The sequence below is a fragment of the Melozone crissalis genome, unplaced genomic scaffold (assembly GCF_028551555.1).
Source record: "Melozone crissalis strain CALT ecotype California unplaced genomic scaffold, PUWL_Pcris_2 ptg000014l_1, whole genome shotgun sequence".
Taxonomy (NCBI): Eukaryota; Metazoa; Chordata; class Aves; order Passeriformes; family Passerellidae; genus Melozone; species Melozone crissalis.
Genome location: NW_026535792.1, coordinates 13,873,107 through 13,990,717, shown reverse-complemented (window position 1 = coordinate 13,990,717; position 117,611 = coordinate 13,873,107). Strand labels below are relative to the sequence as shown.

Genomic DNA, 117,611 nt, shown 5'->3' with positions numbered 1-117,611 from the left:
TGGTTAATCTGCAATAACAAAAGCCCTCAAATTAACAGACCTGTTGCTGGCCTGATACCAAAATACTGGAGAGAAAATTGTCTGTTTTTGTAAATATTTTAGAGTCCCCAAAAACAAGAGATGAGCAAACCCAAGGGTGTTCCCATTACTCAGCTGATTTAAGTTTTAAAGTGATTTAAGACACACTGGTGTTTCTTTTAATTACAGCTTTGACCTTTTCCTTGGCATGTGCTAATAAGCAGGAACAAAAGCCATCACAGGGTTTCTGACAAAAATACAAGTTATCCCAGCCTTTTTGGAAACACATTCAGAAGAAATCTAAAAATGTGAAACTAAGGAAAAAGTTTCAAAACTGCTTAGCATAAACTTAACTTTTCAAAGTTACAGCTGAAGTTTTAACTCAAAAAGCCCATCCAAATTTTCCTAAAGGAGAAGAGAACATTAACTCCAAGACAGACAAGCATCCCGTTATTTCATCCAGCTCTGTGATGGAGAACCTCAGTTTGTCTCAGCTAAAGGCTTTGGCTCATGGGACACTGTTGGATCAATCCCCTATGTGTTTCACAACACGTGTCACTTATGGTGGATGGGACCTAAACTGAAATTGGGTCAGCACTAAAGGAAGTTCAAGAGAGTAATTAAAAAAAATAGTAAAACTTAGCTGAGTTTGTGTCCCTGTGCACCCCAAGGTGTTTGTACATTTGGCTGAGAGTCTGAGTCTATCAAACATCCCCCATTTCACTCACTGCCTGTTGAGGAGGGCAGCCCAGGCAGTGCCTCAGCTCTGACCAGAGCAGCAGCTGCCTTGGATTCCAGCACTGTTGCACTATTTGTAAGCACTGTGTAGACTGAGCTAGCAAACTTTTCAATTCCTTTGAGTGCTGAAACTTCATCTGAATCATTCCCTAGGATTTCCCAAAAATAACACTATTTTGTTGCATGTTTTTCTATGCTGTTGAGGCAGACATGGGATCTTGACTTTCTAAGGGTAATTAACTGAGTATTTAAAGATTTTAACCTTGAAAAACAAGGAGTTGCCCATTTCAGCACATAAAGCTTCTCCATGAATACAAGTAATCCTACAAACCAGAAAAGGACTGAGGAAGGCAAATTCCAGCAAGTTCTCTAGAGAGCTCTCCAGCAAAGAGAGCTCAGAGTGATAGGAGCTGACATTGACCAAAACTGAACAGTAGGCAACTGACATTTAATAAGAATATTTGGAGCTATCAGAGGATCAGCACAGCTAGTCCTGACTTTACAGCACAGTGAGAGTGAAGAGCAGTGTGTCCAGGGACAGACACTGCCAACCTGCCAGGAAATGAACCTGCTGGGCATTACCTAGGTGAGAAAATGTCCCACTGCACGCTGTGCCACAGCTATTTGTGTCCAAAATAACAGCAAAATTAAGGACAAAGCCTTAAACAATCTCTAGAGGTAGCATAGGGACTTTTTTGTGTTCCAGCCTTTCTTTCCTCCTCAGCATTCCCCTGTGTCATTTCTTCCCCATCAAAGCAGCTCACAGCTGAGCTTGCAGCCACTGCTTTCCTACTGGGCAATCTGAAAAGAGGGAGCTGTACAGAACACTAACCATCAGACAGACTGTCCATGCCATGGTGTGAGAAGGTGTCACTCACCTCCTCCCCTTTTCCCACTCAGCACTAACAGTCTCTGGCTAGTTATGCTTGATAAAAAAGGATGTGCATTTGTCAGGATGAAATGCCATTTTCAGGCCTTGCACGTGCCATTTGCTATCCCTGGCCTGAATTAACATTTTTGAGGGTTGGATTTTTCTTGCTCCCAAGGTGCTCATCATAGCACAGATGGAAAAAATGGGAGCATTTTACTGCAACCAAACTACAGCTTGTTATTTTTGCTTTTCTGTAATATGCTTTCTCTAATGAGGATTCTCCATCAATTAATGTGCATTTCCTGAGTCACCTGTTCAATGCTGCAACCTTTAAAAATCTACTTTTATATAAAATAAGCTCTTAATTCAGTATGTTGTATTGAAGGATGTACTTTGTATAGATTCCCTAATAAGCATCCTAATGCAAAGAGCTGATCCAAGCAATGAGCTGTTACAGAACCAGTGGAGCAGGAATGAAGAATGGTTCAGTTAAAAATACATCAGCTTTACCTTTCACTTTAGTATTTCCTGCTGAATGCACAAGAAAATTCATTTCAAGAACTCAAAACTGCCTTTTATTACATACTGGAAACTTTTTTCCAAGAGCTTGTGTGTACAAATTTGAAGAAACATGACAATAATGTGACATACCAAGTGAGTCAGAGCCTGCCTGGCAATGCCAGCAGAGCCTGTGCTTCCCCTGGAGCTCGTGTGAACTCCTGGGAGCCACAAGAGCAGCTCTGCACAGAAACTCTGAACACTTCATTTCTTATATGAACAACGTGGACAGCTAACAAAATGTAGTTTTTGCATTGTGTTTAAGTGAATTTTCAGGAATGCTGATTTCATTCTCTGGTGTTACAACCCTCTGGGTCTGCTTTGCTGGCTTGCAGATTCCATGAGTGTCACAAGAAAACTGGTGGAGTTGAGCATTTACAAAGTGCCTTATAGAAAACATTTATCTCTACGGCAGTGCTGTTTTTTGCTAATCTTAAGAATACTTGTATGTAGCTTTTTTATGTCACAACTATAATGCAACAACAAAAATTCTATGATTCTGTTTTCTGTGCTAGCATTTATCTAGTGGAAAACAAGTTCTACTCTACTTTTCTGGACACTTTCATATATATTATGTAGGTATTTGGAGCATGTACATGCTAAATTGTATAAATAGATTTAAAGTATAAATCTATACCCTTTTGCCAGAACATGAGCTGCAAAAAAAAAAAAAAAAGGCAAATGAAGTAAACAGAAGTAGATATTGTCTTCCTAGTACTCCAAGATTAAATGGTGCAATATTGTTTTCCAAGCTCACTTCATATAGATAAAAGCAATTCTGTTCAGGTTTTTTGATCCTCAGATACTGTCAGAGGTAGCAACTGTGACAGCTGCTTTTGGAATGGTACTCCCAGTAGGGCATAACTTAAGCTTCCAGGTGAATTTCATTTTGGGTATTAGGAAGCTCAACTGCTTATAACTTTTGCCACTAACAAGTTCAACTCATGCAGCCCTAAATTTCAGGAATTCTTTACCTTTTTTCCAAAGCTTCAAGACCTGTAAAGAAAAAAGGATATTAACAGAGGACTGTTTTTATAGCATACCTTCCATCTCAAATACCCTGAAACCTTTACTCCTCTAGTGAAAGAAACTGAATTATCTGGGAGTTGCAACTTCATTGATTGCATTGATGAGCATTGCATTTAACTCTTCTTCCTCTGTGACCAAATGACCATAATTCCTCTAACTACAGTATATTAAGTTTCAGGCACATCTGTCTGAATTTGGAAATGTTACATGAATTCTTCTAATATGAACAAGTATCTTAGGCAAAGAGATCAACTCCATAGCCACAACAGCTAGATTCCTTCCAAAAGGAGTTGAAGTGGCAATACTGTCACTGAAAATAATAACAAACACTTAGCTTGACATATTTATTTTTCAAGGTCAATAAATAAATGTAAATACACAAAATTTGGAAAAATCTTAGTAACAGAATGTTTTTAAACAACATTCTGGCTTAAAGTCTCTGTTATTGACACTATTGGAATATTTTCTCATCTACTTAAAGTAGCTAAATCATTATGTTGGTGATCCTCCATCACATTAATTTTTGAAGTTAGGCTGCTGCAAAGGAAAAAAAAGACATCAACCTTTGCTTTGACATAGAAAATTATCTGAACTGCACACATTAAGTATTAAAATTACTTCTCTGGGCATGACTTTTCTAGAGAAGATATTTTTAAATTTACAGTTTACATATTAGAGACCTACTGTTCATTACTTCATCATTATAAAAGGGAAATCGTAACAAAAGTGGAAGAAAAACAAAAGAGGAAAAGGCATGGAAGAAAAGTGATACAAATTGGCCCTTTAGTTGGTAAGACATTCTTCCTTTATCTCATTTTCATTCTAGGTTGGTAGCAGATGTGTGTGGTGACTGGTTGCCAGCAGTGCAGCCAGTGCAGTCTGAAATAATTGTGAAGTGGCTTTTTACCAGTGGATTGTGTGAGACACCCACTTTTGCAGACATTCTCCAAACACCTGGAAGCAGGAATGTCATATTCCACCTCTTGCCCAGGTTATTCTGTGTGAACACTAAGGCTTAGAGCACAGATACAGAACTTGTCCAGGAGAAGCAGCCTTTTTCAAAAGTATCTACAAATCGCTAAATAGAAATTTTTATCAAAAGGTTCAGCAAGAACTAATTGTTATTGATTTAATGGAAGTGGAGAAAGATTTGTAGTTCCCTCAAAATTCATCAAGTGTTCTGTTTCTGCATTCTATAAATACTACAAGATGCAACATGTTTATTTGGTTCCCATAAATTAGAAAAATCTGGTTTCCAAAAATTCTAAATTAGTGATTTAAAAAAACAAAATATTACACCTGACCACCTTTCAAACCATCTCAGAGAGGGAGCTTCACTCCTCTCTCACCCCTTCAGAAGTGTGCTTTTTTAAGAATACATGATTTATAAAACAAACAAAGAAGTGTGTTTTTAACTACAGTACACTTGCTTAAATATACAAGTGGACATGTTAACGTCATGCTGAAGTTCAAGGTACTTCTGGATAAAAGGCAGATAGTTAGTTATTTTAACTCTGCATTCTTATATAGAATAACGATTATTATAGACTTTAGTTCCCTCTCATCATTCATCTATCATATGGAGAGGTCAATAAATAAAAGCTTATCTGGTCCAGTTTACCTACAAGAGAAAAAAAGAATAAAAGAAAAAGAAGTTACCTATAAAATTACTTGTTTAACCCTGATAACATCTGAGTTGCCATACCCAGTTTGTAGTTGCAAGAAAAGCAAACAATATTCATCTTGCTTTTTAATAAATGCCCCATTTTCTTCACGAAATTTTTGTATGCTGCCTATCAAGTCACATATTCTTGGGGCAAGAAAGCTGGCCAGGAGATGTAGTGATAGCAGTAACAAGTATAAATCTGGGTTCAAAAAAAGAACATACCAGATCCAGAAGCAAAGAAATCTGGACACACTGAGGAGGCAGTGCCCAGCTGTTATTTGGGCTCTCGTGTCATGGAGACTATACCCAGCCTAAGATATAGTTTCATACTAAGGAAGTAACACAGAACTCCGTTGTGCTCGTGTACAGACTTCAGGAAAAAGCCTTACACAAAATGAATTATCTTTGTTTAGAGTAGAAGATAAAATAGCTTACTAACTGATGTAACGAGTAATGGATGTCACTATGACACAGGACTTGCCATGAGTTGTGTGTTCAGCTACAAGGTGCAATAATTCTTATGACTAACTCAAAGCACAGCCGCATCCAACTGTGGTTTGGAATTCCCTCTTGAGCAGCTCGCGCCGTGACTTTGAAGGAAGTCTGATTGGTACAAAGCCATCCATCCTCTCTTGGAACGTGAACAGAATCCATGGGGTAATCAGGCACAGGCGGCATGTAACAGGTTTGTCTTCCTTTTGACTCCTTGTTTTTGCTTCTGAGGACATGCACTTGGCTCCAGGTGGAATCCATGCTCTGTTACAAGAGAACACAGCTGTTCTTCTCTTTCTCCCTCTCCTTCTCTCGAGGCTCTTTGCGTTTGCGTTCATTACTCCCGGATTGTCTTGTGCTGGCTGGAGAGGCAGCACCTTGTACCTGCTGTGTAGGGAAAATAACATGGGAAATAAACCCAGCCCCACTGCACATACAGCCTGAACTCCTCCTGTGTGCTCAAGTTCAAAACACAAAGTTTTAAGTATTATGCAAACCAGTAGAGTTCAGGTAGGGTTTTTGGTATACCTACTCCAGGACCTCCACAAAAGTTGTGTATTTCTTGAAAATTAAGTCAGCTGAAAATATATTTGAAGTTTCATGTGTCCTTTCTGTTGTGTCCACATATACAGATCAGTAGTTTCAATAAAATATGGTTTCAAGCATTTTCTGGCACTTCTGTATTATTGCACTGGAATTTTTTCTTGGTTTCTCTCATAAGTACATAATCCACATTTCACTATTTGCAGAGCCAAAGTGCTGGAGTGGACAGCAAGATTAGGTAAGGCAGCAGCTTTTTGTGACTACAAACTCTTTAATAACTTGGCAAGGGGGTTGGTATACAAAGGCAACATAAGTTTTGTTAATTCATCATCTATTCCCTCTGTTACCCATTCACAGCTGCAAAGAAGCAGGCTCTTAATCCTGTTCAGCAGGTTCTTCAGTTCCTCCTGCCTTTGGCAGGTATGAAGCTGTGTCTTAACTAGGTACTGCTGGTTCTATTAAAGCAACAAACAGTGCAAATAACTTTTGCCTGTCAAAATTCTTGTTTCATGCTTAACAAACGTATCAGTTAAGGGTTCTGAATTACTCAGGCCAAAGATGCAGGATTTATATAGATTATTTCTCACCTATTTGTAAATAAAGCAGTTCTGAAAGCCCTCAGCGGTTAGAACCTCTCTAAATCCAAAACACCAGCTTAAATAAATATTGTCTCTGGCACAGAAGATTCAGTCAAATTGCATTTTTTGATAGACATGTTCATGAATCACATTTTCAGAAGATTTTGAAATCAACTGCTTATGGTTATGGGATGGAAAGGTGTACTGGGAGAAACTGTGAACTGCTTTATTTGGAACAACAGAATAGATTCACATGAGATCACAGTCTGAATCACCTAAAAATGTACAGCAACAAACTTCTGCAACACAAAATAAAGACAAAGCTTCAACTATTACCAAAAAGTTTAGCTCAATGCTCTTCTGCAAGTAATGTAAAATACTAGCTAATACCATCTTTGTAACCTGACATATTAATTCATACCATCATTCCAAAATAAATATAAATGAAACCCTAATTTAGAAGGCTAAGCCTGCTTTAAAGTATTTAAATGTCTGCACTTGCCATATCTACATGCATACTCTGTAGTGTATGTAGATAACTGTAGTGTATTCCTAAAGATTCCTGTATCCACCTCAGGCTGAAATGTGTACAAGCACAGATGTATCTATGCAATTATTCATACTTTCTAAAATTGATGATCATATTCTGTAGTACGGTTTTCTTACCTGGACCTGAGCAGCTGCTTGTTCTTGTTCCTGATAGTACTGAGAAGCTCTCCTGTCCTCCTCTTCCTGGAGCTTCTTTGCTAGCTCCAGATCACTGATTCCTTCTGGGATCTGTTCCCAGTTAATCTCTTGATTCTGCTGCTCTTGTTGTAGAGACAATGCCATCAGGTAATCCTAAAGAGTAAACTGGTGAATTAATGCTCTTTCACAGAAAACAGAGTCATGTCATACCAAGTGAATTTTTCACCATGTGCAGCTACACTGTACCATCACTTTTCTCCCAGCCTTATCTTCAAATGGAGATCAGGAATTTCTTTCAGAACCTGTCCATAACCTCAACTGCAGGAAGGCTGAGAACAGCTGACACAAAAACTAATTATAAAATGTTGCTTTCAGGTTTAAATTCTATTACCTACACAGCAGCAAATTATCTGTCAGATTTTTATTCTGAGAGAGAGAGAATTATTAATTTTCCCTCAGTATTTAAAAAAATTGATGGTGATTACTATAAACTATAGATTTTCAAGGAACTTAGTCTTGCTCTGCATTTGTGCATTACCTGGTACAAGTCAGCCCCACCTCATGACTTCTGCAAACTCTCTCTCAGCAAGAACAACAAACACCCACCAGACACACAATCTGCTGTGGGGTCTGTCCTACACTCAGCCAGGTGGGCAGCAGAAGGCAAAGTTCAGCTATGACAATCTTAATGAGCTGAAGGGAGTTTGTTGTGTAGGAAGAAATTCCACAGTCTGCTTCTGTTTCCATATACAAAACAGGTGACATTTCACCCGAGTGAGGACTTGCCAGAAGTGGATTCTGAAAGATTAAAATCCCATTTTCCAAACTACTCCGTTGGTCTTACTTTTCTCCCTCAAAACCATATTAATACATTCAAGTGGCACTTTTGGGAACCCCAATCTAATTACCTAAAGGAGTTTCATAGTCCCAGATATGCATGAGTATACACACATACACATCTGTGGAATTACACATAAATATCACTACAAATCAGTACTAACTCACAATGGAAAGGCAGAAATGCACTACCTGATCTATTTGATCCTGCTGCCCTCTGTAGACAGTTTCAGGGTCTGATGGAGGCCTCAGGTGGAATTCAGAGTCACAGAAATTCCCATCACCATCCACATTGTGTAAACTTTCCCACACAACCTTCTCTTCTGTAAGAAAGCCCTGGTCTGTCACCAGCAGGTAAAGCTGACCCTACACAGAAAAACAAGGAAAACTTGTAAAACTAAAAAAAAAAAAAAAAACTTTTTACAATCTTAAGTAGCAGAAACAATACAAATGTTGCATTCCAATAAAACATTTAGAGTTTTTAGCACATTTGGCAATTAAATAAATCAGCATACAGCATTAAACCACCAGATACTAGTATTCACTGCTAAATTAACAACCACACCATTTCTGTATTCCATCTTGCAACTCTGCATTCTTAATGGAAGTTCATATTGACTAGAAATTAATATAAAACATTGAATATATATTCATGAATTAATATATTAATATGTATCAATCTATATACCTTGACAGCTCTTTAGAAACATACCTAAGAAGTAGATTTAAAACCTAGCAAGAAAAACTTTAAATCCTAGAAGTAATCACATTAAATTCCAAAGGCAAGGTATGGAGACAAAGGTGACCTTTCCAAACAATCCAAGAGGCATCACCTCAAAATGGCCACATCTCAGACTTCACCTTTCATAATGAGTTTTGATGGAATTTGAGGTCTGTGTCAATTGAAAGCTCTAAATTTAAGATTGTTGCTATCACTTGTTACCAATAATTATTTTGTTGGCATTTTAGTAATTTTACAGTTCCATAAGGCCAAATTTCTTGATTTCAAAGTCTGAAATTATAAAATGGGCTGGTCTGGAGTGAAGGAGACACTAATGAATGCTAACAAGGGCAGATACCAAGGCACTGGAAGGATGAAATGAAGCTTAGTATGAGGGAGTGGGAGAGGAGCTGAAATCAAAGGGAAATAACTGAAGTAGGCACCAAGTGAAAGGAGATGGTGCTGCATGTCTGAGGGACAGCAAAGCAGCACAAAATACCCATTTAAATCAATCCATTTATTTCATCCTACCTTTTTTATCATGTTTTTAGGATTATACTCCAAATCAAGAATGTTGTTACTGACCATAGAGCATTTTAAGACTGAAGCTCCCATTAGTATGACTGAATGTACCAGATCAAGACACTCAATACAAAACTTGTAGCAGTGGTTTAGCCATAAAAATCAAGTTTATTGTGACATCCACAAACATTTGGTATTTGTATTCCAGCAGCACACAAAGGGTTCTCAAAGATTGCTGTGCTGAAGCTGTACCAAAGCAAGAGGCAGATCCTGTTCTAATGATTTCTAAGGCTAAACAGGTAAGAAATGGAAACTTTGTCCATTTCTTGTCCATTACTCAACACATACAGAACAAGCTCCCTGACTCCTCTGAAGTCACAAAATGACTCTCTAAGGGAGATGTTGAAATTCCACTCATGTCTCGCCAATCCCACTCTGTTTACAGCTGCCCCTGCTGGGGCTGGGAGGTCACTTGATGTAGCAAAAATATTATTTGAAGACTCACGTACAGTAATTACTCCAATATTACCTAATACCATAACATGCACTTATACACAAGGCCAAACAGAGTGGATAAAAAACCCAAACCAAAACCAAACAGGTAACATACTGTATGTTCAAGCTTTGGAATGGGAGTTAACCAGCACAGGGGGGCTTCACAGACATAAATACAGGTGTCAGCAACAAGTCTGATCACATAACATGATCTAAGGAATCAGCTGTCCCTTGGAAACCTGCCTAAAAACTGAAACTCTTGACACTTAAAGTTACCTGAAGAAAATAAAACGTTTCCAGTTTGCACAAAATACCGATTTCACAACATTTTGTACACAAGAGGTCTTCAAAAATATTTTGAAATATCCCAGAATTTTAAAGATAAAATTTATTTGAACTTTTAAGTTTTATTTTGAACAGTACATCGACTCAAACAAAACCTAAAAAAGGGGGTGGTTTGTGTGTCTCTCAGGTTTTCCTCTATTATGCCATACATTTTAATTACAGCCCATAAACTGTGCAGCTTAGTAATACTGAAATTATGAAAATACTAGTTTTCCTATCTCCAAACTATTATAAGCTTAATTTTTCCACACACAAATATTAAGGTATATCATTGCCTTCATGCAACTAGAATCTAGCATCTAAGGATGGATTAACACTTGCTTGAAATGGAGACCTGTTTCAAATCTTAAATACAATTCATATTCTTTGTAAGAATTTCTCAGTAGAACACTGATTGTAAAAATGTCACATTAGCGTAAATAATACAAAATAAATGTAACACAGCTCCCTAATGAAAGGCAATAAACTGTATTACATATCACCACATTAGCTGAACACCAGCACTGCAATTCCAATACCAACTGCATACCTTCAGACATTCTGCTTCACTTGAACAAAGCTTAGCAAAGCAATAAACACAGGCTCCCTAGGACCTGATAAGGCACCTGATAAGGGACAGAGTTCCTGGTCACATTATTGGAATGAAAGGAAAATGGGAAATCACAGATCAGAGATCCAAAGTCATACCTTCCCTTGTTTTTAACCAACTTCTCTGATCTTTACATCATATTAGTATAATTACATTGGATTCCACAAAAAACCCCAACCAGGACCCTCACAATATTGCTAATATTCATGGAACCTTTGGCAATAATTTCATATAAAGTAAGAGGAGGCGGCTCTTTTGCTGCAAGCCGTAACGTAGCCTCTCATCATGGGTTTGTTCTTCCTTTGCAACAAGAAAATAGACACTGGCTCTGCAGGCACAATTTAAATGCCAGGCACGTTCTCTTCCCCACGCTAAAGGCACAGGCCACACTCAGTGGCACAGCCCGGCCCCAGCAAGGACTGCCCGGGACCCGACAGAAGCTCTTACCTTCAGAGCTCCGCGCTGCCCCGAGCCGGGCCCGCACCGAGCCTGCGGCCAGGAAGGAGCCGCCCTTCCTTCCCAGGCACTTCCACAGCCAGGCCGGGGCTGCCTGCGAGGGACACGGACACAGCCTCGAGGGGGGACAGGGACACGGCTCCCGGGGGGCACACGGACACGGCCAGCCCCGGGGGAGGAACAGAGACACGGCCGCGGGGCCTGGGGAACAGGGGACACGGCCCCGAGGGGGGACAGGGACACGGCCCCGGCCTGTGCACAGCTGACCAGGCCGAGCTCGGGACACTCAGGTGACCAATGCGCACAAAAATGGCTTTCAAATACCCCTCACTCTCTGAGAAGAGTTGTCCCGCTTTACAAAATGTTTCTACCCTCAGAAAATCTTAACTGGCCATTTCTAGAGTGCTACCAGATTATCTTTTAGTTGTTTTTTTTTTGTTTTTTTTTTTTAATGTGGGGTTTTTAACAAATACCCAGTCTCCCCATTGGGTTAACGCTGGCCACAAAATACCAGCATGTTATAGACAGCAAAAGTATCTGCTACTAACTATAGTCAATAGGGAGTAAAAAAATGGAAGTCCCAGTAGACAGAGTTTACTTGAACAAAGTTATGACTAATTATTTATCCTAAGAATCGATACTTAGATATTGTAGACCAATGCCCAGATTTTATAGTTTCACATATAAAAACCTTGAAATAAAGCTGAGGATAAAGCAAGATAATTCTCCCGAACAGGGATCTCTCAGTCTTCTGGTTTGCACAAAAAATCCCTCTCTGAAATGCACAAATATAGGCTATAAGGGATGTTACTAGATCTCCTTTCCTTGGATAATTTCATAATCAGATTAAATAATGAATGTTTTTGAACTACTTGTTCTAATGCCAATTACCAAGTTTCCAGCAATTCAGAAAACCAAACACATGTCCAATGTCTTTCTACAGTAAAGACCAACATTTTAAGCCTTATGTTTTGAATAGTATGTAAATATTCTCTTGGACTTCTGGATCAGATCCCTTTGTTTTTGTGAAGGTGCTTTAAGTGGATGAATAAACGTTGTTTTAATTTTCTCTAACAGTTGAAACATTCAGATATACTAACATTAAAAATATTTTTTTAAAGAAAGTATGTACTACTGAATTCAGAGTAACCCTCAGCATAAGAACTGTACACTTACTAAGAAATTGAAAAATAAACATGTTTTTAAGCAGTTATATTCATTGCCTCTACTATGCCAATCTTAAATGCCCAAGGAAAAAGTGCAATTACTGTTTTAAAATACACTTGGTATTGGAATGAAAGTATCTGTTGAGTTCTGAAGCAGAAACACAACATTTATAAAGTAGAAAACACACATACTTAAAAATCCAAACAGGTAAATGTCTCGATACTTTTCAGTAAAGAACACAGGTTCTGTTACACACAAATCTGTGGGAAAAACATTCCAACTGAACTAAGATCTTCTTACCAAACTGATCCCCTCTTTACAGTCCTGTTTTTCCTTGATCTAGGGAATTATCATTTGATGTATTTATTATCTGCATAATGAAAAGCAAAGGCAAAAAAATAAAATCACATTTTTAACTGCTGAAAATTATTACTGTATAATTACATGAGCCAAGACTATTAGTATGCAATGAAAGGGACAGGAAGTAGAAAAAATTATTACTTGGGCAAATGGACAAGGTTTGGAAATCCAAGTCCTTTCACTAAAATATCAGCCTTAGAAAACCCACACTGCACTTAAAAATATCCCCAGTGTACAGGTCCTTGTATCAGCTGTACATTAAAGCTGCCAAATAAAAGTTTAAGCATTAGCTTAATTAGAATAATAATTGCTAATTACTTAAGCTGTGTTTCTAAAAATACACTGATTTTATTACATGGACAACTTAATAAATGTGTAATTCCCTTCTGGTTAACTTTATAGCTGCTTTATTTATACATTTTCATGTATTGGTTTGGAGGGGAAAGAGAGAAAGGAATAAATGTGTAATTCCCTTCTGATTAACTTTATAGCTGCTGTATTTATACATTTTCATGTATTGGTTTGGAGGGGAAAGAGAGAAAGGCAGTGTTAGAGAAAGAGAAAAAATAATGGCATCATTCTTGCCCTACAAGTTCTATACCTCCATTTTCCCTGGCATATGTTGTATCTCCAGTTTTCCCAATGGATGGGCTTTTCTCCATAGTCCAGCTCCTGCTGCCTACTGCTCAAACTGTGAGGAAACTCCATCTGCAGGGTGAGCATTAAACCCAGGAGATGGAAAGAGTGGAGCAGGTGATAGAAATCTCAGCTCTTCAGCAACAATGCATCTGGCACTCACAGGAGTATCCTGGAGGGCCAAAAATTTCTGGAGAGCTGATCTTGGGTAAAAGCCCAAGTTAAGTCTATTTCTGACTTGATACAAAAGACCCCCAAGACTCACAGCTACTGCAAACAGCTGGCTAGGTAGGAGCCAACAGAGTTACTGCTGGCCTTTCAACATCAATTTAAAACTTATTTTATGTCTTTAATAAAAAGTTGCTTGATAGCTCAAATTCTCCCATGTGCCACTCAACACAAATCCAAATCAAAATGAACACTGCTCACAAGCAATAACCTCAGGAACCAAAACATGTAAATAACATGGAAATTAAACACTAACTACAAGGTCATTCCCCATAATGACTGTAAAAACAAGAATAATGGCCTCTATTTAAAAATTTAGCATTTCAGAGTTCTAAGAATTCTCAAAAAGCACAAGATTAAACCCACTGTGACTTGGCAGCAGCAAACCTTAAATATACAAACAACACTCATTTTCAAATACTTCAACTTAATATTTCTTAGGACTTGTATTTAGTTCTTACAGATAAAAGTCAAGACAGATTTTTACTCACTGCCTTAACCTGTTCTGTATTATTAATATTGGCTGAGGATATTTAACTCATTGAAGTGTTGCATTTTATTTCTATAAGGAAAAAGGATCTCAGCTGAGAAGTAAATAAATGTTTACAAGTATGAAGCTGATAAAGTACAGACACATACCAGGTTCTACCCTTTAATGTAATACTGGGCTGCAAAAGACTACAAAGAGCCTATGTTTTACAAAACTAATCTGTATTTATAATCCACAGGTCAAAGTGATACTTACTGACTGTATTTACTACAAATAATATTTTAAAGGATTTAATAATAGCACAAAAATTTAGGATTTATGTATTTTATAAATATATAAAAAGGATTTATGTATTTTATCTGGAATGGCCTTTAAACAAAGTAAAAGAGCACCTGCACCTCTAGATACCATTTGTACCCAGAAAGTGCAGCTGTACTTTTACTATTTTCTTTTTTAAAACCAAACCCCACTCCATGTAACAAGCGTATAACAGAGTACAGGCTTGCTTCACAAGCTGCCACCAGCTAATCCAAAAACTAAATTTGGAAAAGCAGAGAGGGGAAAAACTATACTCAAAATTGGGATTTAAATGAGCTGCATCAGGTAATATTTGACCACACAGAGATTTATTTCATAGCTCTGGGTTATTTAAATGGAAGGGAGGAGAAAGAGCCTTTTCCTTGCCCTACTGCTTTAAGTGAGTGGCATTGTATACACAGATTTAAACCACATCTCAGATGTACTCTAATCAGAAAACCAAATATGTTACCTGCTTGTAGAGTTAATCATTATTTATCAGGACTGTTCAGACCTTAAACTCAGCTTATGAGTAGTTACTCAAAATGCCAAAGATTAGCACAGTCAAGATTAAAAGAGGGAGGAAAAAAGGACTAGACGTAATAAATTAAAGAGTCATTCACATGAGGTATATGACATTATCATATAATGGCAAAACCAGGGGTTTCTTAACTTTTTTGCATGTTACACACATCTTCTTTTTTGCTTTTATTACCATTATTCATAAACACAAGTGTACATGAAATTAAAGTCTTATTTAATAACAGATAACCAAAACATCATTTTAAGCTTCTTTTACAAGGGTAAAAACTCATACACTACTATCCTAGCAAAAGTAAAGTTGTTTTAGCATGAAGATTCTCCATAAATGAATGTAAACATTCCAAAGCAGATTCTCCATTCCATGGAGGAAGGAGTCCCAGAAGCACTAACCAAGCTGACACTTGCTTTTTGTATCCTGGAATACTCTTTTCACAACTGCTGCCATATTGCTTCCCCAGATACAGATAAAAAATAATTAAAAGAAATTCTCTTCCCTAACAAAGGGAACCAATATTGCAGCCCATTTCAACTTCTCAAAACATTTGGGATTTTGTATATGGACCTATTCATCTACTGGCCAAATGTAATGCAAACTTTTAGATCCTCAGAAACAAGAAATTAAAGTAACCTTATCATGCCAACCACAAACTGCAAGAAAATTTCAGCCATGTAAGAAGTGTACATAACTATAACTAACCATAAAGAGTTAACACAGGGAGTAAAATGAACATAAAGGGAAAGGCTACAAGAAGAGTTAAAGTAGTAATGGATCCCAGTGCCTAAACCACTGTAATCAATAATTCCTAAGTAACATTTGCTACAGACCTTACAGTCACTGTAAGCCGTATTTATATATAACAACCTGGAATTTAATTCTATTCCAAGACAGTAAAAAAGCATGACTTGCTTTGAAACACAAAACACAACAATAAAGACAAAAATGCTGGATGTACCTTGTATTTGGTCATGGTGCTAAAATGGTTGTTCCTGAAGAACACACAAAGCTCTCCCTCCTGGACAGCTGAAGTCAGCTCACACAGTCCATGGTATGTCAATTGTGTAGCTGTGTTATTTAGGAACTGCTCAGCTACAAACCCTACAAAAGCAAAACATACTGTTATGTGTGTCTATTACACACTTGCTAACATAACACCTGGAAACAATAGTAGTATTTTTCCTATCTTCCCCCTACGTCCCCATACTGCCACAAGCTTTAGGGAACACATAAAAAGAGGGGACAAGTTTCAAAGTTCTAAAACCACAGCATTGCAAACAAACCTTCCCCTGTTCAGAAATGCTGTATCCACTTCTAATATTACTCATATTTTCCCTTGTTGTAATGGAGTATATAACTGATACTCTGATTTATAGGAGCAAATACATAGATAAGTTGAAATCTGAATGCTGCCACAATAGGGGAAGTTCTTGCCAGCTTTTGAAGAATTGTATTGAATAGATCAAGAGCATGCATTAGAGAAGCAGAGAAGACAAGCACAGTCCTGGGTGCCTGCCCAGGGAAAGCAGCTCAGCACACAGAATGCAGCTCTTCCCACTTGTATCTCTACTCAGCATCACCCATAGGGAAAATATCTTGCTGGAATTTGGCAGGACACATACTTTGATAAAATACAGAAAAACATGGCTTACCTTCACTGACCAGTTCACTGTTTTCTGACTGTTTACAAGAGATTATCTTCTCCACCAGCTGATTGTAACTGCAGTTACCAACTGCTTTTACTATGTCAGCAACCTGCAGCAGGAATGAACAACACGGAGGATTTACCTTTGAGAAGAACAGAACACAGCTGCAAGCCAGTGGCAATTATTAATAAGACAATAAGAATTCAATAAAGAGAGGATGTTATCCCCTTAAAAATGTAGGCCAAAACATTTTAGCTCAGAGTGTTACATATATTGCTATTTCAGATCCTATTTTAAATTCTTCCATTAACCCTTAGCATCAAAAGCTGAGGCATGAACATGACATAAGTTGGATCAGCAGGGCCAGGGGAAGAGAACAGGGGTTCTCTCCACCAACAAGGCATGAAAAGAAAAACTCTTAGGCATTATTATTGCAGCTAAACTCACCAGTTTCCCCCTCAGCAAACAATACCACTTTATTACTTATTAAATAATATAATTAAAAATAAATTACATGTTTGCTAAAGATGCAGTTCTCTCCAACCAGTTCCACCATCCTCATTTCTCAATAGCAGTGACTAAGAAACCAGAATTAAAAAGAGGAGGAAAGTAACTTTGTATTCCTTCCAAGTGTTCTCTAATAAGCTTTCAAAAATGATGACTGGGACACTGTATCTGGGGCAACTTGCTACTTCCCTCAGAAAGACAATTCTCCTTTACAGAGTCATAGAAGGCTTTTAAAGTGGTTTGACTATAGTCCCAGGCTCTGCAGAGCTCCTACACTAAAAAAACCACAGTTTGTATTTACTCCTCAATTTTTCTGACTAGATTAAAAAACTTCATTATCGTATTCATTATTGACTTGTTAAAATTCAGAAATATCTCCCCTCCCACCAATAACATTCACGGTAATATTTTTTTAAAAGAATTGAAATGGAGTAAATTACCTGAGGGTCCACTAACCATCCATGGTACAAGGGGATATCCAGCAGATCAAACACTATGCATTCGGGTGTGTATTCAAATACTCGGACACCTGTGAACTTCACATTGACATCCAGACCCGTCTGCAACTTATGCAGAATTGCCATTGCATCACTCATATTCTGACAACAGAAAGAACAGAACAGATCACCCAAAACAGCTTTGGACACTTGGTGGTTACTCTTGTAACCCGTCATCATTTAGTACTCATCGACTTGACACTTAAAAAAAAAAAATGTAAAGGGTAAATTACCTAAACAAATGTTTCAATGCACATTCACATCACATATTGTGTCAGGAGATACATGAAATAAAAGAATCTCCCTCCAATCACCTCTTTTACACCTATAAACTACTTTTAGGCAGTTCTGATTGCTTTTAGGTCTATTTCCCAAAGCCACAAGCCAGATGTTTGCAAGAAAACTGAATTATAAAGGAATCTTCAAGGGACTTTCCTTGAGGTTTCTTCTCCCCTTTTAAACCTTCCCTTACAAGTCAGGCCGAAGTACTTGTCACTACATAATGAATGAACAGTAAGAGCTACACAGACCCACTTGCCAGCTCTAATTTCAGGGTTCAGTACTGAGAATCAGTCTTGAATTGTTCACCACTTTTTTTCTTTAATAAAAAAACCATTTTCTACCTTATTTTGGGCATACCTTTAAATGGCCTGTAGATTCTACTGTTAAAACAAGTCATGAAAGTAGCACTTATTAATTATAGTAGTGATCCCAATGGAATCCTAAGGAGAATTATCAAGTTATGAAGTTCCAATCACAGAAAGGAAAGATGAGCCAAAGAAAACATGCTTTGTGAGACACCTATCTTGAACCAACAGATAAAAAAAATTCCCAACATGGCAGGAAAAAGAATTTTCCACTAAGTGAGAAAAGTCCACAAGAACACAGTCAGAAAGTCTTGTGCAAAAGATTTGGGGAAACTGAGGCACTTTGTTGTTTGTTTGGGGGTTTTTGGGTTTTGCAACAATCTGTTGTTTAAGAGGAATTCAGGCTTACAACAATGAGAAAATAGCATGACAAAGACCAGAAATGCAGATTGGACAGGAGATGGAGACAGCAAAGATTCACAGACTGAAACTACTGATGGTTAAAGACAGCTGCTTCTGCTGTCTTCTGATGAGAATCTGCACTTGAGCATGGCTGCTACAAATGAGAGTTTTAATACTTGTAGCCCTTTAACCACTCTGCTCAGTCAAGTTTCCATGATCAGGAATGGAACAGCTCCCACTGCCTTACTACAAGTTGCTTCATCTTACTAACATTTTGCTGTCACAAGGTTTAGAATTTAGCAAGATTTGGAAGTAATTCTCAAGACTGGCTTCACCTTTTAAGTTTGTATCACTTTAAAAGCAAACCAAGCCACCTTAACAAGAGCATGTCATTAGGAGGGGCCAGACATCAAATATGAAAACCTGTTTTGAAAGATATTTTGCCATAATCATACTCTGCTGAATGAATAAGAAGTCCACAGTAAGTCAGCACAGTGTCATCCACAAATTCAGACCATACATCTACAGACAATAGCTGCATTTTTGTAAATGTTTACTTTGCAAACAAAGCAGGATTACATCAAACAGACCAGAAAACCACAAAAGTTTCTTGCTACAATTTCAACATTATCACTTCTACTTTAACTATTTCCGTACCTTCAAAGCAACTTGGAAGATTTCTAGAGCAGAAGGCTTCTTTGAAATTACATGGTCAAAACTTCAGGTATGTGACATTTATGTTCTAAAGCCATATATCTGAGCATAAGAAAGCTATACAGGTTGTACTTTCACCAGGCATAATAGTTTTCATCACCCTCCTACAAGCTGATTATAGCTATAACCTTCTACAACACAGAATTGTGTGGAAAAAAATAGCCAATTTCATTATTACAAAAGTAATTCCTATAATTTGATAAAAATCAATCTCCAGTTACTCAATTTGGCTTTCAACACTGAATGAGAACAAGAAAAATGACCTAAGAATAAACAGAGCTACCCTAAAACCTTATACCTATTAAAAAATTCAAATTCACTTTTCCGTGAGTAACCAAAAAACCAACTATGACTACAGACAGAACTCAGAAAATATACACTAAATCAACAAATTTTAAATCTAATAGCATTATCTTCAGTACAGAAAGAATTCTGTGATGACATATAAACAGTGGTCAGCGCAAATAATATTGCCTTTCATAAAATGGGATCAACCTCTTTTTGTCCATCATGATTAAGAACACAGATCTCTGTTACTCAGTTTCCATCCTCAGAGAAACTCTGGCAGGCACCACTGAACAGAGCAACTGAAGGACATGAAGCACAAGACTTCAAAGAGCAACCACCCTGTTACATACTTTTATTAGTACCTCTGTGTTACACTTCCTCAATAAAACCTGTTTTACTTCATTACTGTTATTTCATAACAGGGAAAAAAAGTGTCTTCTGTTAATAAATATTGAGTTTTCTTCACTAATAGCACATATATAAAATTATTACTCTACATCAAGCCCAGACAAAAACAAACTACAAACAATGGTCTGTATGGTTCTGGTTTTTAACAAGGTGACAAACCCTAGGTGAGAAAAGTAGTTTTAGTTCCCTCAGACATGAGCAACTGGGCTTTAGGAGCAGCTCCTTACCTGCTCATAATTAAGTCGCTGAATTTCAGATATCTCTTTAGGTTTTGCGTCAAGAATGTAGTCTCCTAAAACAAAGCAAAAATGAAAATAAATTTATTCCACAATCAAAGCTTCAACATTTCTGTTAATGTTTCTGACTGAAGTGACTGATAATGAATACCACAACCAAAGTTTTCTACCGAATTAATGAGATCACATTGTTTTATAACCTGAAGTATAATTATGGAGTAAAATATGAATACAAAAACTTAGTAAGATTATATTAAGAAATGAAATTCATATGGCAAACTGTTACTAAAGTAACATTTCATAATCTCTTGGGGCATCATACCAATCTCTTCAGTATTCAAAAACTAACTTCCCTCTGTGCCTCAGCCTAAAAATATAAAAAGGTCAAACTGTTCACAATAACATATGTAATTCTGTACACAATTTAAAAGGACAACCACTTATCCTGACTGATACTGTGAATGTTTTGCCATATTTTTATACACCAGTAAGTCTATAAAACTTGTTGTGCTGGTTTTGACTGGAATATAGTTCACTCTTTTCACAGTGGCTGCTGTGGGGCTGTGCTCTGGGTTGGTGCTGAACACAGGGCTGATAACACAGGGATGTTTTTGTTACTGCTCAGCAGGGCTCACTCAGAGCCAAGGCCCTTCCTGCTTTTCACAGGGCCACAGGAGGATGTGAGGAGACACAGCCAGGACAGGTGACCCCCACTGAGCACAGGTATATCATGCCCAGTATATAAAGTGGGGGGTAGAAGGAAGAAGGGGAACACTTGGAGTGCTGGATGGTGTTTTTCTCCCCAAGTCACCACGTGTGACAGGGTGCTGCTCTCCTGGGATGGCTGAACACTTGCCTGCCCGTGGGAAGCAGTGAATTAATTCCCTGTTTTGCTCTGCTTTCCCTATATTGAGTCTTTAACTCAGCCCACAGGTTTTCTGGTTTTTACCCTCTCCATTCTCTACCTGATCTCTCTGGTAGGGGAGTGAGCAAGGGGTTGTCTGGGCTTAAACCACAACATCTGTATTCCACCTTTGTCTACAATGCAAAGGTAATAAATTAGTTAATAGTTAATCAACACACTGAGGTTCAAGACTTATAACATCTTTAGAGACTAATACCCACTTTCCAGATTTTATTTCAATGTTTTTGTACTTATTCTCTTGCTCCATTACTAAAGTCAGAAGAATATCATTATGAGTTTTCTAATTTATACTCTTTTTACTTGAAAGTGGTTGAAGGCTGTTTTGTTGGTTTTGCCTTTTTTTTTCAGCTGTAGAAGAACTGCTAATCCTGTTGAGCGAATAGGAACCTAAATAATTTGAACACGGTTTTATTATTCAATTTAGTAAGATAATTCCAGAAGCTAAAATATGCCTTCAAGAAAGAATACACATTTAGACAACTGGAATTATGTAGTGACTTCAGACAGTACTGTGTCATCAATGCAATTATAAGAAATGCTTAGACACAGGGAGCAAGATTTCTTAGTTTTTGGAGAAAATTATGTAGGCAACTTTTTTCTTCAACCAGAAGACTCAGCAATTTGCTTCTGAAAAGAACAAGCTATGTTCTTTGCAAGCAAAAATAAAGAAAATATTGTAAGGGTTTTTTTCTCCTGATTAAGAAAAATCAAACCTAGTCTACTAAGTTCAAACATTTTATATTTGTCAGGCTACAAGGGAAGGAAAAGTGGTACATACAGCTTAAGTACTATCACAACTGCACTTTTAACACCTGGATCACCAGGGTTATTAAAGTTCCAGCCCTGTCAAATACACAGAGCTGCAGTTTTACTGAATACTGAATGTGATACCAGAGTAGTGTCTGCAAATGGGACCCCAATCACTGTGAGGGCTACATTAATTTTTCTTGTTATTTTAATTGGGTCATACTTCCAAGGATTAGAGTTACTATAGACAATTAAAGCCAAGAGTTGACTTACTACATTCTATCAACTACAATAAAACAACACTGTAAGAGATGTGAATAATTTTAAATCTGTCAATGTGTTGGTGCACTGAGCCATACCAATGGCATGAACCAGACCAATCACTTTGGAAAGCAGTGCAGAAAACTTCTAAAACCAGTTAAGGAAAAGCATGAGTAATTGCATGCTGTAAGTAGTTTTCTGGAATCAAATAAAAAGCTGAATAAAATAGTAAATACATAAACCAGCTCTATGTTGCTATGCACTACAAAGTACAACACACAAGTGGAAGTGATTTATTGCAGTTACTAACCTAAGTACTCCATCAGCTGTTCAGCCGTTATGATTTCCATCATCGGTGGCAGTTTAATCTGTCAAAGTAAAAGTAAATTATCTTTAAAACACCCAAACACCACAATTTAAAAAGCACTGTATTTCTAGACAGAAGACTTCTGATTACATTTCCCCACCAGTTTATAAGGCCATTAGCATACTGGAGCTCCACTAAACAGCAGCCAGAAGAAGAGATTAAAAAGACACTTTGGTTTTTAGAGAAACCACATGCATGCAGCACTTTCTCCCAGGTGCACATCTGCAGAGTGCTCCCTTCTCCCACCAAAACCCCCCTCCCCTTCACTTCACAAGAACCCACACCACTCACTGCAGTGGCTCAACTACATGCACTCAGAATTAACAGACTGGGAACTGTTCAGAAAACTTCCCTCAAGTCTTTGACTCCCTTTATTACAATTCTTAACTGAGTATTGAGTACTAAGAGATTAATTTTGCGTATTAGCTCAAAAAGTTCCTGTGTACAAAGTTTCTAAAGGATCTAGTGTCAGTAGCTGCTGGGACAGGGAAGCCAAAGACTTGTGCAGGTACAAGGAAATGACTCCCAGCCTCTCATCCCATGTTCACACTCCAAGGTTTAACCATTTGGTTTAACCCCACACAGAGCAGAGAGGCACACAGAACTCTGTGGTGAATATTCCATTCTCCTCTTCCCTGATCTATTGCCACCATCATAGTGTGCTAAAACCAACCACCCTGGCAGAGCTAAAAGCTTCCTGCATTCTCATCTCCTCCAGCATCCTGGGTAAACATTTTGGTTGAACACTTTGATTTACTGCAGGAAGAAAAGCAACAGGCAAAGCACAAACACATACCAGGACATGCTTCTGGCAAGCTGAGGAAATATCACAGAAGGATACAGACCTTAAACATGGTGCAATTGTTCTCTGCATAAATGTGAATTTTATTTTTCTAGGGTTTGGGGTTGGTTTGTCTTGGGGCTGATTTTTAAGCTCTCTTCAGCTTTTAATTTTCTCATCCTATCTCCCTCCAACATCTTGCCATTCAAAGTCTACAACAGGTATTTATTTTATCAGCAATTTTTTAATCAAGTCCCTCAATACTGATCACTGCTGTCCTTGACACATATAGAAAGACATGACGTGAGACTGTCAACTCATGGTTGAGATTTAATAGGTTCCACCTACTTTTCTGGCTGTGGAGAAGGAAGAAGTAGAAATCCAGGGGATGGAAGAGCAATCTACATCTACTTCTACATCAAGCCTTTGATGCAGCACCCCAAACTCAAATATACAGTATAGCAACACACCACTCTGTTCACATTGTGATGGAGATGGTTTTCAGTATGAAAACTGAGCTATTTTAATAACTTAGCAGGGAAAATGAGGTGTGATTGGGCTACATCTGTCTTATCAATTTTAATTACATTTGACAAAAGGTAAATGTGTTAAATCTATGTAGTCACAAGAAATTTCATTATATGTGGAAGAAGAAAGAGACCCAAGTTTATATGACTTTCTTATTTATACTTTAAGAAATATGTCCCTACTTGGGTTAGAGTTGACATTTGCCACACATTGATCAACCCAGAGATGGTGGGCTTATAAAGAAGCTGGTAGTACTGGGATGTGGGAAAGGAATTAAAGAAGAAAAATCAGGCATGCATGGGTACATGTTTTTTTTGAAAATATTAAATGAATGACAACTGATTGTAACTTAGAGAACTCTCCAACTCACCAACTCTAAAGCTCAATTACACAGCTTACCTCTATTTAAGCTCTATGTACAGAACTTAAAATAGCACAACATATTATCCATATCACTGTTAACAAATGTAAAGCTAACCATTTATTTTTTTACTGCAGAAAAAGCAAAGTGGTTTTACTCATATTTCCAGGATCTCTCAAAGCTGGATATTTTAGCAAGCTAGTTCTCAAAATTAACTGCTTGATTAAATGCTAAGCAAAGTTAATTGGTTACTTCATGGTGTAATTTTAGGGCTGGCATGTGTAGTGGGACCTTGATCACACCTTTGAAGTGGGCTAATGGGGTTCCAACACATTCTGAGTACTTCTGAACAGAGCTGACTTTGGGATATACAGAGAACATGACATTTCTCAGCTGCTCAGAGCTTCACTGCAAGCACTTAAGCAACAGGAAATGCACAGTGAAGAGTAAATGGGAGAGAAAAATACCTTAGGAATTAAGGGAGAGCAAAACATCATACAGAACCACAGTTATTATCCAGAGAAATCAACAGAAGAAAACAATGTAAGCAATAGTAGGAGAAGCTGCTGTTGTCCATAACAATCTTTTATTTTGAGACACATTTTCACAATAGGTTTCAATGTTTAGTTGCTAGATTTCACATCAATTCCACATTTTAGGAAAAGTGCATTTCCTCAACTCCCACCCACTTCCTGCACCCCTCTACTGCAGTTTCCTGGTCCTTTCCCCTGATGGCTCTCTGTAACTCTAGCTATAATTTTCTTCCTACACTCAGGAGTGGGAAACTCAGTCCTTCTCACACAACTATGGCATGACATACAGCTGGGGCATACTTTAATTAAAAGACAAGAGTGGTAAACAAATTTTCATATGGAGCAGATTGTCTAATAAAACTTACACAGTTTGTATGAATTAGACTATAAACCCCAAAACTACATAATACTAATTTTCCACTATATTCTTCCACACTACAGAAGGGCTTCAAAAAATTAAGTGATATAGTCATGCACAGAGGATAACACTTCTGAAAATACTATGAGTATCAAAAGGGTCCAAGAAAATTTCTAATGGCTTATATAATAAGTCTTATATAAGACTTAAAGTCTCAAAACATGTTTATCTAAAATATGCAACTCCTCTGAACACAGTGTTCCAGGGAGGTATGGGTAGCTTCAAGCAGCTTTGACAAAAAACAATTAATATTCTCTGCAAATAAGCGCCCCTGGCCTGGCAGGAAGAGTTTCATGAACCTGTGACAGGTCAGTGTGCGCTGCCCCTCCATCTCCTCAGTGTCTCTCTTTGGCCAGGTCACCTCCAGCCCCTGAGTGGGCTCGTGGCTGTGCTGGGCACGGCTCCAGCCGCACCTGCGGGCTCAGCTCATCCCACAGGTGCCGGAGGAAGGGAGGCTGCCAAGCCCCGCTGAGCAATCTGTGCCAGCTCCGGCCGGGCACAGCGACAGCGACAGGGACAGCACATCACGTGTGAGCGAAGGGCCAGGGCCAGCCCGCAGGCAGGCAGCACCACTGCAGCCTCCGACAAGCGAGCGGGGAGCAGCGGGAGGGAGCTCTGCGCTCAGCTCCTCCCCAAAGGGCCATTTTAATGAAAACCTAACGTTAAGAATTTCTGAGTAGAATATTTTACTCTACTTCTTATCTGAACAGTCAGTTTGGATACATCTAAGCAAGAAAACGGTTATATAACATTTACTTACATAATTGCTATGATACCTAAATAGGTAATTCATACAGTTCTAAAAGTTTCCAAAATTTTAGTGGAACTAAGTGTGTAGGGAACACAGCTCCTTCCATTTGTTGAGAGGATTATGACACAAAAAACTTTCAAAGACATTTTCAAATATGCAATATCACTGTTCTCCTACATAAGGACAAGATATTCCATATTCTCAAGACAATATTATTTATATTCTAATTGTATAATGTTTTCCCCTTGCTTATTTTATGTTTCACTATCTTCCCGGGACATTTCTGCGCAACACGTTAATGTTCACAGAGTTCTTCAGGTACAAGACATCACATCCTACCTAAGAAGCACAGAGCAGAATCACATGGCACCCTCACTAAGCTTTAGCATCTGATGATTGCCATAATCCCCCCGCCCCAAATTACATTTAATGAAATGCCAGAAGTTATCAGAAAGTGTTGCATGAGCTACATCTAACAAAGATCACAAAAGGCACTTAGAAAAGCCAACTTTGAATAGCTAAGCTTAACCACATAGTGAGCCACAGGCCTGAGTTAAAACTGAGCAATCTCCAGATTTAAATAAGCTGAAAAACAGGGTGCTACACTATTCTACATCAGAGGACACAACTCATGCTTGTACATACATTTAAAAATGCTTGTTTCAATCTCTACTTCTGCTTAATTTCCATCACACAAGTCTAAGCGGTTACGACACTGTTTTGCACAACAGCTGTTCTGCACAACAGCTACTTTTCCAAGTTGATATCATGCTTTTGTTTTTCTTCTTACAACATTTCTCTAACACTCCTGTAGCAGAGCTCCTTGGCTTTCCCTCCTATAAGCTAAACTGCAAGTTACACTTAAGACAGGCAGACTGCAAAAACACTTCAAAAGAAAAGTAATTTCATAATTTTAATATTTAAAATACAGCTTCTGCAATCTGCCACCTCAAAGTATTTTGTATCCTTTGAAAGTGGTGGATAAAAGACAGGCAGCAGTTTTATCACAAGCTTAGTTCCAAAACCTGGTATTTTCAAAATGGAATTTGAACAGTCACAGCGGGTGCTACTATTTCAGAATTTCCAAAACCCCAACCACCAAATCAGTATTGCACTTCAGCTGGCTGAGACCAGATCTATCCACAGGACGACCACAACTCTCAACCCTGTCAGGAAAGAGTTCTAAAGAGGAAAAATGATGGCTGATACAGGGAATAGAACCCAAAGCATAACTGTTTAACTTGTTATTCCCTGTTGTGATTCTAGTTTTCCTCCTCATCTCCTTCTTCTGCTCTTTTTTCCCCATTACATGCAGCTTCTTTTCACCTAATGTGTACTATGGTATTCTCAGTCTACTTTTGCCTGTTTTCATCTTTCAGTCTGCCTTCTTGCTCCCAAATTATAATTACTTGACCCAGCCTAGTGTTCATGTTGGCTCAGGAGGAGCGAGAAGGTGGATGTCCATCCTGAGTCCTCACATGTGGCAAGCTGCTGTCAGTGAGGTACAGATGAGCTGCCACCCCCAACCACTGTGAATGTGGTTCTTGACTATGAACTGGGGAAAAGAAAGGCCAATTTGTAGAGGCAGTAATTAGGAAAATCAATTACAAGCAACTACAATATATAACCAAATAAGAGGAAAACCCTCAAGCCTATAAATAATAACTTGTGATGACAGTTGCACCAGTTTAGCTGCTTGTCTGCAACTCATGTAAATTCTGCTGAGGTTTTACATAGACAGAACTATAGAAAACTTCATGTAATCTGAGCAACAAGAAACAGTAGAGCATTCCCAAGGGGTATTTTGGTTTTTGCCTATTTATAAAACTGGGTATTACCTTAATTCTCACTAATGTAATATTTGATCCCAGCAGAATGTCAGTTAAAGTTCTGGTTGGAGAGCAGCAGAGGAGGGAAAAGGAAAAATGTTAAGGAACAAAACCTCCAAAAACTTGAATTCAAACAACAGGACTAGTGCTGCCCCATTGACATCTTTCATTAAAAGATTAGAAAGTAAGACCCTGTAACTAACAGTTTAAAATGTTTCCCCCAAAATTGATAAGGAATGGCAAGTTTTTCAAGTCACCCCCAGATGCCAAAGAGGGAGCACCGAAAGCAAGTGTTCAATACTGAAGCCTGTGACAACATTCACACCCTCCTGAGGATAGCAGAACCTACATAAGGCAATACCTTAAAGTCACACCCAACTTCCCTCTACTGCTTTTACTGATGCTTAAACAACAACATCACTGCACCCAGAGTTTTCTTTCTGATGTCTGAGCTGTTCTGCTCAGAAAAATTGTAACTCAACCAACAGCATTAATCTTCTGCAGTTACCTGCATCTAAACAAATTTCTTCTCATCGCATATTTCCATTTTGACCTTTTCCTAAGTCACCTGTCACACTGCAAACAACCTCTTACTCTTCCAACACCAAATTTCTTCCCCTTGCTACTACAACATAAAAGCTATTCCTGTAAAGCTTTCCTATTTCAGGACTCTGTTCTATCAGCTCTTCAGTCTTCCGGGGCTGAATTGCCAGCATTTCCTGAGACGTGCCCCTCATCCTTGTTTTGCAATGCACACAACCTTACAGCTTTCCTCCAACAGATACTCCTTTCACAGAGACATGTTAATAACTACGTTATGGCTTAGATTTTAATTACTTAAAAGATTGGGGAAAAAATTACTTTAAGACTACGGGAAGTCCACATCCACAATGGCTATGGAGAACAAGAACCTTCAGGTCTCAAAGCCGCACTTGACCACTATCTGATTTATTCATTAGTTTAAATACAGTCTATACTGCATAACTGTATCAATGTGTCCCCATTACTCAGGCAGCTACTCGTACAAATCCTTATTTTGTACAATTCTGCACTTCGTACAACTCTACATATGCTTTATAATATGAAACTAACCTATTTTCCAAAAATATCACTTATGTGCTCAGTGCTATAAATAGTAATCTTTACTTACTAAAAACCTGTACACATCAGTAAGCTATTATATGTTATATATTGTTCAGGTTAGTAAACATCATCGAGACATTTTATTTCTGTTTTAGGACAACGAAGTAAGTCTATATATGTCAGCAGCATCTAAGTAGTATATTGGCAACATACTGCACATACTTTTTGTTTTCCAAGTTCTGTATGTGAGACATGTGCTTAACAGCAGAAATAAGCCTGAAATATTTACTGAAAGAATCGGAGAATGGTTTAGGTTGAAAGAGACCTGAAAGATCATCAGGTTCCAGACCCTCTGCCACGGGTAGGGACACCTTTTACTAAACCACCAGAGGGTCGCCCAGAGACCCAATAAACCTGGCCTTGGACACTGGTAGGGATGGGGCATCCACAGATTCCCTGGGCAACTTGTGCCAGTGCCTCATCACCTTCCTGGGGCAGAATTTTTTGCTTGTACCTAAACCTGCCCTCTGCTAGTTTAAAGCCATTCCTCCTAGTCCTACTGCCACATGCCCTTGTCAGAAGTTCCTCTCCAGCGTTCTCGACAACGTCCTGGTCCTACACTGCACAAACTTCCCGCGGTGCCCTCACGCCGCTGTGGCTCGGGAGCCGCGGACGCCGCCGGCGCCACACGAGCCGCCCGAGCGGCACCGCCCGCCCGGCCCCGCCATGGCGCCCGCCCGCCCCGTACCTTCCAGGCCAGGAGCAGCACGTTCATGATGGCCAGCAACGGGCAGGGGCCGTTCTCGTTCTGGGTGATGACGGGCGTGTTCTCCTCCTTCCAGCGGACCCACTTGATGTGATAGACCGACTGGCCCGGGAAGCGTTCCTTGGAAGCGGAGAGGAGCTGGGAGCCCGCCGCCGGCCTGTCCCCTTCGGGCTCCGGGGCCGGGCCCCCCGAGGAGGCCCCCGCCACCACCGCCTCATCGGCGTCGCTGTTGAGCTCGGAGCTGCTCGGGCAGCAGGAGTGCAGGTTGGAGAAGGACTCCAGCGAGTCCAGGCTGCGGGACTCCTCCCCCGGCGGGCTGGGAGCGCCGCTGCTCCCGGAGCCGGCTCCCGCGGGACCGCTCTCCGAGGCGGGCACCGCTCCGGGACTCTCCGGCACCGCCAGCCCCGCGCCTTCCGCCGCCGCAGCTCCCTCCGCGGCCCGGGAGGGGGACGCGGTCTGAGGGGCCGCGGCGGGAGCGGGGGCCGGTGGAGGGGAAGGGCTGCGCCGCCCGCCGCCCTCCTCGGCCTCCCTGCAGCCGCCCTCGGCCGCCGCCGCCTCTCCGAGGTGGAGCTGGCTGGCAGCGCCCCCGCCGCCCGTCTGCAGCGAGCCCGGGGGCGGCGGGGGCTGCGCCAGGCTCTCCATGCCCGGCCCGGCCGCTCCGCTCTCTATTGGCACCGCAGCGGCTGCGCCTCCGCCCGCAACGCCCGCGACGCCATCACAGCAGCGGCGGCAGCTCCGCCCCGCCGGGGACGTGCGGGCGGGGGGGGAGCGGCCGCGGGTCACGGCGGGGCCCGGGGCGGGGGGGCCCCGGGGCGGGGCGGGCCGCGGGAAGGGGAGGGAAACAGGTGAGTCCGGCTCTCCCGAGTGTTCTCCAAGGTGCTTTTCCTTGCGGTTTCTTAGACAGTCGTACTATAAAAGATACGGCTGTGGCGAGTGTAATAGATAACTTGAACAATTTGATTGTGTAGAGTAATTCAAAGAGAGAAAATTTAGGTTAGGTATTAGGAAAATATACCTTGCTGTGAGGGTAGTGAGGCACTGGCACAGGTTGCTTAGGGAGGCTGCAGATTCCCCATTCCTGGAAGCGTTCAAGTCCAGGTTGGATAAGGTTTTGAGGAACCTGGTTTGGTGGCAGGCGTCCCTGTCCATGGCAGGGGGCTGGAACTAAATGTTCCTTAAATCCATTCCAACCCTTTAACATTCTGTGATTCTGTAAGATTTAATGTGGGTGTATTACTCAGACTTTACCCCAAGGAACCTCTCTTCTCCCTACAGAAATCTTCAACTTTTAATAACTAATTTTAAATACTCTTGGGATAATAAGGATTTATCCTGTCATTTTATTCTCAGCAGGTCTCTAATTTGAAGTCTGTAAACACTTGCATCAGCTTCTGCAGCCTTACCTGAGGTACATTAACTGTAATTTTACATTCTATGTGCATTTCCATAACACCTTCTCTCACCTGTATCAGTGACAGATGGAAGCTGTTTTTTATTCTGACATGACAATAGGAATGGAAAAGCACAAATATAAAGGGCTGACAGTAAACTGAGAAACTTGGCATCAACTCCAATATAAAAATAAATAAATAAATATAACTGTGAGATGGCACAGTTGATAGAAGAATCAGCATAAGGACAAACAAGAGGAAACATTTTGCTCAGATGTCTCACATTTGTATTTCTACAGGAAGATTTTCCTGTACCCTTGAATTGTGAAGAAACAGTCTCAGAATGACAAGTCCCTGTTCAGTGGGGACACTGTAACGCTTCACATGTAGAGCATCGGGAGAACTCTGACTTAAAACTCTGAAAGTACGTAAATTAGTTTGTGCAAGGAAACAATGTGTATCTGTTAAGGGGATGAAGGAAACCAGAGAAAAACTCTAAAAGTGAATTAGTTCTGTGCAAGAAAGAGCCGTGTACGCGGTGAGGGGACACAGGACACATCCCGTGCGGTCTGTCGGTCTGTCCGTACTCCGGTGCGGTGAGGGCGGCGCAGCGCCGGCCCCGGAAGCGGCGGGAGAGGCCCCGCCCCTCGCGCGGGCCCGCCCCAGGGCGTGTTCTCAGGGCCCCTCCCCTTCCGCCAAGCCCCGCCCCCTTGCGCGTGGGCGGGGCAGGGCGTTCCGCGCGCTCTGGGCGTGTCCCGCGGCTCCGCCCCGCCGGCGGCGTCTGGCGCGCGCGCGGGCGGAGGGAGCGGCGGCGCGCGGAGCGGAGGGAGGGGGGGCAGCGCTGCCGGGGAGCCGTCGATCCTCCCGGGCGATCCGCGGCCGTTCCGTGGGCGGGAACAGTCCTCGGGAGCGGCGGGGGACAAAGCGGAGGGAGGCGCCCAGCTCGCCCCTCCCCATCCCGCCCGGCGCCGGTCTGGGGCGGATGTGCCGTGGGTAGGCGGCGGCGGCGGGGCCTGCGCCCGGTGGAGATGGATCTGGCGGGGACGATAATCCTGCTGTGCTCCTGCGCGGCGGGCGCTGGAGGTGAGGAGCCGCCCGGCCTCGCGGGGCCCTGCTTTGGGGCCGTCTCCCTTCCTCTCTCCCTCCTTCTTCCCTCTCTCTCTCTCTCTCTCTCTCTCTTTCTCTCCCGTCTCCGGCGCTCGGGGCCAGGGGCGGCGGGCCCCGCTCTCCGGGGCGCCCCGGCGCCAGGGCCGCGGCTGGGCCGCCAGCTGGGCTCCTCGTTCCGCCCGCTGCTTCAGCCCGGCCGGGCCTCTCCCCGCCGCCCGGGGCCGGCCTGGCGCCCCGCGCCTTCCCCGGGACTTTCCCCGCCGAGGAGCGGGTCACTTGTCCTCCGCTCTTCTTCCCCCTCGGGTCCTTCTCTCCGCGCTCGGCTGTGTTTGTTTGTTTTCCCCTCCCGGCTCCGCTTCCGTCCCTCAGGACTTCCCCCCGGTCCCGGTGGCCGCTTCTCTCTCCCCGAAACCGGGAAGGACGGGCAGGCGGAAAGTTCAGCTTAAGGAAATAAAAGAGGAGCCCGGGTTCTGCCCGTGACTTCCAGCAGGGTCTCCGCTCCCCCAGGCCGGGGCAAAACTCGTTGTGTTTATGGGGACGTGTAACTCTATCGGCTCCCGTTAGGAATTGTTCCTCGGCGTTAGGAGCTGGGCAGTTTCTCCACTGCGCCTGGTCATGTTTAATTGACCAAATCATGGCAGGGAAAACAGTTTCGACTTTGTACAGAGAAAGAGTTTCGGGAAGGGTGGACTTGGGAGGGTGTTTCTAGAGAACTGTGGGTGGAACAACTGATAAAGACTTGTTTCCTCTGTTTCATTTGGCACCTCTCTGATTTATCTGGGCTCTGCCTCTGTGTGCATCAATAAGTAGGTTTATTAACAAAGAAGCTAGCGCTAAATGCTGGTCTTCCACACATTCCCAAAAAGTAACATCAAAGTATGGGAAACTTCAGTTGCTTGTATTTGTGGCTAAGCCGTGAGAAAGAAAGCAGGGTGATTTGCATGGTCAGAAGCCATCCTGTTATTTGTATGATTAGAAGTGGGATGCACCAAAGAATTTACGTTTTTCTTCGTGGATTTTTGTAAGCTATCGAGATATTTCAGACTTAATTGTTGGCATGCTTTCAAGGCGTCTTTGTTTTCTGAACTAAATGGTGCTGGCACAGAACTAACTCAAAATAATTAATTAACCAGTTGTGAGGGTTGTTTTCACTGTTTAGTTCCAGGCAGGCAGTTGTGCCTTAAAAATCGTAGTAAAAATGTGAGGTGCAGTCCTCTGGATATATAGATGAAAGTTCATGAAATGTATTTCAGAAATTCCTGTTAATTTTTTTCTTTGGGAGAAGAATAGGCATCGTCAACATTTCTGGGGACTAGGAAGCACACCTCACTATTAGTTGGTAGAAGTGCATGTCTTTCGTGTGTTACAGCGCAGGTAAATCTTTAAAGAAAGATTAATAATGCTGGATAGAAATCAGATGATAGTGCCAATACACATCTCTAAAATATCCAGTAGAACATTTCTTGTAAAAGTCTTACTGTAATTATGAAAGATTTGCCATAGTTCTGTGTTAAATTAAAAATAGACTTTTAAGTTTAGGAAGGTCTATTTTACCTGTGTTCACATTTCTAGAGTTTCTTATATGCTGCAAATATTTTTATTTATTGAAAAATAGGTTATTCATTTGCATATTTTCCCTTCTAGGCAGGCATTAATGTCTGTGTGGAAAGGGCAAGTTCATGATTCTTAAAGAAGTTACGGTGAGAGGAGTGCAAACTGCAAAGGACTGATAAGAACCCAACAATTTACATTTCACTTATGTGCAGTGCATCTGGTCTCATTAATCGTACACAGATCTTGAAGCTAAGTTTCATTTATCTGTAAAGTTGTCTGGGTTTAAGCCACATAGGTATTAAATAGTAATAATTTTGAACATTTCATTAATCTGCACTTTAAAAATAATTAGGAATTTGTATGTTTGGTCTAAGATTGGATTATATTTATGGGATACCCGAGTTTGAACTCTTTCAGAGTTACACAAGTGCATGTGTACTGTGCAGGCACTCTACATATTCTAGATATAAAGGTACAGATTAACAGAACCAACTCTAACATTAGCTCACAGCTAAGTATGAATCATAAAATCAACTTCTAAAAAAATGGCACAGCATAATTTGGATGGTTTATTTGAGAAGGTTTACTGAAATCTCTTCGTTTTCTTAAAAGAATATTATCAGTTGTCATTTATTTGTTCTTAAAATTATGTGAGGGGAATGCAGTCAAAGGCAATGAGTAGTGCTGCTGCCCTGTGAAATGTGCTGCAGAGTCTGTCCTGGGCTGCTACATCGTTTTGGAAGGTTGTGTCTGTGTGGTTAAAGCAGAGGCGTTATCAGAAGTTTGGCCTAAAAGGCCCAGAAACATTCTTGGTCAGGTTCTGGTATTAGATTTCTTTCAGTGGTTTCTTCTTCTTTCTTTGCTTCCACTGCATAAATAGCACCTTCATGAAACCAGTGGTCCAGCAGGTCAGTTTGAATACTGCTTAAAGAAGGAAAAGCCACACCATTTATTTTGTTTTCTTTCTGTTAGTAATTAGGGAGAGCTAGAATTTAGTCTCTGGTATATAGTGTTTACTTGAGATAGGGTATATGTACCTTTACTTTTAAGAAACAGGGTATATGTACCTTGACTTTTTAGAATTCTTGTTTTAAAAGTGAATCTCAGCATCTTCCCAACACCCCTGGAACTGCTTGGTTTAAGGCATCTCTTCACTCACTGCTGCTGTCATGAATTTTGATGTGTGTGAAGTGGTGCTTCAGTTGGGTGATATTATTGGCAGCTTTTTGCAGCATGCTTTGTTGCATGTGATGAGGATGCATGCAGGTATATTAATCAGTACTTAATTACCCATACATAATGATGTTCATAGAGGAATGGAAATAACTAATTTAACCTCTCCTTCTACCTAAGAGTCATTAAAAAAGAAAAAGGGAAAAAGCAATAGCAAACACAAAGGAGAACTGTTGAGGTCTCTGACAAGCTTGGATTTAACAAGAGTGACCATGCTTTGGCGAGGCTGATGAAATGCTGAATATCATTGCAAATCTGTGATAAATAGTTTCTTGTCCCTGGTACAACATGCTCTTTTTATGTTTCTTGGACTTCCAAGTTGTATCTTAGTGTCTTGTGCTGCTGGATGTTGAACTGCCTATTTCCCAGTGAGCATGGGAGAAATTCTGCTTATTTTCTGGACACATGGGGGAGTTGTGGGAAGGCATTTATGAGCTATCAGCATCTGAGTGATTTAGTTGTGTTCTTATTATAAATTGAGAAGAACAGTAGCCTTCATAAATATGGCAGCATTCAGCCTCCAGCATTTATTTGGAGTTGAAAATAAAAACATTATGGCTCAGACAGTGCCTAGTCAAGACAGCTTGACTAGTTGTTTCAGAAATGCCTGTGGAAATTAAAAATAAATAAAATCAGGTGTTTAGGTGATTGCTTTGAAATACTGTTGCCCAAAAGCCTCAGAGTGCAGTTTGTTTATCCTTCTAAAAGATGCAAAGGTTCATTTTGCAGTGTGGCAGGGCTGCTGTACTGAGTTACTGCTGTCTGGAGGTCCTGCCCTGGCCCTGCACTCCCACCTCTCCTCCTGGCATGAGAAGTCAATCCAAAGAAAAAGAAATTCATCAGTTCCTGCTGATGTGTAACTAGAGTTGCTTTATTGAGCAAACCCAGGGCTGATGGGGAAGAAGAACTGGGACTTTCACAGGGTGGAGGGGAAGAAGGTCAATAAAAAGCAGACATCTGCTGGCACTGGTGTTGCCATACGGTCTGACCGTGCCCTAAATGGAGGCCTCAGTGAAGGGAAATGATCCTGACTTGACTTCTTGACTACATGTTTTTCTTTCACCAAAAACTCACTTGACCAGAAAAGAGAGAATATTTTTGTCAGCTGAACCTAGTGCCAGTGCAAGGGAAGAATGGAGACAGAGTAGGTGTAAAAGGGCAGCAGGGCCTGCCCTTCTGCTGGCAGTTTGGAAACAGCCTGAATAAATTCTTCAGAGAAGTCCAAGTCAGGAGGTATATGGTAGAATTTCTGCCTTGCTAAATCTGAATGCAGTGTACATTCTTTAATGTCCCATGTAAATGGAGCTTTTTTGTAAGATAGATAAACTGTATGTTGAAAATAACTTGAAGCAAAAGTTGCTTTGATTATCTTAATTGAAATTGTAATAATAATTCTCTACAAGATGTTTATCACATGCTGGCATTTTAAATCTGCAAATTAATGGTGATGCTTGCAGTAATAAGACTTGTCTAGTGAGTTAGCTTGGCTTCTGAACAATTTCTGATACTCTCTCAAGTTGTATTCTGTGCTTTTTTCCACCCCACTAACAAACTTGAGTAGCGCTTGAGCTATTTGCATTTGTCAGGCAAGTTTTAATCTGAGTGGTTTAATGCAAACTTCATCTTTTAGAACAGTGCATGCTTGATTTATCCTCTTATGGGAAGTTAAATGTTACTCTGTTTTATAATGATGTGTATAAAATTAATAGATATTTATATTTACATGGGTAAACTTTCAGTACTGTTTATTACTAGTCATTTTTTTGTGCATGGAGCTAGCTTCCTTAAAAATGTCCTCCAGAATCTTCACAGACACTGAGATAAATCTGACCAGCCTGTAATTCTCCAGGCCCTGCTCCTTGAAGATGGGGGTGACATTTGTCAGGAGCTCCCCTCTATAACAGGAACTTTTTAGAAAGGTGATGGAAGCCTTGAAGTGGGTCCAGGCAGCCCTCCCAGCAGTCCTGGACACATCCCATCTGATCCTGTGGGCTTGTGGATATCCAGGTGGCTGCAGTGTTCCCTTGCTCGTGTCATCTGCTGCAGGTGCAGGCTGGGAAGGTTTGTCTGGGGGGAAAAGCTCTTCATGGTTTTCTCTGGGAAAATAATTGACCAGGGAATCATTGAGCACATCCCACCAGAGAACTGCTCCATGTGTTTGCTCACCTTGTGCCAGGAAGCTCACAGCTACAATCGCAGGGATGATCCAATTTAACCTTTGCATAAGGCTGGTTAGAAGGTGAGAGTACATGTCTCAGACTCCATACCTGTCCAGTGGGATTTGTTTGTTCACAGCAACAACAACTGTAGATGCTTCACAGCTCTCTAGGGATCCTGAAGAGTTGTATATCCTCACACAAAACATCTTTCACAGGGACTGGCACACTGAGACATTTGCCTAAATGCTCTGCTGGATTCTGTTTTAAGTCCTTCCCAGTGTTTGGTTCTAAGCTGGTGAGAGTAAAGCTTCGTTCCTGCAGGGAATTTGTCGAAGGAAATGCCACATCTAGTTTAGCAAGTCTTTGGAAGACTATACTGTCAAGTTCAAAAGCCATCCCCTTGTCAGTGTCTGATGTCTGTATCCTAAAGGGTTTCTGTCTCCCAGCTTAGTGTTTAGGTGGAGTGTAATGTTGTTTTATTCCACCAGATTGCCTGGAAGGCATCACGCTGTTTTGTTTTGTTGATGGCAACATGACACATGGAATTTGTAGAGCAGTTCCCATAAACTACATTTAGGTGTTCATGGTTCAGTGTTTGTTACTGCGGGCTTCCTGACTGTATCCTTAATTGAAAAGATCCTTGTCATGCAATCTTTGTTAAAAAAAAACAAACCCCAAGTTTTTCATTTACAGAAAATAGGGTAGTATTTGTAACAGAGGTTGGGATCTGGTGTGTGCTATAATAATGATTTCTTGGGGTGTGCCACTTCCAGATTCTGTGAAAGACTTCTTCCTTTTTGATGCAGTCTTCTAATTACACAAACTGGACCAGCTGTTCTACCTGCCTCATGTAACTCAGTTTAATGAACTTTTGCCTCAGAATCCTGTATAGATTCCTGTGTTACTATGGTTGAGCTACTTATTAAGCTGCCTTTGTAAAGAAGATAATCCCTTTTGATAGGTATCTGATTTAATTACAAGGAGAGTGTGATCAGTTGCAGACTTTGAATGCTGTAGCAATGTTGATGTTACAGAGGTTTCTGGAAGTGAAACTGTTAATTTTGAAGCAGTAAGTCCCTTTTTGGAGAAGCCATAATGCTCTAGGTGCTGTGCAGTTGCTCTGCTTAAGCAAAAAGAGAGCAGCAGGAGTGTTTGTGTTAAGTGTTTGCTATAAGAGTACTTAAAACATAAGGAGTTCTTTAAGTTTTGGAGAAAAGGAAAAGAAAGTGTTGTTTCCCTGTGTGATCATACCAAGTGTATTAATTTTTTGTTGTTTTTAAGAAGCAATATCTTTGCTTAAAACCCTCTGCTTTTCCTTAGCAGAGAGAACAGTTATAAAACTTCTAATGTCAGTAGTCTTTGGCTGTCTTGTCACAGTAGTTAGCACTTAAAAACTATTCTTTGTGACTTGGTTAAACCCTGTCTCTCATTTTTTCACATGGTCATGAGACCTAGATCCAGTGCCAAGTGTCATTGGGTCTTCAGTAAGTTGTCACACTTGGAAATATTTTTTTTTTCTGGGTGCCTGAAGCTGTTTGAAGTGTCTTGCAATACTGAGAAGAAAAATGGTCTCTAACATTTTAAGGAGTGCATTATTACAAGCTTCCTTCAATTTAAAGATGATTCTGGAGCACAGAGGTTTACACATTCTGCAGTGCACTGACTCTCTAGTTTTGACCAAGTTCTTAAAGCGAATTGTTAATACAATATTCTAGATTCAGGTTCATTTAACAATTAAAACTTATAAGTTTTAGCCTATATCAATTAATTTTGAAGCTTGTCTTCTTAAATGTTGACACTTCTGGGTCATACACCTGGAATTGGAAAGCGTGTATCTGTAGTCAGGCACATGCATATATTGTGCATGATCTCAGGCCAATCTGATTTGGTACATAGAAGTTCTTGGGTTATAGGAGGTGTTATGGTTCATTTTGGAGGGATTCTGTTGGAAGTGATGAGAGAAACAACAGAAACAGACAGCATCCTGCATCCTCACAGCTCCTGCTAGTTACTGAAACCTTTTAATGGTCCTGTGTCTTACTGGGATTAGAATTAATGTAGACTTCCTTGAGCCACACATTTTAAACATTTTAAGGTGCCGAAGACACTTTCCTTTTTGGAAACCTGAGTGAGAATGGACATGTGTTTTGAGAGTGAGAGGAAATTAGAATGAAGTTTTGTTATTGGAATGTATTTGCAGTTAACAATGAAGAGTCAACATTTGCAGAAGCCTACAGTACTGTGAGTAAATTTGAATGGGATTTCTCTGCAGTATAGCATTAATTGAATTTTAAACAGATACAGCAATATCATCTTGTGCACATGGCTGCTAAATGCAAGCAATGCATTTGAAAGTATTAATTTACTTGGCCATCTTTTTAGATATCTGAAGAAAAATACCACATGTAGTGCCTGACAACTAACATTTAGGTTGGTTTGAAGTTAAATTGATTATGAGATAGTATTGTTTCTTCTTGCATAATTCAGAGTTCCTCTAGTTTTCTCCACAAGTTGTATTTTGGGGCTCTTTTAGTGATTAGTGTCTCTTCCTCCATCAGGATAGGAGGGTAAAAATCTTTGCCATTTTCTGCCATGAACTCATTTTAACATAAGGCATAAATATTACCCTAGAAGGAGTTGTACAAAATAGACTGAACTGAATCTACATCTCTGGAGATACACTTTAATAAAACTTTTCCATGTGGTAGAACATTCCATGTGATACAAAATGTGTTGCTAGGTGTCATGATTTGCTCTTAATTTCCCTGGATATTTCAGCTGTAGACTACCAACATTCTGAGCAGATAGTGTGGTGTCACGACTGCAGAGTGAAGTTGGAAGCACAGTTTCAGGGAAACTGAAGAGAGATATTCAGCTGTTGCACTTCTTATTTTGAATCAGGAGTGCTTTTCTAAAACATCTCTCAAGCATTGCTGTTGGCAATGTAGTTTGCATTGTGGGGTAGTTTTGGAGTAAATGAACTATACTTGTATTGAAATTCAAGTAGAAGATGCTTTCAAAGGCCCATCTGATGCACTTGTAGCTGCAGATTTTGTGTCCTGTCTATGGGACTAGAATAGAATAAATCTGATGTGTACAAAGGAGAAAAATAAATTAAAATGGATAAAATGTGGAATTTGGGTCCTTGTTACCAACTGCTTTGCCCCACATGTCTGCCATGCCTGGTAGTATGGTTTTAACCTTGCTTGTCTCTGTTTTCCAGGCCAGTATGGAAATCCTCTAAACAAGTACATTAGGCACTATGAGGGACTGTCCTACGACGTGGATTTGTTACACCAAAAACACCAGCGTGCCAAACGAGCAGTGTCACATGAGGAGCAGTTCTTGCGCCTGGATTTCCATGCTCATGGAAGGTTAGTGATATCTTAAAGGTGTTTGCTTTAAATATTTTATTCATGTGTTTTAATTGGAGTGCAATGGAAAGGGTTAAATGCATCCACCAAAATAACATCAGCTAGAATACACCACATTGCACTGTGTGCAATTTCTGTGAATATTTTCTGTCATGTCCAGTTTAGGTTTGAAATTGTTACTTGCAAGCACTTCTTCAAGCATCTGATGGTAACTATTGCTACACTTTGAAGCTTAAATAATGGAATCATACTGGAAACAGCATGGTAATTGATTCTGAGTTTATAATGCAGTTTTGTGTTGCATATATAATTGTTTTTTTAAATTTTTTTTTCCAAGAATTGTGCCAAACTGCCTGAGAAAATGTAATTGAGAAAAAGTAACATTTCAAATTACATTTGAAGCTGCAAGATAGGCCAAAAATTCTGTTTTGTGTGTACTGGTGTTACTTGATTTTTTGTGCTATTGTGAAATTTAGAAATTATTTGACATGAGGAAAGATGGTTACTGTTATGAGACATGCTTTGCCTTGCATTTAACGTGTAAGATCCAGTATGAAGTTAGATATTCAGTGTGACCAACTGAAGTATAATTTGTAGGTTTTCACTTAGGTACATCTCATTGCAATTTGGAATAGCCTGCTTTTTATATAACCCAGGATAACAGGAAGAAAGTTATAATATTTGGGTCCATATCTTAGTTTCCGTGACTTCCTGCTTTGGGGCAACACTCTCTTAATATATTTCAGGAATGTGTAATGCCCTTCTTTTTCTTGTTATTTCAGTTACAATTGAAGTATTTAGAACTTGATAAATAATTGTTAGCCATATACTGAAACAAAAGAAGTTTAACAGAGAAAATATAAACCTGGGTCTCCTGAATCTGTTTGGGATATTTTTTTCTGAGTAAGTGTTTTGGTTTTGTACCAGCTTGTCATTTCCTCAGGGAATGAAGTGTTGTTCCTGGAGGTTTCTGATGTCATGACTGGATTTCAGTGCATGCTGCTGGAAGGCCAGCATTAGGGTTGTATTTCTAAATGCTGTATAAATACAACCCAAATCCTGATATTGAAGCCTTCTCCTTAAAACCATGTTTTCAAGTGTGATTTTTAGTCCAAGGAATTTTATTGTTTAAAGAAGAGTCATAGTGCTGCTTTCTCTGCTGTAACTTCACTGGCAGTCTCTAGTTTTCCCTTTAAAATTGTTGTAAAAAACAAGCCTGCAGAGTAGAATGCTCCAGAGGCTCCCCACAGTGTAAACCTTGCTACTTTTAAATTTTCAGCAAGGTTTCAAGGCAGTGAAGTTCAGTTTGAGCCTAATGCTGCCACTTCTAAGCTGCAGGCTGGTGGATAATTTAAGCTCACTGAAGTGTGCACTGCCGCAGAAAGAAACAGGCCTAACCACATTCCCAGCATCATCCTTGTGCTAGCACTGCTAGTGTTAAAGCCATGCCAGGAATAGCATCTGGACACTAATCTGTCTAAAAATTATTTGGGGGAAAAAACCCCAGTGTGACTTGAAGGAGTGATGGAAGAAGGATGAGACCACTCTTGCTGGGACCAGGCCACATTTCAGGCCACTTGAGCAGGCTCCTCTTGTCATTGGTAAAGATCCCATAATAATCTTCTGTAAGACTAGCTTAGTCTCTGAGTTCGCTTTGTGGTGAGAGTGGGGGTTGAAAATCCTTATCCTGTAAAAATGGTAGTTGCACACAGGATAATGTCTTAAAAAAAATTTCCTCTCTTACTTCACAGAGGAAGAGCAGACTTTAGTCAATCGTGTTTATAAATATTTTGGTAACACCTACTATTACTCATGAAGAAAAATGTTGGTGTTTATGTGTGGAATTGATCATAAATCCCTATGGTTTGAGGCACAAATCCATCATTAACTGAGGAGGCTGATTGGAAACTGACTATAAGGTTAAACCAGTCCATTGTCTAGGATTTGGGTAGTTACCTGTGGCACATCTAACACTTCCTGCCAAAGAGAGGGTAGCTAACAGGATGTAAATTTAGTCCAAAGTTCGTGTTTATCAATTTGGATGTGTTCTTACAAAATATTTTCATTTTGCTTTAAGTATGAATTAGGAAGGATCAAGTGAATTGGTTTTACTTCACAGAGTCTGTTTATTTGCTTTGAAGGTATGTAGCAGTTTGAGAAGCTGTATAAATAGGATTGGCTTTTTGCAGTTGCAGCTGGTTTATTGTGAGTAACTAAGTGATTGATGTCATCACTGAGAGGGACAAAAGTAAATCTTTTCTATCAAGCATTGGAGTTACTTTGTGTGAAGGTAGGAAATGAAGCTTTTGCAGAACACTTGAATGATGTAGATACAGGCTGTGGGCTTTTAAAGTGCTGTGGCATTTAAAAACAGATGGTGAAACGTAAGGCATTCAGTCAATATGAGAATTGAGATTCTGAAAACTTTTACCTGATCTTATTTAATTGCCTTTTACCAAATGGTCTGTTAGGGTTTGTCCAGGTGTAGTGGTTCATTGGCTCACAGCTGTCCAGCTTGCATCCCCTTAACTTAATAAATGTAGTAAACAGCTTCTATTTATGAGGACTGAAATGACAGTCTTGTGTTTTGATTTGGATTCTGATGAAATGGCTGTGTTCTGTAGCCAGGAAACAAAGGAAAAGCTGTCCTAATATTTACTGCTGTTCTCTGCTGGCAGCAGCAAGTGAAGCTGGGCCACTGTGGTTCTCAGGCTGTCTCTCTGTGAGCAGTTGGAACTTACAAACTTCATCTTTTGGTGTGTGCCAAAGGAAGCACCTGCTGCTCACGTGGCCAGGCAAGATGGGAAAGTAATTTGGCTGCTTCTTTTTCACTGAGGTTAATTGGCTCTTCTGTTCCGTGTAGAGGCAAATTTGCTTTAAGGAGGAGTGCAGAACTAAGCAGCAGTGGTGAGAGGGAGGATGCAGTACCAGCCTTTTCTGTGGCAGTGCTGACATATGCCAGATAAGCATTCATCAGACTTACACTTTCATTGTCCAGAAAATAGCTGGCAGCTACCAGTATTTTAGGATTGTGTTAGGAGCATCTGTTCTTTTCAGTGGGCTGTTTAGATTTAAGAACTGTATCTCATAGTACCCTTCTGTTGAAAAAGGAAAAAATAAAACCACAATTTAAATATTACTTATTTATACCAAATGAAAGGGATCATTTAACTATGGGCTAATAGATAAATAATGAAATAGATACTGAAATGATGGAATTAAACCCAAAGCTACCTTTTTCATATCAGATTTAGTAGTTCTACAAGTGAATGTATCATATGCCATCACTCAGAAACCTTCTCTGTTTAACTTTCATCTGAAAGTTAGATGCCACACAATATACTGCTCAGAATAGAAGTTTTTCAAAATCTTTGTTGTTTGGTAATACAAAATACATATTCTTAGGGTAAATGCAATGAGCCAGACTGAACCAGCCCACTCTTCAGTGTTGAAATACTAACTTAGTAGGACAATTAAAATTGCTGAAACTGAGCTACAAATCCTCATTAATTCTTTTTTATAATAAACCGTGTATTAGATTAATCAGCATTATTGCTTCCCCAGTAGTGTAAAATGTGCTTATTTCTGTAATGCTTCAACTTGGAAGGAATATGAAGGTTTGAAATGATCCTGGGTGTGTATCAGAGCTATTCCACCTGCCAGTTCATATTGAGTGTTCTAGTGTGATTTAATTTAAGGTGCCCTTTGAGTCCAGGAAAGACTCACACAAAGTTAATGAATGCACAGTATTAATATCTGGAACTTGGTTAATATAAAACAGTGTTTGAACCCGTCCCACAGCCCTTCCCCCCAAAAAGCCAAATACAGCACAGACTCCCCAAAATACATGGATTGATTCAAAGAAGAAAAATGCCTTTGGCACTGCCTTGAGATACAGTGAAGCATTTTAAATAGAGTAACTTCCTTTTGCATGTCAGGGTAATGTCAGCAGCTTCAAATGGAAGTTGGGACATCACTCAAAGTGACATTGGATTTTATACAGTTTGCACCTGATCACAAAATGTGCACTTGCACTTGTTCACTTCTGACACGGCTCTTCCCCTGAAGAGAAACTGGAAAGTTTTCTTCCCTTTTTCAGTAGAAATAGTTGCAATATATTAATCATGGAATATCTTGACCTTAATTCCTATCCACTGTAGAATGTCAGAAATATGCTGAATACTTCATAGTGATTTTGAGGACAGAGCTTAAAAAACTTGGATGATGTCTGATATTCTAACTGTACTTTTTACCTAGTGACAGAACTGGGAATTCCTGAGATGCTAATGCATTCAGAAGGGAAAAGTTATGTCTGTGTATTGTTCAACTCTATTTTCAGTCAGCTTTTTATTTAATACATTACTAATAACTTATGCTTTCTAATTCTTTGCTTGATCCTGTTAATTGTCCATCCACACCCACTTTCAACACTCCTAGATTAGTTGATGACTCTTGCTTGGGAAAAGTGCCCACACAACTTGAGTGAACAGTTGAATTTTCAAGTGGTACTTGAACACATGATAACACCTGCTTATTATTAAATTAATAATTTCTTTAGGATGTTTTACAGTTTAGCTATATTTTCCTGTAGATTTTACCTAAAATTCTGTTTTTTGAGAAATACTGTAAGTTGTTCAGACATATTTGTAGGAATGTATGGTCTGTACCTGGTCCTTATAGGAAAACTGTGGACCACAAAATTTCAGTTCTTAATTAAGTCTGAGGAGTTTTTTAAATTCTTGATTCTGGAGCAATCTGTAATCCTTCATATTGCCCTCATTACTCAGAACTGATAAGTGTGTTTAAACAACATCATTGTTGGCCATGTTTGAGTAGTTTATGAAAACAAAGGAGGATACCTGCAGAGAAATAATACTTGATAAGCTGATTTTAGAAGTGGTGTTCTGAGCATGCTGCCATGCTGAGATGGACTGAAGTTACTGAGCTAGTTACTGTTGCATTAAACAGGACTTTATATTGTCAACTTAAGGCTTTTATTACACTAGATGTTCTTTTTATGGCTTTTAATTTAAGTACTTTTTAAATTGTCCATACAGCACAGGGCTCAATTCATAAAATGGATCTGCCTTCTATGTTCTATGAGCCTGTCAGAACAAAAAGCAGATTCAGTATTACTGGACTAATCTGAAAATGTATGTTGTGTCTTTTTCAATTCCATGTGCACTTAAACACACCCCTGAACAGCTCAACTTCTTAAATAGATTGGTTCAGCAGTAATCACATAGAACCTACTGGTTGGCTTTGTAAGACTTAGACATGAATTCTAGTAAGTGAATTTTTTGCAAGATTCACTTACTGCAACTCATTTTAGGCTGTCCTGAATTTGAAAAGGAAAAAAAAAATTGATATCTTTAGTTCTTACTGTGACCTTTGTAGTATTATTCACTACTCTGTGGCAATTCTTCAATCATTAACTATCTATTGGACCTTTTAAGTTACATACCTTGACAGATAATTTATCAGACAAGACACCTGTGAATCAGGAGTCGCTTCCTATACCTGTTTTGTCAAAAAAACCCCAAAACCAAACCCACCCTATGCTGGTGCTTGTAGGTAAAGCAGTTTGATCTTGCAGAGAATTGGGAAGCATGGTCCTAAGTTCTTATACTTTTTTTTAGCTGAAATAAAGTTAAAAAATTCAGGGAGCTGCATCTGTGGGTTAAATGTCTTGTATTTTATGAGTTTATGAGTTTAAATACAGTGAGCTGGATTAGGTGTAGCCCTCAGGAAAAAAAAGGCATTTGATGTTTGACTTGGGTTTGTCTGGGAGACACGTGGTACAATAGTGTTGGACTGGTTGGACAGCCTGGCTGAGGTGCAGCATTTCCACTGTACTGCTTAAATTGGTATTAATGGTTTACAGCTCTACTCCCTGGCCAGCAAACTTCAATAGACACACCCATGCTCTGAGGAAGTCATGTTCTTAAAATGTATATTTAAATGAATGTACCTAAGCTATGTGCTCTTATTATCAGCTAGTGGGTTTATCTTCTGTGTCTTTACTTGTTTAACTAAAAAAGCTTCTTTCCTAACTGCTTCCATAGTTTGAATCAATGTAGTAACTTTGCTTGTGCTTGTATTCTAGTACATCTTTACCTCTTTTCTGATTTTTGACATCTTGTCTTTGTTAGAACATGGCGTTGCGTATAAATAGCCAACTTCATGTAAATACAAATGGGAAGGTTATTTTCACTAAACAGGAAACCAGAATGTCAGCTCTGTGCTGAACTTCCCAAAGAAGTTTTACTGAAAGGAGTGGGGGAAAAAAATCAACCTTGGGTAAAGGCTGTTCTGCCTTTAAAATCTTACACTGTCCTCTTCAGGACAGAGGGATACTTTCTCAGAGTGTAAATTAGCCAACATGTAGCTTCTTGTAATCCTGCTTGGATGGTTTCTGTTATCTAACTAGCTTGTGTTTGCAGCTCTGCATATCAAGAGTAATCAGTGGGAAATGCTTTGGAATGAAGGCTGCATCCTCATTGTAGTGTTCTAGAATACCAAGTTCAGCAAGTCTGACTTCTGAAGGTCAGGAAGATATTTGAATAACCACAAGTGTCATCCCAGAGGTGCTAATGGAAAACAAACATAAGTTGCAAGCATTCTAGCTGGGATGGCTGAGTGTTGTAGAGATTGGGATTTGCATAAACACTTACTAGGGGATGATTCTGTGTGCATCTAGGTGGATCAAAGAAAGTGTGATAAACCTGGAGACCCTATCATGTGCTGCTTCAAAGATAAGTTTTCTTTAGTGTAACTAGCAGGACTGTGGGAATTATCAATTAAGTGATAAAGTATGCGGTGTGTGTTTAATTGCAAGTTAAAACAATAAAAAAAATCTTCAAGTGTGATGATTCTGTAGCATCGTGGGCAGTATAAATCCAGGAGTAGGTTGTTAAGCTGCCTTCTATTTACTACAGTTCTGAGCTGGAATGAGTCTGACAGTCTTGTGGGGGCTGAGTGGATTGTGGGATGCCTCATGGAAGCAGTTAGAAAAAAGAGCACAGGTTGTTATACCTGTCCATTTATAGGCCCCCCTTCCATTTTTCCAAGAGAGTCTCTGAGTTCTTAGGTAGGAAAAGTAAGGATAAAAGACTTGCACCTCAAGCAGAACAGTATTTTCTAGATGCTGACTTGTGAGGAGGGTAATGGAGCCACGGCTGCAAGGATTTTTCTGATTCCCACTGGGAAGAAAAGACTGTGAACCTAAAAATGAACTCTCCTTGTACTGAAGTCGTGTTACATACTGCTGCCAACTCATCCCCTTCAGCTTCCTTTCCCCAGCCACTTCTTTCAGCTGTGGAGTAACTCCTCCATCTCCTTTTTTCCCTTTCTCAACAACCTCCTCTGGTCACTTAATGATTCTGTGGGCCTGTCACCAGTTACAGCAATTTGAGGAAAGGCAGAAAAGGGACAGCACCAAGTACCATTTTTTTATGCCAGATAACAGCTTTTTCTGCCACTTGTGTGCAAGTCTGCAGACTTGGTACCAGTAACCCAATATATTGGACATTGCTTTGTGATGAAATCACTGATCTTAGAAGGTAACTCATATTAAAAAGAAATGGAATAATAGATTATGCATTAACTCTTGCATGTAAGCCTTTATATACCCTTTACCAAATGTTCACAGTATATAAACATGGCTTGTTTGGTTTTTTTGGGTTTTTTTGTTTTTTTTTTTCTTTTAAGTACCTGCTCTGATTAGAGCTTAGGATAACATAACTTGAGCCCATGGCAAAGTACTGGTCTTAGCTAAGTATGATACTGTCAACTATAATTTTTTCTTTAATTATGACTAAATTGTTGTGTTACTTGCAAACTGGACATAGTCTCCCTGAGATAAGCTATAGAGAAATAAAAATCTACCTCTTGATAGTCTTTTGGGTACTGCCATTAATATATAAGATGTAGTTCATTATCAAAGCAGATGATATAATTTTATATGTATGTAAAGTTTTTGCCAAAATTCGGTCTACAACCAAGTGGGCATCCATACAGTAACTAATACCAGTTTTCAGATCTGTGGAAAACAGAAGCAGTAACAAATCAGCAAGGTCAAAACTTGGTCTTCATTGATTTAATTCTGTTCTAGAGATTGCTACTGCTGGGAAGCGTCTTCTGTAAGGTACAAAGTGTGTAAATAAGAGGCATTATTTTTCTGAAATTAGTTATTCTTCTGCCTGGTGTGTTTCTAGGCTAAAGAATAGCTTAGCTTGCACTAACAATTTGGTACATGCTGTAGAAATTGTAATTGTCAAAAGGCTTATTTGAAGCTTCTTGTTTCTTCCATTGTGGCTAATTTAGAAACCATCTTCAGTAATTGTACAGACAGATTCATTTAACTTCCTCAGAGTCTCCTGTCCTCAGAACAATCATGAAGTTGCTGGGTTTAAGCCAGGGTAGAATTTATGTTTGAAGTTTGGTGATGTGCTAAAGTTGTTAATTATTGGAAGTAGAGATTAATAGATGTTTGTTTACTCCTCCACCCTCCTTGGCCCTTTTCCTTCCCACTGTCCCAAGTTGTCTTTTCCCTGCTTTGGTGGGGGAGATGTAAAGGAGTATTTGTCAATTTTTCATTATTAAGAAGGTGAACAGTTTGTACAGATTATCCTGTTCTCATCAAGCATGTTTGAATGACTAAGAAAAGACCTGTTTAAAAATAGCTAAGAGATGATCAGGTTATCTAATAGTTTAACTAAGTTAAGAAATCAAATAGAGAATTGCTAGTGTGAAGCACAGCTGAGTTTGTATCTGTAATAGTTCTCTAATCCTGCATATAGAGCTCATTTTATTAAGAGATAATCAGCAGCATGGGTTGGAATCTTTAGTGTTTATTATGTAGCAATGTGGAAAGCAAGGAGAGGGTAAAAATTAAAGGAGAATAAGCAGAGACTTCCTAAATTTTAAACTGACACTTTTAATTTGCTACATAAAATTTTAACAGTCCATTTTGAAGTGAAATGCAGGTAATATTGATGGAAGGGTATCCCACAGAAGGAACAACCATTCCCAGCTTCATTAAACTCTCTCTTTCCCCCCAGAAGAGCCCTGGATATGCAAGCAAAGCTCAAGGCTGGCCCTAAATCCTGGCCAGGTGGCCACCAAGGTGGCCCATGGCTGCACCACGATTGTCCTGCTGGTCTGTAAGGGTGAGAGCAGCAGCTCAGGGTTCCCTGGGTGCCTGCACAAATCAGGCCAAGGGCTCACCCATCTGTGGTTTTGGGGTTACACTAATTGTTAAATTATCAGCTGTCAGGCTGAGATCAGGTCCTGGGTTTTTTCCCTCACTTTGCCAGTATAGATGGGAATTAATACATCAGAAGTCCTGCATTCTTTTGCACTGTGTATTTCAAAGCAATATGAAATTGCTGATGCAGTTGAGTGTTAGAGACAACTTCTCCTCAGTTTTATTTGCAACATACATGAATACAACCAGAAAAATGTAATCTTAAAGAAATGGTGTATACACTTCTGAAAGCCAAGTACTATATAGGGTGAGGGTTTTTACCCAAAAAACTTTCATGAGGAAAGGTAAGAAGTCTTCTATCAAATACTAGAGAAGGGAGGAGAGATTCTAATGGGTCCCAGATCTCTTGCCATTTAACTTCAGTTCAAATGCACTGAGAGTCTGACCCATCCTTGAGTGTGACAACTCAGTCACAGGGAAAGCTCAGACTAAAATGGAGCTTAAATCTGTGTAACACCCTGAGCAGTGTATTGCATCCAAAGTGAGTATAACTTTTTCAAGTATTTAAATGAAGTTGGTCATATTCTCATCAGTGTTGGTTTTCATTTCTTTCTACCTGTTCATTTTTAACTTCTGCTCAGGAGAGCCACATAAAGTGGGTGCAAGTCTCTGCACTGCCCACCATCCCACCCTCAAAAAATTATTGGGTAATCTTGTGGCATTCAGTCCCAGGTGTCTGAGTTTCTTGTTCATTTTATTTCCTCTTCCTCATGAACCTCTGGGTTGCCAAAGGACTGTTGTGGCAGAGGTAGTAAAAAGATGAAAAGCATTAATTCTTATTTCTTGTCTCAGTGATGCCAGTATCCAGGTGCACAGTGACCTGTTCCTTCCTTTGTAACAGGAGGATCTTCCTCATAAAATCCATCTCTGCTGAGCTGTGGTAGGAGCACTGCTGGGCTTGGCACAAAGCCTGAGTCTCAGGGATTGCAGAAGTTTACCTTCTCCATCCACCAGCCACATCTCAGTTTCATAACCTCGTAGTAGATACCTGTGACGCATTGCCAGAGCAGAGTACTTGCTTTGAAGCTTTATTATCACTGTGGCAATAATAATAAATGTAGTTTGATTGTGAAATGCTGTTTGCATTACAGAGTAGTCACCATGAGTGACTACAGCCCTTCCCAGGCTCCAAGTGTATGCAAGACTTTTTTTGATCTTGAAGTTTGCATCTTAATGTTTCAAAATACTTATAACTATGGTGTCATATTTAATGTGCAGGTGGAAACTGAAGATACACTTTGTGTATGCTTCACTCATTAGTAAAAAGTACCTAGATTAAATCAACTTTACACTACAGCTCTTAATTGCCTGGGTCATTTTGTTGGTTGCATACTTGGATACTAACTTTCACTGTGAAGGTCAGCTCTGCTGGCCATGGTTACTCGACTTACCAGAGTTACTTTTTGTGTAACAAATTGGTGACATAACTATAATATTCCTTCAATTTCATCATTGTGCAGAGAAGGAAAATAAAGGAAGAAAATCAAGAGTAAAATTGGAATGGCTGAAGTTTCAATAACTTCGTGATCTGTATTTGCACAAATGTTTGTACAAAATTTAATAGAATACCAAATGAAATTCTAAACAAGCTAATGGTTGTCGCAGGTATGAATTCATATAGTGTCAGGTATTTTAAAACGCTCCAGTTATGTTGCTTGAATGCAACTGCTGTTGTCATACAAAGAAGCTGTTTAATATAAAGATTGGCAGTAGGATTTGCATTAAAGTATGTAGGGTTGTAACTGACCCAATCATTTAATGAACAGAGCTGTTTCCGTAATTGTTCATGTAACTCTAACAGTTTGAGTATGTTTATTAGATGTTGTTGACCATCTTGCTTTTTGAGTTTCAGCTGAAACATTGATTAACTCACCTACATTTCATTTAAGTTATTTAAATCTTAGGTGTCATCAATAAAAGTAAAATAAGTGAAAGCTATTATTATCTGTTCTGCTTCACAGTGCTGTAAAGTAAAATAGTTGCATTTTTCCTAAACTACTCGAGTGTCTTCTGAAGGACTGGGAACAAGTGTGTAGTCCAAGTCAGCACTTTACAATTAAGTGTTTAAGTGTAATGTGTTTTCTGGCTTAAATCTTGTAAACTTAGCTACTTATATAGAAAGCAGCTAAAGAATCTTGCTTTAAAAATCCTTCTAGGCTCAGATCTAAATCAGTAAAAGCATTTTCTACAAATACATTTTACAAGGTCTGCAGATTGTTTGCACAAAAATGCCCTTTTGAAGTACTTTATTTAGTGCTCTTGTAGCTGAAGCTCAAAGCCAATTTACTATCTTGTTTTATTCCTTTTAGACAATTCAACCTTCGAATGAAGAGAGATACATCTCTTTTTAGTGATGACTTTAAAGTAGAAATATCGAACCAAGTCATTGATTATGATACCTCCCACATTTACACTGGACACATTTATGGTAAGTATAGCACTTTAAAATGGATGAAAGTGCAGCAATTTTAAACAGGAATTTTCTAATGTGGAGAAAATTAGTATCAGTATTATTAGATTATTGTTAAACTTTAATAGTGCATCTATCATATTTGAGCTCCCATCTGCTTTTATAGGAGTCACACTTGAATGAGTATTTTATCTAATAATTTTCATACCCATAAAACTTGAATTTCAAATCTGGTTATAAACATACTCTTCACAGAAGTCTGATGCATTAAAAAAGATAGAAAAATTGTATACATTGAAGAAAAAATCAGGTGCCATTTTTAGTTTAAAGGAGGAAAAGGAATATAGAGTTACTATCACTAAGGGTAATATATCTGATTTTAGTAAATACAAAGGATAAAATTGATTAAAAATGAAGAATTCCAGAATTAAAAGCAGATGGAAAGAAGAAATGGACTAAGATTTACTCTACCCCTCTTTGTACTGTTTGTTTGGTTTTCCTGAGGGTCTTTCTAAGCCATGTTCTGCAGCCTTGAAGTGAGCATTTTCAACTTTGAAAAGTAATAAACACAGGGCTTCATATGCATCTAGGCAGACCAATTTGCCACTTTTTTTGAGTAGGTCAGAAGGCTTTTTGATAGTGTGATTCTGAATTTTCCTCAATGGAGGAGTGTATAAGTATTGTTTTAGCAGAGTAATCTTTCATCCATTATATAGGAAGGGCTGTGGGGATGCTGCATGTTGTAGCAGTCAGTGATTAAACTTTGACAGTTGTACTTTCCCTGATTGTAACTGTTTTAAATACAAATTCACTCTATGCAGATTTAAACCTAGCTACAGTTTTAAGAGGATTATGCTTGAAGAGAACAATGGATGTCTTGAATATAGGGAAGTCCTTCTTTGAAAGCTTTCAAAGTTCTGTGTATGCTCTATTTTATTGTTTATTATTTCTAATTGTATGAAGGGATGTGTAAGGACAGGATTTGACTATAGAATTACATGCTGTGTATGTACCAGCTTTAAAATACAGAGTTGAATTCTGCATTATATGGTTTTTAAACATGTCATTTATGCCCCTGATTGGGAAGCTTCTGAACTTAGTGACTGTGATTTTGCTGTAACTGTTTGTCTTAGTGATGGATAATCTTAGTCTTAAAAAGGATTTTTGAAGGGTATAAAAAAGCTAATACACTTTGTCCCTTAACAGGTGAGCAGGGAAGTTTTACTCATGGGTCTGTTATTGATGGAAAATTTGAAGGATTCATCCAAACTCACAGTGGGACCTTTTATATTGAGCCAGCAGAGAGATACATAAAGGACAGAAACCTACCATTCCACTCTGTCATTTATCATGAAGATGATATCAGTGAGTACTTCCATTTTGTGCTACAGATGAAATACTTTTTTTATTAAATGTCAAAACCTGTATGCCATTTGTAAGCATCAAATGAGACTTTGGATTGTGTATGACACTGTAAATCATGCTGTCCTCAAGTGATTAATATATAGTTAAGGTGTGAGAGAGATTTATGGCAAACCAAAGTCAGCCTTAATTCTGCCATTTTAAGAAATCCTTAGCAGTCAGGCTTTAGTGGGCAAGCAATACATTTCCTACCCAATGGATACATGTTTCCTTAAAAAACACCTTCTTAAAATGATCTGTACTGATTGCTCTTCCATGTGATCTGGAATAAAATAAAAGATAATTAAAGTTCAAGTCACTCAATGATGACGTACATCTCATGAGGGTGACATTTGTGTGAAATAAAAGCTTCCCCTGCCTGTGTCTCTCACATGTGCATTCAGAGAGCTCTTAAGAAAAGGTGGTGGCACCCAGTATGTCCCATTTTACATAATAGCTGATGGAAGGGTACAGAGAATTTAATTTGACAAGGATAGCCCCAGAAATCTGGCTTCAGTTTCAAATGCTCAGAAGGATGAAAAAGTACCATGAAATACTTCTGTGTCTTCAGAACTGATCCACCAGAGTTCTCCTGCACTTTACCTGCCTGTTTATGTATGATCAGTCTTCAGATGTAATACAAATCAGTTTTGTTTGATGCTTAAGTTATATTGAACCTCAAAAGTACTGCAATAAAGTTGTGATTCTAAGTTTGAATCCTTCAAGGATCAAGGAGGTATCAAAGGTAAATGTTAGCAGAGTCAGCTTAAGACTTAACTTTTGGTTATTGAAGCTAACAAAGTGTCTTTCCAGCTAACTTCAGGATGTCAGTCTTGCTTAAAAATCAATTAAAACCATAATTCCATTTAAAAACATGTCCCATCAGGCCACTGTGCAAACCCTAGAAGACTTGGGTTTGAAATCTCATTTGGAATTGGGTGAGGAGGCTTGGATTAGGTCACTAGAAATTACTTGAACCACTCTGTTAATGATATATGTATAAACCATTTTCATTGTATGTCGTAATGATACTACATTGTGAAAAGAAGTGTCAAAGAATAGGAAGTTAGATGAGGAAAATTTCTGATTGTGATTTGACTTTGATTATTATAATTTTCTCAGTGCTGTAAGCCAGTGAAAAAAACAGGGTTATTGCATATTGGTCTCCTTGATTACTTCTCTTGTGTGAATGCAGTGAAGAGAAATGATCTTTCTCCACTAAAAACTCAGCAAATTTGGGTGGGATTTTTGTATTTTACTTTCAGTGGCAGTATATGTGCTGTCTCTGAGTATATTAAAATTGCTGTGAGCTGGCAAATATGTTTGTCATTCCTGTTAACTCATTCTGTAAATATGATTACAAACCCAAAAGCAAATAGAATTTCCATAATTTTAAAGAGCTTGTGAATGAAAGCATTTTCTGGATTTGTGAACAGTATTTGTTTTCTGACTAAGTGTATATTTTCCTGGTGCTTACAAGACTCATGCTTAAGAATAATTTTATGGGATAACATTCCATATTCTTGATTCTCACAGAGAAGCTGCAGCATAAGCTACATTTTCATCTCCGCAGAGCATTGTTGGTCAGTTCAGCTGGGGGAATCAGTTCAAAGGGGAGAAGGCAGTTTTAGTTTTCCCTCTTAGCTGCAGTTGGAGTATTACTGACTTTACTGCTGTAGCAGGAAAGTAGTGAGGGAAAAGTAATAAAAAGCTACGAAAGTCTGGTGTGGAACTGTAAGATACATCTTTCATAACATTTCTGTGAATAATTCACACATACTTCTAAGTTTTGTGTTGCATCTTACAGGTCTTGTGAGCAGCTCACTGCTTGGTAGTGGAATGTTGGACTTCCACTTATGTAGGACTTTGTGTAAATAAGTCACTGTCACCTTCATAAAGGGTTTTATTAACTAACCATGTTGTTGAAATGAGGGAGAGGAGGAAAGTGAGCAACATAAGGCAGTGATGTGCCCAGTTTTCAAAGGTTGAGACAAGTAAGAAGATTTGTCTCATGTCCCAGTTCCTTATGCTGTAAATAGTGAGTGACTAAAAATACTCTTCGCTGTTATTGAATACTGACAGAAATAGAACTGTGCCTTAAAGAAGCAGAGAAATTGATTTTATGAAGGTTACTATTGCTGTTTTGTAGGAGTGAGCTCTGTTGGAAGAGTAAATGGATTGCTTTGGGAACTGAAGAAAGTAATGTTGAAATTGGTTCTTACTAATGTCTTATAAAGTGAATGGGAGCAGGGTATATTGGGGTGTTTTTAATTATTCAGGTATGGGAATGGTTTACATCATTTTTCCTCTTGAATCTGGTGCATCAAAACCATCAATTAGAAACCAAATCAGATTGTCGGAGGGGAGGGTCTAAATCTATTCTGGTGAGGCACATTAAAGCAGCACTACAGTATGGCTTCCAAGTCACCAAGTGAGTGAACATTGCTGCTTGCTCAGCAGGGTTGAAAATAGCCCATCCTGGAGCAAAGTCTAAGCAGCACTATTTAAAAACACATCACTCCTCTTGGCTGCTGCCAGGGCAGTCTGATGTGCCTGTGTTCTGATTGTATAGAATCACTTCAGTCATTAGGATCATAGATGCCTCTAGGATTTCTGTTGTCTGAAATATCTGGAATATACAACTGCTTCTGTCTCTTTCTGAAGAGTGCTTTGGAAGCTAAATTATTCTTGTCTTTCATGAGACCTATTTTTGCATTGAACTGCAGCTCCAAAAAGCCCCACCAACTCAGAAAAGCGAAGTAGATTTGTTGTTACTGCTCTAATCTAAAGCTAGCTCTCATGAAACAGAGTCAAACTGTCCCACTATCTTATGTAGGACAAAAGCAACAAAAATGGTCACATTTCTGACTTGGAGAGACTGAGGGAAAAAGTCATCTTTGCTTTAATTTGGGTATTTTTTTGCTCACCCATGTTTCAGCCTTTTGAAACAATATGCTTTTAGTGCTTTTCAGAAACCACAATGCAACATATGATTAGCATCTCAATGAGTTCTTTTTCAGTAGTTAAACAAAAGTTGTTTTGTAAATGGGGATTATATTGTCAACTTTATAAGGCAGCTTTTGTCTGTTACAGTGGATCTGGTGACCAGTGGAAGGCAGCCTTCTATTCATGACTTGAAACACAAGTTGAATGATTTTAGTTTCTAAACCAGTCTTGATCAAACTGTTTTATAATTTACAGTTAGAAAGATGCAAATTGCTGTTTACATTGAGATATTTAGGAAACATTTCTTTAAGGATGAGGATATATTTACTTTATTAAAATCATATTTGCTTAAAGTATATCCCTGAGTTCATACTGTAAAATAGAAAATCATTATTTCTTCAGATCAACAGTATACAGGAAAATCTTCTTCAGACCTTCCAGAAAATTAACATGATCACTTAATTGTCTTCATGATCTTGGAAGGGGCATACAACTAAGAACAGAAAGTGAAGTGTTTGTAATTTTGCAAAGCCCTATCTGCTAAATAAGGCTGACCATTGCAAACTGTGTTATTAATGAGAACCTGGTTTCTTTTTCATTACATTGTGATGACAGTTGTCATGGGAGCACAGCATCACAGAGTGCTGCAAATGAAATCTGTAATAAGGATTTTTTTTTTTTTGTGTCTGCTTATATTTGAGTTTTATTCTGCCATTATTGCTTTTGCAAGTATTGGGCACGTTTCTATGGCTGTTAAAGAATTGGGTTTTCATCATTTGTAATGGAAGTTTGATGTCATCCTTGCCCAAGATGCCTAAATTCAGTAATTATTAAGTGGTTAACCTAAATGCTTAACAGATCATACTATTAACTCATAATTAGAAGAAGAACCAAATGTTCAGGAATGTGTTTGTGGAAGGTAGGTAGTGCAAAAGGAAAAAAATCTTATTTTGAGCATCTGGAGTATATATCATTAAAAATCATCTGCCATCTAGTTAGATTAAGACATTGTAGTCAGATGGTATGAAATGACAAGATTTTGCAGGTGGTTTTTAGATTCATTGTTATTTTTTTCTACTCTTTATTATTTCTTAACATTCTGCCAGGATGTGCAAAACCTGAAAGTGGGCAGTACTGGAAAAGAAAAAGTTGGGGATTTTTTTGCCTAATGATTTCTTCTATTTAGATGATTGAACCTATTATTAACTTCTACAGTAGCTCTGTTGGAAAATGTTCCTGTTTTCTCAACTCTGCATTCAGTGTAAGCAATTATTTCATGGTGAACACAGGTTTTTCCTTTTCACTTCTCAGGGTTGTGGTAGGGATGGGCTAAGAAGCTCTCAATCCCAAAGAGCTGGCAGAGGGCTGCACAGAGAGCTGGCACATCTCAGAGCATTGAAAAGCTTCTCAACAGCATGGACAGACTTGTGTCTTGTGGGTCAAAACTGGCCAAGTCATCTGGCACCATGCAGTTCTTGCTTAGCTTCAGGTATTTAAAACTGGAACTGCTGCAGGGGATGGTGGAAATAGGAAGTCTCAAAAGATGACAAGGGAATGGTGCCTTCACAGTTTGGGAGCAGTTCAGCATTTAGCAAATAAAACCTTCATATACAACTTTCTCTGGTAGTTAGAAATGGTTCCAAAGTGAACTATCCTGTATTACCTGTCTCTGTGATTAGTAGGGTGGATTCAAATCTGCCTCTGGGGGATTTGTCTTTTCCAGCACATGCAGAATCTTGGCATTTCTATTACAGACTGTTTTGTGTTCATTTTTTTGTAATTTTAACTGTCATGGCTTTAAAGTGTTTCTTACTAGATTATTACTTTTGAAGTGAGAAATATTTGAATTGCAGGCAGTCAGTATAAAAAATATGTTAAGGGATTTCCTAACATCTTTGGGAAACAAGATAGAAAGAAAAGAGAGATCATTTTGTGTAATAAACTGAGAGCATTTATTTCCAGTCCTGTTCTGACAGTTGTCATAATGCTTCAGAGTGGGGCTCCTGCAGGAGTTTCTTTCAGGGTACAGTGGTTTTCTGCAGGGGCAGTGTGTGGGGGAAAGGCAGGATGGGCCATTGCTGTGCCCCTGGGTAACCTGCTCTGGTTGCAGAGATAAACTCTTGGTGCTGTGCAGTCAGGTCCTAGGTGATGAAAATTTACATTACAATAAATAGAGTAGAATTTTTTATACTATAGAGGGAGGAAAAAAGCGTGGTGGAGATGGAGAAGGGAAGGATCATATCTACAGTCCTTTGCTCATAGCTCAAATTTAATGATATTAAACAGGATCCCCAAAAAGTAGAAGGTGACTCCAAGAGTGGTGCTTTTTGTTTAACATTGGTTGTAGCCAAATCAGCATTCCACTACTATGCTGGAGCAAATTGTGTGAGGTGACTTGCAGTAAGAGCATATTTTTCTCTTTTTCTCTCCATTCTTCTGGCACTGTGCTAGGGCTAATTGTGCTGGGAGAATGTGATGAGATAGCAGTTCAAAAATGGTATTTGTGTGGTGGTGGAAACTGAAATGAGGGAAACCAATATGTAGAAAGTCGTGAAATAAACTTACAAGGTAAGCTGTATATTGAAATAGTTTAGCAGGATCTTGCAGTATGACTGTAAGAAACAGAGTCAAAGATAAATGAAAGCAGCTGTCAGATGAAACCATATAGAGCCCACACTCCAAGGGAGCACATCTGCTCTGCTCCAGCTACTGCCAAGCCTTGACTCCACAGCCCAGACTAGAGCTAGCCCAGGGCAAAATCACCTGAAATGCATAGAATGTGGGCATCAGGTCCTTGGTGCCCAGGCTTTAACAATTCTACTCTTATATATATGTTCTGTTTACTCTGTGAATTTGGATTTCCACTCTTTAAAAAATAAATACCCCCATACCAAACAGAAATAAAAAAACAAATGAATCAACCAAAAAATCCCAAAGCACAACAAACCTTGGTAAAGTTTGTAGATTTCTGACAAAAGTGACACTCTGAGATGGTGCTAAAACTGTGGTTTGCCCTACGGAAACTGACTTGTTAAGTATTCAGATCTGTATTCCATTCTTTCTTACTTGGGCACCAATTTATGATGGGGTTGAATTTGCAAAGAAATCAAAGGGAGAAGTATTCAGTATTTCTCATCTCCAGAGGAAGCTTCTGCAAATACAGGTTACAAATCTGCAGTAGGTACTGCCAGTAAAAGCTGAGCACATGTCTGAAATACATTCCCTTGTGCAGTGAGATCTGCACTGGCAACTGTTGCAAGAGTTGGCCTTGATAAACAGGTGATTGTGGGATATTCTCACTAGTTTGGATCTCCAGCTTGTTTAACTAACATCTAGTGGTTAACTAAACCATGGTTCTATCCATTAGCATTTCCCTTCTTATGTCTTGGTAGTTAAGTAGCATAAAGTGAAAACTTCCAAAAAATCAGTGGAAGATGAATAAAATAATAAAATCCTGTTAGAATGTTGGCAAGTTTTTTTTAATTTGTTTACCAAATAGCATAAAAACCTTTTCTCTTACCCAAGCAGTCTTTAGTATACTTGATATCTAATAACTTTCCATTGTGATGTTATATTTTGAAGGCTGCTTTTAGCTGAAGTAAGTTGGTACAGATGTGTAAATAAAAGCTCTTGTTCTTATGTTAGGCACTGCTCATAATATTTTCTTGTGCTGCCTGAGACAATAATGTTAAGAAGCAAATGTCAGTTTTGTTCTGTTTGTAAAACTAAGAATGTCTTAGTAGAAGTGTTTAATTAAAAAAAGCTGCATAGACCTTGCATCTTTTTATGCTTCCCTCAAACCACATGCACAGTATTGGACACCAGCTGAGTAAGTTTCACTGATGCAGCCATATTTTGGACTTGTACTTGGAATTTGAAAACTCAACCTGGGCTTCCTCTTTTTAGAATATCCACATAAATATGGACCACAAGGAGGTTGTGCAGATCATTCAGTATTTGAAAGAATGCAGAAGTACCAGATGACTGGTATAGAAGAACCAACAACAGAGGTACAACAAAGGCTAATGGATTATGTTGATTAGTAGTTAGTGTGATAATTTCCTATTTCTTGTATGTTGTTTCTCTTACCTTTGGTGAGCTGTCATCCCTCCACATTGTGAGCTACTTAAATTATTGCTGGAGGTTTCTTTCTAACATATTTTTTCTAAATTCTTTTTCTTATTGTTCTGTAGCCCAGATGTGCTATTTATAGTCTTAATGAATCCTAAGTGATCTCAATTTTTTCAACAGTTAGAATTTTAGATGGATGTGGAAATCAAGCTTGAAATGAGGAAAATACTTGATTGCAATTGAGAAGGAAGAGTTTCAAGATCCCTTGATCTCCAAGTAATACATTGGTTCTAAAGAGTAATAACTTCTAGATTTTCAAGTTATGTTAATATAACACACTTGGGATATCTGAGTGCTTTCAGTGGAAAATTAAGTGATATTGGTGGGAGGGTCTTCCTAACAAACCCTGTAAGCTTGTGGGGGTTACAGCACGTTACAGGTTGGCTGCTGTGAGAGGTAAGTGTCCTGTGGCAGGAACCTGAGTGGAGTCCCACAGTGGGTCTGCACTCAGGTTTGCACCACATGCCACAAAATACTTTTTTTCCAACAGTAAGTTACTGAGTTTCTTTTAGACTTGGTTGTGTTCTGAGCTGTTCCAAGTCTTGGCATAATTTTGTGGTGTCAGCTAAATACATACCCAGAAAAGGATGCAATATGCCTTGTTAAATAGCATCAGCAACTTAGTTTATTTATGTTGTGAGTCCAGAAATTGTCAACATTAATGCCCTTTACAGCATTGGTAACAATAGCATGCTTTCCCAGAAATGTGCTTGTAAAACTTTATGGAGGGAGAGAGGGCCAGCAGCCCAGGGTGCCGCTGCTGCCTTGAGGGGCTGCCTGGAACTGAGGCCAGACAGTGTTACAGGAATAAAGCAGGGATTTGCTAAAATCCTTTTAAAGGGTACACCTTGGGCAGTACAAGAGCTGGGCTGTGGCTCTACCCAAGATGGACTCTGAGTCATGAGTTTTCACACTTTTGTAAGTTTTGGTCCATTTCCATACTGGGGTTAATTGTCCAGTTACCGCTTCAGGTTATGAAGTTCCATCCTCTGTTTGCTCTCCACAATTTGGTGTTGTTTGCGCTTTTTGGGCCCAAAGCTGCAATGCTGTCCCTGGTTCTCAGGGTTTTGTCTGACTAAACTGTGAAGAGAACTTGCTAGCACTTTGTATGAATTCAGAGTTACATACTAATGCAGTACAGAATCTGGAAAATAGGAAAGCTAAAACTTAAGGCATCACTACCAGATACCACTCTGCCTAACCAGTGTTCCTTTAGCTTCTTGTTCAGTGCCCCATTTGTTCCATGCTGAAGTGCTTAAACATTTCTGTTTGCTGAGGTAGCTGACTAAGGTAATAACAGTTTGAAATAACTGGTGTTAGGGAAGGTACAGTTAAGTACCTACAGTTAAGTTAATCACCAGTGCTGATTTTTTTCCTAACGTACTGTTTGTTTATCTTAGAAAAGTATTATAAAGAAGAAAAATTCCAAAGATCACATGAATAAAAAACATCTATGTAACATTGACTGCCTTTTGTCAAATAAAATGAAGTGCAGAGAGAGCTTTTGCTAAGATTACATTCAAAGTATTTGAAAACTAAGCATAATGTACTTAATTCAAGATTCATCAAACTTTACAAGTTAAAGAATGAAAATCTATTTGTATTAGTGGAGTGTGTTTAGAACCACTGTTATTTTTAGGTAATCTAGTGCAGCATGTGGAACTACAAAATTAATGTGTTTCTTCCCTGTGCATATGTAGAAGCCTGTTGAGGAGCCTAAGAAGGATGATCCACAGCTTTCGAGAAAAAAGCGTGCCACTCAGGCTGAAAAAAACACGTGCCAGCTGTATATCCAGACTGATCATTTATTCTACAAGCATTATGGAACCAGAGAAGCTGTGATTGCACAGGTATTTCCAGCCCCTCTGTTTTAAATTGCCTGCTTTTTCTTTGGGTAGTCCTGATAAATTTTAATGTAACTTATCTTTTTGCTTATTTACTTTCTAATGGCTTGTTTCCTTTGTTAAAGTGGTCTTGACATAATTGAAACAGCATTTTTTATTTTGCTAAAAAGATGCTGTTTCTGTGACAAAAGTCCTGGGCACTTGTGCCTCTTTAATGGCAGCTGTGATTTGTTTAGCACTTCTGAGCAGGACTTGCAGTCTGACTGTTCTCAGTTCTTACTCAGAAAAAGAATATTTCCCGAGGAGTTCTGTCCTGTTTGACAGCCTGCCAAGCCTCTGTTTTAACACTTGCATAGGCTTCCCTTTGAAATTCTAGCTCAAAACACTGTGAGCTAATAATGCTGAGATCTATTCCTGTAGTATCTAATAGAGTGGATGGTAAAAAAAGCAGTGGCAGCTAAAGGCAGATGCTTTTCGTTTGCCAATAGACTTTTAACTGAGAAAAGGGTTGATATGATCTGCTAAAAATATATCTAGCATTTTAACATACTTCTACTGAAGTCTGAAGTTTCACTGCCACTTGCAGATCTGAATTTTACTATTTATCACAATGTATGTAGGCAATTCAAGTAGTATTTTTCAAAGCTCTGAAGTCAGCTTTTAGTCACCTTTAGCTTTTTAGTGAGTTAGCATTTCTGTGTGCTCTTAGAAAAGCTAAATGATTAGTTTTTCCACATTTGTGTTCTACTAGAAATGAAAGACTAAATCTGTAACAAGTAAATTTTTTTCTGAAAAAGAAATACAGTGCTTTGAATACAATTTAAATACAGTGCTGTCTTACCAAAGCAGTGAATAACGGAGTATCACAAACAGCTATCTGAAAGTGGATAGAATTGTGTTAATAAAATCAAATGGCAAAATCCTTTGGTGGTATCTGGCATGGTGATGATGCAGGTAGTGAATTATTTCCATTGCCAGCCCTGATTTAATTCAAAAGGTTTCATAGAAGTTCCTACAGCACAATATCCCATATTGTAGGATTGTAGGCATTGCAGCTATTGCTGTTAAGATAAGCTGTAGTGTAGTGCCTGGATCTCTGAACTGTAATACTTTTGTTTTTGACAGATTTCCAGCCATGTTAAAGCAATTGACACCATTTACCAGTCAACAGATTTTTCAGGGATCCGTAACATCAGCTTCATGGTGAAACGAATCCGAGTAAGTTGGGCTGGAGAGGATTTCAGCTTCACTGATGCTGCTGGGAGGCTGTGTTCTTCAAATGTGCTGCTCTGTTCACTTGTACCCATTTATTGTTTTATAACTGTTCTTTAGCAGAAGTGTCTCTGCAGGAAATGGTGCCCTAAACCATTCATTTGATTTGCTTTTAGTGATTATTGTCAAAAGCCCACTCCTGCTGTTATTAAGCTGTGGTCAGTTTTTCTATAGGAATCAACTTCCTTTGTTTCAGCACCATTGTTGTGTGATGAATAGATATTATTGCTATTCTCCAATAACTTTAATGCTAAAATAGAGAATGGCTATCCAGTTAGGGACTTCCTTGTAAAAGTGATGATTTAGGAGGATAAATACAAGTTTTTGGGTACTCATGGAAAAAAAAGAGAATGGGGATTTACTACACAAATGCAACTCTTCATTTATTGTAGTGCTTTGTTTTCCAATTATTGGGGTGGTAATTTACAGTCAAGGCTTTTAAATTTTATACATCTTTATAGCAAGGTACTGACAACAGTGAGCCTCTTATCTGGCATGTGCAAGTGGAAATGAATCCTGTCTTACAGTTTGTTTCAATTTCCTTTTAGATTAACACGACCCTAGATGAGAAGGACTCTTCCAATCCCTTTAGATTTCCTAACATTGGTGTCGAAAAGTTTCTGGAACTGAACTCAGAACAGAACCATGATGATTACTGCTTGGCCTATGTGTTTACAGACCGTGATTTTGATGATGGAGTCCTTGGTCTGGCTTGGGTTGGAGCCCCTTCAGGTAATTCTATACAAGCCTTCAGTGCTATGAGATAAAGTAGGTGAGAAGAAAGGTAGAAACCACCTTTTAAACTGACAGCAATTACACAAAAATCAAGCTTTTCACAATTTTGGTTTGGTATGGTTTAATTTTATTTTTAGTATATTGTGGCATTTCAATTAATCTTTGTGTATTTCTGATGAGCAGGATATGAAGAGTAAAGAAAAACATTTATTTTGTTGTACAAAGGTGATATTACTTGGATTGCTTTTTATTTATGGTAGATGTGAGTGACCAGTAAAGTGACAGATGAAACAAGTATTTCTGCTCTATATAAACAGAGCTTACAACTATAAAAACTACACTGCAGAAACTTTAGGTTTTCTAGGTAGTATTGAAAGATTTTTTTTTTTTAAATCAGTGAGATCTTATTCTGGGAGATAACAGAATAACTGGGATGACTCTTCTTGAACTGCTTCTCATTAGTTTCAGTCTAGTTGTGTATTTTGGGTCTAAAGTATGTCCTTTGATGTAAAAAAAATCTCAATCAGTGAGACATTGCAAGAGACAGGATACCTTAATGAGAACATTATTGAGAGCTTTAACAGAATTGAGTGAGTAATGGTGGAAGAAACATGAAACTGTTCATACAAGGGGTAAGAGATCAACAGACCCATGACTGCATTTGGTATGGTAGAGGACTAACCTTAGTGGCTGTGGAAGAACCATAGGAAAAGTAATGCCCAGAAGGTGAATAGAAATGAGAAATTGGGTCTGTGATGACTATGCTAGTGTACACACTGAGCAAGGACCGGAGGAATTGGAATGTGCAGTCCATAAACTGCTTTCAAAACTAAATTTAATGGAGAAAAACTATGATCTTTGAGACTGTTATCCTTAACACATACTGACATATGTTAAATGGGATATATCACTAAATCCAAATTCTATTTGAGAAGGGAAAACTACTTTAGACTGGTCTTTAGACACCATTTACATTAGCAATAAAATAGCTGGATTTTAGAACATTAATAATGTTTCAGTAGAAACTCGAGTTATGGAAAAATTTGGTGAAATTAAAGTCAAAATTGTGGGAATTTTCCAGACAGCAAGTATGATGCACTTGACTGCCAACCTTCTAAACACGGGTCTCATTAGCCAACACATCAAAAGAATTTTCAGCTTTAGGTTGGTTTTTTTCTTTCTGACAATGAGATACTTACATACATATATATATATGTGTGTGTATATATATATATGTATGTACTTATTCTGACAATGACATTTTTTATATAAATGCTCTTGCTATGAGAGAGGATCTCCAAATTTACCATGTACATTTTCACTTGATGAAATCCAAATAAGATGTAGATTGAGGCTACTTCTGTTGGACATTGCACCCTGCTAGTCTTGTACTACAGGTATGGTGAAACAAGGGCTCATCCATTCAGGGAGTGCCCAAAATAGCTCTCAAAAGCTATTCTAAACCAGCTGACTTCTTGTGTGAATGCATCCAATCAGTGTTGAGAGCGCTTGTGTGAATAAATCTAATCTACTTTCAAGGTTGTGCTCATATTAATTATAGAGAGCTCTTAGTCTGTAAACCTGCAGACTGTTGCTCTGGATGTCAATAGACAAGTAACACAACACTTCTTTCCCTAAATGTGTGACTTGTACTTTTGTCTGAATGCAGGGAGCTCTGGTGGAATATGTGAGAAAAGCAAATTGTATTCTGATGGTAAGAAGAAGTCTCTGAACACTGGAATCATCACTGTTCAGAACTATGGCTCTCATGTGCCCCCCAAGGTTTCTCACATTACTTTTGCACATGAGGTTGGGCATAACTTTGGTTCCCCTGTAAGTATTACTGGTGATCTGTGAACTCACTCTCAACCATTTCATAGGGTGTGATTTACAAATGGAGGCTTTACTCCTTATAAACAAGGACAGCAGAATCCTGACTCCATGGGTATATGTGCACATACATTGTGTACAAACAGAGGGATGGCAACTGTGCATTTTGTGAATTGTTTACTTACATTAGTTCAGTCCCTTACAAAGGTACTTTATTATTGTTCCCTAAATACTTCTCTGTCTTTATGAAGAGTAGGGTCACACACACCTTGTTAAATGTACTGTACTTTATCCTGGAGAGGAGGAGGAAGCACTGCAAAATGGATTAAGATGACACCTTGTTCAGCAAGTGGCTCACGTTTGTTAGATGATTTATACTTACCAGTTGATCTAAGAAAATAGTGGAGGGAATTAGGATGCCAAGAAGAATATTTTTGAGCAGGACTGTTTCACCAGTTAGGGATGCAGCTTGTTTGTGGTAAGCTTGAAAACGTGAGGCTTTTTGTTTTGCCAGTGTGCAATGCATTTAATTCCTCATGCTGGACATTGTAGATGTAGTCACTGGCTGATTCCTGCTCTGTTTTGAAGTTCTCTTTGTACCTCCCTCAAAGCAAACAAGAAGAATGGACTGTGGTTTCTGTTAACTCCTCCTGCTTTTATTCCACAGAATGCTGATTACCCTTTTGTGATCATAAAGCCACTCTTTTTAGGAGATGGCAGCTTGTCCAAGTCAGTATTCATTCCAGTACATGCACCTGGGGGTAAACTACCAAGAATGCAAATAAGATGAAACTTAAGGAATTAGATTCTTGCTACTGTTGTCTTGGGGGAAACAAAAACAACAACAGAACAAAGAGAACCCAAAATTATACCTTGAGTTTACGTACAGTTTTTGTATTGCAAAGAACCTGAGAGTGTAAGATGGTGGTTTATTTTTATTTTATTTATTCTATGTTAAGGCTACCAAATCCAGGTTAGTTTTGCACCTGCCATCATTTAGATAGTTGTAAAATATTTGTTTTGCAGCATGATTCTGGAATGGAGTGCACTCCTGGAGAGTCCAAGAACTTGGGGCAGAAGGAAAATGGCAATTATATCATGTATGCAAGAGCTACATCTGGGGACAAACTTAACAACAATAAGTTCTCTATCTGTAGCATTCGAAATATCAGCCAAGTTCTTGACAAGAAGAGAAATAATTGTTTTGTTGGTATGTATTTCATCCTCGTGAAAGCCAAATAACTAAAATATTACCACAATGCTTAATTTTAAAAAAAATATTTATTTTTGTTTATATTATTTTTTTAAATTTTCTGAAAGATTCTGCAAGTAAAGAATTGAATTTGTGATCTCCAGTACTGTGTCAAGTTCTGGGCTGACCAGCACAGAAACAGCAGGACACACTGGAGTCAGTCCAGCCAAGGGCCACAGGGACTATTAAGGGATTGGAGCATCTGACATAGAAGGGGAGTCCAAGAGAGCCTGTTTAGTGTGGAGCAGAGAAGGCTGGGGAGGCTCTTTGTCTTTGTAAATGCCCGGTGGGAGGGAGTAAACAAACAGGGTCAGACTGGTTTCAGTCATGCTCATTGTGAAAGGACTAGAGGTAAGGAGCACATACTAAATTGCAGGGAAATCCTATTTAGACATGAAAAAGGATTTTGCATGAATTTTTCTTTCTGGAATCTGATGTATGAGCTCTCACAAATTTTGTGAGCTCACATAGGTTTGGATTTTGGAGTAGTTGACCTCAGTACCATCAGCCTTTGCCTCAAGGTCCTGTGACTGTTAAAGGAAAGGATGCAGCTCCCTGGAAGACTGATCAGAAAGCTTGTTCTTATACTCCCACTCTTATACATCAAAACCTTTTACTCAGAGGCTTAAAATTCTATGAATTGTGGGAATGACTAAGCTGGGTGTCAAGCAGTAATGCAAGTGACTTGAGCCCTAGTGTAAAGTCCAGTTTTACCAGGCTCTTTCAGTCGTGATTAGCTGGGTGCTTGTTAAGGTTTATAAGTATTTGCATATTCTTTGTACTGCTTTGTACATAAATATACTGGCATTTTTCAGAGTCTGGGCAGCCCATCTGTGGTAATGGACTGGTTGAACAAGGAGAACAGTGTGATTGTGGATACAGTGACCAGTGTAAAGATGACTGTTGTTATGATGCAAACCAACCAGAAGATAAAAAATGCAAGTTAAAACCAGGCAAAAAGTGCAGGTATTGTGCATGTGTTACACCACACTTTAATTTTGGGCATTTACTGGGGATTTCAGAATCTAAATCTGCTTACCTGCATCTTTATAAAAGTATTGATTTTGTTTAAAATGCTTTATACAGTGAGTGAGAAGTACATAAGCATAATTATGCTATGGGAAAAATTCTTTTCAAGTAACATTTGATTAGGACAAATCAGAAATTTGTTGAGTGCTTGAGTAGGCTTCAGGGTGAATAGTCTGTTTGGAATGGTTCATGCTTTTTGTTGGCATCCTCAATCTGTGTTTGTTTGCAGCCCTAGCCAAGGCCCGTGCTGCACTGCCCAGTGTGATTTCAAATCCAGGACAGATAAGTGTCGGAATGATTCTGACTGTGCCAAGGAAGGAATGTGCAATGGTGTCAGTGCTCTCTGCCCAATATCTGAACCCAAAGAGAACTTCACTGTGTGCAACAGGAACACACAAGTTTGCATAAAGGGGGTATGGTTTTTACAGCCTTATGGAACTGCTAATTATTGTGAATTGATACGGTTTTGTACTTACTGCACAGGAGTGCAAGCTCAGTGTCTTTTTCTGTATAGATGTTTGATTTATTGGTGTCAGTCAAAATGACAGTGAAGGTACATCAAGGATCAAGAAGTACGTTACAAATCCTAGGGTACAGTACTGTCTGAGAAACACTTTTTTGTAAAAGTCAGGATTATGAAAATGTTTTATTTTCTAGTCCCACCTTTTCACTTTTCTTCAGTCTTGGTCAATAATTCTGTTGCCTTAGAAAACTGGATATGCTGTGAAATGAGGTTGAATTTGGTTTATTGGCAATACACAGTTTCTCCAGACATGTACATACAGTGCTGATGTGCAAACATAAGGAATTAGAATGTTTCTGAACTGCAATTAGTTTCCTGGATTAGAGAGAACATGGCAGTTGCCATGAAATATTGATAGGAAGCTCCTTGTAAATTGATCTCTGTTTGCTTGGAAGCAAACACAAGCAAAAATCATCCTCTTTAAGACCTGTAACTTTTTGTGCTGTAAGTTTGTTTTCCAGAGTCCAGGATTTTAATGAAGTACTGCTTGTAATATTTTTCAGCTAATTTATTGCCATCTTAAAGATAGAGGAATTGTTTTCATATAGTTACTGATTTTGAAACAAAATTGTAAATAAACTGAACTTGAAGTATGAAGGATCCTGACACAGTGAAATGAAATACAGAATCTTTTCTGACATTAATTTTTATTATTTTCCAAGAGAGATAGTGTGTATACATGTGTAAGATTTATTTTTCTAACCATGATTTTGAGTAGTCATGTTTCAGTGTGAATTGTGGTGCTGTGGGTGTTTTGCAGGTTATAAAAGAAGATACTGTGTTAAAAAATAAAATCAGTAAATCATCTTTTAAAAAACCAGAAAATATGCCAAATATTGATGTTGAATAACTAATAATTTTTTGCTTATGAGCTTTGGAAAAAAATTGAAGCAGTTGATTTATTGATTAGCATCTTTAGAGCTATAATTATGCTTTCAGATATTAATTGTTAATATCTCTCCTAATGTCAGTGTACTTGAAAGTGAAATTGATTTTTGTGTTGCTGTGCTTTTGTCTCCCACAGCAATGTGCTGGCTCTATCTGTGAGAAGCATGGCTTGGAGGAGTGTACATGTGCTAGTTCAGATGGCAAGGATGATAGAGAACTGTGCCATGTCTGCTGCATGAGAAAAAGTAAGATTTACCTGAATCATAAGTGTAAATAGAACAGGAGGGGTTTGAGGAACCTGCTCATGGTGTTTGCACTTGAGTTTTTGTTAGCTTTGAGAGCATTTTGTTCAAACATAGTTTCAGACAGACATTGCATTGTATTGTATAGGAAATAAACAATACACTCTGCATTTTTACAGATTATTAGAAAGGCATTTTGAGCCATTAAACACTAAGGTGGGTATTCATGCACAGATGTTTTAATACAATAATGATTTGCTGAATTTGTATTCACTTTTCAGTGGACCCATCTACTTGTGCAAGCACAGGCTCGAGCCGATGGCAGGAATACTTTCACCTTGAAACCATCACTTTGCAGCCTGGCTCTCCCTGCAATGATTTCAAAGGCTACTGTGATGTGTTTATGAGGTGTCGGCTGGTGGATGCTGATGGCCCTCTAGCTAGACTAAAGAAAGCAATCTTTAATCCAGAACTATATGAAAATATTGCAGAATGGATTGTGGTAAGTATATTTTTGTATTACAAGTCTAATATGAAATGTTCTTGGTAATCAAGATTCACAGTTGAAAAGTGTTGATATGCAGACTGCTTCAGCATTCTTCAAAGTATAATTAGCCCTTGTTTTACTAGATTTTCTGTAAGCACCCTGTGTGCAACAAATAAGTTGGCTAGATTGAAGGAAATTCAAACAAACAAATAAAAAGGCTCTGTTAATACCTCTATCCATTCACTTTTTTAATTTACTTTTTTTTCATGTTATGACTCTTCATATTTGAATGCTCTGACTTCTTTTAAGAAACTAAATATTTTGATCTTTAGCATTCATCATTTTTATTGTGCTAGATGTCACTTTAATAATAATGCACTGGAAGAGGAGCTCGAGTGAAACACCCTTGGAGAGCTGCATAGGCAATTTTGTGTAAGCTGTTGATTGTTTTAGGCTTACGCAGCTTTGCTGGAGTGTATCTTCTATGAAGAACCCTTTCTGATACTAGAATGGAAGTTTTGGAGCTTTTCTGTGGAAGAACTCTGGGGACGTTTCTTTCAAATGTTAGGCTGGATATTCTTTGTGATGTTTCAGAGAGCTTTTGGATGACTTCTAAAAGACAGTGAAAAGCCATATTCAATGTCCTCTGTCTCTTGTGCATGTGTGCCAGCCCCCTCACAATCTTGTTGTTGTGGTTTTGTTTTTTAGGCTTATTGGTGGGCAGTGTTGCTTATGGGAATTGCATTGATCATGTTAATGGCTGGCTTCATTAAGATATGCAGTGTTCATACTCCAAGCAGTAATCCAAAGTTGCCTCCTCATAAACCACTTCCAGGTGAGTAATGCAGCTAATTATAGAGATATGTTTTCTCCTCAGCTGTTTAGTTCTAAAGGGAAATTTCAGGTGTTTCAACCTACAGTTCTTAGGCTGGCACTGTAAAACTACAAGTGGAATTAATGCCAGTGAAACAATTAATGAAAATCTAATTCTTGTCTTGTTTTCCTATAACATAATATGCAATCAAAAGAAAGCTCTAAAGACTTTTTCCAGCATCAGAGTTCCTTTTATTTCCTATTCCATTCTACATTTTGTAAGAATTGGCCTGTTTCATGTTGTTGAGATACTGAAATGTATTCAGTGTGTCCTCCATGCAGTTACACATCTACTTAAAACTTTGCAGGTCTAAATCCAAAGCCTTCCAGAAAACTAGCTGTATTTAATTTGCATGGCCAGGGCAACTCTTTTGGAAATAACTTGAGTTTTTTAAAATTAATTTTAATCATGGCTACTTTTCTTTGAAACAGGCACTTTAAAAAGGAGGAGACCACCACAAACCACTCAGCCCCCACAGCGGCAAAGGCCCCGAGAGAGTTATCAGATGGGACATATGAGACGCTGACTCCAGCTTTTTGCCTTGGTTCTTCCTAGTGCCTACAATGGGAAAACTCACTCCAAAGAAAACCTAATAAGTCATTGTCCCCAGTCTAACTCTCAAAAATTGAAGAGGAAAAAAAAAAGCATGATATGCCCTCAAAACAAGTGGAAGTGGTTAATTTTTAATGAGAGAATCTTCCAGCTCAAAAAGAAGAAAAGTGTTTTTCTTGAATATTTTTAATTTAGTGGCACAAAGTCCTAGCATATCATGATTCTTTCCCCCTTCTGTGCTCTTCATTGCTGCATTTTCTTCACTTGCAGGCAAATATGGCTGTAGTAAAACTTTTACTCAAGAACTGAGAAAAAGATCTATTTTTCAACTGCCAGACAAGGCTAGGAAGCTAGACCACCTCAGCATTGGAGACATTACTTGTCAATGTATATACATTGTTATATGCAGACATGTATTTCTAACGTACACCCGTACTTGTGTGCAATTGTAAACAAGAGAATTGCAATATGGATGTTTCTTTGTATTATAAAACTTTTCCGCTATTAATGAAGAAATTACTGTTTAATTGACATACTCAGGATAACAGAGGATGATGGTGTGTAGTGGTCAAGGGTCCTGTGATGCTTTACACAGCAATTTTGAATCCAATCACACTTTTTTTATCATTATCAAAGTTGTTTCAAGCACTCATTTCATCTTTATCCATCAGCTGTTAAGATACAGCATACAAGCCTGGATGGTCTTAGACAGATTTAACAGGTGTTCTGCAAACTTTGCAAATGTCAGAATGTTTCAAAAATGTTTTATGTAAGTGTCTTCCTTGTAGCTCAGCGTAAATATTTTTAATTTGTCTGATTATTCAGTGAAATAATGAATAGTTAGATCCAATATTTCCATGCTTTATTAGAAAATTTTGCCTGTTATTCAACTTGTTTTAAAAATTGCAACCACTTTATTTGGGCTGTTCAGATATTCTTACAGTTTGGTAATCAAGTTCATGTTCTAAGGGATGTGGAAAGAAAAAAAGCTGTAGTTTTTTATTTTCTTTTTTAATTTATCAGGTGTTTGGATAACTTTTCAGCATGATACTGTTGATTGATAACCACTAAAGTAGAGTGATTTGCCTGGCTACTGTGGCAGAGTTAAAACTGTAGTTAGGACTACCAATTTTCCCACATTTATACCAGTAGTGAAGTTCAACAGCACAATGTCCCATTCCAGAGTTTTTATTACGAATGTAAATAATTGGCATTTTTGAAGATGAATAAAAGATGTCTTAAGGTGCTTACTGCTATGCAGGAGATGAAAGGGGGCATTACAAAATGTTTAAGCTTGTGATGTATTTATTGCTTGTTTTCCAAAAGCACCAAGCTAATTAGAGATGCAAATGGCTATAATTTTCCTGGCTTTGCTTAGGAGAAAATTTACTAAGGGTTGGACAGGCTTCCTTTGTTTGTTTTTTTTTGTTTTGTTTTGTTTTCTTTTTTAAGAGTATAAGGTTTACACAATCATTCTCATAATGTGACGCAAGCCAGCAAGGCCAAAAATGTTACAGAATATAATGGGATCTCTTCCTTGTAAACTTGTACAGTATGTGGTAACTTTTTCAAAATACAGCTTTTTGTACATGGTTTAGAGACAAATTTTGTACATGAAACCCCAAGTCCAATAGACTATATAAATAATTCTAAATGATCTTAACTAGTTAGAAGTGTATGTAGTTGCTTTTAAGTCATTTTAAATACATTTGTTTTAAGACTGTGCAAAGATTGGAAGTGGGTTTGCATTTCTAAAATGGTGACTTTTATTCAGCAAGAGTTCTTAGTAACTTCTTGAGTGTGGTAGACTTTGGAACATGTAAATTTTTTGCCTGTAATGTTATCCTGTGGTAGGATTTTGGCAGACAAATGCTGCCCTATTTTATTTTGAGTCTAAGTTAAATGTTTTTTGAAAACAGAAATGTGCACTGAACTCTCCACTGCAAGTCAAGATGTGGTAAAGCCGAAAGGAAGTTCAAGACAATGAAACAGAAATACTACTGTCGATTTCATGTCCACTGTGTTTTATACAGTCTCTTTTTTGTTCACTTTGGAAATTTTTACTAAAAAATGCAAAAAATAAAGTATTGTGCAAAGATATGTAAGGTTTTTTGAAACTTGAAATGCATTAATAAATAGACTTGATGAAATTATCTTCTGAAGATCCATTTACTTGTTGAGCCCTGAAAGCAAAGAGGAACACACACATTCCACTTTGCTTGATTTTTGGCTTTTACTGTCATGCCAAGCTGTAGCTCTTTTATTTATCTCTGTCAGTGTCCCTCTCAATTTTAACATCCTGCAGTTATATATAAGAATAAATGTGTTTGTATAACCTGTTTAGGGAAAGCCATGAAATTAATTTTAAATTACTTACATGATCACAGGAATAAAATTTTCTTACCTCAAATGAAAAGCTAGTTGCTGGTGGGATGTTCAAGCCTGGCATCATCATTACTGATGGATACCTTTGGAAGTACATTTGGAGAGGAATATTGAATTAATATGCAATGCTCTGAATAATACACAATTGGTGGATGGGACAGAAGGAGCAAATGTGCTTTTTGCAAGGCTAAGCCAGGTCTCTGGGTTTTTGTGTGTGTTGCATGGCTGATTTAAGTGATAAGACTGCTTTTCAAAGCCAGGTCCTGCCTGAGTCTTCCATTCTTCAGGCTGTTTGTTGAAGGGCCTGCCTGGACATCTGTTTCCCGAAGGGAGCAGGGTGCACTTTGATGTTATCAAAGCACACTCAGAGTTCCTTCCTCACAATGCTCCCCCCACCACCCCCACGACTTTTTATAGAAGTGCTTCTCCCTGCAGCTAAAGAGCACTGTCTCTGCAAAGGGCATTAAAAGAATCCCTTGGAGCAGAGCCCTTCTGTAAATCCTCACAGAGGTGGTGGTGACTGTGTTTAAATCACTGTAAGAACACAGGCCAGAGGGGTGGAATAATGCCTAAGCAGCTCAAATGCAAGTTTCATGTATATTTTAAATGAGTACATAATTTTTTTAGCTAATATTTGACATAATCTTATTTGTACCTACTAATTTATTCATCTTGCATTTTTAATGTTCAGTTATTAAATGTATACATTCACCTCGTGTAGAAGCATATATAGAGTAGTCAGAATGGTGTGAGCATGACAAAGGCATCAAAGTCCTCTTAAGCAATGAAACCACTTTATACCATACCATTGATGTAATTTGGTTTTTAATTAGTGTTCCAATATTTCTTTCAGGAAAAACACAAAAAGGAAGGAAGAGGCTTTTATTTCTGAACATTGGAAGTTCATTATTACAGACAGTGATGAAAAGGACAGCAACCATTCTGTCACTGAGCTGGGTGTGCTCTGACAGGAGTGAGCACCTGGTGGCTTCCAAGGTCTCAAGTCAGCTGTATGGAGAGAGACAGGAGTAATTCCAGTGAGCACAGAGTAAGGCACCACCTTAGGCACTTGAGATTTTTGGTATGACTTCAGTTTTATGTTCAGGCATGGTGAGACTGAATGTATTACAGCTTGGGCTTTATTGCATGTTTATATCAGAAATTAGTGTAATGGCTGTCAAAACAGGGACAGAATATGTTTGGTATGATTTGTGAAACATGGCATCAGAAGTATCTTCATATCTGCAAGAGTTCACATACTGACTGTTTCTTTAATTTTCCTACTTGGCTTTTTAAAACCTTTCAAATTGTCTTATCTGAAGATACACCATCTTCACTTAGTTGAGAACTGGAGAATGTTTTTTCACAAAAACTAGAAGTCATCCAACACCCACTTCTTGAATTCCAGCACAATGTAGACACCTCTGAACATCCTTCCACCTGCTTTTCCTGAAGTAATGCCTGCTTCTCCTGAAGTTTAGATCCCTTTATCAGCCTCCTTACCAAGAAAGTGATAATCATTTGCAAGAATGCCAATTTTGATTTCTGAAATGTTTCTAAGAGTGTAGTTTCTGTACTGTTGGAGTACAGCCCAATTCTTTTTAGCCTTTGTCTCTTGCTTTGTCATCCTTCAACTTCTTCTGAAAAAAGCTTTTTTTGAGGAGTAGGGGTAGGATTTGGTTCAGAAAGCTTACAGAATTCATAGCTTAGAAAGTTGGTGATAACTGATGGAAATGCAATTTCAGCGACATTACTAAATTCTCTAAACAGACAAGAAATTTATGAAAAAAGAAAACCCTAAAACAAAAGTAAGCAGCAGGTCTTTAGTAGCTTTTTGCAGAAGCAACAATTCAATTCTAGAAACTATCTAGAGAGATGCCTAATTTGAGTTAGCCACACATACTTCTCTCTCTGTTTACTCTCATTTTCTATTGTGCTTTGGAACACTGAAATGGCCACATTGTCATTTGTTCCTTGCCTGTCATTCTGCAGGATGTGGTTCATTGTAACTTCATGCCCCTAAAAATGCTCTCGCTAAGTCTCCAGCAATTGAGTCCCTGCAGTGGATTATAGCTACTGCAAATGTAAGAAATCAACCAAACAAAAGGCCTTGGTGCTTACCAAAGTCTCTCACATACTTTTGGCTGAAGTTTCCTTCTGTGTATGTTCCTGATTTGACTCAGCTATTGTACTTCAGCAATTGATTCTTACACAAACACAGAATGTATTACAGAGCTCTCATAAAGTAATTATGATGCAAAATTTAAATATTCAAGGTAGCAACCTGAAGCATGAAATTAATCACTTAAATTGTAATTTTTGACACAGAAGGTGGAAATACTTTTGTGTTTAAAAAACCAGTTTGCTTCATTGAACAGAATCTTTCAAAGCACAAACCTTTGTTTTCAGTGAGGAACAAGGATCCTTTTGCATGGAATCTGTATTTAAATAGATAAATATTTATCTAATCAAGATGCTACTCCTGGGAGTCATTTTAAATATTGGAAGAGCTTCTGACATGTACACCTCAGGATGGACAACAACTCTCATTTGAGATCTAAGTATGCTTCAGTTCCTGTGCCTTTCTGACTGAGTATTCCTGTTTGTTTAAAGGGATGGTAGTTACTGTAAACAGCTTGTAAAAGGAGTTAATATTCTGAAGGGTTGGCAGAGATACCTGCACTCCACATCTGATCACTGTTCACTGCGTGCAGGATCTGCTCAGCTTCTTCATTTGTCAGTCAATCTAAATAAATCCCACTTTATTCCTGATAACATCTGGATATTTTGATTAAAAATTCCCTGCAATATCTTGGTATTAAAAAATATGCTTTGCTTCAAGTCTTAGCACTTTCTTGCACATTTTTTTACCACTTAGAGAACATTTAACCCAAATTACATTCAAAATTCAGAGTTCAAGAAACCTTAATTTTTAATTAATCTTGTGCTCAGCATTAAAGTGACAAATGAATACATATACATTAATTTCTGTTTCAGTATGCACAAACCATAGAATAAAAGCAATCTGAGACAATAATGTTCCTTTCTGTTGTTTATATTCTGACAGAGGAAACAAGGGAATTGTATATGTTTGACCTTACAAAGTTTGTTTTTATGCTCTGAAGTTGTTTGAAGGTTTAGCCATTTTAATTTATTCTGGGAGTTTCAAGTCATGCTAAAATCTGGTATACAGAGATTTGGAATCCAAAAATCTCAGACCTTACCTGAATGGCTAAATATGATTTAAAGGCAAAAAATTAACTGAACTTAGTTGTGCAAGAATTTTGTGTAGAACACTAAGCATCATTCAAATAATTAAATTGCTAGTAATTTAAATCAGTTCTTTAATTAAAATAGTTAAATAGCAAAGCATTTTCAGAGAACAAGGTTTATTATAGAATTTTTAGATGATACTATTATTGGGGTTTTCATATGGTTATTACAGCTTAAACATTTTCTATTTTTATATCTATTTGTTAGTATTTTCTTTTATGAACTATTTAATTCTCCCTTCATTAGGAAATCATTTACCAAGGTTTTAACTGATAGTCATAGCTATTAATTCTTCAATGTATTTACCATGAAATGAATTCCTTTTTTCCCCTTATATCCGACAAAATTAAGTTTTTCAAAGGCTTATGATGATGATTTTGTCAAATGATGTTTTTATTTCTGGTGAGCAGATGTTTTTTTCAGATTTTAAACAGTTCAAAATTGACAGTTGCCTTGATGAAGCTGCTCACTGATGATTTTCAGAGTATGCTCCTAGATGAACAAAGAGCATATTTCATTTTACTGTCAGACAAAAACTAAATATCTTAATGTATTTTTTTACCATCTCTGAAACTGCTAGGATATTTGACTGTTAATTTTTAGAACATTTTACTAGATGTATCATATTTTGAATATTTTGGTGAGAAGTTGCCTTTTTATGTTCTTGCTCATTTTCTGTTTTGGGTCTGGAAGAGATCTTCACAGCTCACAAATATCTTCTCTTGGGATGGATGAAGGTGAATATTGTCAGTGCTTTGGGGGCAAAATGTGTTTCTGGAAAGAAAAGACAGCATGTGAGTACAATGTTGGTTAGAAAGTTTAACATTAGAGTTTCCCATTCTTTAGCCTGTCTTTTACAGGAAGTATATTTGTAATGATTACAAATATATTTTGTATATATATTTTGTATATTTTGTGAGGAAAGAGTTGTATCTGCCTGCCAGAGCACAGGGACAGAGGAGAGGAGCAGCAGGCAACCCCTGGGTACTGAGGGCATTGTGCTGTGTCTCCCTGGTGTCACTGTGGGTGTTCTCACAGTCACCTGGGCTTTCCTGTCAGGGGGGCATTGCTCCAACTCTCACTGTTCCCAGCATGCTTGCCCTATCTGGGCTGCTGGAATACTGGTATTTAGCTGGGAGGTTGCTAAAAACCAGCTATGTAGGATGCTAACATCAGCAGCTGCGTATGCTACAGAAATATTTGAAAGCAAATGTTGGAATGGGGTATTTTATTGCTCATAACGGTCTGTTTGTTAACTGCTTTTTAAGTTTATGCTGTTACACCTCTACAAGTCTTTGCCATTAAATGCCACAAAGGAACTTTCATCACGTACAAAGATCACAAACATCTAGATACTACATGTTACTATCTCTAACATAGGGATACGGATATGTGTATAACAATAAAATATTGTCAGTTGTTCAAATGCTTGAGAAAACACAAGAGAAATCAAAATTTCATGTTTACTACCTTTTCTAATTATTGGATTTCCAAAGTTGCTAATTCTGCAGTACACAATGTTTGGTATTCTGAGGAAGGCAGAACTCTACATACCCTTTTTTCTCTGAAGAAAATACTTTTCCTTGAGTGTTCTTTGTTTCTCCTTTTAGAACCACCTAATAATCTTTCATTCCCCCCCTAAACATTAACGCAGTATTTCAGTGATAACTAAATGTCACTGCCCAGATTGCAGAGAACAAAACCCAGCACTAATCAGTGTTCAGTAAAAGCTTGTCACAAACTGCTTCCACTTGCAGCAAAAAAAGCTTCTAAGGAGCATTAGGTACCTGAAGCTACCAGCATTATTTTTTGTCAGTATAAGAGCCCCCCTCACTTAATAATTTCCTAGATAAGGAAAGAAGTACATCAGCAGTAATTAGCTTGTGCCAGGTTACTGGCACAGCTGCATTGGATAAGACCTTCCTGGTTAGGAAAATGACTTCTCACCTTCATACCTTTTATTTCAAGGTACAGGAACCTGCACCTAAACAGAGCTCCCTAGTTTGCAATTTATGCTTTGCTGTAATTTGCTTTCAATACTGATTTTGGGTTGTGGCTTTTAAAATAGCAGGAAATGTTGAGAAACTCCTTTGATTTTTATGGCAGGAGCACATGCCAAGTGCTAGGTTAGGAAAACACCTCAAAAATACATTTTTAGGAGGATACAACCCAGGAGAATATGATCCTTCCTCTGCCCCCCAGCACACACAGATTGTCCTATGAAATGCCTCTTTCAATTGTCTAATTTGTTTTTTGTGTCAATATTAAGGAGATGCAGCTCTGCCAGTAAGAGCTGTTCTGCAGGAAGTCTGCACCAGTTGTGGTGGTAAGAAAGGGAATGTACCAAAAAATTGCCTTCTAGGACTGAGCCTCAGTTAAAGGTAAGGTGCTTTTCTCATTAACCTTAATTAAACTGCACAATTAAAATTTCTCCAAGGATTAAAGCAGTGAGAATTATTATAATTTTTTTATTCTGTCTTCTGGCTGAAATTTCTCTGCATGAGTAGGCAGTTTCAAATGTGTTAGCATTTCTGTATGTAGAGAACAAGGCTGCTCAGATGTGGTGATCCAGTTTCAAAGCAATAAACAGGGGAAAGAAGAACACTAAAAATAATCAGAGGACTGTGTAGTACAGCACATGATCCTTCTAATGAGTATTTTCAAGAATGGTGAAGCTGAGTTTCTCTTGGAAGTAAGTATTGAAAGTCAAATAATTAAGATTTTGCATATTTTTTTGTAAGTAGGAATCTGAATATTTCATGATGTTAATGTTGAAATCATTATTTATTTTGCACAGTATCTTGTTTCATTGAAATTTCATATGGTCCTTATGGAGTGAGGTAATTACATTCATTGGTGTGACTGCTGGGGCTTGGCTGCTCGTGTTTGAACTGGGATAACCTGGGTGCCAAACACCTGTGGAGTTACTGAGTGCTCTCATTGCACTTACTTTTGCTGTGTTTCCCCTGCTTTCACTCTTATTTCCTTCACTATAAGTCCTGGTCGACGAGTGCCCTTTGTCCATGGTATTATGGTTTGAAATGTGTCCCAGATATTTCCCCAAAGTGGAGGTAATTCCCATTTGAACTTGATCATTATGATGTCACCAATATCATTGTCCAGGGTGATGAGAAACGAGTAGGTTTTATTCCCAGTAATACTTTCAACTCTACGGAAAACAAGATGAGAATAATGTTGTCTTAATTATTATGAATTAAAGTGAACAAAACAACATTTTTTTCCTGTGAAAACCAGAGAAAGAACTATGTTTGCTTCTTAATGTCTCAAGAATGTTCTTCCTCCAGGTGCAAAAAAGTGATGAAATATGACAACATGGTAGGAAAGAAGCAGAAGTGGCAGAAGCTTGAACAGCTGACAAAGCAGTAGTGGTTTCTGACAGCAAAAGGTGTCCCATAATAGCATCTATGTTACAACTTCTGCCTGCTAGAGCAAATGCACATACACACACTCTTGCCTTTGCTTTCATTAATACAAATAGTGTTCATCGTGATAAATATCCAAAATTCTTTATCTTAATTACAGCTGATTTTTTCATTTGTGTTTTAATTGATTATACCTCCCTGTCTTAGCCATGGGATGGACCAAAGTAAGTGGACAGAAAAATTTCCAAATTTACTGTTTGTATTCCAACAATTTTTTTCTGCACAAACTGCATCATCATTGTAAGAACTTGTGACTTTCAGGGAGAATGAGTGAAGTGAGTACAATTTCCAGTTCATGTTCACTTAGCTGCACTAAACCATTTCCCTCATAGCATGATTATCAATGTTGTATATTACAAATTGTCACATGCACAATTACATGTGGTACAATACTCACAATGGGATGTGCAGGTTTTTAGCATCTGCCTTAGTCCCTGTCAGAGACATGGTGAAAGCTGGGTCTATGGGCTTGCTTTGGATTTCATTGATGATGTGGATCTTGAACTGATAATGATACACTGTAGGAAGGAAGAATTGGCAAAAAGTGGAAAAATTAATGGTCAAATAATCAATAGTTTTCTTAGGCAAAAGAATTTTGCCTTTCAGAGCAGAAAGTTGATGGTTTCATTTTACTTTTCAACCTAATTTGTTGAAATTAAAACATTGTCATTTTTCCTGGTTGTTGCTGTGCTGTGCTATGTAATCTGTTAGCATTTGTGGTCCTGTTGCTTTATTTAAAGGATGGAGAAAAAGGTAATCAGCGTTGAGTTTCTTTTTGGGATAAAACATTCCTCCATGGGAAATATTTCAGCTTCTCTGGAGTTTAGTTGTCAGAATTTCTGGCAAGTCCTCTATCTAGTGACCAGGCAAATCCTTGTGACTGGGCATGACTAGAGATGTATGATACAGATCAAAGACCTTAAGCAATGTGGTCAGGCTGTTACTCTGATCAACTGGAAAATTGCCCTGCAAAACAGATGACTCACAAACTTTCCTTGACTGCCTAATGATATGTTGTGCTTTACACACATCTGTTAACAATGTCATTAATGCTTCAAGGTCTGGGGAGTTTCTAGAACACTGTTTAGGAAAGTCTGAACTGAGTATTGTTAGCATAAAAAAGGCCTAAGAAGTCATCAGTTTGATATTTTGAAAATTATGAAAAAGAAAATCCCAACAACATAGATTTCAAGTATGTGCATACAGATACTGTCAGCTACATTTGAATGTCCAGAACTCTTCTATCTGGTCATTCTTCCAGCAACTTTCTAGACAAAACTGATAGATTTTGATATGAAGGAACATTATTGCGTGCTAGTTTTTGAGTGGAGACTCTCTACTCACTTCAGTCTTCACTACATCTGAGAATGGCTCCCCACACCACTAATGGAATCATATTTTCATGCACATGCACAGATAGGGGTTTTTTGTGCAGCTAAGAGTGCTCATGATGGAAAGTATTTGCTGGAACAGCTATATCCTTTCATTATTTTATAGTTGTTGTGTTAGTGAACAATGTATTTTCTTTTGAAAATGGATCCCTCAGTAGAAAACAAAATGGCAGATTCTGTGCCACAAACCTGATGAGGACCAAGGCAGAGAGGGTTGTTTACAGATCACTTTTATAACTAATCTGTCTTTCTCTGGGTTTTCTCTCTGTAAAAACTGATTTTTCAGTATATGATCAGACACAACCTAAGGTTTTGCTGTGATTATGGTGCTTACTTTAAGGAAAAATCATATAAAAACTCAGAGTCCCATCACAGCTTTATTATAAATGTTAATTTCCATGAAACAGACTGGGGATTTTCTTTGAGCTGGACTGATGTATGCTCCAGAATATAATGTCATTAGCTTGAAAATAGAGGATTGTGATGCGTAATGTTGAGTTTCCCAAATTTCTTCTATTTGTGCTTCTCACATGATCTTCAAATTTATTTTTTTTTAAAGCATTACAAAGATGACTTTGTAAGCATCTTCCTACAGTTGCTGCTTTGTTGGGGAACTTTTGTGAAAGGAGATCATTGTCTGGGGTACTTTATCCACATATGTGCCAAGGATGGGTTTTTATGCAAAACCAGTTCTAAGCATAAAAATGCAACATGTTTAATTGCAATCTAAGCCAATAGGACAGAGATATTTTACCCCAAACTGAAACCAGCTCCATATCCAGAGAGGAACACAACACAGTGATCTCTGTGTCCAGGTGTGGGAGCAGCAGGCAATGCATCCCCAGAGCCTGTCCCTGTCATTCTCTGGTTCTGGTGAGGACCTAGCTCTGACTGTGATGGAGCAAGATAACTTCAGGAACTAGACACAGCCTCTGGAGTTTTAAAATCTACTCCAAGTATCTTCCTGAGCCATTTTAAACAGTATTTAGAAGAAATTCAGCAAGTTCAGCTGCTCTGAGTATCATTCAGGGCTCTGTAGGTCCCTCTGGAGTCATCACTGAATATTTCACAGCTGTGCTAGTGGAAGACTTCCAAAATTATTTTAAAAGCACCTGAATTTTTGTTTGGTTTGGTGGTTGTTTTGGGGTTTTTTGTTTTGTTTTGGCTTTTTGTTTTCGTTTTGTTTTGTTTTTTGAATCTATGATAATGCATCTGAGTAACCGGGCACTGTGGGGAGACCAGCTATATAATGCAAGCAGCCTTTTAAAGCTTTCTCCTCATCCCTTCAGTGTTCCTGCGGGGTGCACGAACATGGGAAGCGCTCCCCAAGCCCAGGGCGAGGGGCAGGCGGGGGCAGAGCCCTCCGGCAGGAGGGAGTTTCCGGCCCCGGCACAGCCCGGCAGCCGCTGCGGGGCTGCGGGACTCCCGCGGCCGGGGCTGTGCCGGGGCTGTGGCGAGAGTGTGGCGTGGCTGTCGAGGCTGTGCCGGGGACAGGCAGGGCCTCAGCCGGAGCGGAGCCTCCTCCGTGTGTGTGCCCAGTGCCTCGGCCCGCGCCCGCCCCGCTGCTCCCCACACGCCTCATGGCAGCCGGGGAAGGAGGTGGTGAGGGGCAGAGCCGGGCGGCGGGACGCTGTCGCCCCTGCACCCACAGCCCCTCAGGAAAGGACTGTCCCACATCGTCCTGCTTGTTCCCACTTTTAAAAGTACGTGAACATTTCCAGTGGCGAGGGAACGTCTGCTCAACAGCAGCAGTGGGCTCTGGCGGCTGAGTGCAGCGGAGACTGGTACGAAGGGCCTGCGCCCCCTGGCAGGCCATGGCCCCTCTGTCTGATAATACAGCCAAAACTGCACACTGACTCGGTAAAGTAACGTAGTAGAGCTAAAGCCAGAGTGCCAGTCTTAATTTTAGTGCTGCAGTTCAGCCACGTAAAAGTCCATGCTATTCTGTTCTCTGTCCATTATTTGGAAAGTAGTAATTTATATGTCATTTCATAGTCTAATTGCAGATAAAATTTGGGCAAACGCAGAACGTTTTATAGGCCTCCCAGAGTAATTATGCAGCTTTTTTTGGCTTGGCTGTATGCCTGCATATGTTAGAATAAACCTGCACAGTCCAGTTGTAGGAAAATCCTGCAGATCAGGACCCTGGGCATCTGCGAGCCCTCAGCTCCACAGCTCGCCTGGGGCTAGCAGGCAGTGTGCTTTTTCCCACAGAAATATGAGAGCCAGGGTCTGGATGAAAGGGCATCAAGATAGCCTACTGGGACTCTCAGTTGTCTCAGCAAATTGATTATTCTCACAGATTTTATAAGCTTTAATGAATGAGTAAATAGGATCACAAAGCTTAGGCTCAGACTTCTACTTTGTGATCAATCTGGACACTAAAAAGTATTCCCACAAACCTTTGAAGGGCATATGCGCTCTTGTTTTCAGAAAGAGTCGTCTGCTTCTGGGCAGCCTTTCCTCCCTGATGTTGTAGCCCAGGGTGTTGCAGCGGTTCTTCTTGCAGCTGAGGCACAGCCCTTTGTTGAAAGTGTTGATGTCGTTGCACCAGTACGCTGTGCTTTGCTTGTCCTTGTGCAGCAGAGAGTCGATGAACAAGTGAACTGACCTCTCATGGGCACATTTCACAGTTTGAGTGATGCCTGAAAAAATGCAACAAAATTTTACATGCCCTTGTTTTTTTTTTTACCATTTCAACTGCAGAGTAGTACTGCAGCCAACTATAAACTATAAACATGTGATATTGTTTCCCGCCCCACACCTACCCTTTGCATCACAGTTTGGCTCAGAAATCATACATTGTAGCAATTTTACTTTTAGGATCATTCAAAAATAGAATGGCTGAACTTCCATGATAATAAACTTAAATAATTTCCTGCTTAAACTGTTCTAGGCTGACTATATCAGACTGTAAATATGAACCTTGATTCTGGCTGTTTTTGTCAATAGACAATTCAACCTGAGTTGATGTGCAGTCTTTCAGATCATGCCACATTAAAGACAGCAGTCTCATTTGGAATGGCTGAACACTCTTGGATTTGGATGCTTAGGCAGCAATATTTTGTCCCTATTAGACTGACACACTCCTATGTTGAATTGAACTTTTCTTGCAGTTGCTGCTTGGAAAAAAGGAGGAAAAATTTTATTAAACTCAATAAAAGTATTAAATAGGCCTGCATTATGAAAGGTATATTCTTAAAATGTTATCAAATTGCAAAAATTATTTTGTGCAAATAGGATGTTTTATGTCTGTGTTGATTAGCTTTGAGCTGATGCTTGGTTTCACGTTTGTCATGATTTATCTTCTAACAAGTAATGCCCAGATTTAGGCATTGCATGAGGATAATTGAGAAGTGCTTCTGCAATGTCATTGCTGGGTGAGCAGGGCTCTTTGAGGGTTTTCAGCCAGCACTTCTGGTTGTCACTGCACATCAGGACCTTTTTCAGTATCTTGCATCAGTTTCTCTATAGGTTTATGTTTAGGTACATTGATAACAAGCTTCTATAAATAAAAGCTAGCCTGGAACACTGGCACTCAGGTCCTGGAGAGAGCATCATCTGTGCCACCAAAGGACGTGGAGTTGGAAAAGGTGAGCTATAGAGGTGAGTAGTACAGACCTGTATTTCATTTGATTTGATATAATTAATGGCACACTAGACAAATCTGGCTTAATTAGAATAAATTGTCTCATCTCTTCTACTGCTGAAACAAATACCATTAAATTATTCAGAGGTGCTTGACAGCAGGATGCTCATGGCCTCATTTTCAGGAGTGCTAGGCAGCTCAATTCCTTGCTGGAGTCAGTAAAACCAATATGAACTCAAGACACATAAAAATCAGATAATTAATCTCTAAACAAGAAAATACCTTGCATATAAGGGTGATAATGATAGTCCTTAGATGCTGTTTAAGACCACCAGACAGGCTCAGTCCAGCTGCCCTGGTGGCTCCCACTGTGTGCCATTGGTGCTTACCAGCAATCCCCAGCTGTGCAATGTGGTTGTACACGTGCAGGATGTGACAGCCAGGCTGGAAGGTGCCTCCGTTGGGATAAAAGTCAAAATGAGCCACGGGCTGCTTGATGCCAACACTGAGGCCCATGTGCTGTTTGGTGAAGGTATGAATTGCATCCACAAAGTTTGCATCATCTGGAGATAAACGGTCTGTGGGTGACATTCCTTCAAACAGGGGCCCAGCAGGGTCAAGGCCTGCAATAAATGCAAATAATCCCATTGTCATATAGTGCACAAGGAATGTTCTACTGCTCTAAGTCTGGGATAAATGTCTGAAAACAGGCAGCACCTGGTGCTTTACAAGGTCTTTCCCTGATGGAAACAATAACAACACTTGTTCCACAGAGAGTCACACCTAAAGCAAACACAGGCCCTGGAACAAACACTAACTGGGACCTGCACAAGGACACAGCCCAGAGACAGACGTGTTTGTTAGAGACAAACTGTGCTGCTGCCAGTGGCACTTGAGGGACCTTGACATAATTTTGTTCTTTCAAACTCTAGAGGTTGTGTGTTTCAGAGGTCCTTTGGAAGACACCAGTCCTACAGCAAGATTGACTTTTAGCCCACATGTGGGACCTAAAACCTTATAAAGCTCCAGTTATTGTTTAAAAGCCCTGTATGCCTGCTAGATTTTATTTATAATAATTCTTCAGCTTAAAAAATCTTCAAGGCAGATTATTACAGTATTCAGAGAAATGATACTCCACTTAGGGAGTCTTGCTGATTTTTGTTTTCTGGACTTTTTTGCATGGTGGTCTTGGTTGGGAATTGATTCAGGAAGAGAACTTTGTGCTTAGTTTAAAGCTGCACTCAGCTTTGAGGACAAGCTTCTAAATTTTATATTCTTCAGTTGATATTGTGTAATAATATAGTTGCATAGATATAACCAGACAAGACTAGTAAAACAGGCAGCAAGTAAAATATTTTTTCTGATAACTTAAATGTAGCTGATGTAGGTCTTGTGTAAAATGCACTTCTGCTTTCATTTTGTTTGGGTTTTTTAAGCTGTCACTGTGTATTAGATGAGGTACTGTATATAGTGTATCAAGAATATGATAAATGTATTTTCATTACACTCATAATTAGTACAGTTACAAAACATTACAGAAGGTTCAGAATGTCACCAGTTAATCAAGTTTTAGGGTTAATTTTGTTTACTTTAAGCATCTACTAGGGGTACTCTGATGATATGCTTGTTGTAAAATGTAATCCAGAATTCTCATTTTTGCCACACAAAAGCTGTTTTGAATTCACTATATGGGCACTGTCCCCCAATTGAAAGCTCAAGCACAGTCAGACAATTTCCTTAATATATTTTTAAATTACTCGCTAATAATGAGCAGTATTTGAATGACTTTGGGTCAAGACAGTGGCCAAAGATCCAAGATTAGTGGCTAACATTTAGTTTAAGGTGTTACTGGGAATGGATAAGAGACAAATTTAAGCAACCAGCAGCTTGAGGCTTTGGTTTATTATTTCTAGTCCCCATGCTTGTGTATTCTGTATGTCATAATTGGACTGAGGTAGGAAAGATCAAAGATAGAAATGCTATGAGACCTATTCTTCAAAAATATTTTCATTAAGTTTCTAAATCTAATTTCTAAACCAATGAGATGAAACCTCTAAACTCTGCTGAATATTGCTATTCAACAGCTAATTGTCAATATGACATTGATATGTCAAATATCTTCATAACTTGATTCAGTTGACTGTTAGTTTTTTTAAAGGTATAAGTCTTTTACCTGTAATTCTTCCAATCTTTTTTGTACCATTGATAAAACTTCCAGCAAATCCTGAAACATGAGCTCCCAGGCTGTATCCAATTAGATGAGCATTGCTTCTGGAAAACTGAACAGATTCCTGGAAGATAGTGGCACCTTGATTTAGATGAAGAAATGTGAAAAATAAACAGTGAAATATCTATTACATGTTAGGAATACTGGGAATTATAACACAAGGAATTTGTATGTTGATGGTGGCCAAACGAGGTGCATGAATCATTCAGTAAATTCCTGTTGGAATGTTATTCCTTGATTCTTTTTCATGCAGCAGGAAAATGCCACACATTTGGGCACTGCCACTTATCTTCTATGCACAGGAAAACCATCAACACAGTGGAATTTTTCTTGTTGTTTGTTATCAGTCATTTGATGCAGGTGTTCACTGCCTTTTGTCAGCAGCATTTGGCTTTCCTATTATTATAAAATGGATATCTGTTCTTTAACTTCAGAGTAAAATAATCCCCTGCAAAAAGTGTCTTTTTTTTTTTTTGGCTGAGATACCATCACAAGTCAAACTAAAGGGATCAAAATATTGATCAGGCATGTTAAATGATACAGCAGTGATATTTCTTGTACAAAGAAGTGTGTCTGATTTGTAACAAACCAGTTAAAGCAGAATTTTCCTTCTTTCTACCTAATCAATGGTATCTTAAGCATTTCACCTGAGCTGCAAGGTTTAAAGTTTATCTGACTTGTAAAGAAAAATGTGGCATATTTTGCTTGCAGGAAAGGCAAACCTCACTTTCAATTTCTTTGTGAATGTTGCCTGTCTCAGTGGAGTGGCTGTGCAGTCTCAATACCAATCTCTTCTGAAGATGAAGTGAAACTTGGCAGACTACTTGTGAGAGAGACAGCTCTTAGAAATCACAAGATCTGACCAATTTTCTTGTCAGATGATACTGAAATGGGTGCTATTGAGGCTGTTACTGATCATGCCCTATTCTTGAAATAAGAGCACTAATATTTACTTATTGTTTGTTCCTTATTCTTTATTAAAATGTTGTTTGGCACTGCAGGTTTTGTTACATCCATTGAGAATCTTTGAAATAATTATCTGCCTTTAAGCAGACAGAAGCATAGCAGAAAAATAATGGTGGGAATTGGAATGAAAGGGGTTTAACTGTTAAACTCTGGAGGGGTGCTTCTCAATGTGAGGAACATTTACTGGTTGGAGACACTCAATGCTGTGAAAATTTATGGTATATTTAAATTCTGGAACACATCACAGCAAAAGAGTAACTACCTACAATACTGGAGCAAGGAGTAATTTATTCAAGCCTTGGTTTGTTTGTTGACACTGGGAAATCACAGAATGTCTTTATTGTTGACAATGTGATATGTCCTCCTGGGAACTGATCAAAGTCCACCATTTGATTAATTCAATAATTAAACAGCTTCAAAAAATTACTTTAGGCTCCAGCAAGTTAAACTATATTTGACCAAGAGCTGAAATTTCTTCTAATATCACAATGAAAAATAGTGACTCTGAATTTGCTGCTTCCTCTTTTGTGCCTCTTGTCCCTAACTGGGTGTGGTATCTGACAGCTCCTTCTAGCCCTGCTGTTCCTGCTTAGGCCTTTAAAGGTATTTGCTCCAAACCTTTCAGCCTTGCAGTAAATTTCTCTGCCACCTTAGGCCTCACCATATTTAAAGTAATGTACTCAAAAATTCATTGTCAGGTATAGAAGCATAATTTAATTTCAAATTAAGTACTTAATGTTAGAGATTGATACAATAAGAGTTGCTTGGAGTTCCTGGTTTGTATGAGTGATTCTCATTCTACTGTTTGCTTTCTGCCTTTTCTTAAATTGTGCTGGAGACCAGTGATCCTGTGCAGACTCTGCTGCAGCCTTTTCAGTCCAGCCATGGCCCTGCTCCCATGTAGCAGGAGTTTTGATAAATAGTCACTGCATTAGTGTGGCTCTGTACTCACTGCTGCCTCCATGTCATCTGCTTTGTGAAGCATGTCTGTCCTCTTGAAAGGTCTCCCTTTACATTCTGGATCTCTAAGCCATTATTTTATCCTAATCTTTGGGAAACTGCAGCAAAAATCAGACACAGTGTCGGGATTGAATTCTGCATTAAAAGCAGAAGTTGAGCACAGATAACAAACTCATTTTCCTGTACTTATGTCTTGCAAATGGTGATGTCTGCCTGTTTTCTACATATGGAACAGTGTCAGCTGCCCACACACATGCTATGGAAAAGTCTAAGTAGCGGGAAACTATCTCACCTCTAAAGATATATAAAAATATTTTCATAAGCAAGTCCACTTGCTTTGACCTCCTGCATGATGAGAGTTTTACAAATTCCTATGAAAGTATATGGAAGAAAAACATGCACTTCATTAAAGAAACGTGAGTGATGGAAAAGAAAGCATTAGCAAGCCCAGTATTTCAGAAAGGTTGTGGAAGTGTAAAACCAAACATCTTTTCCAGAGGAACGTGTTGGTGTGGCATTCTCACCTCCAGCCACTGCAGGAACCGCGCGATCTCGTGTCCCGTGGTGCGCGTGTTCCGTACAGCAATGGGATAGTGCTGGTGAGCCAGGGTCAGCCAGTCTGCAATGATCACGTTCATCGGCTCAGGGTGGGACTTCAGAGCTGCTGCCATTTTCCAAATCCAGCTTTCCAATATCCCATCCACCTGTTACAGTTGGGAAAAAACCCCAAACAATAAGAAAACCATTGTTATGGGAAAGCAGTCTCTGCCAAATATCTCTTGTGAAAAACATGAAACAAAAACCACAATATGAACAGGGAGAGATTAATGCTGATAACTAGAGTTTAGGGGCCCCAGCCTGCTTCTCCTTGCTGAGAATCTGTAGGTTTTGTTGGACCAAAAAAAAAAAAAAAAGAGTAATATAATAAGGGTATAACAGTGTGTGTTTTTTAATAGGAACTCTTATAAGTGAAAATGATGTCCCCAAATACTTTAACTCATCCAGAGTTAACTGGTTAAAAGGTACTGGTTAAAAGTACTGGTTAAAAGACAGACATAAATAAGATAAATGCCCAGGAAATGCCTGATTTCATTCAAGAGCAGCTATCCCTTTAAGTATAAGCTAAAAAAATTGGAGAAGGGAAGCTGGAGGATTGCAGACCAGCAAGCATTTGTCATCTCTAGCCATTCTATTTGGAGAGCTGCTTGTTTTGAGTCATTCTTTTTTGAATAGCTGGTTACAATTTTCTTGCATCAAAGCATGTTTCTGATTTTATGGACTAGAATTATTATTTAATTTATCAGATTTAATTGTTATTCTCATTGTGTGTATTTCCTCAATTGATAAAATAGCCTTATCTCTTCTAATGTATTAGAATTTGGGAGTCTCAGGTCTGGGTTTCCACACACACTCCTCTAAGGATCCAACACCTCTGCAAATTAAGTTAATGTGAATGATGAATTTCACTGGCAGCAGCTTCAGGCCCGTGGTTTGAGGAGGGTGTAGGTTTTGAACTAATTTTTTTTGCAAGGGAGTTTAATTTTTTTTTACTAAGGGAGTTAAATGTATCTCTCTCATTTGTTAAGGGAGTTATGTGCATCACAGGGGGTGTTCAAAGTTCCTCTGCATATTTGCAGATGTGCAAGAACAATCCATTGTGCCACCTTATGTGATTGAATTGGTGCTATGAGCATTTAAGGATCTATTAAAATTACTTTGTTTCTTATCCTGCCTTTTCTTTTGTTTCTTTTCCAACTGAGAAGCTGATGAATTGTCACTCTTACTATTGGCATGCTTTTGAGAAAGATTTTTTATGGTGAATTGGTTTTTTACAGTTTAACTGGAAGCAGTTCAGTGATAATCGATGTTGAAGGCTTTGCTTCCAATTGAAGGGGCTTGTGGAGAAGTTCTTTTTAAAGGTGTATCTGTGAGAAAGATATGGGGATATTGTGGCCACTTTTCAAGAAGTCTGTAAATATCTGCCAGTGAACATATCAGAGAAATGATACTGATGTTCTGCTCTCCAGGGCACAGCACATTAATTCAGCGACTCATTCAAGCTCTGCTGGCTTTAAACCAGGGCTGAATTTAATCCTTGACATGGGAGTCTCATGTGAAAAATTGCTTGTAGACCATTCCTTCAGAATCTGTCAGGAATATGCACTTTGTATTTTTTCTAGCCATGATAGGTCCCAGTGAAATCTATCGTCTTTGTACTATGACCTTACTTCTGAAGTTGCTTCTGTAGCATAATGAGAAGGAAAGTATATCAAATCAGATGTAGCAAGAATTAAAGATAAAGTGTGAGCTCATACCGACCAGCCATGGACTATCATCACCAGAGGAAGAGAGGCATTGAAATGGCATTTGTCAAGAGTCTCCAGCTGATTAACAAAAATCTGGCAGCTGCCTCCAGCTCTGTCTGTATAGAGTCGAAATCTGGTTTCGAAGTTTTGCTGATCTTTCTTTCCTCTAATGAGTTCACTCCATGATCTCAGTGCCTCTGAAATGAAATTTGTGACCACAGCCATAATAGGAAGGAATTGAAAACCTGGAGCAGTTACTAGTGCAACACAGTTTGTCAAACAGTAAATGGGTGAGCTTGGAACTCCTCCTGTGTATAATTGTTGCTTGTTCCCGTGGGCCTAAGCTGTACATTTTGGGTCAAAAAAGTGATCTCTTTCAAAGTCTGAGATGGTCTAGATGTGCCTCTGAGTCCCTCTGTGTGAACAAGAACAGTTACACAGGAATGGGGATCTGATTGCTACAGGCCCTTGCAAATGCACAAGGATTGTAAGATCAGAGTACAGGTGTTACCACTTGACCATGGAGTCATGCACAGGCAGGGGCATTCAGAGGCTCTTATCTCTGCAGAGCATTTCTACTAATGTGCCTTTGCTAGTCATTGCTGAGCAAGCATCATTACACTAAAATAACCATTTTGTTCAGGGCTGTAACTGCTTAGAGACCTGGGTGACTGCTTAAAACTATTAGACCACATCATACTTCTTTTTTTTTCCTCTGAAAAGGCAAAACGGCATGTTTTTATTTTAATTGTAATATTTTTGATGACTTTGTTTTTAGGTAAAATAGCTTATTCAAAGTTTAATTTCAGTGTAATGATAAGACATGATAAAACAGCATATTTAATTTGTTTAAGTGTGTAGCAGTTCTGGAAGAAAACTCCTAAACTGACCTGCATTGGATGTGCACTTTTCTCTGTTTGTTGCTAATTATTGCTCATTCCAATGGACAGGCAATGTTATGTTTCACTGCTGGGAAACGTTATTGAAGAAATCTATTCAGCCTTGTACAAGAGCTGGAATTTAAAAAGCTTCAAAGTTACAGAAGGTTTGGTAGATAAAATTTGTAACTAACTTCAATGTCTAACATTTTCCTTTCAGGACACTTTTAACTGCCATAGGACTAAGTCTGATCACTTCTTCCTTATGATGTCCACTTTAAAGAACTTCTGTTGGATTTTTTTTTTTCTCATGCAGAGGAACTTAGTTTCTGAAGTAAGTAATGTCAGGAAAGGGTGAATCTACATAAAGAACTGAAAATTAGAAAGAACTTTAATGATGTTGATATTCTTATTGGCTGGTTTATTCAGCTTTCAGTGAGTAGTCTCTACACAAAGGTAAGCATTGTGTTCTATTTTTAGCAGAAAAAGAAAAACAAACAAAAAAAAAGTAGCTTGTGCCTGTTCCATTGTACACATCCTTTCTTTGTTTAACGCCTTGTTTTCATTTTCATTTTGCTCTCTCAGTGTTTGTGCAATGCAAAGGCGCTTTGTCACTCTGTACTGTTTGTACAAAGTACAGAAAACAAGTCTGATAAAAAGCTGTTTTCTTCAGACACTGCCTGGAAAGTGCTGCGGTGCTTTAATGGCTGAGCATTGTTTTGCTGGTAAATCTGGGAGAGGGGATTAAAAACACTTCTTGAACTTCTTCTTGGCTGCCAAAAGTTAGAAGTTCCTATTGGATCAGATGTGTTATTCAACAAGGAACTGCTTCAGTCTGTTAATCTCTGTAATGACTTGGAGAAGGAAAGAGTGTCTGAGGTGCCAGGCTCCCACAACAGCCTCTTGCTGCAAATGTCATGGCAGTGACTCAGTGACATGGCCACAGGGAACTGGGAAGTTTCATAGGTCAGTTTGCAAGAACAACACAATTCAACTGCTAAAGATTTTTTCATGGTAATTACATTTAAGTGTGCAGAGATCTCTCTGAGCCTCCAAAGAGTTTTGCTTTGGAAAAATACCAGGTGAGCAGGTTGCTGATTAATTTCCTTTTCCTTAGAATATCCTACTCTGACATGTATTCTCTCAGCAGAGGCACGGCAGTGTGGCCACACTGATCTGTGAGCTTCCATAAATTACCTTCCCACAGAGCAGCTCAGTAATCATGAGTGAGAAAGGCTTTTGTGAATTCTTGACACCCCAAAGTAGGTTCAGCCCTTTACCTTTACTTTGTATTGACAATATTTCTGTGAGGTGCACTGGAGGCTGGGTTTGTAAACATCACTTCATTGCAACTAGTGGACATAGTAGACTCTTGTGAAATGTTTTGGAGTTAGTTTTGGGCAGAAAAACCAGAGCATTTTTATATTTGACTTGAGATGTTTTCTTATTGAAAAGTAAAATGAAGAGAGATTCCCAGTTGAACAAAATAAGCAGGTTCATCCAGCAGGCTGACTTGGATTGAATCACCCCAAAAGATAAAAAGGTGTTCCTAAATATAGAATTGTGGAGTCCCTTCTGAAATTTCCAGATGTGGTAGCACTGCTTTAAACTTGTTAATGAAAACTCTTCTGGAAACTAGACAAAGATCTAGATGCTGTCCAGGGTTTGAAGCTATAAATATCCTATGCTTTTCTGGGAGAGAGATCCACAATTGAAATACATTCAGTATTGTGTCTGATTAGGTATAAAAATACAGCTACAAAATATCTGCTTCATAGCACAAAAATTGCCTAAACATGAGAAGTAATGAGGATGAAGTATAGTAGAAGTATCTAATGTTAAGAGTAAAATTTTAGTATTTACTAGTCATGCACTTTAAATTCATTGTACAGTACAGCACAAAAAATTTGAGTAAAATTGGCATTTCCAAGTAAGGAAAGTAGCTTTTCCACTTCAGAAAAATAATGTTCAGCATCCGTCTTCCTGTCATGGAGCTTGGGTTGAAGAGGATATTTCAGTGGCTCTCACCTAATCCTTAGACAATTGAAAAATTAATTCATTAAGTCTGAACAGAAGTTGAAATTTGGGACCAGGAGAACACCTCTATTACTTATGTGCAAATCCCTTTCAACCATTTCCCATATACTGATACTCTCATGAGAGGTGTACATTTTGATTTTAAAAAATAGGCTGTCTTGCAATAGGTAAGACAGTTTTTGAGTTGTATTTTAGGGTAGCTATCCTGGAAGTGGGAGTTCATTTTCTTCCTATGGCCTTACATTTTTTGTTGTGATACTGCAGTGAAATCACTTTCCTGGTGCCAACTTGCTGTGTCAGAAATTCAGCATGACTTCTGGGTCACAACATTCCATAGCATGAGAAGCTAAATACATGCACCAGGAACATGTATTGTTTAAAACATGTTAAACAAAACATTTTTTGTTTAAAACACAAAACCAGAATAATGAGAAGAGAGAAACATCAGTATCTTTAGAATATTAGCACAGGAAGGCATTGCTGAGTAAAACTCACTTGCTGGGCCATGGGACAGCCCTGCAGGGCAGAGAGCTGGGTAACAGATTTATTCCCTGGAAAGCAGAGCTGACCTGAGGGGGGTGGGTGTAAATAGTCATATGTGCAACCAGCTTGTCTGCACAAAGTTAGTCAGTTGTGGGTTTATTTACTTTTTTGTTTGGTTTTTGTTTATGAATTTTTGGTTGTGGCTATTCCACCAAACTCTCCTTGTGAATATTTCTGCTTGGCAGCCTTCTGGTACTCAGAAAGAGACAAATGAATGTCTCAGTTTGTAGAAGGGCAGTGGGGAAAATGAGAGGTCAGCAGGGCCTGGAAGATTATTGAGTGCAAAGGAGGTAGGAAAAAAGGGAAAGCGGATACTCAAGCCTTAAGTGGGGGAATCTGCCTGGGTTGAGTATAATTAAATCTCAGGCTACCAAAGTGGCCTTTGTTCCATTCAGGGAATAGGACTAAGCATCTAAAAATCTTATTCTGAGTGGTAACTTGGCATCTAGTCCCTTCAAATTTTTCTACTTCCAAGAAACCTGTGTCTTAGAAGAAATATTAGGAGAATTTTAAAGGATGTGTTCTATTTTGCTTTAATCTCCCTCTCCTCCCATTCTTCTTGTCTCCTTTTCTCTTGCCTCTCCAATATGTTCTTGTTTTTTTCCATTATGTCTTTTGATTTTTTAAAATAATTATTTTTTAAAAGAATAAAATTGTTTTGTTTTACTGTTTTTGTCTGAAAGTCTTAGTTAAACCAAAATAACTGAGGGGAAATCCTGTTTTTACAGCAGATAAAAACTTTTTGCTTTGACAGTCACTAGGTGTGTTCATCTAAGCAAGAGTTTGATGGTTTCACTGATATGGTATTAAAAGACTTTGATCATTTTAAGTGTATCCTGAATTTCTCCAAACTGATCTTTTACAGTAGATGCCTGTAGATATTTCTTCTAAAACCTCTGTAGTGCACACTGTTTACAAAAGTTATTTCCATGCCAATCTGTCCAGAAATTAGACTTTTTATCAACTACTGAATGAATTTGTTTTCAAATGAAACTCTTTAAGAGGAAGAGGAATTTACTGGGATGTATTTTAAGTACGTTCTGTGTACAGAATGCGTCCTAGAACTTTTATTAATGCTGTCATGCAATTTTTGTTTCAATTTTCCTTGTATAGATGATCCCAGAGTATAACAATTGCCATCACCTGAGTTCACAAGGAATTTCTCAAGTACTTTTGTTTAGTGCTCTAGTACAGCTCTCTCCTAGTAAAAGGGGCCTCACAGTGGTGTCCTACAAAGATTTGTCTCTGTAAGTTTGGGGTGAGCCATTATGAGAATGGGCAAATTGTTGCTGAGCTCTGCAGGCCTTTCCAGGAGTCCAGTGAAAGCTGTTACAGAAGATTCCATTTTGTGGAATACTTGATACTCTCTGCACAGGACAATGCAAAGTGCTACTGAAACTATTAACAGCACAGACTTCTTCTTAACTTCTAATAAGAGTTTAATCCCTTCTACCCATAACACCAGGTACCTTTGCACATTGTGATTCCAGTCATAGGGAAAATATGTATAAAATGATAGAAACTGCTTTTTAAAAGTCATGATGCTAAGGTCCAGTGAGTTAGATTGCCAGACATGTGATTTGTGTCTTACTCAAAGCCTTAAATCTCAATTTCAAGCGAAATAAAGCTGCCTCTTGGCAGCACTGCACGGGCACACAGTGCTGCAATTTTAACATATTACTGCAGTGACAGGGAGAATTCAGTTTCTGGGCCTCTGGCAGAATTTGAGGTTTGGGTGCAGAATTCCAAATTTGAGAAGAGCAGAGAAAAAAATATTTGTTTCATTTTGTTTCCTGGTAACTTCAAAGTTTGTAGGATTTCAAGGTGTTCTGGGACCAAAACTCTGGAAACCAGTAGAGGTAAATATGTATTAGAGGGCAGCAAAGTAGTGCTATGTAATAGTATAATGATGTGTTAGAATATAATATGTAAGATAATTATATAAATTACACAGCTGTAATGGACAATTATGAACCATAGTGTTGTGTAAAGTGCAAACACACATAGAAAGTGTATATCTTAAAAATATATACACAGTTGTTAAATGCTGTTTATAAATACTACAATATTTACATGCACTTGATAGAGCATGTGACATTCCCCCCATTATTACAGTATTTAATGTGAGTGAAACATTACATTGGGCATTTGTCTTAGCAGATTCAAGTGTTTAATATTCAGAGACCATATACATAAAATATCCAATTTCTAAATCTTTGCTGTGCATCCATGCATTGCTGAGCACTTTTTCCAGGCCCAGAGCATGGTTCTTAATGCAGATGAAGGAGATGTGAGCCAAACAGCTGCAGTAGGTTGGATAACCTTCAAAATGCTTCAAGGCATAAGTAAACCACTAAATTTCAAGATATATTTAATTATTTTTTTCTAGACCATTCAGAATTGATATATCTCTGATCAGATTTTTAGGGTGTCTCTGGTTAGATCTGCTATTTCAGTTCCTGTAGTCCTAGGTATTTGAATTGTGCAACAGTATGTCACATTGAAGGAAAATTTTAACATTCAATTTTTATTTATATGGGCTTTTTTAGCAATTGTACTGACATGAACCAAACTGGGAAGATTTTAGTTGCTTTCCACATTTTGAACACAAAGAAATTGATTAACAAAATCACTGTGTTTCAAAGGGAACAACAGTATGATTGTTAATGTAATTGATTTTTAGGCTATCTGAAAGCACACATAACTAAATCTATTTTACTAAACCTATTGCCAAACAACTGGAAAAATCAGTGTATGATCTGCAAGTATTACTTGGAAATTTGGAATTCCTGTTCCAAGAAATGTCTCCCAGTAATTTGCACTAAGCAGGAGTGGACAGCAGAATGAATGAAAGCCAGGAACAGACAAAGGGTTCTGCAGGGGTAGAACATCCCAGGGTAGAACAACCCCAGATGCTTCTGTTCATGCTGGTTTTAGTCTGTGAACAGGAATTGTGAGTCTCCAAGTCAGTCAAACCCTTCTTGTGAACAACGTATGCCTGATGCTAAATACTATAATTCAAGTAAAAATACCTTCTCCCCACATTTGATTTGTTTTCCTGCTTGGGATGAGGTTTTATTTTATAACTAGCTTCCATAGTTGGAAATACAAACTTTCTTATTTAATCAGCTGCCCTTGCTCATTCTCTTTAGACTTTCCACCTTCACAAGTTTCTGAATATCAGAAGAGAAATCATTCCCTGGAGTTTCTTTGATGTCTGCTTGTGATGTCTTGTTGATGAGAAATTTATCATAAACTAGCTGAACTATGAATGAGTTGTTGAAATTTTTCACACATTAGATTTGCTGGTGGATGTTTAATGAAGCAGCTTTGTGTTCTGTCTCCAGGAGCTGTTCAACAGAATCCAGAAGGGCAGCACCATGAAAGTGTGCTGAGGCCAAGTTTGCTTTGCTTTGCAAAGCAAAATGGATCTGCTTTAGTGGGGAAAAATCAACAAGCATGGGCAATGTTAAATTTTACTATAAGCTTGTGGTGGTTTTAAGTTTGAAGCATTAAACCTTTGCAAAAAGAGCGTCTATTTTGCTAAGTGAGGCCTCATCTTCTAGGAGTAGGGATGTTGATTGTGATATTTTCTGGGATTAAAACAGAAAATCCTCCATAAACTTAAAGGTGAGGATGGAATCATTAAACAACGAATGTATTAAATCTGACAGTCTGGAAAACACAAGCAAAGTCAAGAATTCAGTTGCCAGATGCTGCAAGGGAAGATATTGAGAATTGATCTCACAATGGAAGGGTAACAAGAAGCCTGCAAATTTCTCTTTGAAGAGATTAATTTAAAATATTGTGAGCAATGTGAAGAAGTAATGGATGTGTTTATGCTACCTTGTTCTTCCTAAATGTTAATTTTTAGATTGAGCCTATCTATATTCTACTTGTGTTTTAAGATATTCATTTAACAGGGCTTTCTAGACTCCTATAAATAATCCATGTAATGTACATATTAGTATAGCAGAGTAATCCCCCTAAATCTAATAACTGAGAGTTGTTATTTGCATTCTGGTTGTACCTAGAGGCTTGTTCAGGATAGGAGCCCCAAAAACTACCAACCATCCAAGATTAGGGGATAAGTTTTTGTTCCCCTGAGAATCAAAATTATTTAGCAGAATTTTTTATGAATCTGACTTGTGTCCTTGTCATGTCCTTAAACTTCAGTTCTGGGGTCTTTAGGTATGTGTTCTTCTAAATTAAGTTTATATTCTTAACTCTTTAAGTTTATTATTTTGCATCTTTAAGACAACCTTATGTGTTTGGCTGGCATATTGGGGCTAATTTAAAGAAAAGAAGTGAGACTGCATGTAGCAAACCCCAGTGGGAGCAGCCTCCAGGAGTGCAGCATTCACAGGGAGCCACTGCTGTTCCTCGGGGTGCTGGGGGCACTGCAGCTCCCTAGGAGTGAGGATCCCTGCTGAGCTTTGCTGTGCAGGGATGCTCTGCTGCCTCTTGTAGGTGTTGTGACCAAGCCTTGCCAGGCCCTGCACTGCCAGACTTTGCTCTGTAGGCACAGGAGACTGATGAAGATTTGCTGGTGAGGGAGGAGCCCCAGCTCCCAAGGCAGGGCAGGCCTGGTCCTGGGAATTGTACATCCATGGAAGTGATAATGAGAAATTCAGAGCACCCAATTCTCCATACCTGAGCAGTTCAGCCATGATTCTTGCACTTTGATTCAGTCCACTCAGCCAACATGTGAAAAGGAATTTTTCTTTCTGTTGGGTTAGTTTGCTGTTGACTTAGCAAGCTAAAAAGTCTCCTGCAGAAACTGCCTAAGTCAGCATAAGGAATAAGAAAAGAGATCAGGCAAAAGAACTGATCAGGCAAATTCTTCCAAAACCTCCAAATGTGAAAATCAAATGGAAGCAGGGTGCATCTAAAGACTTAAGCAAAAACTTTGTCACCCAAAAGCAGTGATTGTAGAAAAATTTACATTTTAATTTACTCAAGATTGTTCTGTGCAAAATATCACAGCCCACTTAAACCTTTTCTTATTTTTCTATTAGCATAAGAAAAGGTATCTTTGAAAGTACCTGGAAAGCTGATTTTATAATCCCTGTATTCATTTGCCTAGCACAGAATATGTAGCCTCAGAAGTTAAAAATTCTCCAAATAGTTACAGACCAATTGTATTTGGGCAACAATGTGAAAGTTTCTATGATGTGGCTGAGAAAACCTAATGAGACATTCCTCTGTAGTGCTTGAGAGCACAGCACAACCAAAAAGCCTCATGGATGCAGTGTGGGGGAAAGGAGCAGTTTGTTATCAGTCCAGAAACAGCCATCTCACATGCACCAGCCCAGAAGAGAGATCAGTGCCTCAGTTTTGCTGCTTGGTGAGCAGCTGCCCTGGCTGAACACAGCAAACCTACAAAAGCACCAGGGCCGTGTCAGAGGGGCAGATTTTTTCCAGCCCTTCTCTGCCAAGTGTGGATGTGCCACATAAGGGTGTCAAGGAGCTGCATTAGGGCCCACAGTAGGAAGGGACAAGGCTGAAATGGGGGCTTGTTCCTGTGATTCTGTGGGGCAGGGACACTCCACAGGCTGCAGCAGCAGCTGGGTGCACTGCAGATCAAAGTTTTGGAGCTCTGCTTCTCTGGGAATTGGGGGAGACAGCAATAACTGGGGAGCCAGAAACCCGAGTGCACAAAAGTGGAGATCACCTTTCTGCATTGTTCTGTTAGCTACTCAAGTTTGTCAAAAGCTGCTTTACCATATTGTGCATAGGTGGTGCACATAACACCAGAGCTCATGCTTCTGACTTTGGTTGGCATGTTTTATCTAGAATCTGTCATATTTTGCAATGCAAAGAAAGTGGAACTGCTATTCATATGCAAAGAATTAAAGACACAAAATGGGAGGGAGTCTTGTGTAAAGCAGTAGTTAAAGGTTCTTCTAGAAGGCTTCTTTTTTCCACTATATATAAATTCATTTTTCAGTTTAAAAACATATCTTTTTTTCCTCTTTAAAAAAAAAAAAACTTGTGTAACAATAGAAACAAAACTATTTGGATGCAGACTTTCCTTTGCATGTAAGAACCTAAATGTGCTTTAGTGTGTATTCAGAGTATAGGACTGGCATCCTTGTCTGCATCCATCTGTACCAGCAAGGAGGTTACCACCTCCAGCTTTTTGTCACCTCCCACCTGCCAGAAATTCCCACCCTTACTGTTCTGTTGTCAGTGCTCCAATGTTGCCCATTTGCTGCAAGGAAAATGGGCTAGGTTACCTCACATCACCTGTTTTAACTGTTTAAACCGGTCTCATTTATCTTGCTTGGAAGAAATTTGGGCATGTTTATGTGAACTGATCTCCTGCAGGAGTTGGATGAAAGTGGTAGCTGTCAGGACATGATAAAATTGGGTGGAGTGCCACCCAGTAATCCTTGACTGACCAAGGATGTTGTTCATGGCCTGAGACACATACATGCAGTCAGTTGTTAACTTCTGGAAAACTGCCTTACTGTTAGTTATTCTTCATTCCTTACACTTCCAGATGGAGATCAGGTATATTGGCTTGTGTGTGATGCTCGCTCAGTTTTACTGTGGACATTAGAATCTTTTCACTATAGTATAAATATACAGAAATTAGCTATAAATAGAGAGAACCCATGTATTGTCATCTTCTAGCAAGCAGTAATATTTTGTGCCCAAAAATAATGTCTAATTGTTTGCTTTTATTAAACAACAGAAAGCTCTGTAATTACCCCAAGGCTTTCTTTCATCTCTAAGCCATCATTTTGTTCATCTCTAGTGACCAGCCTGGTAGTACAGTCAGAAGATAAACAATACAGATAAACAGAATTATTTGCCTCCTCATGTCATGCCTGGAACACCAAATAGGTGAATTTATCAGCCTCAGTTATTTGGTACTACATTTGAGTTCAACCTAGAATTCTCAGAGCTAAGTTTTTACACAAAAACAAAGCTATAATAGTCATAGTTTATGTGGCTAAGTCACAGAAGGTGATAATGTATTATACACTGCCAGAACATTTTGTTTTCCATGTCTCCTCTCTCCAGTTCATTGCACAATTTCCTTTTCCCTCTGGTCCATCCCTTCAAAGCTCTGATAATATCCAGTAAACATTCATAGCAGATCCTAATTTTTAAAAACACATTGTGTTTAATATTTGCTTATGAAAATACAGCCTCCTATTGCATTGTGCTGAGAAAATCCACATGCCCAAACAGACAATTTAAATGTTCTCTGTCATATAGCAAAGCAACTAAATATAGCCCAGTGACAAGTGTAATGCTGCACATGGGACATTCATCCTGTCCTCAGAGCAGGTTCTAGAGCTGGAGACTCTCCAGTCTCCCTGAATGTCTTCATGACTTGACACTGAAAAACCAAACCAAACCAAACCAAACTCATCACCACCTCTGCTAACGTCATCAGTAAAAGTCGGCATGATGCAAGAAGTGATCTCAGAGTGGACACTGCTTTTTAGGCTGGGATAATGTGAACAGTTCAGTGCCAGCTGCCAGCATTGCCTTTGTCCACAGCAGGGTCAGCTCCAGCCAAGTTTTTTCTCGTTCATGTCTGCATCTTGGCTGGAGAATGACATTTCTGGTTAAAAATAGGAAATAAGCTGAGCATCACCAGCATACTAATGAGCCCCAAATTCCCTTGCAGCTGCTGGTAGGCCAGCAATGAACCCCACAGCACTGTGACAAGTGGGCATGTGCCACAGTCCTCACCACCCAGTTCTCAGGCTTTCCTGAGAACTGTTCCTTCCTCAGTTGAAAACTGCAGGAAAAAAATCTACAGGAAAAGCCATTTATTCCAACAGGGCAACGGTTTTCTTGGGCTTATCAAAGGCTCATAAGTGTAAAAAAACCAGCATGGACAGTTGGATACACAATTTACAGTTAAGAAAATGAGCAACAACTGCATTCTGAGCTTTACTGACAGGGAATAATGATAGCAGAAATATTCTGTGTCAATTCACTGTTCTTGGGCTCTTCATATAGCCATGGGGAGAGGGATAATGTGCATCCATACTGATATCTGGGAATGTGGGAATTAATGATAACAGGGAGGCAAAGGTCTGTGCATCCACCTTCCCTGGCACAGCACATCAGGCTCTTGCCTGTGCTACTCAGTTTTCCCTCTCAAAGATGCACTTCATGCACCTCAGTTTTAATAACTATAACTATTTTCTTTCTATTCTGTAATGAGAAAAGAAATGAACACAGGATGATTTTTAGCCAGACAGTTATGGGTGTTGTTTTGTTCTCCTTAAAAGCTAACATAGTATGTTTAATTTAAGAAAAACTGTTGTTCAAGATCAATAAAATGTAAAATGTGTAAAAAAAATAAAGGGAGAATGTTGCCAGCAATAAACTTTTTGCTGCTTGATCACACACTTGAAAAATTTATTTCTGGCAGAAAAGGAAATTCATTACAGAAATAGTTCTTACTAGACTGAAACTACTGGGCAGTAGGTTTGGAGGATACTGGAGGAAATCTTGGTCAGTGAGTCCTTTTGTATTGACTGTGCATGTGAGTTTGGCCATGTGGCACAGCAGACATGAGATCTAGCTTGCTAAGTTTACTGCTGTCTTTTCTTTTTTCAAAGTAATAATTTGCCTCTGATGTGGAAATTAAAAAAAACCCAACTTTGTTCTAATAGAGTTTCTGGTAGCTATAGCTATGGTAAACAGACTGGTGAAATATTTGAATTTTTAGATTTTTAGAATTACGTATTTTCTATGAATTTTGTGTAAATATTTCTCAGTAGCAATTGAGGAATTACATTTATTTTCCTGTGAATGAAATATGCTTCTGTATCTCTGCCAAAATGTTAGAAAGGTATTAAATTAGTAATTTCTATAATTATTTATTCTGTAGACCCTTAGTGATTAAAGTGACTTTACCTTAACCTAAACAAAGAAAAAAAATCAATAACTTCAATCAACCACTGAGGGTGTGACAAGCCAGTGGAAAGTGCCAGAAGATGGTTTAGGATAATTTCATCATACAAAGAAAACCCCAGTTTATACTGATCTAATTGATGAAAGGAAAGTCAAAGAAAATGTAAAAAAAGCTAAAACAGCCCCCCAACACCACCACTCCATCCCAATTTCAGTTCAGTGCTGTGTTTGTTGTCCTCCCTATTTTGAGTGTTCCTGGTGCGACCTGGACAATGCAGACAAAGTGAGAATTTATAACCAAATTCAGTGTGGGGCACACTTGGGCTGCTGTCTCTGTTCTGCACTTTCCAGGCATCATGTCCAGTATTGCTGATGGGACATTGTTGTGATTGCATTCAATTATTAAATTGACATTTTAGACTGTGCTGTTTGTCAGATTGGTCTGGGATTTGGGGGTTTTTGAGTTTGTTGTTGGCGTTGTTGTTGTTGTTGTTTGGGGTTTTTTTGGCCAATTGGGTTATCTTGTGGGGTTTGGGTTTTTTTGTTTTGGTTTTGCTTTCTTTTTTTAAACATGTCTTTCTGAAAATAGATAATTCACATGCAACTGTGCTGATAGCTGGTGTATATTATTGCTTCTCAGGCCCTGTATCTATCAGCTGGAGATACATCACGTGTTTTCCATGGGGGCTGGCTCAGTTGTTAGAAATGAAAGTGAAGCTCTTTCCTTCCTTATTCATTTTGTTTTGCAGCACTGTCTTGGGTTTTATTCAGATTTATGGGAGACTGCCTAGACTACATAACTTCCACTGCAGGCAGCAAAAGTCATACTCTATTCAGTTCATTTTGAATTAGAACCATCTATTACCCCTCTACTGTGATTTTAATAACTCCCATATTTTTCTGCTATAGATTCACATAAAGGGCAGGTTATTTTTAAAAGATAAATACATGTTCTTCTACCTGGACCTGACAAATCTATTAGCCAAACCTTCCATTAACAGAAGAAAGAGCTTCCTTTATTTTGCACAAGTTCTTTCCTAACCTTTAAGGTAATTAGCTGTAATTATGCTTCTAGGTAATGACAGGGCTGATATTCCAAGTGTTCTGAATTTTAACTTTAAGCAGCACTAACTCTAAATTCTGTGGTGCTGTGCAGACCTGAGGTATTGCTCTGTGTTGTGGCCACCTTTGGGGTTACATTTATTGAAATATGGGGATAATTATTCCTTAAAATGGATATTCATTTTGTCCTAAGCATAGTTCTTAGTCTCTCAGCTTTATTGCTTCTTTTATTAGCAGCTTTACAATTTACTTAATCCTGCTTTTTGGGAACGGAAGTAGCGATATTTTGGCTTTTATTAACAAACTTAGTACTCTTACACTGGTATAAGATTATTTTTGGGGGAGGATTATATTTGTAGAGGCTCTGCTCCACACACATTTTGTAGCTGCCACCCTATCTGGACAGAGCTCTTCAGGACAAGTAGAATAATGGGGTAGCATAAAAGGTTTGCAGTTGTTTGTACAACCTCTGTCATAGTGGTTCATTTTGTAAAACTGTCCTGAGAGATCCTCAGCCACCCTTGTCAGCTGAACTTTGCTAGGCTGCCACACTGAACCGAGCTGTAATTTTCACATCAAAATATTTTGATGTGTATTTCCTGGTGTATCAGACTGAGCTTCAGAGCATGCTGGAAGCATCCCAGAAATCCTGAGAGGTGACAAGGTCAGGGCAGTATTTCTCACAGTGCTTCACTATGTTTGCAGTTCCAACTAGAATTGAGTGGAAATGAAGTAACTATAAATTTATCAAAAATTTGTGACTTTTAAATTTATTTTTAGTTGTTCTTTATCTGTTAGAGTCTATTCGGTGATTTGCAGAATGATCTCTGTTTCCTTTACATATGCAGAATAATTCATTTATTCCCAATAGCGTTGTCTGAGCTCAGCTTTTCCTGGCAAATATAGATAATAAAATGTTATTTATGTGAAATATATGTCTGAAATATATGTGGAAGAGAAAATAAATATAATTTAAATATTTCCCTTCAAATTCTAGATAGAATTAAATTATTCCTTCTTATTAGAGATGAGGAGAATAGAAGGACTATAAACACACCATGAGAAAATGAACTTCTAGTCCACATTTACTTATCTCTTTTGTCCCTGACATAAAGTTGAGAGAAACAATCCTTGTATTAGGTCAAAAGTTCCCAGTGGAGTTCTGATCATCCATTTATGTTTCTGCTATCCTGAAGTCCAGGTGGAAGCAGTCCAGTCCAAAGTTGGCTCATCATCTTTTAAAGGCATTTTATTATCTACTGCAATAAATAAGAGTCACCAGGCCAGTCCCAGCTGGGTCTGGAATGGAAGTTGAATGGGGAAAATTATGAAAAAATCTTAATGGATTCCTCATTCATTTCTCAGATAGGTTATTAATGAAACCTTACAACTGTTTGAGTTATAATTTGCTATAGTTCTGTTTGGAGTGTATATTCCTCTGAGCACAAAGCATGGACCATGGGGTGTCTGCAGAATCATCCCAAAGGGCAGAGACAGCCTCAGGTGAGGTGTGGGGCAGCAGCAGCCACCAGGAATTCCAATATTCTACTAATTCCTCTGTTCCTTCAGCAGAGAGCTGCTCTGTTCTGTTCAGTGTGGTTTGGCTGTCAAACATACAAATCTCACAGTGGCATCTCAGCCTGGGGCAGGGAGCTGCTCCCTGAGGCACCTAAACCTCCCAGGCAGCAGATCAGAGTTGAGTCAGCCTCCTTCATCTTGTCCTTGGCTCTGCGGGGTGGGATGTGTCAGCAAACAGAGACTTTGGCAGCGTGCAGGGAACATGCCCAGGCAATGGGGCACACTTTGCATTTGCAGGGGATGTGCTGTAGGTGTGCAAACACTGATTCCATCAGAGCAGCTGTCCTGCACCTCCTCCTGCCTTCCCGCACCTACCAGGCCTGGCACTGAGCTGCTGGTGTGCTTTGCTCTCTGCAGCTGGGACAGACAACTCTGTCTGGAGGAGAAATTAAAAGTCAATGTAGCTGTGAGATATGTGTAAGAGCCTCTATGAGTTTAATCCTGCTGCTGCTGTATTAGTTTGGGACTAGACAGGCCCAGGGCATGTTCTCTGAACATCATGCATTGGAGCAAGAGGCTGCAGTGGTTGTGCATGTGATACTAAAAGTCAGTATTTCAGAAAGATGTTGCTGACTCATGGACCTGTCAGATAAAAGCAGTATTCAGAGAAGACACAGTAGCTGACCTTTTGCCAGCTTGAATAGAAAGTTAACTTTCAGTAGGACTGTGCAGACTGTACTGAAAAGGAGGGCAGAGTATCTTGTGGAGAATGAAATATGAAGTCTGGAGACAGAGACAAGCTTTAAGTGACTTGTGGGATCTCTGATAAAACTATTGCTCAGCAAATAAGGACTTTGTTTGGAGGATCCTCTATTTCTATTGTTCTGTTTGACTTTTAATCTAACTGCAAATCCTAAAAGTTGTGGATAAAATGTATTAGTACACAGAGTCATTTGTCACACAGCACAGGAACTGTTGGCTGAGGCCCACAGTCTCTGTGGTGGAGGGGATAAAACACCTTGGGAAGAAGAGAAAGAGAGCAGGAATCTGAGTCAATTTATTACAAAATGAGAGAATAAACATCTCTTAAACACCAAACCTTATGGTTATGGAGGATGCCTAAAATTTGCCTAGGTGGCTGGGCCTTCTTCTAAAAGCTGTCTTGCAACAGATTAATTACAGCAGACAAGCTTGATGGAATCACAGAATATGCTGAGTTGGAAGGGACCCAGCAGGATCACTGAGTCAACTTCTGGCCCTGCTTGGGACCTCCAAGAATCCCACATTGTCCCTGAGAGCATTCCCCAAATGCTTCTTGAACTCAGACAGGCTTGGTATCTTTTTTTTTTTTTTTTGCTCTGGAGACAAACCATTCTCTTTGTAACAGCTTCTGATGTTCCAGACAGCCATTATGACAGGATGAAATACTTCTCTGTATTTAATTATCAAGTTTTTAATTTGAATTTATCAGTAGACTGGTTGAGTAGAGTCTGCAAAATTGTCAGGCAAAGGAATCTTCTAAAAATAAAATGTTGTTAGCAAGATACTCAGTGTGCATAAGATGAAGGAATTTATAAATAGATTTGGGAAGAATTGAGCTCATTATAAAATAAATCGAAGAAAGATTTTTAGGGATACAGCCACATTTCAAAGTTATTTTAAAGGAGCCTAAATCTCCACTGTGGAGACTTTGTCTCATTCTTTCTCTGGCACCAGGCATTCTCCAGCCCTGCAATGAAAGGAGGGAGCCTGTGTGGCAGGAGGCAGGCACAGAGCTGTCTGCAGCACCAATCAGCAATCAAGGGATCTCATTATTAACGAACTTTTATCTCCTCCCACCTCCTTTTTGTTGCTGTTGTTTTTTTGTGGTGGTGGGTTTTTTAAATCAGAAGTCTCCTAAGTAGCCTCCCTGGAAAGAAAGGTGCATCCAGCAGTGGGGGTGGCTCCCAGGAATCTGTGGCTGGTTTGTGGCTCAGAAGAGGAAGGTTTGCAGTGCAGGCTGCAGTGGGAGCTGTGCCTGCTGTGGGAACAAGGAGTAGCAAAGAGAGAGAGTCAGTGTGAAACCATTGAGTTTTGTGAGAGCTGTGCTACATTTACTCAAACAAAAATTTACCTTCAAGGAGATGGAAGGGATTCTTTATAAAAAAATTTTTCCAGATGTACCAGCAAGGGAAAGAAAAAATGAAACAAGCTGTACAAATCATTGTTAGGAAAAAAAAAAAGTTTTTTCTGTTAATGATAGTGTCTCAAAAAATCTCACAGTGCTATGTAACTGTATTGTATCCAATTACTTGCTGCTTGTTATATGTTTCAGCCACAGTGTAAAATCTGCTTAGACATTGTAAAAAACATTTAAAAAACCAACAAAATTATGCAGATTTGACATATCATCCTTTTAAAAGTGAAAGTCCTGCTCAGCCTGGCTGTTATCCATTCATCTTAGCAATGAGACCTTTTAAAGTTGCTTTTGAATGAAAATTTATCTGGAAATAAAATTATTATCTGAATTTAATTGCATTATTTCAATTTCCATTTCAAGACTCATGATTTACTAATTCCTCCTAATTGGAAAGATAAGCCAATTCTTATGTTCTCAAGCCAATTAGATGAAAAGAGCAATGCCTGGGCAAACAGTTTGTCTGTGTCATGAGAGGAGAACAGAGGCATTTTGCTCAAATGGAAGTACAAGAGAGATGCAGCTATGAAAGGTTTTTGTTCACTCCAGGATGAGTGAACTCTCCAGGGGTGCACTTTAAAGCAGCCCCCAGTCTCCCCATGCTTTGGTTTGTACTGGGGAGTGATCTGGGCACACAGAGCAGCCTCCTTAAAGCTAATCCACACAAAGGCTGTGCTTTTAGAGAGCAGCTGATGTGCTCCAGCTTCCCATGAATCCCCATCCCAGAACGAGAGCAGAACCAGTCCAGAGGGGTTCCCAGCACTCCCCTGCCCCAGAGGCCTCTGTGGGCCCACCTTGATGTTTTACACCAAATGTCTCCCTGCTCTGACCTGTTCCTGTCACACTGCAGGACATCCTGCAGTGGCATGATCTAAATGTGGTGACTGATGTAATTATCATCTATAGCAAGATTAATAGCTGCCAGTGAAGAAGAAATAGTAATTAGAGCAAATACAAAATATTTTAAAGATAAAATAGATTAAATAAAACACACTTCTGTTGTCTTTCTTATACACCACATTCTTTTATTATTTAACTTTATACTGTCTTAGAAGCTGAGGGAGGCTGTGGATTAAATACAAAATTCTTTGTTCTGTTTTCATATTTGGTCACAATACTGCATTGGAGTGTGCACCAAAGCAGAAAGAAAATGTGTTTTTTATTAATTGAATATTGGGGCCTTTTTCTTGCTTATCATATTTGGGGAATTTATGTTCAGTCTCAAGTGAGATATTTAATAAAAATTAGTTTTAAACCCAGTAAAGAAGTAAAAAACAGGAAGGAAATAAATCTCTTAAATTGCTTTCAAATTCTCCTGTTGGCATGCCACTTTCTATTACTTTCATTCACATTTTGCCCCTGTATTGCAAGCAGCACCAACAGCCTGCCCTTACTTTTTTTTATTTGCAGTTCTATTTGAGAACATGAATATTTTATCTGACTACTTCACAAAGCAAGAAACTTCTCAGGGAATTGCATCATGTAAGAACTTGGTTGGGATGTTAAGAGTGTAGCTTGATTTCAGGGGCCTAATCTTAATGTAATAATATGTTCAAGAATTGTCTTTCTGCTTTCTGACTTACTGGAGATTGTAGGGAATGCCCATATTTTAAAAAACAGCTAATTTTAAAAACTACCTGAATTTAAATCTCTGAGCAAATCTCTTTTTGTCTCCTTCCTCTGATGGGATTATTTCCTTTCCAGGAACAAACTTGATAGAAATGGTGAAGTCACTGAAGTTTGGATTACATGTGATTTTTATGGAATGGAGCAAACTCCCAAAAATCACTGGGTTTGAACAGATCCAGAAAACCAGAGTGGTCACATGAGAATCATTCATGTAGCCTTTTATGTAAAATTTTATCTGCTTCCCTTGAATGCTTTTCTCCTGACTGTGGAAAGATGCCTTGGCCTTGTTAAGAAAAGATTGTTGTAATTTATCAAGTAGTTTGTTTTTGTGTAACTCTTATAGGGAAACTGAAAGTGATCAGAGGGAAACATTCTTCTTGGTTTGAAAAGTAAGGAATTGGAACATTTGGTTTTAGTAACAGTGGAAACTGCAAACAATTCTTGGCCTTTAGAATCCTGCTCACCATCTTGCTCCATGATGAGTGGCTAATGATCAGTGTCATTTCATTGTGTCGTGGCTCAAATGTAACTATGCACAGTAGATTACAATATGTGTCAACACTGATGAAAACAGAGAACTGATTTTTCTAACAAAAAATGCCACTAAGAGCAGTTAAGATTGTATTCTTCTGATATAGGAGAGAGAATTTAAAGCAGTATTTTAAACATGGCTACCTCAGCATTGTTTTCCTCAATTTTGCGTAAGTGATGAAGACAGGCTGGTTATATATCTTGACATTAGAGATTAAGTATGAAAAGCAAAGTCTGCAGTTCTTTTATTGGTGGTTTTCTATGTGATTTATAATGCCCTGGTTGTTACCATTGCTTTTACTCTGCTGACCCTCCCAGGTCACCAGGAGATCTTCTGGCTGCCTGGGAACGTCAGGCCAACAGCACAGTGTGGCAAAGCAGATTCTTATAGGGCCACATTTCTCCTCTGAGACAGCAGTTGTACTAAAGTATATTTAATGTCTTAAAAATTTGAATTGATACATGCTAAAAGGTATGGGAAAAGTTCAAATATACAGCAGCAACACATGGCTCTCAATTTAGTGGAAGTGATTTTAAGTGAATAATCCTTATAAAGTGAAATTGTGAGCAAAACTCCAATGCTTATACACAACTTAGCTGAGTTTGGTTGCTCATAAATATGCATTGTACATTTGATTATTTCACTTTTAAAGTTCTTCATTGAGCAGGGTGGTACACATGCCTTCGGTCCTGAGATACCAGAATCACAATCCCTCATGTCACAACAACAGAGATTTTTGTTTTCAGTTCTCTAATTTTGCACAACTTTTTTGTTGAAACAGGCTGGAAAACATATATAATGTCTCCTAAAATAAGCACTGCCCTCATTCTTTGAATGTATCCAGCTCCTGTTTATTTGGTAAACAGAACCTCTACATGGATATCCAAGACATCCCAGGACCCTGGTATACTGTCAGTGCTCATCAACCTTTACTTGACTTTGTAACTTTATAAATGATTTTTCAATGAGCCAACTGGGTTAGAATCATCACAATGAGATAGAAAATTAATCTTTTTTTCCTTTCTGAGAGTTAACTATGAGTTAGTAGTGCTTGTTTCTGTAGAGAGGTTTGTCTCTGTGAGGTAAAGTGGTCTTGGTACATTTGACATTAATTTCTGTCATAGTGTTTGAAAGGCTTGATTTTACTCAGATGTCCAGAGATTTAGTTCCAGAATTCCCATTATCCTAATCATTTCACAGAATGAAACTACTCAATGCATGTCCAGGCAATTATCTTACCCTTCAGCTGCTGGCATGATACTAAAAGAAATAGATCACATCATTTATTCATTCCCAAAAATACACCTTGTTAGCAGTGCCCTGGAGTCAGGAGATCAAGTGTCTAAATAATGAAAATGCTACAAATGTGCATTGTTGAAAATTATGAAAAAAGACTGATACTCTGTTGTCAGCATCATGTCTCAGTTTGTGGCATTTCCTTTTCAAGACAAATCAAAAAGCAGTGACCTTGATTCATCTCCATGATGGTACTGGCACTGAGAGAGTGCAGGCCAGAATTGTGATGCTCTTTGTGTCTGAGTTTTGCAGGAAATGCATTGCTGTCTTTAGTGTGACTAAGAAAGCTATTCAAGAATGGGACAAGGAGGCTAAAAAGAAGGATTCCATTGTCACACTAAATACTCTCATAGTAGCTGGAGGCTCAGGGGGTTTTGGTGTCTAAAAGCAGAGGTAATAATACTGATCATGCTAAAATTGTGACCATTGATGGTCACAATTGTTACCATCGATGGTGTTTCAGCACTGTGCAGTTTGTTAAAATATTGAGTGCACCTTAAGGATGGTATAAAAAGCAAAGGGGCTGGCTGACCAGTGCAGCCACAAAGCTGAAGTGTGGTGTCATGTGGGAGGGACTGATGCACATCCTAGGGTCTTATTCCCACTCTGTGAACTGACATTTGGCTGTATGAAGATGTGGGAGAGTGCATTGCCAGGTGGGGAAGCCGCAGCCTCTGTGACAGACACAAATTTGAACACAGCTCAGAGTGACACAGGCAGCCCCAGCTGGGTGACATTGTCAGCTTTCAGCTGGTGGGTTGCATGTCCAGCTGCTGAAGTGCTGCCACTTGTCTGTCTGCACTGAGCTGGGCCTGGGATTTTTTTAAAGCAGCATTTGTTCTGTGTTTCTCACTCTCTGCTTTTCACTTTGAAAGGATTGGTAGCTGGGGACACATCTTGTTTATTGTCTTTTAAGGCTTCCAGTTGTTTCCAGCTTCTTGCCATAGAGAGGATAGTGACTTGTTTTTGGAGGTGAATCCTTTAGGTGCCTGGTTCCCACATAGGAAGTTCTATAATAAATATTTGCTGGTTTTATTTTGGGTGATATATTATTCTTTTGACTCCTGCTACAATTTTGCTTACTCTTTGTAGAAAATTTATCTCTAAAGGTCATACTGGCAGTTATATCATAGACCCAAAATAGCTGATTTTAACACATTTCTTTCTCTCCTCTTTCAAATAAATCCTGCAACTGCTCTGAAGCAGTGCTTTTGACTAATGAGAGCCATTGCCAGGCTTCCCTGTTATGACACATTGTGAGAAATGTGCCTAACATACAAAAGTGATGGCTCACTGGGCTTTCATCACTTCTTAGCCACTGTCACAATTAGGATCAGTGTTTTATTTGGAGCTCAGTGATTCAGTTCAGATCTCTCTAATTCTCAAGGGAGGCTGCTCACAAGGACAAAAATTCAGTTTTCACACAGACTTGTCTCCAAAGTCTTGCGTAAAACACTATGGTAAAAGAACAGCACTGTAACTGGGTGGGGTATGAATTGTCTGGAACCTCGTACAAAGGTAAAATGCAGCACCACCACATTAAGTAAGACCAGATGTCTTCCTTTTCTGACTAAGGGTCTGTTTAGACATTTGTAGAATTCCTTTGTTTTGGAACAGTTTCATCATATCTCTCCTTCTGTAGGTAATTTGGTACATGGATCAGATACAATTTTATCAAAGGCCTATTCACATGCAATAGAGCAGTCTCGTGTTTTTAAAGAGGAGCAAGTTCTCTGATGCTTTCAAAGATGAGAGCAAATTCTGCACCATATTGCGTGCCCTTTGGCTGCAGGTGAAGAATTCAACAGCTTGTGGGAGTGCTAATTAGTGCTAATAATAACTTCAATGACCTGCCTTGGCTTTCAAATGCCTGACAGAAATTGCCCTGTCCTTGAAGGACAGAGATTTTGTTTCTGTGTGAGTCTGATTAGGGACACTCATGCCTACATGTTTCTGTGTTTAGTGATCACACACAATTACCAAGTGAGTGCTTGTGTGTGAATAAAAAAGAAGTGGGTGGTGTGGGGGAATCAAGAGGAAAAAAAGGCAAAGACACCTCCCAAAAATACTACACCAGAATTCCATTACTAAAGGGATTTCTCTTGTAGTCTAAATAGCCTTATTAAAACTAGAAATAGTAATAGGAAAGCATTAGATTAGGAATTGGATTCTTCAAAATTAAACCTTGTCTGTCCAATTTTGGTACTTTTTCTGTTGTTACTCTGCTGAATATGTATGGAGGGTCTGAGGAAAATGAAAGCAGTAGTTTGAGCAAGTGCAAAGCTCCAAAGTATGAAATTTTTATTTCATCTGGATAATAGGTTGCTGATGGTGCAGAAAACAATTGTATTTTCAGGGATATTGCCCTAGACCTTTCTAATATATATTTTATTAACACTAGCCAGAAAAATGAATTACTTTATGAGCTGGAATGATAAATTAAGGGGTTTTCTGACTTTCCTTTCTTTTGCTAAAGTGATTTTTGAAAATCAGTCAAATTCGAGGAGAGGAAAGGGTCTTAAAAATACCAATAGAGGCATAACTGGATGATGGAAACAGTGTTAAGGTAGCAGATGTATTTATTTATTAAATTGAGGATAAAAATGTGAAGTTAACAAAATGTGACTCAGTGTTGAGTTCCTAACTAGACATTTGGCTTCAGTGCTGCCCAAGCAACTCTAAGCAGACTTGTTCCCTACCCTGCTGCCACCCACCCACTCCTGACCTCCTGTGGTCCCATCACTGCCCCAGCACAACTGGTCCTTATTGCAGAGTGAACAAGATCAGGGAGCTTATCCAGCTAAAAAGGTGGGATGACCAAGAAAAAATAGGCTTGTTTTTCAGCTGGATCAGTTTGCAAGCTGACTGACTCCAAGAGGAATTGTGGATCACTGTGTGGCTGCAGGGAGCTGTGCTGGCCCCCTGGGAGCCCTCTGGGCAGCAGGGGCCAGAGCTGAAGCTGTGGATGCCACCACGAGGGTCAGGAACTCCAGTCCTTCCCTTACATTAAGGTGTCTGCCATCACTGCACACTGGTGAAGTACAAAGCACAGAAAGACAAGTATTTGACACCTTGCTTTTCCCCAGAGCTGCAAAGGTGCAGAATGTCTTTAGTCTCATTTTGATCACTGTTAAAGAGTATCTTAGAAATCAAAGAGCAAAGAATATTCACATTTGATTGCCTTATTACAGCCAATTAACCTTAGTCAGGAACACAGAAGTGTATTGAGGGACTAACGTGCTGCACAGCAAGAGGGAAAATACTGGTTTACTACATTTTCCAGCTACCCACACCATCCCAGAGAGTGAAATACACTACCAAGGCAGTGTCAGCTCACAGAAAGTCTGAGGGGAAAGCTACCAGATTTCACTGAAATGAAGAGACATGTGAAACAAGCACCTTCCATCCAGAGGTTCTGGGATCCAGAGTGTTCTGCAGTACAGCAGTTTAGTTTTGTGGCTGTGTTGACTTTGAAAAACAGAAACACAGGTAGCCAGTAGCCAAATTGTGACAGAGTGGATTACAGAGGAGCTGATCCTTCAATAACTTGTTATAGACACAAGATTCATCTGTTTGGATTGCCCTGGACTTGGTCCAGAGTGTCTGAAAGGGAGATCAGAAGCAATGGAGTGCTGGGTTTGCAGGGTGCTAAGTGCTGCTCTGATGCCTGTACTGTGAGAAATCCTTCTCAGCTCAGAGCACCCAGGCCCTGAGCAGATGTCTGAGAATTTAGTTTCCTCCTGCACATCAGGATTATCATATGCAAAGTATCCAAAGTGATTTTTTCCTAAAGCCAGTTTAGGATTTAGGATTGATACTTCATAGATGGAAAATAACTAATAATTTAAATATTTTTGGTAGGCCCATAAATATCAGCCCTTTGATGGTATTCAGGGGAGTAACATTTTATTGAAATGAATAGCAAGAGACATCTTAAAGCCAAGCAGTTATCATCAGTGGAATTAATTGACTAGCACTTAATGTTCTGTAAAGTAGAACATTTTTAATGAATGTACACAATCTTCATAACCTAGAATAGAAAGATAGAAAGGGACATGGGATCATAAGAGAAATACTAATCCAAGGTCTAAATCCTATGAATTTACTAAAATTCCAGAGATTTTGGGAGAAGGGATGTTCAAAAATTCCTCTCCAATGGAATAGTACATCATACTCCTGGTTTTATTTTTATTCTCTAAGAATCTCAGTGGTAGTTGTGCTAATTTCTGCTACCTGAAATTTCAGATATAACACAATGTATTCAGCAGCCCTTCCCATTGCCACTTCCTGTGAGCTGATTTAGGGAGATTAAAATAGCAAACAGCACAAGTGTCTCCTCTGGAAGCTGGATCAAAGACACTAAGTTTGCTCCAGGTCCAAATCTCCATTGAATTCTTTAGGATGACACTGACACTACCAAGCCAGAAGGTTCTGAGGGACACTTTTTTTGGCTGAAGTTTCTTGCAAAAGTTGCAGTTCCTTTAAATTAACATATTAAAGCAAAGGATCACAT

The 117,611-nt window shown here is 38.8% G+C and overlaps 3 protein-coding genes across 3 annotated transcripts; 1 reads left to right on the top strand and 2 right to left on the bottom strand.

Moving 5' to 3' along the window:
- Window positions 1-3,544: 3,544 nt before the first annotated feature.
- Window positions 3,545-30,138, bottom strand: MINDY2 (MINDY lysine 48 deubiquitinase 2). Its single transcript, XM_054272750.1, has 9 exons — window positions 29,479-30,138; window positions 22,390-22,447; window positions 20,138-20,202; window positions 17,455-17,613; window positions 16,514-16,616; window positions 15,820-15,962; window positions 8,210-8,383; window positions 7,160-7,333; window positions 3,545-5,759 (listed from the first exon to the last, which is right to left on the bottom strand). Exons 1-9 carry the CDS (start codon window positions 30,136-30,138, stop codon window positions 5,640-5,642), a joined length of 1,656 nt encoding a protein of 551 aa, XP_054128725.1. The 3' UTR covers window positions 3,545-5,639.
- Window positions 30,139-31,734: 1,596 nt separating this feature from the next.
- On the top strand, window positions 31,735-74,148 carry ADAM10 (ADAM metallopeptidase domain 10). Its single transcript, XM_054273071.1, has 16 exons — window positions 31,735-31,970; window positions 40,164-40,314; window positions 51,892-52,010; window positions 53,199-53,357; window positions 60,246-60,349; window positions 62,171-62,320; window positions 63,440-63,532; window positions 64,135-64,318; window positions 65,991-66,154; window positions 67,178-67,361; window positions 68,219-68,369; window positions 68,662-68,845; window positions 69,980-70,088; window positions 70,367-70,587; window positions 71,281-71,407; window positions 71,878-74,148. The coding sequence occupies exons 1-16, from the start codon at window positions 31,916-31,918 to the stop codon at window positions 71,970-71,972; spliced, it is 2,250 nt and encodes a 749-aa protein (XP_054129046.1). The 5' UTR covers window positions 31,735-31,915; the 3' UTR covers window positions 71,973-74,148.
- A 4,176-nt stretch (window positions 74,149-78,324) lies between these two features.
- Window positions 78,325-104,528, bottom strand: LIPC (lipase C, hepatic type). The gene is given in 10 exon segments (XM_054273017.1): window positions 78,325-78,430; window positions 80,607-80,825; window positions 81,497-81,617; window positions 84,893-85,135; window positions 86,469-86,702; window positions 88,253-88,370; window positions 90,757-90,936; window positions 92,548-92,744; window positions 104,027-104,180; window positions 104,433-104,528. Coding segments are annotated over 10 exon segments (1,668 nt in total).
- Window positions 104,529-117,611: the final 13,083 nt, after the last annotated feature.

Excerpts from the sequence above, each read along its gene's own strand:
- MINDY2 (XM_054272750.1), bottom strand. The coding sequence starts at position 30,138 with ATGGAGAGCCTGGCGCAGCCCCCGCCGCCCCCGGGCTCGCTGCAGACG. Across the intron at positions 20,203-22,389 it reads ACAGCTGATGGAGTACTTAG|GAGACTACATTCTTGACGCA; the intron begins GTTAGTAACTGC and ends GCTTTGTTTTAG. Across the intron at positions 17,614-20,137 it reads AGCGACTTAATTATGAGCAG|AATATGAGTGATGCAATGGC; the intron begins GTAAGGAGCTGC and ends TTCTGTTGTCAG.
- ADAM10 (XM_054273071.1), top strand. The coding sequence starts at position 31,916 with ATGGATCTGGCGGGGACGATAATCCTGCTGTGCTCCTGCGCGGCGGGC. Across the intron at positions 52,011-53,198 it reads TTACACTGGACACATTTATG|GTGAGCAGGGAAGTTTTACT; the intron begins GTAAGTATAGCA and ends GTCCCTTAACAG. Across the intron at positions 68,846-69,979 it reads CACAAGTTTGCATAAAGGGG|CAATGTGCTGGCTCTATCTG; the intron begins GTATGGTTTTTA and ends TGTCTCCCACAG.